Raw genomic sequence first — 144,179 nt, 5'->3', positions numbered from 1 at the left:
AAATTTGAGACACCTGGTGTGCACTTTGCCAGCTGAGGTCCAATGAGGCGATGCTCTGTCTTCTCGTTTCAACCCTCATATTGTAAACAAATGTCTTTTTCGCGGTCTATTTAGTAGCATGTTTTTTGAATGTTTGTGCTTTTGTTGGTTATCTGCTGTTTAAAATGGCCCCAAGCAGGTACTGAATTGCTGCCTAGTGTTCCTAAGCTCCAAGGTCTGTGATGTACCTTATGGAGAAAATGTGTGTGTTAGATAAGCTTCCTTCACCTGCTGTTGGCTAAGTTCCATGTTAAAGAATCAACAACATGTACTAAAAAGGTATCTTTAAACAAACGCACACATCAAACAGAGTTATGTCTTGATTGGTTGACCAAAATGTCATGACCAAATCCTCACAGGAAACTAACCCTGTATTTTCTCTAGAAGCCATGGTTCAGTATTCCCAGTTAAGCGTTAGCAGTGACTTTATAGAACAAAACTATGGCAAATAATTAGAATCAAACTGTATATTTCCCATTTCTTTTATTTCTCATACTGCATACTAAGAGGCACCTTAGTATTGTTAAAAATAAATAAATAAATAAATAAATAAATAAGTAAATACCATGGACTTCAGAGTTAAATAGATCTAGATGTGTTTTCACTGTTGTTGTTGTTGTTGTTGTTGTTGTTGTTGTTGTTGTTTGACAGAGTCTTGCTCTGTCACCCAGGCTGGAGTGCAGTGGCGCAATCTCAGCTCATTGCAATTTCTGCCTTCCAAGTTCAAATGATTATCCTGCCTCAGCCTCCCAAGTAGCTGGGACTACAGGCGCACCACCACACGCAGCTAATTTTTGTATTTTTAGTACGGATGGGGTTTCACCATTTTGGCCAGGATGGTCTTGATCTCCTGATGTTGTGATCCACCTGCCTTGGACTCCCAAAGTGCTGGGATTACAGGCATGAGCCACTGCGCTTGGTCTAGATCTAGATGTTAATCCCATGTCTGCTACTTATATCTGTGTCATTTGGGATAAGATAGTTAATCTCACTGAGTCTCAATTTTATGATCTGTAAGATAGATATATTAGCATTTACCTGGCAGAGTGGTTGTGAAGATTAAACGAAATAACAAATGAAGACCAATTATTTGGCACATCATAGATACTAATGAAATTGAAACCCCTTTAAAAATATTATCTAAATGTTCTATGTTGGTTATATGTTGTGAATGGAAGTATTATGGCGGAAGATAATCACTTGAACCTATTTTTTTTAACCAAACAAATTTTTCAATTGAGCTTGGCCGGGCGCGGTGGCTCAAGCCTGTAATCCCAGCACTTTGGGAGGCCGAGACGGGCGGATCACGAGGTCAGGAGATCGAGACCATCCTGGCTAATACGGTGAAACCCCGTCTCTACTAAAAAATACAAAACACTAGCCGGGCAACGAGGCGGGCGTCTGTAGTCCCAGCTACTCGGGAGGCTGAGACAGGAGAATGGCGTGAACCCGGGAGGCGGAGCTTGCAGTGAGCTGAGAGCCGGCCACTGCACTCCAGCCTGGGCGGCAGAGCAAGACTCCGTCTCAAAAAAAAATAAAAAAGAAAGAAAAAATATTGCTTACATATGCTAAAAACCCAAATGATACCAAATGCCATGCATGAACAGTGAGCTTCTATCTTAACCCCAGCATGCCAGCTTTTTTAGTACAACTTTATTTTAACTACACTCTAACTAAAATTTAGATTTTCCTTCAATTTATTAAGGTAGCTAATGAATGTAGTAGTTTTACAGTTGTTGCAGAGATCTTGAAATGGTCCTTACATTCATTTCATTAAGACTTCGAAATTACAGGCATATCTTGGAGATATTATGGGTTCAGTTGCAGACCATGACAATAAAGTGAATATCGCAACTGAGTCACACAAAGTTTCTGTTTTCCCATTGCAAATAAAAAGTTATTTTTATACTATACTATAGCCTATTAAGTGTGCATTGCATCTAAAAGATAATGTTGTACCTTAATTTAAAAATAGTTTATTGGCTGGGCAAGGTAGCTTATGCCTGTAATCCTAGCATTTTGGAAGGCCAAGGTAGGAGGATCACTTGGGGCCAGGAGTTTGAGACCGGCCTGGGTAACACAGCAAGGCCCCGTCTCTACAAAAAATAAAAAAAATTAGCCAGGCATGGTTGTGCATGCCTGTAGTCCTGGCTGATTGGGAAGCTGAGACAGGAGGCTCTTCTGAGCCTAGGAGTTTGAGGTGTCAATGAGCTATAAGCACACCACTGTACTCCAGTCTGGGTGACGAAGTGAGACCCCATCTCAAAGAAAAAAAATTACTTTATTTCCAAAAAAATGTTATTACCTGAACTTTTCAAAGAGTCATCTTTTTGCTGGTGGAGGGTCTTGCCTCAATGTCGATGGCTGCTGACTGTTCACGGTGGGGCGACTGTGGCAATTTCTTAAAACAACAACGAAGTTTACACCATCAATTGACTATTTCTTTTACAAAAGATGTCTCTGTAGCACGCAATGTTGTTTGACAGCATTTTACCCACAGTAGAACTTCTCTCAAAATTAGAGTTAATCCTCTCATACCCTGTTGCTGCTTCATCGACTAAATTTATGTAACATTCTAAATCCTTTGTTTTCATTTCAACAATATTCACAGCATTTTCACCAGGAGTAGACTCTATCTCAATAAACCACTTTCTTTGCACATTTGTAAGAAGCAACTCCTCATCTGTGAAAATTTTATCATGAGATTACAGCAGTCACATCTTCCCACTCCACTTCTAATTCTAGTTATCTAGCTGTTTCCACGACATCTGCAGTTACTTCCTCCTCTGAAGTCTTGAATCCCTCAAAGTCATCCATAGGGGCTGGAACCAACTTCTTCCAAACTCCTGCTAATGTCGGTATTTTGACTGCCTTCCATGAATTACAAATCTTGTTAATGGCATCTAGACTGGTGAATCCTTTGCAGAAGGTTTTCAATTTACTTTATCCAGATACATCAGAAGAATTATTATTTATGGCAGCCTTATAAAATGTATTTCTTTCTTTTTTTCTTTTCTTTTCTTTTTTTTTTTTTTTTTTTTTGAAACAGAGCTTCACTCTTGTTGCCCAGGCTGGAGTGCAATGGCACGATCTCGGCTCATGGCAACCTCCACCTCCCGGGTTCAAGCAATTCTCCTGCCTCAGCCTCCCAAGTAGCTGGGATTACAGGCATGCGCCACCACACCTGGCTAATTTTGTATTTTTAGTAGAGACAGGGTTTCTCCATGTTGGTCAGGCTGGTCTCGAACTCCTGACCTCAGGTGATCCGCCCACCTCAGCCTCCCAAAGTGCTGGGATTACAGGCGTGAGCCACCACAGCTGGTTGAAATGTATTTCTTAAATAATAAGACTTGAAAGTTAAATTACTTCTTTATCCATGTGCTATAGAATGAATGTTGTGTTAGCAGTCATGAAAACATTAATCTGCTTGCACATCTCTATCAGAGCTCTTGAGTGAGTAGGTACATTGTCAGTGAGCAGCAATATTTTGAAAGGAACCTTTTTTTTCCTGGACAATAGGTCTCAACTGTGGGCTTAAAATACTCAGTTAACTATGCTATAAGCAGATGTGCTGTCATCCAGGATTTGTTCTTCCACTTACAGAGCTCAGGGTAGATTTAGCATGATTTAAGGGCCCTAGGATTTTAAGAGTGGTAGATGAGCCTTGGTTTCAACCTAAAGTCGCCAGCTGCATTAGCACCTGACAGGAGAGTCAACCTGTCCTTTGAAGCTCTGAAGCCAGGCATTGACTTCTCCTCTCTAGCTATGAAAGTCCCAGAGGCATCTTCGGCATCTTCTTCTAATATAAGGTAATTTTGTCTATGTTGCAAATCAGTTGTTTAGTGTAGCCACCTTCATCAGTTGTCTTGGCTAGATCTTATGGGTAACTTACTGTAGCTTCTCCATCAGCACTTGCTGTGTCACCTTGTACTGCTTCACCTACTTTTATAACATAAAAGTAGATAGAAGTGGGTTCTCTTCTTAAACCTCATGAACCCACCTCTGCTAGCTTCAGACTTTTCTTCTGCAGCTTCCTCACTTCTCTCAGCTTTCATAGATCTAAAGAGAGTTAGGGTCTTGCTTTGGACTAGGGTTTAGCTTAAGGGAATGTTAATGGCTGGTTTGATCTTTCATGTGGGTCATTTAAACTTTCTCCATGTCAGCAATAAGGCTGTTTTGGGTTTTTTGTTTGCTTGCTTGCTTGTTTGTTTTTATCATTTGTGGGTTCACTGGAGTAGCACTTCCAATTTCCTTCAAAAACTTTTCCTCTGCATTAACAACTTGGCCTAACAGTTTGGCACAAGAGGTTTCGCTTTCAGCCTGCCTGGACTTTCAACATGACCTTTCTCACTAAGCTTAATTATTTCTAGTTTTTTATTTAAGTGTGAGATGCGTGACTCTTTCTTTCACTTGAATACTTAGAGGCCATCGTACAGTTATTAATTGCCCTAATTTATATATATAAATATATATATATATCTCAGGGAATAGGGACCCCTGAGGGGAGAGAGAAAAGGAGGGGGAGAGAGGTGGGGGAATAGTCAGTGAGTAGAACAGTCAGAACACACACAACATTTATCAATTAAGTTCAGCATCTTATATAGTGAGATTTGTGGTGCCCAAAAACAATTATAATAATGACATCAAAAATCACTGATCACAAATGAAAAATTGTGAAATATTGCAATAAGTATCAAAATGTGACACAAAGACATAAAATGAGCACATTATTTCATTGTTTTTTTTTGGTTTGTTTGTTTTATGGAGTCTCACTCTGCTGCCCAGGCTGGAGTACAGTGGTGCGATCTCAGCTCACTGCAACCTCTGCCTCCCAGGTTCAAGCAATTCTCCTGCCTCAGCCTCCTGAGTAGCTGGGTTTACAGGTACATGCCACCATGACCATCTAATTTTTGTATTTTAGTAGAGATGGGGTTTCACCATGTTGGATAGGCTGGTCTTGAACTCCTGACCTCAGACGATCCACCCACTTTGACCTCCCAAAGTGCTGGGATTATAGGTGTTAGCCACCACACCTGGCAAAATGAGCACATTCTATTGGAAAAATGGCACAATGGACTTGCTTGGCACAGGGTTACTACAAACCTTCAATTTGTGAAAAATGCAATAAAATAAAGCTTAGTAAAATAAAATAAAATATGCTTGTGTTAGTTATTAAACCTACCATGAGATCCTGATATTTAATGACTTCATCAAAAGGCCCATATATGAGACACTACAAATTTTTTAAATGTTTGAGAAGTTATTTTAATTGAATTGCAATCCTCCATCTTTTATGGATTTAAACATTATCCTACGAAGGGGAACCATGGGCTTTGTCAAATTACCAAAGGCATCTTCGGCACAAAAATGGTTAAGAATCCTTTTATCATGCCGGGCGCGGTGGCTCAAGCCTGTAATCCCAGCACTTTGGGAGGCCGAGACGGGCGGATCACGAGGTCAGGAGATCGAGACCATCCTGGCTAACACGGTGAAACCCCGTCTCTACTAAAAAATACAAAAAACTAGCCGGGCGAGGTGGCGGGCGTCTGTAGTCCCAGCTACTCGGGAGGCTGAGGCAGGAGAATGGCGTAAACCCGGGAGGCGGAGCTTGCAGTGAGCTGAGATCCGGCCACTGCACTCCAGCCTGGGCGACAGAGCGAGACTCCGTCTCAAAAAAAAAAAAAAAAAAAAAAAAAAAGAATCCTTTTATCTTTTCTTTTCTTTTTTTTTTTTTTTTTGAGACAGAGTCTCATTCTGTTGCCCAGGCTAGAGTGAAGGAGTGAAGTGACATGATCTCGGCTCACTGTAAGCTCCGCCTCCCGGGTACACGCCATTCTCCTGCCTCAGTCTCCCGAGTAGCTGGGACTACAGGCACCCACCACTACGCCTGGCTAATTGTTTTGTATTTTCAGTGGAGACGAGGTTTCACCGTGTTAGCCAGGATGGTCTCCATCTCCTGACCTCGTGATCCATCCGCCTCAGCCTCCCAAAGTGCTGGGATTACACGCGTGAGCCACCACGCCCGGCCCCTTTTTTAAGTGATGTAACTGGGTGAGTTACTAAGAAAAACTGGTGTCAGCATCTCCTTCCTCCTCTATAATATTATATCCAAGTCTTCCCTTTATTTCCAAATGAGTCACTCTGGAGGAGCTGGAGCCCAAAGGAAGGGCTTAGAGAAGTAGAAACAGAAACAGCTCACTGGAAGAGGGAAGCACAATATTAGGAAAAGATGGAGTTCAGGTGGTTGTTGGCAGTAAAAGACAGCTGCACTCCTTCTTTGCAGTACCATAGGGAGGTATCACAACCTAATATTCATGGGTAAACAGCAAGCCAGTGGGCCCAGGGGCTGGCAGAGACATGAAGGCTCCCACCTTCAGCACTGACCCCCTTGCAAAGCACAGCACAGAGGAGTGAACCTTCTGAGTTAGGACAGTTCACATTGCAGCAAGGACCTGGGTATTCTGAAGACCAGAGACCCTGGATACTCTCTAATCCCTGCTCACACACATATACAAATAAAAAACAATAGAAATGAAAATTTTTGCTTCCTGATGAACTGGGACTTAAAGTCCAATTTTCTAAAGTAAATATTGTGCCATTTCTTATCTCCAAGTGTTGTCGCTGAAGAAAATTCACATTTGTTTTCCTAAGAGCTGAAAGTTGAGTAAGAGTTAACTTAGGAAGGTTGATGGGATCAGGGGTGTACTTGACAGGAAGCAGCATGTGCAAAGGCCCAGGGGTGAGAGACAGGATGACACTGGTGGAAGGGAAGGTCGGTGAGCCTCAGGGTAAGACAGGAGAGGGAGGTGGGAGTCTGCAACCACAGAGCCTTTCTTGAGATGGGCCATCCTCAGGAATGTGGCCTTTCTCATCCTAACACTGGTATGGCTTCAAGTGTGTGTTTAGGTTTTAAGGATGTGGTTAGGGTGGAGTGAGCAGAAAAGAAGGGCGTGGAATGATGGAATTTGCATTTTACATAAATCTCTTTGGCTAAAGTGTGGAGAAAACATTGGACAAGGAAATAAACAGGTGAGCGGAGACACTTTCAAAATCTGCAACTGTACCATGAGAGGTGATGGTGGCTTGGACCAGTGAGGAGGCAGTGAAGGCAGAGAGGAGTGAAGGCATTCAAGAAGGAGGAAATCAACCCAAGCAGGTGTGGGGATGGAGTGGGCTCTAGGGTGAGAGATGCTAGGGTACCTGGCTCACATGCATGGGGGTATGGCACTCCTTAAGGTGGTATCATTCCCCGGCATAGAGCTCCCTGAGGAAGCAACAGGGAAGAAGGGAGAAATCATTTACAATTTTGTGAATGAGGTGTTGGTGAGATATAAATCGTTGGATATGTGGGTGTAGAGAGTAGTATCCATTAGCTGTGCAGGTTCAAGTAGAGATCTTCACATCTTCAAATTTTATGCTACTCTCCATTATCCTTGGCCTCTGCACATGGCAATGATAAAGATGATTACAATGATGATGATGATGACGACGATGATGATGATGAATAATGTTCATTGACAATTACCTTGTTCTAGGCACTTTAGTGCATTTTAAATTTAATTATTATGACAACACCATATGTTTGATTACTATCCCATTTCATGCTTGAGAAACTGAGGCTTAAGATCGCATAGCCAATCAGTAGCAGAGGCATGATCCAGACCCAGACAATTTGTTCCATAAAATGGAGATAATCATATTCACCTTATAAGATTGTTATGAAGATTAAATTTCAGATGATAATAACTGACATTTATGAAGCACCAGACATTCTTTTAAGGGCTTTTAAATTTAATCAGTAAAACAACATTATGAAGTAAATAGTACTTATTATTATCCCCATTTTAGAGATGAGAAAACACAAGTACAGGGAGCTTGAATAACTTGCTTGTCGTCAGTAAGTCAAAGCAAAGATTGAGACTCAACTTGTCTAGCTCCAGAGTCTAAGGTCTTGACCACTATGTTATACCATTTCAGATTCATAAAGTGTTGAAAACAGTTCCTGCTACAGGGCAAGCATTCAATGGCACAGTGCAGGAAATTAAAACAAATATGTCTCAGGACCTACCCAATGACATTGATCCTTTGCAAAAGATAAGGATCTAAGCCTACATTTGCATTAAGGGCTAAGAGCTGAAACGTAAGGACACCTGTCAAGAGAGGACAAAGTAGATGCTCAATAAGTATTTGTTAAATGATAAATAAAGTACTTGTTAATTGATAAGCCTTGGATAAGAGTAGTAAATGGATCAGAATATAGGACCTGCTCTGCCACTGTCCCTTGGCTATGGCTCTTGGAAATACCACTTCTCTTCTTAGGTCACAGTTCACTCATTTGTAAATATGTTGGTGGAACCATCTGACAGGGCAAATGATATACGTGCTACATGCTATCACTTCTTACTCCTGCCCCCTTTGACAGACATTGCTAATCCATCACAGGCCTATTTCCTAGTGAACCCAAGCCCACTTTCAACACCATGCTCTCAGAAATCGCTAGATATGCCAATGAAGGTGCAACGTGTTACCTGACCCTGAACTCCATGGCTTCTGACGTCACTTCCAGCCCTGACATCTCATCACTCCCTGAAATAAAGTCCTGCTTTATTAAGATCCTCTCCTGCATGAATCTGCTGCCTTTAACTGTCTTTGCTCAACCTGAAACCTAGATCCCTAGCTTGACTGCATTCAGTTCAGGCCATGGGGGAAGAATATGAACTACATGCTGAAAGAACTCCAATTGTTGACACATCTGACTGGCAATGCTGAAGCTGCCCTGGTGACTGGAGGCCACATGCTGCTGTCAGCAGCGTCCTTCATGAGAGGCCTTCCCATGTTTCCTGGGCATTCCCAGTGTTCTCAGGAGTAACTGGCTATTTTTTTTCCTTTTGCAAAAATTCTGCTCTTCCTACATTTGTTTTTTGTCTGCCTGTTCACAGCTGCAATCTACTAGGACCAAGCAAACCAAAATGAAAGCACTATTGCTGACACCCTCAACCTCTCCCCTCATGCCCAGAAAAATGGGCCTCTGTGATGCTCCCAGGATTGTCTAACCTCTTCTTGCTTCACTCTGTCTTCTCTCTGCGGCTGTGCACTGGGACTTTAGGAAGCACTTTGACCAGACACACATTTTAAACAGCTTTAGAGCTGTTTTTCACCATCTGCTTTTAAGTACTGAAACCAACAAAAAATGTCTTTGAGCATCATTCTGTATTTCCCCCAGCCCTCTCTCAACACTGAATCAAGACCCATCACCAACTCTAATTTAAACTAGGGAATAACAATATTTATAGTATGATTCTATATGTGCAAACATGGAACACTGCAAATGAGCATAGCTGGATGGCCGCCAGCCACCAGTCCCCACCATACTGTGTGGGTTGGCCATGGGTGGAGTCTTGGCAGGATGAGGCTGGACTGGACGTCTGAGTTTCCACTTGGCTGCCTACTCACCATGTATGACCACAGGCAAGTCACTTAGCTACTCCGAGCCTCAGTTTCTTTCTCTGTGAAATGAGGCCATGGAGCCATTTCCTCCACAGCTATGGGGTTGAGACCCACCTTGCTCTGGAGATGGGGAGTGACTGTCAAAGAGAAAGAGGGAGAGAATAGAGTTCTTGGGGTCCCCTATCTCAGGTGTAGACGAGAAAAGAAGGCTGGAGAAAGGAAGGCAGCAAGACACCAAGTTTTCAATCCTTGACTTTTCCTATAGCTATATTGGGTACTGAGTGGGGATAGGGTGCTTCCTGTACCTGAGCAGCACACAAATGCTAAGATAGGTCCTTCCATATGGGCCCAGAAAGATGGTTTGCAAATATGGAGTGGTGCAGCGGGCCCCCGCAGTTCCCTGCCTGATGCCCTCCCACAGGCCCTCTGACAACATGGCAGTTTGCCTCTCCAAAGCCAGGAGGAGAATCCCTTGCTGCAGTCTTATGTGATGCAATGCACAAGACTGAAATCTCATCAGTTTTGCCATTGGCTAGAAGCAAGTCACAGATTTCACTCCTACTCAAGGAGAGGGAATTATGTAAGGGGGTGACTCACTGGGTGTCAGCTCAGAATCCTGCCTACCATAAACACCCCATGCTGTCTTCTGCACATAAACACCCTGACTTCTCAGCAGCCAGCATCAACCCCAGTGCAGGGAGCCTAAAGGCACTGACCTCGGTAGTCCTGATCTAACCCTGCCTTCACATAGCACATTTGCCAGTGAAGACTCTCAATCAATAAATCTGCAAATATTTATTGCCAACATATTATATACAGAGGGTATGGAAACATCTTTATTATAATGATTATCATAATAGAAACATTTATGGTAAGTTTTGCAATTTGTAAAGGACTTTGACCTGCCCTCTTAATTGATCCTTACAGAAACAGACAGGGGAAATATCCTTGTTCTTTTAATTCATAAGGAAGCTGGACCTCAGGAAGGTTAGATGACATCGTCAAGATCACACAGCTAGTAAGTACAGGATCAAGATGAGAACCAAACATCCTAGGTTCTTGTTTCCAGGGATATAGATCCATTAGTGGAAGTATAATAAATGTGTACTTTTATGAAAAGATCAGCAACAATAAGTGGGATATCACTTAGAGCCATATGAGCAGTATGGTATTAAAGGATTTTGCAAAAAAGTCTGATCTGGGCTGGGGGGATCTTATAGAAAAGGTAGAACATGAATTGAATCCTGCAAAACAAGATTCATCTACCTGGTAGGGTGACTGAAAAGATGGGCATTCAAGTGGGAGGAACAGAATGAATACAATCAGAAAATTATGAGAGTTTCCAGAGCGCCACAGGAAGACTATCCAGCCAGAGAAAGGCATCTATGAGAGACAAGTGGAAAAGACTGGAAAGCCATCTTGAACCCCAAAAGTCTCTTCAAGGATCTAAAAACTGTGGTGCCAATGGGCCCCTAAGCCCTATCAGCTTTCCTTGAATCTCATGCATAAGCAGCAGCCTGCAGACCCGACCATGCCTGGCTACCTGGGGCAGGATGCTAGGGCAATGTTGATGCTAGTGCCTCCTCTGCCACTGAAACTTAAGACACTTGGTTCACCTGGAGAACCAGCAGTGTGGAAACAGCTGGGCAGATCTGGTTCACTTTCCACTTTCCAGGTAGATAGCTTTCAAGTCTCCGAGCCTCAGTTTCTACCTCTACAAAATCAGGATTAAAAATACCTATCTTGCAGGTTTTTTGAGCAGGAAAAATATGAGATCATACTTGCAAAGTGTCTAGCTCAGCACGTTCAATAAAGAGGAGCTATTATAATGAAGTTAATTAATCAATCTGTTGATATGCTATGAATTTGTCTCCCCGGCTTGCACCCATGAGAACTCCCAGGTATATATTCCCCCTACTCTACATGCCTCTTCCTTTGTCATAAGCCCCAAGAATCTCCTCCTTGTTTATCTTCAGTTAAAAGATCATTCATATTTTAAAAAGTTGCTTCTTTTACAATTGTGTCATTGGTGATAAAAGTGAAAATGCATTCACAAGTAGCTTAGCCTAGAAGTTCCAGAGCAGTGGTTCTCAACCAGGAGACAAGCCTTTGGTGATGCTTGGAAACACTTTTGGTTGCCACAACTGGAGAGAGCTACTGGCATCTAGTAAGTCGAGGCCAAGGACACGGCCAAACACTGTACAATGCACAAGATAACTGCCCTATCTTCTACAGCAAAGATTTATCCAGCCCCCAATGTCAATAGTACCACGGTTGAGAAACCTTAGGCTACAGACAAGAAGAACTGGGTTCTGGTCTTAGCTCTGCCCAGAATAAACTCTGTGATAGTTACCCACTTTATCTGGGCTTCAGTTTCCTTATGTATGAAATGAAGACTGCAGCTTAGATCTGCATGCCATAGAATGGGGTGGGGGGGGGGAAGCAAGTTGTAGCAAACTTTGCATAAAGCTAAATGTGTTCACTTTAAAATAATATCCTTTATACTGATGTTACAGTCTGCTTTGTTGAAGCAGGATGTTAAGTGCCTTTTCTTTTAAAAATGATTGCGATAGTTTACTTGAAAAACATGTAAAAATATTCTCAGCAAAATAACTATCAGCCTACATGATCTCAAAGATCTCCTCCAGCTTCAACAAACTGTCATTCTATCAGAAATAACTGAGGGAAATGGCTGGTGAGTTGCTGCTCCGTGAAGTGTTACACTTTCCTGAAAAATATCCTGCATTGGCCGGGCGCGGTGGCTCAAGTCTGTAATCCCAGCACTTTGGGAGGCTGAGACGGGCGGATCACGAGTTCAGGAGATCGAGGCCATCCTAGCTAACACAGTGAAACCCCATCTCTACTAAAAAATACAAAAAACTAGCCGGACGAGGTGGCGGGCACCTGTAGTCCCAGCTACTCAGGAGGCTGAGGCAGGAGAATGGCGTGAACCCGGGAGGTGGAGTTTGCAGTGAGCCGAGATCCGGCCACTGCACTCCAGCCTGGGCGACGGAGCGAGACTCCGCCTCAAAAAAAAAAAGAAATCCTGCATTAACCAGGTTCCTTCAGTGAACTGAAAGCCAGTCTACATATTTCACTATTGGAATTGGAGGGCTGTATAACTGAGGGAAGAGTTGCAAAGTGGACGCCAGAGAAGCTACTGCTGAAGTAGTCAGCCTGAAGCACTGAAGCAGGTCGTCCTCAAGCAGTTGTCAGGAGGCCTCTGTGAATTTCACCTCTGTGCACATCCCTGCCACAGCTGCCTCCAGAGAATCACAGCTTCTCCTGTTCTTCAACCTTCCAAATCTTGTGCAAGTATGCCTCCCTGGCAGGCAAATTTGGAGAAGGAGATTTAGGGATATGTAGTCCCCACTTCTCCTCTGTAACATGGTAGCGACCTTAGAAGGGACAGGGTGGAGGGGGTGAACAGGGTGCTAGATTGACCAAAATCCAACCCACTTAGTAAACAGGGCCAAGATGTCATCGCATGCCTCCACCCACACCCTTCTGCCCTATCGCTACACAGATGCCTGGAGTAAACCCAGCCAAGACATGGACAGCTTGCCCTTGAATGCATGATGCTCTGTTGCAGAGGAGAGGAGTCTGAAGAAAGGGACTACAATCAGTTAAATAAATCAACATTGCTTACAAAAATGTCTGATTGTTGAACTAATTCCCGAACTGATTTGTAAAGATCATTGGGATGCCTTTTGGAGTTTTCAATGCCCCACTAACATTCTGTAAGCCAACAAGTCTCTGAGATTCAGATCCTGTGACCATCACATTAAGCTATAAAACATTGTTCTGCTGATGCGGTAATTGCCTGACATGGCTACCTGCTTCGAACTCGTGCTTAGTATGCAAATCTGCTCCAAGAATGCATTTGACAATCACTTTTCTGTCCACAGAAACTGCCCCTTGACAGAAAATGTATTCCAAAGACGACTTTCTATTTTTTGCCTTTAAAACGAAAGCTTGCAAGTCCGGTGGTAGCTGAGAGCAACAACATATGCTTATAATTAGGATTACCATCAGGGAATTCAACCTTACTGAGGGAAGGGGAAGAGGCCCACCAAGGGGGAGTACAAAAGCTCTCTGAAAAATAGCAGATGAAATAAGCCCAGTCGGTTTGGCTATTCCTGAGTAATGGGAGAAACTTGATTGTGAAAAACAGTGCTGGTTTTACTCCAGATTCTAAAGAAATGTTGTGTGGGCAGAACAAGAAATGCTGACAAACAAAATCAAGCTTTGGGGAATCTGCCTTCCAGGGCAGCCCGAAGGAGCCTCACTAAGGGCAGGGAGTCCTATCTCCAGCAGCTGCCCCAGGGTTGGGCCTGGAAACCAGTCAGGCCACTTGCTTCAGCCCCATGTGAGCCATGCACTGCTCTGCTCCCCAGCGCGGGCGGGTGTGGAGCCTCTCACTTCTCTCCTGCTCTGATTCCCTATTGGATTTCTGGATTCCAAGCATGAGTTTGCAATCAAAGAAGTAAGTCTTTGAATCTCAGCCTCTGATAGTGCATGAGCTGGACAGTTCATATAACATCTCTGACCTTTCAAATGGGAAGGAGAACGCCCACCTTGCAGAACCATTAGGGATTTAAATAACACGATGGATAGGAATGCCTGGTGCCCACTGGCCGCTCGGTAAGCAGGCACTACTGTTGTTGTTCCTTCGTTTGGTGGGCTCCTAAGCTTCTTGGGATTGGTTACTGTTTGTGGCTCCATGGCTCTTTATTAATTAATTTATTCCACAATTACCTGTTCCATGACTACTATGTACTAGGCATGCTGAAGCAGCTGTGGCATAAAGGACAAACGCCGTCTTTGTTGGCTGCCTGGTAAAGGAAACAGGAACTAATAGGGTATTACAATAAATGAGATGGGGGAGGTGCAGGATGCTAGAGAAGCATCTAAGAGGGAAATTTTACCCAGATTTGGGGACGAGGGGACGTGGAGGAGGCAGATTCTGAGTTACACTGGAATGATGAGTCTGATAAAGCCAGATACAGGATGGTGTGAAGGAGTAGAGAGAGGGAAGGAGACCTTCAGACCGCAGTGAGTGCTAAGGCGCATAGTGAATGACTCCATTTTGTGCCTGTTACTGAAACAAGTTCCATATGGGTGAAAGGGGCAACAGGGGCCTAAAGAAGGACAGCGAGCAGCCTGTGAGTCACACAGCCAGCTAATGGGCAACTGGGCTTAGATATTCCTATTCTATTCCAAGTCTGTGTGCCTGTTAAGCCCTTTGCTCTTCTGGGAACCTCCTTCTACCTTCCCCTTCATTTCCTGGTATTCTTGCCATGAATCTGGCAGAATCTCACTGTGTGGCTTTGGGCAAGTTGTTTCATTTTCTGAGTCTACACTTCTTAGTCAATCAACTATCACTCTTGTATTAGTTTGTTTTCATTCTGCTATAAATAACTGTCCAAGACTGGGTAATTTAAAAAGAAAAGAGGTTTGATTGACTCACAGCTCTACATGGCTGGGGAGGCCTCAGGAAGCTTACAGCCATGGCAGAAGGTGAAGGAGAAGCAAAGTCCTTCTTCACATGGTGGCAGGAAAGAGACAGCTAGCAAGAGAAGGGAAAACAGCCTTATAAAACCATCAGATCTCATGAGAACTCATTCAAAATCACGAGAACAGCATAGGGGAAACTGCCCCCATTACCCAATCACCTCCCACTGGGTCCCTCCCATGACATGTGGGGATTATGGGGGTTACAATTCAAGATGAAATCTGGGGGGGGGGGACACAGTCAAACCATATCAGCTCTATTTGTGAAAGTATCCTGAAAATTTAAAGAAAGTAACTGCATGACAAGTGGGCACAGGGTCAGTAATGTATGGAAAGAGACAGAGAAGGCTGAAAGCAAAATGTTCTGGCAGTGAGCAGATGGACCATGGACTCTGCTATCCACTATATGTGTCCCAAGTTCCAAAAGGATATTTCAACCATTGCCACAGACCCCTGTCGGTGTCCAGAGTCACTCAATTAATTCCCATATGCAATAAGAAGCATCAGGATCTAATGTCTTTGCAATGATACCAACTGGAATTGAAATTCCTTTTATGGGCCGGGCGCGGTGGCTCAAGCCTGTAATCCCAGCGCTTTGGGAGGCCGAGACGGGCGGATCACGAGGTCAGAAGATCGAGACCATCCTGGCTAACATGGTGAAACCCCGTCTCTACTAAAAAATACAAAAAAACTAGCCGGGTGAGGTGGCGGGCGCCTGTAGTCCCAGCTACTCGGGAGGCTGAGGCAGGAGAATGGCGTAAACCCGGGAGGCGGAGCTTGCAGTGAGCTGAGATCCGGCCACTGCACTCCAGCCCGGGCGACAGAGCGAGACTCCGTCTCAAAAAAAAAAAAAAAAAAAAAAAAAAAAAAAAAAAAAAAAAAAAAAGAAATTCCTTTTATGGAGCGCCGAGGCCAAGTTGTTCAACCTCTATGAAGCTTTTTCATATGGATGAGACAATCAGTGTACCTCATAATCTTGTTAAGAAAACTAAATGAAATGCAATAAACTATGTGAAGTGCCCAACACATAGTAGGCACTAAATACATTCTTATACCCTTGTTCTTCTTATTGAGCCAGAAAAACTCAATACTCCACTTACCCTGATGTGATTATTATATATTGTATGTCTGTATCAAAAAATCTCTTGTCCCCCATACGTATATACACCTATGTCTTCCCCAAAATAAAAACCAAAGAAACTCACTCAAAGACAGAATGCCTTACATGGTGTCAACTTTAAATTTACTTTCTCTATTATTTTCTCTAATTACTCTTTTATCCCCCTATCCCAAATCATCATAATGTCCAATGTAGATGTTCTACTTAGCCTTTTGTTGTAGAACAGAGTTTGCTCAGTTTAACTTGAGAAATGAAAGCCTTATGAAAAGGGAGCATGGGGAGATAAAAAAGCAGGAATCGTAACTGTTTAGCCTGGCACCATGAAAAGACAATGAACTTCGTGGACACAGGAACAAACAGGCCTTTCAGAATCCAAAGATGTTTTGGCTCCACCATGTCTCACCATCAGAGGAGTTCATGGATCACCCCCTGGATCTCCATTATTGTGATTTGGTTTACCTCTTGGTGTCTTCTCTCTGTGTGTCTTTTGTCATCTTTCACCTTGCCAGCAGTTGGCCAACTCTCTCCAAATTAAGTTCTAATTCCCTCAGAGAGAAGATGTAATTGACCTCATTAGACGTGGTTTTCCAATTCGGATGCAGTTTTCAAACCAAACCATCTCAAAGGCAACTCTCAGTCCAGAAATTGGCTACTCTTAGGAGCACTGCCTACACTAAATCACTGGGGTCAGAGGGTGGGGGTCCCATGGTCCTAGGCTAACCAACTCATCACAGTTTGCCCGGAACTTTCCCAGTTTTAGCATGGAAAGTCCTGCATCCCAGGAAAGTCTTAAGTAACAGTTTTAAAACTAAAAGTCTCGGCCGGGCGCGGTGGCTCAAGCCTGTAATCCCGGCACTTTGGGAGGCCGAGACGGGCGGATCACGAGGTCAGGAGATCGAGGCCATCCTGGCTAACACGGTGAAACCCCGTCTCTACTAAAAAATACAAAAAACTAGCCGGGTGAGGTGGCGGGCGCCTGTAGTCCCAGCGCCTGTAGTCCCAGCTACTCGGGAGGCTGAGGCAGGAGAATGGCGGGAACCCGGGAGGCGGAGCTTGCAGTGAGCTGAGATCCAGCCACTGCACGCCAGCCCCGGGAGACAGAGCGAGACTCCGTCTCCAAACAAAACAAAACAAAACTAAAAGTCTCCCACCTTATAAAGAAATCAACTCAAGATGGATTAAAGACTTAAATCTAAGGCTTGAAAACATAAAGATTCTAGAAGATAACATCAGAAAAACTCTTCTATACATTGGCCTAAGCAAAAACTTCATGACCAAAATCACAAAAGCAAATGCAATGAAAACAAAGACAAAGAGATGGGACTTAAACAAAAAAGCTTCTGCACAGCAAGAGAAATAAGCAGCAGAGTTAACAGACAACCCACAGAGTGGGAAAAAATCCTCATAATCTATACATCCAACAAAGGACTAATACCCAGAATCTACAAAGAACTCAAACAAATCAGCGAGAAAAAATCAAACAATCCCATCAAAAAGTGAGCAAAGGACAAGAGTAGACAATTCTCAGAAGAAGATATACAAATGGCCAACAGGCTTATGGAAAAATGCTCAATATCACTAAGTATCACAGAAATACAAATCAAAACCACAATGCGATATAATCTTACTCCTGCAAGAATGGCCATAATTAAAAAATCAAAAAATAATAGATGTTGGTGTGGATGCAGTGAAAAGGGAACACTTTTACACTGTTAGTGGGAATGTAAAATAGTACAACCACCATAGAAAACAGTGTAGAGATTCCTTAAAGAACTAAAAGTAGAACTACCGTTTGATCCAGCAGTCCCACTACTGGGTATCTACTCAGAGGAAAATAAGGCATTATACAAAAAAAAAAAAAAGAACTTACTCATGCATGTTTATAGCCGCACAATTTGCAATTGCAAAAATATAGAACCAGCCCAAATTCCCACCAATCAACAAGTGGATAAAGAAAATGTGGTGTGTATGTGTATATATATATAACATGGAATATTATTCAGTCATAAAAAGGAATGCAATAATGGCATTCACAGCAACCTGGATAGACTTGGAGACTATTATGCTAAGTGAAGTAACTCAGGAATGGAAAATCAAATGTCCTGTGTTCTCACCGATATGTAGGAGCTAAGCTATGAGGACGCAAAGGCATAAGAATGACACATTGGACTTTGGGGATTTGTGGGAAAGGGTGGGGGCTGGGGAGGGATAAGAGACCACACATTAGGTACAGTGTATACTGCTTGGGTGATGGGTGCACCAAAATCTCAGAAATTAAGACTAAAGAAGTAATTCATGTAACCCAGCACCACCTGTTCCCCAAAAACCTATTGAAATAAAAAAATTAAAAAAGAAAAAAAAAGATAAAACTAAAAGTCCCATATCCTGGAAACTTCTTCAGTCCCAGGCAAACCAGGATACTTGGTCACCCTTTGTGGCCCCAGAATGAGAATTTCTGCAGTGGAGGTGTGACAGGCATGGCCTCTCACACAGTAAAAATTAAGAACTCCGTAGCCTGCCAAAATCATTCTGACATGGTGGAGTCAATCTGTCTCAGAGGATCATCTTGTTGGTATGTGGGATTCAACTGATTTCTATTAAAACAATGTTTAAAATAAACATTCTGGAATAAAAAAATCTCTCTTAATTTGGAAGTTTTAACCTTTTTTATTTTTACTGCATTTCAGCTTTCTAAGCTTGTAACCAAAACAGTGCCACTTGGACCCAAATCAAATATGATAGTCTGGCTCAAAAGGAAACATTGATAAAGTTAGTAAAACTTGAAAGCAGATTTATGGTATACGGGACCCACAGACACAATCAGGGATCCCCAGACTGTGAAAGTGGGTATGTGTGCTGACTGCCCACTATCACTCTTCTATTTTCTTCTTAAATCAATATTCAGTAGGAAAATTTATTGGGTGATCACCACATACCATGCTCCCCAGAGTCAGCCAATGTATAAGATTTGAGGACATAGTCCTCAGACTGCCAGGTCTGCTCAAGGTGTCTAACACCAACTGCAAGTTTGGGGATATCCCCAAATTACCCTCAGGTTGGAGAGTTTGCTGGAAGAACTCCCTGAACTCACTGAAAGCTATTGTGTTCTGTTATAGTTTATTATAAGGAAAGGATACATTAAAATCAGACATAGGGGCCGGGTGCGGTGGCTCAAGCCTGTAATCCCAGCACTTTGGGAGGCCGAGACGGGCGGATCACGAGGTCAGGAGATGGAGACCATCCTGGCTAACATGGTGAAACCCTGTCTCTACTAAAACTACAAAAAAAACTAGCTGGGCGTGGTGGCGGGCGCCTGTAGTCCCAGCTACTCGGGAGGCTGAGGCAGGAGAATGGTGGGAACCCAGGAGGCGGAGCTTGCAGTGAGCTGAGATCTGGCCACTGCACTCCAGCCTGGGCGACAGAGCAAGACTCCGTCTTAAAAAAAAAAAAAAAAAAAAAAAAAAAAAAAAAAAAAAATCAGACAAGGGGAGAGAGATGCATGGGACAGAATCTGGAAGTGTTCTGAATGTGAAATTCCTCCTGTGCTCAGGATGCATTATCCTCCCAGCATTGATGTGTGACAATACACACATCTTACTGTACCTGGAAAGTTCACCTGAGCCATGGGGTCTAGAGCTTTTATTGGCACTGTACTACTTGGGCATGGTTAGTTGATTACCCATCTGGTTGAACTCAGGCTCCAGTCACCCCCTCAATGGAGGCCAGGCTGATATTCTTTGGCATGAGGGGCCTACCACGAGTCATTTTCTAGCATAGTGAATTATCAAGTGTGATCCAAGGGCAACTATGAATTTCAAAGACATTCGTATCACACCAGAAATTTTAAGAGTTTAGAGGTTACCTCCCAGGAGTTTTGGAGAAGGTGCAGAGCTCTTTTTGGGCAAGGTCAAATTCTTTACTACATCTAGCCCAATGATAAACAATCTGTCTTCATGTTCCCATTTAATCCTTAGAAATCTGTGAATAAGCATTATTATTATTATTATTTCGATTGTATCTTGAGGAAACAGAAACTTAGAGTAACTGACCCATGATTGCATAATAGTGGAGCTGGGATAAGAACCAATTTTGTCTGACTCCAAAGCCTGAGCTCTTAACCACTGTGCAGTGCAATTGCCAGGTGTTCAGGATTTGTGATACCACTCAAGATATACCAAGATAAAAGTGGCATGGTCCATGTATTTATCGGGGCCTGGCAGGAAACAGATGGCCTATATATTCTTCCTAATTCAAAAGACTTTGATGAAACGACCATTTTCAAAAGTGTAAACAATAGCACAGGATGGTGCTTTATCCTGGTGCCAGCAATAATGGGGTGCTGTTGGCAACCCTAGCCCTGAACATGAGTGGAGTCAGTAATTCCTGGATCTCAGAGACAGAAGGCCCAACTACTGGGTGGAAGCTGTGGCCTCTGGTAGGGAAACACAAATACAGGCAATGCACAATTCAGTTAGGAGTGGGGGATTGAGAGCTCTGGTAAAAACACTCCAACCTAAACTTCTTTCCTCCTTCAGATTTCCTCCTAGTGTCTCCCATTGACTGAAATCTCCAGGAAGCCTGGAGCAAAAGAGCTTACGGATATAGTCTATACACAGTCCTGGACACAGATCAGGGTTGAAAAGTGTGGAGAGTTGATCTGGAGGGATAAATAAGAAAATATTCCACACCCCTCTGCTCACCATGAACTCAATTATAATAGGGTAAAGAAATAAATACATACATAATGGCAACTCAGGGAATAAACACATCTTTAACAGAGATAGTAAGAATGGGATTAGGTGCAGTAGAAGGGCTGAAAAAAAATCATCAACCAGCAGAAACACTTGCATCTTTTCTTGAAGGATGAATAGATTACTATTTGGGCAGGAGAAGGATGGACATGCTCGACAAATTTTTTTTAATAGGCAAGACACGGAGGCTTGAAACAGTGAAAAGAACTGTATAATGTTCATCAGGCTTGGTGTGGACTGTTGGGGGAAGCAGCTAGTGATGAGGTTGTGAAGTTAGACAGGGCCAGACAGGGAGGGACTTCAGGTACCTTATTAAGTAAAGAGTGTCTTGATCCCCCTAAGGCCATGAGAGACATTCCATAATTTTATGACAATATTTTAATTTAAGAAATTCCTTCTGGCAGTTTGGAAGATAAATTAGAGACATATGATTTGGTGGCAAAAGATCTGTTAGGAGGCTATTGTAATAGTTTGGGTAAGAACCACAGAAGATGTAGTATAGGGAAGGGGTCTGATGAGCTTGCTGGATGCAGAGGAAGACAGCATGGAGCACGTGCAAATCACTGCATGAAGTGGAACCAGGATCACTTAGGAGGCTGATGACACAGTGAAAAGGATGGTCATTGCTAACGGCATGTGACAACAGTACTCAGATATTTAGGTGTAAAGCATTTGAAAAGATGAGCATTTGTTCATCAACATCACACCATAAGACACTTTTTCCTTGTCTCCTTATCTCCTGATAAAGAAGTCTTAAAGACTTTTATTAGATGATGCTGCATATGGGCATCTGAAGTCTAAACGGTCATGGATTTATAAAATTGTAAGGTCAGTAGGAAAAGGAAAAGTGATTAGATGATGGACCAATAGATGATGAAAAAAACTTAACAGCAGTGGAAGAACTTTTGAGTTATATAGAAAACCTTTGTACTCTAAAGAGTGAACCCTCAGTAGTCATGAATATGAAAATGGAAAAGTATCTTTATGGTTCTATAAGCACTATTCAGAAGGAAGCTGCAAAACTTACCCACTTTGGGATTTATTTATCTAACAAAGTTTGGTCCAGCACTTGTTACGTACCAGGCGTTATTACACTATATTTTAGGTTAGATCAGATTAGATTCTCTCTTTGATCCTTATAAAGACTTAAACTTTACTACCATATTATTATTATTATTATTATTATTATTATTATTGAAATGGAGTCTCGATCTGTTGCCCAGGCTGGAATGCAGTGGCACGATCTCGGCTCACTACAACCTCCACCTCCCAGGTTCAAGCAATTCTTCTGCCTTAGCCTCCTGAGTAGCTGGGACTACAGGCAGGTGCTGCCACGCTCAGCTAATTTTTTGTATTTTTAGTAGAGATGGGGTCTCACCGTGTTGCCCAGGCTGGTCTCAAACTCCTGAACTCAGGCAATCTGCCTGCCTTGGTCTCCCAAAGTGCTGAGATTACAGACGTGAGCCACCGTGCCCAGCCTACTACATTATTATATTATTATCTGATAATATAAAAGGATTCTGATTCCATTCCCTATTCCTATCCAGGCACAGTTACCACGTACAGTGACGCAGTTTATTCACTGACAAAATATGCCCGTCTTAGGAGTGAGTCAGGGCCAAAATCCCCCACTGCATGTGAGACATGACTTAGGCTGACATTTACCTAGAGGAGAGGAAGGACCACATTTCACTATTATTCATCCAGAAAAGTTCCTTTTTCCTAATTTACACAAAGGCTGATGCCTGGCCCAAATTTAAGGTCCCACTGAGAACAGAGACTTGGCCAAGATGCCATCCAGTTAACTGTGCTCCCCAGACTGTCTAGCTCTCTCTTGCCAACCAGGATCCTCTTCCCCAAAGTTCCAAGGGTGGAGCTCTAGTTCCTTGGCTTCTACTTGATTTTCTGCTCTGAATAAACTGATTATACCAAACCTATCCGGGTACCCATAGTCTCTGCTACAATCTCAGAGCATTTATACCACCATAGGCAGTTCTAACATGCCTTCAGTATAGGATTTGCTAAGTCATGAGTGATGTATATTTGAAGTAGTCCCTGGCTCAGAGCGCCTAGATATGGGTAAAAGAATGGAACTTTCTATCAGGTATTGACAACCTGAGATGATCTGAGGGCAAGGGATGGGTGGGGAACTGGTTGCTACAGGTGTGAAATCGTTAACTCTGGTCTCACTTTGTCCACCACTTCCTGAGTTTGGAAACTGAAACCATGGCCATTTAGAACCTCTGTTCCCTGGAAGGTAACAGCTAGATCATAATTCTTCATAGAAGCATGATGAGGCTTCCCAGTACCCTCTTCATTAAGCTCCCCTTCCTCCCTACCTCCCTCACTCCCCACCCGTAGTCCCAACAACAAACCATATTTCCACAGCCCCACTCAGGCAACCTGAACCCTTTCTGGCTAATTCCAAAATTGCCAGGAAATTTGTTTCTGATAAAAGAGACTCACTCTCTGATGTTGGTTCTAGGTGTCTTTTCTTAATAAATAGGCAAGATCACGACATGCATGTTAGCCACATAAGAAATGAACAAAATCAAAACAGCATGGGCTTCAGGGTCAGACAGAACTGAGTTCAGTGCTAGAACAGCTAATTATTAGCTGTGTGTCCCTGAACAAGTTACTCCACATCTCTGAGTCTCAATTTCAAAATATGTAATATTGAGGGTACCAATAATTACCTCCAAGTGTTGCTGTGAAGATGGAAGTAGGGTCCCCTACAAAAAGTGCCTCATATAGTTGCTGGCAAATAAGAAGTACTGGATGAGGCACTTGGAGGAATTCGAAAGACTACCTCTGCCTGGCTTGTTTCCTCATCCAAAAGGAGCCCACAGAGCAGCTGATCTCAGAGAGAATTCAGTGGTGAATTTGTACCCGGACTTCCCCCATCTGACAGTATGCAATAAAGGAATAATACTTATGTAGATATGTGTTTGAAGTACCAGTTGCCATCAACATGGACATAAAGAACCTATTAGATTCTAAATACCTCATGTAAGCTAAATTACTCATCCGCATAGTGTGGCAAAGACTTGCCTTGGAATTAGGCACTCAACTTCTAAGTCTGGCTCTGCCTGTCATCAACCATGTGTCCTTGGATCGGTCACACCCTTGCAAAATCAGAACTTTGCAAACGAATATTTGCAAGAAACAGACAAAATAATTAACGTGGGATACAACATAGAGAAGAGGCTCAATATATTAGAATTCTCTAGTTTTTTTGTAGATCCATACTGCCAAACTTACAGACCGTGAGATGACAACAACTGTACCCTGAACTGTTATTTCAAATCCTTTATTCTTCAGTATGTTTTGGGAAAAGGACTTGTTGATATTTGGACAAGTTAGCAACATGGGTTTGTTTTATGGGCTGCCAGTACTAAATGTTGTCTGTATGCACTTTCATCTTGTTTTTATTTGAGCTTTTGCATAAACTTCTCTTCTATGTTGATTTGACCTTTTCAAAGCCCTGTTCTCCAAGTGTTTGAGACAAGATGAGGATATGTAGAATGATGAAGGTGAACTCACACCTTTTAGACTGAGACGGGAGTAAGCCCAGGCAATTGGGTCCCATGCCAGGGAAGCCTATTAAAATATCAAATGAGGAGTTCATGACAGGTTTAACTAGGCTCTTGTGGCATACCTCCAAATCTTAACTTAGTAAGGTTGGGTTTTGGCTGCAACAAACCAGCTGTCACAAGCTGTGTGAGACCATTAATTATGTATGTGAGCATTGATAAATTAATGCCTGATGGCTAAAAAAATTAGGGGTTCTTGTTTTGTTTAATGTACCCTCTTCCCACCTTTAATGGAGTGCCATGAGAAAATTACATTGTACAACAAGTGTATGGAGCTACAATGAATAAAATGAACATTAACAAACGCATGGCATAGATCTCACTACTAAAGACTGCATGTTGGACTCATGTTTCTCATGGGTTACTCTTACAGTGGTCCACCTATCCTGGCATTTTAGAAGATTGTCCCGGGAGATCATTCTTAATGGGTCAGGCAGGCTTATAATGAGGCCATTTTTTATAGTTTACTAACCAAGAAACTTTGGATCTGTTCCAAAATACAACACCTTATTCTGAATATCTGTACTATAATGATAATAGCCTATATTTATTGAGCAGTTACAGAGTACCAGGCAATTGCAAAGCGTGGAGATTATCCTAGTAATTATAATATGATATTAATAACATATAAGTAATGCGAGAATACACTGAGGCAGGACATCCTATGACCTCAAAGCAAAGAACACAAGAGGAGAGGAGAGGAGAGGAGAGGAGAGGAGAGGAGAAGGAAGGGGAGGGGAGGGGAAGGGAGGGGAGGCCTTTGTGTATTTCAGTCTTATGCTCAATATTGCAGGGGGTCAGCTGAGTTTGGGCCAACACTAGCTGTTACAGTACCCCTTGAAATGTCAGATTCTCAGGACAAAGAAAAATCATTCCTGATATTTCATTTCTGACATATTACTAGGGATGACAGCCAGCTGATATGAGTAGACAGTGAGATATGGTTACTAGAATTTGATTTCATGCTAATAACTTAGAATCCATGGTAGACTGATTGTAATAATGGCTCCCTTTCTCATCCCTCAATGTAAATCAATCCCTTTGCCACATAATTTTGCAGTCCTTCTCATTAAAGAAAGATAAAGTCTATTTTGCCCAAAATTGAATATGGCTGGCATTGTGACTTGCTAAGGCCAACAGAAAGCAGCAGAAGTGACCAGGCCCAGTTTTGAGCTTAAGCCTTAGGAAATCTTCTTGAACTTAGGCAACTGCCATGAGAACATGCTTGGGGCTAGCCCACTAGAGGAGGAGACACATGGAGCAGAACTGAGTTGCCTCACTTATCTCAGATGGGGCCAACCAAGACGAGGCAACAGCCATCCAACTCTGGAACTCAGAGTGAGCCCAGCCAAGATCAGCAGAGGCATCTAGTTGACCTGCAACTGTCTGTAGACATGAGAGCAAACCCAGCCAAAATCAGCTAAGCCCAGTTCAGATCAGCTGAACTCTGAAAACTCAAAAACCAGAAATTTGTTTACTGTTATTTGCCACAGAGAATTTCTGGTTATCATGCAGCATTATTGTGGTCATTGATAAACTATGTAGAGTCTTATAGAAGCTGCTATTTGACTCTAGATTTCTAAGAACAAATTCACTAATGAGAATACCGTTTGTAATTTACATCACAGGGCTTGTGTTACCGAGTCAACGAAAGGAATCTTAAAGCTTATCTTGCCTACCCGTCCAATCTTAAATAGAAGTTCTACCAGATTCAATTCTATTCAAAACACATACATGGAAATTGCAAAGCACAATTTTGTTATTGGGAAGGATGATTCTCAATAGACATATACACTGAAGAGACAGAGCAGAACTGTGCTGTGTAACCCCCTTTTTCCCTCCACACCAAGATTCAGTGGGTGATATTTCCTTCATTACCTCTGTAAAGGGTCTCTGTTGCTAATGGTAGGGGAAGTTATATCCTTCAACCGTGTTGGGTGGAAAAAATGGAGGCCATCAACCTAAAGTCAGAGCTTACTTTCTATTGTCAACTATAGCCATCATTTGTGTGTTATTCATCATAGCAATGCCTGACAGGCAGTAAGGAAAAGAAGATGATGCTCACAAGTCCCCGTGATTTGCAGGTTCTATTCCCCAGCAGCCTCCCTCTCAGTCAATGTTTTCACATCATGACAATTTACAGATGGGCACAAGGTCTTCCTGGAGTCGAGATGATTATTCATTCCAAAAGAACTCTAAACAGGGTTCTCATTAATAAATTTGTTCTTTACTCCATAACTTAAACACAACATCAGGTGGTTCATTTAAATGTCATGCTTGAAGCCAAGCTTTGTGATGAGATTCGTAACGCGTGTGTGGGTTAGCAGATAAGTAAGTTAGGATCCTGGGTCTACACAAGGATATGAGTAGTTGGGAACCAGAAAACTTGGCTGAAAGACATTCCCTGACTCTAGCATGTATTGCTCAAATCCACAAAATTTATTTTACTTTTAGAAAGACCCTCAGTGATATGCAGAATATTCTATTTGATGGTTAATATTCTGTGTCATCTTCACACTAATCTAGATGCTTGCCTTGAAGGTACATGGTAGATGTGGTTAACATCTACAATCATTGATCTTAAGTAAAGATAATGTAGCTGAGATTAATCCAATCAGTTGAAGGCTTTAAGAGCAAAAACTAAGGTTTTTTGCAGAAGAAATTCTGCCTCAAGACTGCAACATTAATTCCTTCCTGTGTTTTCAGCTGCCAGCTTCCTCTACAAATTTGGGATTTGCCAGCCCCCACAATCACATGAGCCAAGTCCTTAAAATAAATCTCTTTCTCTCTCTCCACATATACAATATATTAAAAGATATATATTACATGTCTAACATACATATGTATATATGTATGTACATATTACATAATATACACTCATATGTAATATGTGTATTGTGTATCTTATACATATATGTGTGTGTGTATATATAAATATGTATATACCTTACTGGTTCTGTTTTTCTGCAGAATCCTGGCTAATACACTACATCAATTTAAACTTCCATCACTCTCACAAAATTAACTTCTGCAACCCTGAAGGAACTACTTGCACCTATTTTGCACTCAGTATCTGAACTTGCTTTTGATACATTTGTTTCTAACCATTTTTATGGTCTTAGGACTTAGATGTGAAGTTGCTTTGTGTATTATTTGCTATGACTTTTGAGGGGGACACTGTTAGCATTCTGCTCAGGTAACCTTGGATCCTTTTTAACTTTACCACTTTACTGTGAGTCCCCCAGAATGTTGTGTGTTTTTGCTTCTGCAGCTCTCTTTGTTTGGTCTTCTCTTATGTTACTGAAGTCTTCCTCCCCATGAGCACAGAAAGCCTATGTGTTAGTATCTTAGTCAATGACTGACTGATGTGGGAATATGGAAGCCCAGTATCCTCGCCTTAAGTTGGGGTAAACTCTGAAATGTAGTTTACACTCCAGAGGTCCCTGTGGGATCAGATTGAGTCTGGGACTCTGGCTTGACTTCTGCCCATTTCCTGTCCTGCTTCCTGCCTCTCTTACCACTGTCTCCTAGGAATGCTTCCTTATCTCAGGCCTTGCTTCTCAGGCAAGCTCAGTCTAAGATGTTCTGTTATATTCTCCTTTGTCTGGAATCCAGATTCTTATTCTAGCTATACTAGCTTGGAAGAGCCTGGAGAGATAACCTGCCTGTAATTCAGCAGACCATCCCATCAAGAGTGAAATTTTTAGTTAGTTCTGTCTCCCTGAGTAAGATCCAGAGAGATCTGACAAAATACTAAATACAGAAATGCAAAAGCAAAGGTAGAATTTTAGAATGACACATTCACAGCAGCTCAGAGTTGGAAGAAACCTAAAAGTATTTCATCCAAAATCCCACCTACTCCTGAATTCCTTCTTTAACATCTCTGGAAAGTGGTCATTGCATTCTTTTTGAATAGTCTCTACTTTTTAAAGCATCATGTCCCATTGTTGAAGTGTTATATCAGAAAGTTTAATCTTACACTGAGTCAATTTATTCTCCTATAAACTTCACCCATTTGAAAAAAGAAGTCTTTGCTGTTTATAAGAATTGCACTGAAGAAGAAGAGTAATCCCAGGGGCTCATGCGCACCACGGTGCAATTCCTTAATGAAAAATTTTAGAAGTTTCCTTTTATACCTGAGTTTAATCCAATATCCCTCCAATAGTTGCCTTGTTTTCCACAGGAGTGAAAGAGCCTCGAGACACATATGTAGGGAATATAAGACATTTCATTGTTCAGCATAGAAGAGATCCATGGCTACAAGTTAGCAAACTTCAGAAAGACTTCTCATAAGACTGCTGATAACAAAGGTCCTAGTCCTTATCCAATAAACACTTAGGATCTATAAAAGGGTTTACAATATGTGTTCAGCTGAGTGAGAATCTCAAAATCAATAAAGATTCCCAGTGTTTATCTGGAGGAGGTGAGCATCAAGGATCTCTTGTTAGTTAAAAATTTTTACTTCTAGAAAAGATGACGTAAAAACCAATTGATTATGTAGGGGCTGATACCAGTGTGAATATACATAGTAGGTCTAATTCCATGTTCATTTAACTGCCATTTAAACATCTGAGTCCTGGTCTAAGGCTCTCTTTGACCATCTTCAAGTGCTCCGGTCACTTTTCAAAAGATACAGCGAAGCTCATTCCTTTCAACCCTTACCTCTCAGTGCTGTGCCCTCTTCTCTTCCCAGGGATCCCCCCTCTATATTCCTTTCTGGGCTCTGGGTCCTCCTGATCTTTGCATTTTGTTCTCCATCAAACTTTGTTCCTTGTTAAGAGCTGAAACTAGAGTGGAGATGACTATTAATTTAATATCCTTACTCTGGCCTAGAGGCCAACATGATTTCCCCCATCAACATTCTGCTCTGAGCTCCTATCGTCCCCATTACCCTCTCCAGCCCCACAGGTCTCTGCTGTTTCTCAAACACTTTGGACTCATGCTTCAGGGTTTTAGCATTTGCTTTCTCTCTGTCTGGAAGGATCTTCCTCGCATAGATTCTGATGGCACCTGGGTTAATCCATTCTCATGCTGCTATAAAGACATGCCTGAGACTGGGTCATTTACAAAGAAACGAGGTTTAATTGAATCACTGCTCTGCATGGCTGGGGAGGCCTCAGGAAACATAATCATGCCAGAAGGTGAAGGAGAAGCAAGTACCTTCTTCACAAGGTGGCAGAAGAGAGAGAGTGAAGGAAGACACACACTTTTAAACCATCAAATCTCATGAGAACTCACTCACTATCACAAGAACAGCATAGGGGAAACTGTCACCATGAATGAATCACCTCCCACCAGATCCTTCCCTCGACACATGTAGATCACAATTTGAGATGAGATTTGGATGGGGACACAAAGCCAAACTATATCAGAACCCTAACCTCCTTGAGGCTTTTGCTCTACCTTCTTACTAGAGAGACCTTGTCTGACCACCCTGGATATTTCCTCTCTATTTCCATTCATGGCACTTGTTACTTCTTGATGTTTATAAGCTTCTTCATGTACTGTCTTTCTACCCCCATTAGAATATCATCACTAGAGGGCAGGGAATGTGTCCATTTTATTTTCTGCTGCCACCTAAAACTCAGAACTATGCTTAGCATCCAGTGTAACTACTCTATGTCTATATAACCAAAAATCACATTTTCATATTACCAAGGTTCATGTCTTAGCATATTTCTCTATTTGCAATTTTCTTTTTTGCAAAAGTTAGAGGAGTATCTCTGCACCTCTGCCCTCAGCTACCTAGATTTCCTTCCTAAAGGCAACCAATATAATAATTTCTTTATGTATCATGCAAGGGAAAATTTTGCATATACAGGAAAATATACATGAAGGTATTTTTTATATTTTACTCAAATGAAACCATACTATGCATACTATTTTGCTAACTAAATAATATAACATGGAATCATTTCACACCAGTATAAATCAAAATATTTAAAAAGATGTATCTGCACGGTCTTCCACTGAAAGGATGTGCCATAACATATTTATCTAATCCCCTATTGATGGACACTTTATTTCTGTTGTATGATTTCTTGGCACACTCATTACTTTGATCATTTTCAAGTGTTACATTGGACCATATACAAATGCAGATATTTAACCATTTTGTATTAAGAGGATAAATTTCTAGAAGTAGAATTGCTGGATTACAGGAGACAGACACCTGTGAAGTCAATCAATATTGTCAAATTGCCCTCCAAGGAGGATGTGTGATGACTTTCCCATTACGGGAGAGTTTCTATTTCCACACACACCATGCTGGCACAGAATGTTATTACATGTTCTTAACTTTACCAATTTGATAGGCAAAAAGTGATACCTCATTGTAGTTCTAATTTGCATTTCTTTTATTATTAGGCTGAGCATCTTTTTATATGTGTAAAAACCATTTGTATTTCCTATTTTATAAACTGTTTTGCCTATTTTTCTTTTAGGTGTTTTTATCTCTTTTATGTTGATTTGTAGATTCTCTCTATTAAATAGATAATTTCTATACTTGCAGTCTGAGTTGCAAATATTTGCTCCTAATTTGTGGTTTGTCTTCGAATTTACACTTATTTTTTTCTTTGTGGAATTCTATTTTTACATTTATGTGGTTAAATTTATGTTTCATGTTGGTTTTGTGTTCTAGGAAATGACTTCCTTTCTCCAAGATTAATTTAAAAAAATTCTTCCATATTTTCTTCTAGTATTTTATGGTTTCAATTTGTATTGAATCTTTTAAAAATGTGGAGCTTATTTTCAAGTGTGGGCGAGGTCAGGAGGCAGCAAGATACATATTTTTTTCAGATGGCTACCCCGTTTTCCCAACTCCATTTTCTGAAGTTGCCTTTATCCCTTTTTCATATATTAAGTTCTCATACGCATTTGCGTTTATATTCTGCCCTTTCTGGTATATTTCACTGGCCTGTCTGTGCATGCATAGAGCAATACCACATTGCTTTAATTAGTGTAGATGTATAACATGTTTTAATAAATGGAAAACCTAGATTCCCTTAATCTTTCTTCTTTTCTAGCATTGTTTTAACTCTCTCTGCTTGCCTAATTTCCATATTAATTTTATACTCAATTTATCTAGATTCCCCCAAAAAATTCTTTTGAAATTGAATTTAATGAGTCTATTGTTTCTTCATTAGGCATGATGTTGATTTTCAGATTAAGGTACATTTAAAATATATATTCATATAGTTGTATGTCATATAAATAAGCATTTATCTTTTTATTAATTAAAGTTTTATTCAAGTAAACTATTGAATTTTATCCAATACCTTTTCAGTAGCTTTAGAAATAATTATGTAATTTTTTCTTTGGATCTGTTTCCCTGATGAATTACATGGATGGATTCCCTAACATTTCAATACACTGGGATTAAGACCGCCTTGATTATAGTATTACTTATTTAATGCATTCTGGATTCTGTTTGTTATCAATACAGGTAAATTAATTTGTTCTGCAATTTACTTTTTTTTTCTCTTTATTTATGGTTTAGGTTTCAATATTATGCTAAGTTCAAAAAGGAGAATTTCAAAAACTGCTTTATACTTCTGCATTCTGGAACAGTTTAGGTCACATTGGATTAACCTCGTCCTTAAAGGTTTGGTGGAATTATTCTGTGAAATCATCTGGGGTGGTTGCTTTGGGGGATGTAACACTTTGACTATACTCCCAGGTTTAGTGGATGCTAGTGAACTTAAGCTTCAGGGCCCCTTGCATGGGATCCTAATAAGTCCCTGAAAGGGCCCTAGCAATTTGTCCACATGATCATATGCTTTTGTGAAATCGGTAAAGTGAGATGTTTTAGTCACAATTGGCTTAGGCCACTATCTCCATGCTAATTTCTACGTTAGCCTTCTGTTTCTGTCAGGTGGCATTGGAGGGACTGCAGACATTTTTGGGGGTCTGGCTAAAGGGAACGTGGTAGACTTGAAACTAGGCCACTCAAATCCCCCTTTAAGAAAGGAGTTGCTACAACCATGTCTGGAAAAGCAGTTTAACATTTTCTAATTGGATTTTATCCCACATTTACTGTATAATGTAGCTGTTAATACTGCACAAGTATACTTAGCAATAATGTTTACTTTAAAACAAAGGGATCTTCTCCCCTGTAACAAATTTTCAACATCAAACCTATACTTATAAAAATTTAAAACTTTCAGCAGTCTATTTCAAATGAAAGCCATTACAAACTTCTCAAGTGTTCTCTATATTCCAGGTATGTCAACCTAGTTATCTAGTGTAGAATCCTTCAGAGATATTTCAGTCTCTCTCTCTTCACTGGATGGCTTTTTCTTTGTGCTGGCTTCATGGTTGTCTTTGCTCTCTTCATTGCTCTCCCCGTTATGTTGTGGTTGATTACCGTCTTGAGCACCAGATCCTCCATTTAGAGTCTTTGACCCTGTTTGTTCCTTTTCTAGCTTTTTTTTGGCCCTTTCTTCCCTTGATCTTTGGTTTTATTCGCTTCCTCATGCTGTCTTTGTTCAGCAAGAGATTTATTCAGCACTTGTGTGATCACGGAATCTCCTTCACCAACCAAAAACATGTTCTTAAACTTGTTATACAACATTGTAGACTTTTCCATGATAACCTGACTAACTTTGAATCGTCGTATTTTTTTGAGTGTAGTAATCATCTCTGTGTGTTTCTGAGCTTGTTGCATTGTGACCTGAAGTGAAGCAAGTTCATCCAAGGCCTCAATGCATCGGTTCACATCAAGATTATCAATTTTGAGGGAATTTTTAATCTCAGCATGTATCCTTTGAAGTCGAGAATCCATTGATGTTTCTCGCTTCTTCTCCACTTTCTTTCAATTAGTGTGTGTATGTTAATGTGTAATTGATAGTAGAACAAAGTTACATTTTAAAAACTGCTACTTGTATAAACCTTGCCTCTTTCCCCAAATACCGTGGGTTTTGTGCATAGTTTTTACAAACCTTGGATTTCCCAGACTGTCTTTTCACTGTTTGTGGGTTTTGTAGAAGTTGAGCATTTTTATGGTAGATAAAATGTTACTTCTATACAAGTACTCACTCCCTTTTTATCTAAAGTCTGTACGGTTTGTTTGATATGACAACTAGTTAAGTAACTGACATTGAACTGACTGAGAAATCTACAAACTATAAAACATGATGTTAAATACAAACTAAATTTTTGAAGGTAATTTAGTTTTGTGGCTGAACATTCAGTGAAGTCTTAGGACTTCTCTGCAGATAACTGACTGGCTATATATAGGAATGAATCTGGCTTTAGGGTTAAATCATTTAAGGTCCTTTTATAGGCAGGCACTAGTAATTAAAACTGAAAACTAAGTAAATTTATTTTTGAGAAATGTTAAAGATGTGTTCAGGAAATCACTAAATAGTACTTAATTGGAAGAAAAAATCATGATGCTCAGACAAATATAAATAAATGCTTTATAAGGAAACTCACCTATTTGAAATTATGGCTATATTATTTTTATTTTCTAGATTCCAAAAATACAAACACTAGTTCTTCCAACATAGTACTTTGATAGTCTGTACATTGACGTGTATGGACTAAATCCAGGGTGAAATCAATGTTACAAAATTTAAGGGTATGTTAACTAAATGATAGCATTTCTAAGATATTTTGAATATTAGGTCATTTGGCATTTTTAAATAAGTAGGATACTTCTCATGTTTTGAAACTATATGAATATGGAAAAAAATGGCTTAAGACCAGCGTCTGTGTATGACATTGTATGGTTGACTCTCTGGGATAACTGTTTTCATCTACAGAATTGAAGGTTTGCTTTTACGAGGTCTTATAGTGGAACTAGGAATCACTGTTTTGAGAGAACCTGCATATATACCAGTCATTATCTGTTTGATCCTTATACAGTTTTAACTTAGATTTATTCTAGTTAAGCCATAAGTTCAACGTGTAAACTTGTTTTGATTAAAGAATTTTTCTACCAAAAAAAAAAAAAAAAAAGAAAGGAGTTGCATCTCACCTGCAGGAAGTGTGGTCAGCAGTCTGCAGCTGCCGGCTCCTTTGGGGACAGCCTCCCTGCTGACTATGTTACCCTTGCCAGGGCAGCCCCCTCATGTGGTGATTGAGTGAGAAGAACAGGAATGCCCAGGCATTTCAGCCCAATGGAGAATACTCTGACAAATGCTACCGTCTGGAGGGCTCTCTACAGCACTGTTGATGTCTTCCTTTGTGCGATCCTGTGTCCTCTCCTTCCCATCACAGCTGTTGATTCCTAACAAACACCTTGCACCCGAAATGGCCTCCCAGCATCTGCTTCTAGAGAATCCAGCCTACAATAGGAAAGTTCAGTCTGACATACATTTAGTTTGATTTTAACAGGATACAACACACACGCACAAACACTATGGTTTTCAATCAACCATAGTCAACCAACTTATGTGTTTTGCTATTTACTGTTGCCAGATTTGGTGTGCAGTCTTGGCTTCCAAAGTACTCCTACTCCCCAGGGTATTTCCTCACCTGGCATTATCACATGAGTGGTGCCCGGCTCTGCAAGTATCCAGGGTGAAAGAGAAACCAAGTTTGAAGTATAAGGAATCAGAATGTAATCTGCAAAAAAGAAAAAAAAAATTCAGTTGTCACACACATAAATGTGTAAGCAAAGAATTTGTTTTCAACCAATACCAGTCAAAATGGAAGATTACCCCGAAAGAAAAATCCTCAATAATATAGCATATTCACTTCAAAAAGCATCACACTTTAAAAAATCAAACTGCACAAAATAGAACTTAAAATTCTCCTATGTAGGGCACAAATCTGCAGCAATACTCAAAACAGCAAATACATCCGTATGTGAAGTAGAATGGCATTTGTCTGCTTTTGTGTCCCTATATATTGAATAAAACCTTAGAAAAGTTGAGCAATTCCAGACAAATGGCACGCCAGATTACTACCCAAAACTGAAAGAGCCTGAATAAACAAATATTCCAGTGACAAAACCACACATATTTAACAATATGTCAATGCATGTTGCTTATGAGTAATTTGATTACACAGTTATGGAGTTCAATGCACCATAGAAGAAATTTTAAAATGCTTTAAATTGATCTAGGTAATGAGTGATATAAATTCAAACAGTACTTAAGATTATTCATTGTGTAAGAAAACTTAAAATACCTGAAAATACATATCTCATATAGGAAAAAATACAGTGGTTTTCCCAAACTTGCCAATAATCCTAAAATACTTTCATATTATCAGTAATGAGTTGTGAAGCTAAACAAAACTCTAAGAGACAATAATTTTAAAATTTGAATTAACATTGCTAGAGGAAAGACCAAATCGCCTTTCTCATCTTTCTATAGAAAATGATGCTCAAAAAGCATTACCATATGAAGAGATAACAAAGTATGCCGCCAAAAACTGTTGCAAAAGTACAGTATGGATGTATTGTTTAATAAAAATACTACATTATTTACCTGAGTTTTGCAATATTTGCATTTGGGTTTACTATTTTGCTTGTAATTTATCCTTTTTTATATCTTCTTTCCAAACAAACATTAACTTTGCTATTTTTTTTAATTTTTTATTTTTTTGAGACAGAGTCTTGCTCTGTTGCCCAGGCTGGAGTACAGTGGTGTGATCTTGGCTCACTGCAACCTCCGCCTCCCGGGTTCAAGCAATTCTCCTGTCTCAGTCTCCCAACTAGCTGGGATTACAGGCACATGCTACCACGCCTGGCTAATTTTTTGTATTTCTAGTATAGACGGGGTTTCTTCATGTTGACGAGGCTGGTCTTGAACTCCTGACCTCAGGTGATCCGCCTGCCTCAGCCTCCCAAAGTGCTGGTATTACAAGCGTGAGCCACCTCACCCAGCCTCACTTTGCTATTTTTATTTCAATATTTTTATATTTATTTATGAAGAGAACAACAAAATTTTTTAAGTATTGAGACCCTAAAAACTGGAATCCAGTTCTGCTCTTAATGTGTGTGTGTGTGTGTGTGCGCGCGTGTGTGTGAATGCAAACATGAGCAACTTAGGGAATTTGATCTTTTCAGATGTTTTATTTCTTATAGGTCAGTTTTAGTAATCTATGTATTCCTAGGTAATCCTTCATTATCATTACTCATTTTATTCTGCTTTCCAATTTATTTGCAAAAAGCAAAGTAGTCTCATATTTTCAATGTCTTTTGTCAGTAGTAGTTTGCCTCTTATGATCTAATTTGTATGTTCTGTTTTTCCCGAGTTGGTTATCTGATAGAGTTTACCTATTTGTTGTTCCTCCCTTAAAAACAGTTTATTCTGGCCAGGGATGGTGGCTCGCACCTGTAATCCCAGCACTTTGGGAGGCCAAGGTGGGTGGGTCACCAGGTCAGGAGTTTGAGACCAGCCTGGCCAACATGGTGAAACCCTGTCTCTACTAAAAATACAAAAATTAGCCGGGTGTGGTGGTGCATGCCTGTAATCCTAGCTACTCAGGAGCCTGAGGCAGGAGAGTTGTTTGAACCTGGGAGATGGAGGTTGCAGTGAGCTAAGATGGCGCCACTGCACTCCAGCCTGAAAGACAGAGTGAGACTCTGCCTCAGAAAAAAAAAAAAAAAGAAAAGAAAAAACACACACACACACAAAGTTTTTTTTTTAGTTCAACAATTGTTTACATGAATTACTTTCTGCTCTTATTTTTACTTATCCATTTTTTTTTCCTGGTGTGCCTTTCCTAATTCTTATATTTTCAATCACTCTTTGCTTTAAATTGCTTTTTTTTTCTCTCTCAGCATATAATTGAATTTTGCTTTGTAAAATCCAGATTTTTTTTTTTTTTTTTTTTTTTTTTTTTTTTTTTTTTTTTTTTTTTTAAGATGGGAGTCTGGCTCTGTCACCCAGGCTGGAGTGCAATGGCATGATCTTTGCTCACTGCAACCTCCGCCTCCTGGATTCAAGTGATTCTCCTGCCTCAGCCTCCCAAGTAGCTGGGATACAGGCACATGCCACCACACCCAGCTAATTTTTTTGTATCTTTAGTAGAGACGGGGTTTCACCATGTTGACCAGGCTGGTCTCGAACTCCTGACCTTGTGATCCACCTGCCTTGGCCTTCCAAAGTGCTGGGATTATAGGCGTGAGCCACCGTGCCTGGTCAAACCCAGATGTATTTTTAAAATATAGAAGTTAAGCCATTTATAGTTATTGACATGTCAAATACATTTAATATTGGCATCATGTTATGCTTGCTGTTTGTATATATTTTCTTTACTTTAAAAAAAATTTTTCACTATACAGTGTGTGTTGTGTTTCTTCGGATCATTTGGAAGGTTTAATGTATATCTTCTGGATAAGTTCTTCATAATTATAACAACATAATACACTTAATGCTGTCTTTCTTTAAACAGTGTCAATTGAATTTCTTTAACAGTGATAAAATTGATACATGTCCACATCTTCCCTTACCCTACTCACCAATTTTAGTTGAATGACTTTCCAAAAATTATCATGTTTAAATGATATATTTTTACTCCTGGTTATAAAGTATAAGAACATAAGAACACACTTACACTTAATTTTTTTCTCATCCTTCTTTCTCAACTATTGTAATTTATATAGTTTCTACACTGGTAATATATGTAGCATTTGTATTATGTTTTGTAGCTAAAATACTCTTATTCATTTAGTCTTTATTCTACTTCTCAGTATAATCCTAACGGGGTGGGGTTTTTTTCTTTCTTTCTTTTTTTTTTTTTTTTGCTATGGATTCTCCAGTCATCTCTTTGTTGACTAAACATTATATTCCAGTGGTTTCTTCAAGAAAAATTCACAAGGACTACACATTCAAAAATATTTTTCTGTTTTTTGTTTGTTTGTTTTGGTGTCTGAGCAAGGTGTAAAATTAATGGGTCTTACTTTATTTTCTTGAAGACATTGTCACTTTTGTGTTTTTATATTGGGGCTTCTGATGTTATTTAGAGGAAATATAGTTGGGAATTCCTAGAGTCCCAGAAATTAAAGCTTCTAAATTGGTCACTTGCTCCCTAAATTGGGTGAAACCTGAAGCTTTTTGATTGCTTTCCCTCTGATATTTTGTAATCTGGGTTCAAGCCAAATGTGCCCCTTTCCAATGATACCAACTGATTTGGAGTAATATAATTGGTTATTCAGTAGCAGTTTGTTGCCTTTTTAAAAAATTGTTCGTTTTTAACTCTATATTTCCTAATCAAAAGCCTGTGTGGATTTGGGATCCACGAGAAGCTAGTGCTCACCCTTTCTGAGGATCAGGATGATGCAACTTTGTCACACTCCTCTTTCTTCTGTGGCTGACAAGAAGCTTGGAGTAAATCTCATTCCTATTCACAGGCACTTTTCTAACTCCTGTGTTTGCCTCTTCATCCTCTCATGGTGCTGACTTTTTTCTTGGCCCCCTTGCTCATATGCGGGGTCTTTTAGTTGCTAGTCCTTTTCCAGGAGAGCATCCTTTCCACTCTCTTCCCATTGCTAACTCCTAGACACCCTTCAAGGCTCAGCTCACACATCAGCTCTTTCTACAAGCGTTTGTGGGTGCTTCCACAGCCTTCTATGATTGCACTCAACCCAATGCATTATAATGTTTTTGTTTATGTGGTTCCTCAACTACACATAAACTGGGAACTCCTTCAGGATGACATAAGTGTTTTTTGTTTTGTTTTGTTTTGTTTTTTTGTTTCTTTTTGTTTGTTTGTTTGAGACAGTCTCACCCTGTCACCCAGCCTGGAGTACAGTGGTGCATTCTCAGCTCACTGCAACCTCTGCTTCCCAGGTTCAAGCCATTCTCCTGCCTTGGCCTCCTGTGTAGCTGGGATTACCAGGCACCCGCCACCACACCCTGCTAACTTTTGTAGTTTTAGTAGAGACAGGGTTTCATCACGTTAGCCAGGCTGGTCTCAAACTCCTGCCTCAAGTGATCTGCCTGCCTCAGCCCCCCAGACTGCTGGGATTACAGGTGTGAGCCACCACGCCTGGCCGACATAAGTGTTTTTAATCTCTGATTTCCCAACATTGAACACTGGATTAAGTTTATTCAGTGAATAACTAAATGAAGGAATGATGCTTGTTCTTCTATTTTTTTAAGCTGTAAACCATATAAAATATATTTTATCAAGGCCCCCCCTGCTATCTTTCAAGGCCTTTGCTTTCTGTATTCAGTTGTATCACTCATCATTTCCTTACATCGACCATCTGACCCAAGCAACCAGAAGTCTTCACTCGTGTAGTTTGCATTTTCTCCCTCACCCCATCCCCAACTGGCTCTGAAAAACCAGACATCCCACATTTAATCTGGTGACATTGCCTTTCCCCTGACTCCACTTACCTTGCAGCCAAAAGATAATTGGATGCTTGGTTAAGACAGAGCCCTGGCAGGAGCTTTGCCTTCTTTTCTCCTGATGTGTCTGTATTTTGACACCTGTGTTACTCTTTGGGGCTTCTCCAACTGACTCTCTGGTTTTAATTTGCCTCAACATACCATTTGGTTTCTTCAAGTAGCTGAAATGCTCCCTTCTTTTTGTCCCTGGAAGAGGGGAGCTCATTTAATGATTTCATAGTGGAATGCATTTTCTCTTATAAAACTGATTAATGTCTCAGCTACATCAAGGAAATGAAAAAACAGATATCCCTGGCAGTTTAGTCAATTACTGATCGGCCATATTTCCTAGGTTCCATTATCAGATAGAAAAAATAAACACTGAATTTGGAGAAAAATGATCTGGAGTTGATCTTAGCTTTATCACTTGCCCATTATGTTTCTTCGGGAATGTACACTTCCTGAGATTTAATTGCCTCCTTGGAACTAATGATTCTTCTGTGCTTCATAAGATTATCATGGGTATGAAGTGAATTTATGAAGTCAAGAGTCCTTTTAAAACTCTGATGGATTACACAAGCAATAGTTGTCATTATATAAGAAATTTCAAGTCAAATCTGCAACTCCTACCTGATCTTTTCTTTTCAGCAATGGTTATTTTTTTTAAACATACAATATAGTTATTATCCTTTTAGCAACAAAATCAACGAGGGCCAGTATGTGAAGTTCTAATACATCCTGAACTCAATGTGTTCTAATTTGTGCTGAATTAGTTTTTGACACACCCTATCCCAATACCACAGTGTAATGTAAGGGTTGTGATCAGTCTTATAAATTTGCATATCATACTCCTAAGTGGTGACAGAAATTCTAAGCCTACCAATTCATTTGTTCAAAAATTCATTTGTTTCTCCAAGTATGAATTTAGAAATGTGCTTCCTAACTGTGGCCTTTAAAAAGCTGTGTATTGGCCAGGTGCAGTGGCTCACGTCAGTAATCCTAGCACTTTGGGAGGCCGAGGCGGGCAGATCACGAGGTTAGGAAATCGAGACCATCCTGGCCAACATGGTGAAACCCCCGTCTCTACTTAAAAAACACAAAAAATGAGCCAGGCGTGGTGGCGGGCGCCTGTAGTCCCAGCTACTAGGGAGGCTGCGCCAGGAGAATGGCGTGAACGTGGGAGGCGGAGCTTGCAGTGAGGCGAGATCACGCCACTGCACTCCAGCCTGGGTGACAGAGCAAAACTCCGTCTTAAATAAATAAATAAATAAATAAATAAATAAATAAATAAATAAGCTGTGTATCTGGCTCTGGAAAAAGTTCTACTCAGTCTCATCACAGTGGGGCTCAAGCAGTGGATGTGATTTATTTTGTGTTGGTTTTCATCATAAAGCCCTAGCGTTGAACTTTAGCTTCTTTGATTCAATAATGATAATACTAACGAATGACAATGATTATGTTATTTCTAAGGCTTCTCTGGAGCTATGTATTTTAAGAAATTAAGGCAATTTACATGTTTTATACTTGAAATGATGGTTCATGACCTCACTATATAAGGCATTAGATATAGCTAATAATTTGCCTGTGTTAGAATCACCTTATTTTGATATAGAAAGCAGTCTTCTTTTTTTTCACTTTCTTTGCTAGATTTCAATTTTTTTCTAAAATTTCAGTAATCTCATTATTAATTTCCAGATAGTAAATATTAATTGCATAACATTAAATACACAAAAGTATGACAATATTTAATAATATTTACAACCTTATTTTTGATACTACATATCAAAATGGTTGTATATGTTCTTGCAAATAAACACACACATGCACACACATTTTTAAAGTGAAATGTGTATTAAATATTTCACCTGGGACATTTTACAAATTTTTCCCTGTTTTAAAACAAATGCCTATTTATTATAAAAAATTTGAAAGGACGTTTAAGATGCTTTTACTCATTAAAGACATCTTAAAGAAAGTAAAACAACAAATTACCAACTGCAAGAATTAGTTTGTAACACAATTAATTGATAAGTGACTAGAATCAATAATATATTAAAAATACATAAAAAGTTCCTTTAGGCCGGGCATGGTGGCTCATGCCTGTAATCCCAGCACTTTGGGAGGCTGAGGCGGGCAGATCACAAGATCAGGAGATCGAGACCATCCTGGCCAACACGGTGAAACCCCGTCTTTAAAATAAATAAATAGCTCCTTTAGATGCAAAACAAAAAGACAAAATACCCTAATGAAAAATGTATTTTAAAAGTATGAACAGGAACAAAATAGGAGCAGAAATACAACAGGCTAAAAAAAAATACAAACAGATGTTCAATCCCCATAGTAATTAGGAAAATGTAAATCAAGATTAAAATGTAACTTTACAGCCAGTTGATTGAAAAATAATGTTTTGGACAAATTTGTGATGGACAGCAATTTTAAAAGTTTGAAGAATATCAAATTTTGAAAAAAATTTGGGAAGAAGTTTAAGATGCTTTTACTCATTAAAGACATCTTAAAGAAAGTAATAACCAAAAATTCCCAACTGGAAGAATTCATTTGTAACACAATTATTGATAAGTGACTAAAATCAAGAATATGTTGATATTCTTGATATCAATGGCACAAACTTTGGAGACAGAGAGACAGAGGAGAGAGATTTCTGTCCATTATTAATTACCTAGTCTCAGGTATCCTATTATAGCGGCACAAAATAAATTAATATACCTTCTATGGAAAACTGCCTCAATCACATACCTTACGAAGGGATGCAGCCAGTGTTTTTGCCTTTATAGCAGGGGCCATATTCCGTACCAAATAATCACTCCTCAGCCATGATAATTTAACTAGAAATGATCACCTGACTCACAGTAAAATAACATGTTGATAATTCAGACACTCTGATTTTAAAAATATGGCAGTAAATTCTTTGGCACTCTCCTATAAAGAAGATGGAGGTCGTCTATGCCTCCTTTCCTCCAAGCTGTGATTGCCTAGCCAAAATAACATAGTGGAATTGGTACAATATCAGTTTCCAAAGCCAGGCCTTCTGAGGTTGCAACCTCTACTTCCTCTCTTTTGAAATACTAGTCACCATGCTGCAGAGAAGCACAAGTAGCCATGTAAAGAGGCTCATGTGGGATGGAACCTAGGCCCCTGGCCAGTAGCCTCCACTGAGCTCCCAGCCAACAGCCAGTACCAACTTCCAGGTATGTGAGTGAGTCATCTGGGCTGCTGTGGGAGGTCAGGGACTCTGAACAGAGGGACGGGCTGAAGCCGCGGCAGAAGAACATAAATTGTAAAGATTTCATGGACACTTATCACTTCCCCAATCAATACGCTTGTGTTTTCCTATGCCTGTCTTTACTTTAATCTCTTAAACCCGTCATCTTCTTCGTAAACTGAGGAGGATGAATGTCCCTTCAGGACCCTGTGATTGTGTCAGCTGCACAAATTGTTTGCAGAGCATGTGTGTTTGACCAATATGAAATCTGGGCATCTTAAAAAAGAACAGGATAACAGCGATGTTCAGGGAACAAGAGAGGTAACTTTGAACGGTCACCGGAGAGCCAGACGGAAACAGAGCTATATTTCTCCTCTTTCAAAAGCAAATAGGAGAAATATGGCTGAATTCTTTTTCTCAGCAAGGAACATCCCTGAGAAAGAGAATGCGCCCTGAAGGTAGGCTTATAGACGGCCCCTTTTAAGGCGTCCTGTCTTTTATGGTTGAAGCCCAAGGGATGAAATAAGCCCCGGTCTCCTGTAGCGCTCCCAGGCTTATTAGGAGAAAGAAAATAACCGCCTTAAAAATTTTGGTCACACAGGTTGTCTGCTCTCAAACCCTGTTTCCTGATAAGATGCTATCAACAACAATGCATGCCCGAAACTTCATTAGCAATTTTAATTTCACCTCATCCGGTGGTCCTGTGATCTCCCCTGCCTCCATTTGCTTTGTGATATTTTATTACCTTGTGAAGTATGTGATCTCTGTGACCCACACCCTATTCGTGCACTCCCTCCCCTTTTGAAAATCGCTAATAAAAACTTGCTGGTTTTACAGCTTAGGGAACATCATGGATCCTGCCGACATGTGATGTCTCCCCCGGACACCCAGCTTTAAATTTCTCTCTCTTGTGCTCTTTCCCTTTATTTCTTGACCCAACCGAGACAGTTTGGAAATAGAAAAGAACCCACGTTAAACATCGGGAGCGGGTTCTCCCGATACTGGGATATGGATCCTCCAGCCCCATTTGAATCATTTTGGTTGATACCCCGTGAAGCAGAGATTAGCTGGACTCACTGAACCCTGCCCAATTGCAGAGTCACAAACGAGTGTTGGGATGGCTTGTTACACTGCAACAGATAACTGGAACTCCTAATTTCTCAGGTCCCACTTCTCAGATTTTTTAATGTGGCCTAGCACAAAAACGTTTCAGGAACAGGGAGCCATCAATCCCATTAGATGCCTGTGATTAGGAATTTAAATTAGAAAAGATGGAGAAATAAGTGTTGGCAAAAAAGAGAAGTTAGAAGTCTACCAGGATGGAAGAGAGGCCATGAAGGGAAGAGGAAGTAAGGCAGGAGATGCCAAGGGAGAACTGAGGGAGCCCAGGTTAACCCCCAGCCTATGCTGTCATGTGACTATTTACATTAAACTTTCTCTGCATAGACGAAAACATGGGTTTTGCTGGTAGTCAACACATCAGAACTCTCAAAATAAAACTAATCCTGAGCATCACCTAGTTAAGAGAGAAAATGACTTATCATTTCCCTCATCTGGGATTTATGATATCTCTGGAATAACCAAAAAGTGACTAAAAAATTTTTAAATGAAGACAAAATGGCTCACGCCTGTAATCCCAGCACTTTGGGAGGCCAAGGTGGGTGGATCACCTGAGGTCAGGAGTTCAAGACCAATCTGGCCAACACGGTGAAACCCTGTCTCTATTAAAAATACAAAAATTAGCCAGGTGTGGTGGCAGCATCTGTAATCCCAGCTACTTGGAGGGCTGAGGCAGGAGAATCACTTGAACCCAGGAGGTGGAGGTTGCAATGAGCCAAGATCATGCCACCACACTCCAGCCTGGGCAACAGAGCAAGACTCCATCTCAAAAAAGAAAAAGACAAACTTGTCTTGATTTACAAAAGGACAAAGAAAAAGACAGACTTTGATGTGCGTATTAGTTTTCCATTGCTGTTTAATAAGTTGCCACAAACTCAGAGGCTCAAAACACCACCGGTTTATTATTCACACTTTCCAGGGGCATGAGTCGACTGGGCTCTCTTCTGAGGGTCTTACAAGGCTGAAATCAACATGTTGGTCAGGCTGCGTAACTGGAACTACCATTTCTTCCTAGTTGTCCCTGGGGACTGCACTCAGGGGTAGTCACATGGGCTCCTCCACTGGCTCTCTCTCCATATGGCTGTCTACTTCTTCAGGACCAGCAGAGCAACCACTTGTACTCTATACCTTTTCCTTCAAGAAGAGAATGGTGTCTTTGAAAGGCTCACCCAATTAAGCCACACTCACCCAGAATAATCTTCCTTTTGATTCACTCAAAGTCAACCCATTAGGGACCTGAATTACATTTGCAAAATGTCTTCATTTTTGTCATATAACCTAATTATAGTCATAGTCTTGCCCCACTCAAGGGGAGGGGATCACATACAGCATATATATAAGGGGTGTGGACAGTTTAGGTGCCACCTTAGAATTCTGCTTACCACAGTAGGGTTATCAAGTATAATTAATTATAGGATGCCAAGCTAGATTTCAATTTCAGATAAACAACAAATAATTTTTTAGAATGCTTGCTTCCCAAACTTAGTCTTCAGAATGTTCAAGTGCCTATAATAGGGTCATGAGCTCAAATGTTCCCAGGGGGCAAGAAGGTGATGTGAGTAGAGAGGCCACATAGGAACTGCGGCCGACTTAGAGGCTCACGCCTCAGGTAAGGGAGGCCACAGCTCTGCAACTGCAGCTGGCTGTTGCCAGGAGGACTCACAGGCCAAGTGGCAGGAACTTCTGATGCTTTTTCAAGAGATAGTACTTCTACTTGAATTTCTACATGAACTCTCCCAGGGATGACTATTAATCCAAAATTTAAAAACAAAAACATTTTATGAGTTATATAAAACACATTTATGGACTATATTTTGGCCCATGGAAGCCAGTTTGCAACCCATAAACTAAGGTCTGCAATCCTTGAGACTTTGGTTCCTCCAGGATGCGGGGAGAGCTTCCCTTGGTCCTGCTCATGACACTCTCCCGACTGAAGCCCACAAAATGTATATCTCTTTGTACCCCCATCTCACTTAGCCACCGAGCTTCACCTCTAAAACAAAATTGATTTGCCACATCAGAAAACTGATTTACAAGTCCTCTACGGCAGCCGTAATGCCAACAAATCAAATGCCAGATTTACAAATCCTCCAAAATGCACAATAAATGCCAAATAAAAACTTTCAATTTACCAATCTTTATTTGTAGGAAGCATAAATCAGAAATGGGATGGAATGGCTCCTGGCATTATTATGATTAAGTTTTGAAGTCATGATTTTTTTTCACTTTATATTTCCTTTCAAATTTGATCTTCTCTTTATGAGTGGACTTCTAGTTTTAATGACTGTGTAAAAATAATAACCTTAGTTGCAGCTTAGAAAAGATGTTAGGCCGATGGAGGCTTGGGCTGGATCTTAAAACCCACAGTATTTTTGATGTGGGGAATCAGCAAGGCCTTTGGGGGTCATTTCTGGCCAGTGTCTTATTCACCAAGAGAGTTTGCTGGACACAGGCCTTGTGTAGCCAGGCAAGGCCCTAAACATCCCAACCCAAAGTCTTTTACCTTATTTGGTTTGTTTTCTAGTGGCATTTAATACTCTCTCCAATTTATCATGAAGTTTGACTTTAAGATGCTTTTTTTTTTTTTTTTTCAGAGAAGTCTCAATCTTTGGCTCAGAATGAAGACCTGACTTCTGCACAAGACAAACAGAAAACATTAGAAGTGATGGGTGCTCTTTGGCAATTGTCAGCTAGGTAGTGATGGGGAAGGACATGTGTCTGGAGATCATGGTGCTGGAGCTTTGAACATTTCCACCTTTGCTCTTTTCATCATTAACAATGGCTAACACCACCACATATTGGTTGATATGCTTTGGCTGTGTCCCCACCCAAATCTCATCTTGAATTGTAGCTCCCATAATTCCCACGTGTTGTGGGAGGGACGCCGTGGGAGATAATTGAATCATGGGGGCAGTTTCCCTCATATTGTTCTCATGGTAGTGAATAAGTCTCATGAGATCTGATGATTTTATAAGGGGAAACCCCTTTCATTTGGCTCCCATTATCTCTTGGCTGCTGCCATGTAATATGTGCCTTTCATCTTCTGCCGTGATTGTGAGGCCTCCCCAGCCACATGAAACCAAGTCAGTTAAACCTCTTTTTCTTTATCAATTACCCAGTCTTGGGTATATCTTTATCAGCAGCATGAAAACGGACTAATACATTGGTAATTACCATGGCACATGGCAGCCTATGGTATCAATAAATACCGTTAAAAGGAAAGAAAGTGCCAGACGAAAGAGAAATGAGGAGCTCAAAGCAGGCCTTCTCTACACTGTCATCTTAGGTAGCTCACAGTTAAAAGCACATAATCTCATGGCAGAGGGATCACAAAGAGCACCTAAGACGGTTTCTTTGCCTGTATGTCTATGTCCCCATCAACTATGCAGTGGAGGCGGAAAGGAGCAGCTTGGGGTGAGACTGAGAGACACGAAGGGGTAATTGAAGCATCGGGATTCTTGGGGTGAGGGAGGAGCCATGCAGGGGTGCAGAGAAGGGAAGGTGGCAACAGGCAAGGCAGGAGGTGTGTTTGGAGCAGTTGGCCCCATCCTCTCTAGGATGAAGATCCCTCCCTTTGGTAAGGGGTAAGGGGACACTTGTATCTTTAAAAAAAAAGAAACTTAGAGCAATTTCTCTTTATTACAGAAAGCTTAATAAAAATTTTAAAAGCCTATAAAATATACAGATAATCTGTTCCATCCAAAGTTAATCCTTGTATGAACCCCCTATTAAAGGATCCTTTGGTAAGGGGTTGAGAGCACACTTCTATCTAAAAAAAAAAAAAAAAAGAAAGAAACCTGGAGCAATTTCTCTTCAATGCAGAAGTCTAAATAAAAATTTTAAAAGCCTATAAAATATACAGATAACCTGTTCCATCCAAAGACAATCCTTGTATGAACCCCCTATTAACAGACTATACACAGTAATGGAATATAACACCATATATGATATTATCATATCATATGCCACCATGAAAGAAAAGTTGTTTTGTTAGTGTTTATTGATTGTGAAAATTCAAAGTGACATACAGTGAGGAGTTCGAGACCAGCCTGGCCAACATGGTGAAAACCCATCTCTACTAAAAATAAAAAAATTATTTGGGTGTGGTGGCATACGTCTGTGTGGGAGGCTGAGGCAGGAGGACTGCTTGAACCTGGGAGGTGGAGGTTACGGTGAGCTGAGATCATGTCACTGCATTCCAGCCTGGGTGACAGAGTGAGACTTCATCTCAAGGAAAAAAAAAAAAAAAAAAACTAAAGTGACAAGCAGCCACTATGAATTGAGTATCGGTGCACATTTAAAGTGTAGTTATGCGTGGCTCTAAAGAGTGTGGGCTATAGATCAAGTTTTGTGCACAGCTTCTTACCTTGTAATATCTCCCCTCCCTTAAACCATCCTACATGCACTCAGTTATTCCACTCACACAATCCAGTGCTGTGTCAGCAATACATGAGTGAAATCATTTAATAAAAATATTTCCCATGCATCTGCTATGTTTAAGGCATTGTGCCCAGATGCTGGAAATGTACTTGTGGGGGAAAAAAAATCCGAGCAAAATACCTGTGTTCCTGGAGCTTGTTATTATAGCAGGGAAAAAGTGACTCACTTGTGAGATGTTGCACTTGGATTTTTGCTAAAAATTATTATTAAAAGTAATGGCAAAACCACGATGACTTCTGCACCAATCTAACAATTTAAAATATTTGCAAATGATTTACTTTAATTAATTAATTAATTAATTAATTTATTTTTTGAGACAGAGTTAAGCTCTTCTCTCCCAGGCTGGAGTGTTGTGGCGCAATCTCGGCTCACAGCAACCTCTGCCTCCCACTTTATTTCTTTGGTAACAAAACTCTCACTGCCATTTGAATTTGCTACCTTGGGTGAGATCAAGAAGACCTAAGGCCATCTTGTGTTGAGATTTAATCCTGAGGGCTAGTGGTCCCCAAAAAGAGCATGTTACCCTTGTTGGCATACCAGATCATTTTAGAAACATTTAAAAATCATTGTTTACTTATTTTAATTTTCCTTCATGTTCAATGAAGAAAAAGTAACACATCAAAACTGAAATTTAATGAAAATTATTGCTTAGGACAAGAGCAAGTTTAAAATAAGAGTATATTTAAATAAAATATTAAAGAAAGCATTGTAAAGATGGTACATGATACAGCAAAAAAAAAAAATTGTAAAATGTGGAGGCAAATCGTGAATCTTTGAGAAATAACCCTGCTAGAGTCAGACAGGAGAGCAACCTGAGTCGTGACACGCCTAGGTCTGCAGGGCATTGTTGTGGGCTGTGATTTGCCTTCCAAAGATCACCCAAACACCAGAGCAGAGGTTGCACAAAGGTAAGTAGAGGACAGTCTGGAACTCTGATTTGGGAGACTAAAGAGTAATCCCAGAAAAAGACCTTGAAGACTGGAACTACAGTAGTGACAGTGACGGAAGGACACATTCAAATATGCTCCCCCTGCTTCCTATCAAAGTAGAACACAGCCTGGCACACAGGCAGGAAATGAGAAGCAAAGATGGCTTTTCCCCAGATTATTATCATTTATGCTTCCTTTCCCAATTACTGGTATTAGAATTGTAACGTCGCGTGATAGTGATGTTTTCTCCTGGTGTCCGGAAGCTGCAATCTAAGTGCTCATAAACATCTTTGGGAATGGATGAACAGAGAGTATGAAAATGGACTTTCTGATTTAGTCATTACAGCATCTGTGCTGGACTGTCAGCCACTTGCAACTGGCCACATGCAAGGAAATGCCTCTTTGAAGTTTACAGTCAACATCAAATATAAAAAAGAAGACAATTTATACCAGATGGGTTGACGGTTGTTTCAATTCCCAAAATTTCCTGCTTGGTATTCATCTTTATTCTCTCTCCTATCAGCACCCCAAACTTTCCTCCAAAAGACACCCTTTCTCCACTTTAATCCCTGAGTTTAGGTGGGCTTAACCCCCTCCCTTGCCTTTGAGGCAGACACAAATCTCAGGTTTGGCCTGGTTCACAAATAGGCACTTGGTACAATCTCAGTAAAGAAGACTCAACCAGCACGATGTGCTGGGCCTATTCGATAAGGAAGCACTTTGTCCACTCCTTATATTCCGACCTGAAGTTCAGGAGGGCTACTACAGGGAAGGAGAATGACCCTCATCCAGAGAGAAATGGACCTTTGGGAGATAAAGACTCTATATCCTCATGGCAATTTTTAGCCTTTTGGATATGGTTTTTCTCCCTAGACCTTTCAATTTTGTGAGAAAATATTCCCCTCTTTTTTCCCCTCAGAGCAATTTGAGTTGGGTGTCTGTCACCTACAAACTAAATGTCATTGCACAGTCAAGCCCAGCTTAGTAAATCACCATGTAACTGGGATGGGACGGGGGAACAACAGTGAAAAGGAGGCAAGCACTGTCAGGAAGACGCCAAGGGGCTCATTCTGATTCATCTCTGTAAAAATTTATTGAGGACTTGCTATGTGAAAGGAAGTGTGTTGGACAAGGTCAGGTAGAGAGTACGAATGCAAAGACTTAACAAAATGGTCTGTGTCCTTAAAATTATTATCCTCCATTCAGGTTGGAGTGTTACCAGTGTAAAGCTTACATGGCGTAGGTGAGTTTCTACCCTGCCCTAACTCTGCTGACCTTTAGGAAACAGCATGCCTGTGGTCAGAAGTTCCCCTTCATGGCCAAACCAGTCAAGACTTGTGAGATCTAAGACAGCAGCTCACTTGACCTAAGAAGAACCTCTAACTTTGTTGTAACCTAATTTCCATGCTAAGTGACACTCCCATAGTGCCATGACAGCTGACAATCACCATGACACTGACCAGAAGAAACTATAAAAGGACAAAAAGGAAGGCAGTATTCTGTTTCCCAGAAGTTTTCTGCCCATTCCCAGAAAAGACATGAATATTCCTCCCCTTGTTTTTAATACCCAGCCTTTTCACTAAAGATGCCCTACATTTGTGGCTTCCCAGGTCTCATGAGCTGAGAGGTTGATTTGGGAGCCGAGCTCCTGCCTCTCAATTCCATGGCCATGGAATAAAATCTGTACCATTCAATGCTCCCTTTCAGTTTTGTGTATTGTATCCACAGCACTGAAAAGGGAAATACCCCATTTTGGGGAGGACTGGCTTCGTTGGTAACAAGAGCAAGGTAGTGTTACCTCTGGATCTTGCCTCTACCAAAGCACGCTCCACTGCCACCTTCCCTCTTACTCTCTACATAAGATGCTATCTCCAGTCTCATTGAGGAAGTCCACACCATCAGCCACAAGCTCCCCTAACATCCTTCACAATGTATGAAGGATGCATTGTATCCTGCATTACATAGAAGGTTTTAGAGCAGGGAGTGCTGCAATCAGATCTCTGCGTTTTGAAAAGTCACTTTTGAGACTTAATCTTTGGCATAAAGCATTGTATGAATTTCCTGAGGGCTAATTTTGCCCAGAAATGGAGCAAAATTAGTCCTCAGGAAATTATTTTTGTATATATATGTATAAAATTATTTTTGTATGACATGTTAAAACCCCCAAAACTGAAAGGGCAACATACACATTGAATGAACTATGATGACCATTCCCACAACCTTTCCTCTCCTTGTATCCTCTTTCCTATTGTGTGTCCTTCTGACAACTGCACTGTGAAAGTGGCATGAAACATCTGGAAGGAAAGAAAAAAATGAAAAGAAGGTAAAAGGAAGGAAAAGGTAGGGAGACAGAAAAGGAACAAGGGAAGAAGGGAAGAAAGGAGGGAGGGAGGGAGGGAGGAAGAAAGGGAAGGAAGGAAGGGAAAGAAGGAAGGAAGGAAGGAAGGAAGGAAGGAAGGAAGGAAGGAAGGAAGGAAGGAAGGAAGGAAGGAAGGAAGGAAGGAAGGAAGGAAGGAAGGAAGAAAGAAAGAAAGAAAGAAAGAAAGAAAGAAAGAAAGAAAGAAAGAAAGAAAGAAAGAAAGAAAGATTGGCTGCCTCTTAGAGTTTGTTGGCATGGAAACACAATGTTTCTTTCTCCGAACAAAGCCTCCTGCACAATTGCAATGCTACTATGTATCAATCCCACAAAATAACCACTGGCCAGGAATCACAAAGTATTCCCAAAGAAATGCAAGCTGAAGGGGAGCCTGGATAGAAATGGCAGATATACCCTGAAAATTCACAGAGAAGTATCTAGGGCTAGAAGTTGATTGAAGTCAAGAAGCTGAGTGCTGGGGGAGGCTGCTCTTGTGTTTCTCTCCTCCTGCTTAGCCAGCAGAAATCAGATCATTTGCAGATCTTGCCTGCCCTTCTCTTTTGGAATAAGAAATGTATGGCCATTTGTTATTTCTGCATGTGCTGAGGACTCTTCCTCCCGCCTCCTAAATGGAACCACAGGGTCTGTAAGTGCAGCAAGAATCCAGCATGCAAAACATCAACACTGTGGATCGCTTCTTGCTTTTTCGTTGCGCACCCTCTTCTTCCTGCCTTAGGAAACCTTATCTTTAGCCTCCTTTGCCCAGCTGCCGGATTCTTAGTGTGGCTTTTCAAACTGAAGGACACATATTTATGGCTCTTCCTCTGAAATTAAAATCCAGGATAGGTTACGCATATGGGGAAAGGAGGGGTCCTTCAATCTGACATGCTGCCAAGTGAGTCAGCACACAGGCTGGCTTGAGGGAAATAGAAATATCTGTAACAAACAAAAGCCAGGAAATAAAATCATGATGCTTGCAATACTTATGAAAATGATGACCACCACAGGAATCTAACATGGGCAACCCCACACTTTGGGCAGGGCAAAGGAGATGTGTTTCCATAAATAACAATATACAGTTGCTACCTTGAATGCTTTCTTTTGGAAGTAGGAATGTATAAGTTGTAAATTAATATTAAATTCAAATTTACACCTGCCTTTATAAATACCCTGTAGCAAAATTGGTACGTGAGCCTAGACAAAAGAAGGTACTGGATCCCATAGACTCTGGCAACCCCTGGGAATGGAGTGCATTGTCCTCTAAGGATGTGTCAAAGGACCGTTGTGAAGTTCACAGGGACCTGAAGCATGATCATTTTGGGATAGAGATAAAAGCATGTGGCTGAAAAAACACAGAGTCTGTTTGGGAAATGGTGACTGACCCAGGAACCAGATCAGGAGTATGAGATATGAAGAATGAATCTGTCTATGATCATATATTCTAAACTTTTATGATAAATTGGTAATTCTGGGTATGGCAGAAGCAGAGGGGAAGGGTGTGGCAGAGAATAGAGGAGTCGTCTGTTTTAGACGCATCTTTGGAAGCAACCACAGCCTGGCCTGCAACCCATCCAGGCTCCCCCTGTGGGGTGAGTTGTTAGCTCATCACACCAGAAGCCATTTAGAGATACAGCCATTTAGGGAGAATTCCTTCCTTCCTTCCTTCCTTCCTTCCTTCCTTCCTTCCTTCCTTCCTTCCTTCCTTCCTTCCTTCCTTCCTTCCTTCCTTCCTTCCTCCCTCCCTCCCTCCCTCCCTCCCTCCCTCCCTCCCTCCCTTCCTCACACAGCCTACACAAGAGGTGGGTCAATCCATAATATCATGAAAATTTTTTAATTAAAGGAAAAATGAAAAATCGGCTGCTGTTGGGTGCTTGTCACATAACAACATGATACAGCATTACTTGGAACAGATTCTAGTTTTTTTAGCCTCCCTCACTCTCAGGCTCAGATGCCAATCAATCCCTGAGCCCTTAGTGCCTTAGTATCCTCAGCAACAATGAACTCTATCTTTAATTCACTAAGGGGGCCCATTAAAATGGCCTGGCTGCAGTACCCAAACACGGTTCTTCTGCTTCCTCCCTTCTCCAACAGATAATCCCTGCCCACAGTTCAGAAGCTCCCTTCACTAACTCTCTTTACCCTTGCCTAGTGTCAACTATCCTCTTCCACCCTTGACCACTCTTCTCAACCTCAAGTATCTTCAGTAACCCTCATCTACCCTCGGTCACCTGAATCCGTCCTCCATGCTCTTCATCTAATCTTACCTATCCCCAACTATCCCCATCCACCCTTGACTACCCTTGCCTCCTTTTATGAATCATTAGCTTGCATTACCACCATCACACCTACCCCCAGAATATAGTAACAAGGATTAAAATTATGCTCTGTCTGACATGCAGCACGTTTTCCACTCAAGAAATATCTTTGGAATGAAGGATTTGTGTAGCAATCACAATCATTTGTGATTACTGGCAACTTATATCTTTACATCATTGTTATTTAATCCTCATAAGAATCCTGTAAAGAATATGAGATTTTCCCCAGATGAAGAAATTTAACAGCTTTATGAAGGTGAGTTTATACCTAAGTATAGGACGAAGACTCAGGGACCTCCTGCTGTTCCTGCTCACAATCATGGATATTGTTTAGTGTCACACTGCAGGATGTTCAACCCAACCATGCATGAGGAACTTTATGGATACGGTGTATCATCCTCAGAGTCTCACAAGGAAGGCAGGCATCTTACAAGTGAAGAATCTAGAGCTCAGGAAACCTCAGTGACTGACCCAAAGCTACCAAGCTAGAAAAATGGCAGAATAGGGACTGAGAACCAAGGTCCTCTAACTCTGGGTGTTTCTCTTGTGTCAGAAATAAACTCATTCACACTCTGATGTTATCGAAGTCACGTGCATTTCTTTTTCATGAACACGTGCATTTTAAAAGGAAGAAAAAATTCACTTTCATGGTACAGAAAATATTTTTAGTTGGAGGAATTGTCTGAAAAATTGTACCAGAATGATTAAAGTTTCCATAGTCCCTCAAGTTATACTTTATACTTCTAAAGTCATTCCTGTGTCAAACACCAAAGAAGAAAGTAGGTCAGATATTGAAGTTATCTTCCTTCTACTGCATTCCCCTCTGTTTCATGCCTGTTTCTACTGCAGAGTACATTTGACTCCCTTGAGTTAAGGCTCAAGAAATGTGAGATACTCTGTTATGCAAATCACAGGAGGAAAGAGCAGACAGGAAAAAAGGGGACAATCTGCTATGGTGGAAGTTTTTGAATTATGAAGCTTTAAGGTAAATAGACAGATTAAGCAGTGACCTAGTTTGACCTCACAAGCAGATGGAAGACTCTTAAGAAATTGTGTTATGAAGAAAAACCAGGAAGAAAAAGGGAATTGGTATATCGACTGAGGGCTGAATGGCACATTGGCTTGGGTGCGTGTTCTGACCTCAGACTGCCTGCCTTTGATTCCAGCCCCACTTCCTAACTGTCTCAGTTTCGTGATCTCTAAAAAGGGAATAATATGAAAAATGGTACCCAACTCAAATAATCAGAGAGAAGTCAAGGAACTGGTGTGTGCAGCCTATTTCTTTTCTTTTCTTTTCTTTTTCCTGAGATGGAGTCTCGCTCTGTCACCCAGGCTGGAGTGCAGTTGCATGATCTCGGCTCACTGTAACGTCTACCTCCTGGGTTCAAGCCAATTATCTTTCCTTGGCCTCCCAAGTAGCTGGGACTACAGGCACACGCCACCCCACATGGCTAATTTTTGTATTTTTAGTAGAGATGGGGTTTCACCATGTTGGCCAGTCTGGTCTCGAACTCCTGACCTCAAATGATCCACCTCCCTTGGCCTCCCAAAGTGCTGGCATTACAGGCGTGAGCCACCGCACCCAGTCGTGTAGCCTATTTCAAACAGGCACTGGTGTGTTTATCAAATGCAGCATGAACAATAGCGAGACATCACTAGAAAGCACCCTTCCTGGATGCTCTTGGGCCACTTTCCGTGCCGGGTGAATTAGGCTGCTTGACTTGTACAGTGCAGAACCTCATTCAAGGTGCAGCAAGGAGGAGGAGTTTCCCATAAAACGTACAGGAAATGAAGAAGAGCAGGGAACAAGTGCTCAGACAGACCACATGGAGACTGCAATGTGCTCAGCACATGGGAAACTGAGCCATCAGGTGCCAGCTTGTGACTGAATGGATAGTGCACTGTTCCCCAATCTCTTGGACCACTGTTAGGGCAATGAGAATTCATTCTCTCTAAAATAGGCTGCCTTCAAAGGCCACTAGAAATAGGATCTCACTGGTTCAGTGGGGCAACATAGGTCTTGGCAGTTAAAGCCATTATTTAGCCAAGTAACCACATAGGTTCTCACCAACCTATAAATTAGCCTCCAATGGGCCAAGAGCCAACCATGATCAATAAACTGAAGTCTAGGGAGAGAGATCCCAGAGCCAGCCTTCCTGAGAGAGGAACAGGGTAGGACAGGTATAGAGAGTGCAGTAGTTTCCTACCTAATACAGTTATTTCATATGATCTTATACAGCCTGGCAAAATGGGCATTATTAAGTCCTGTGTTTCAAAATGCATTCCTCTAGGCATGATTTTTTTGTTTTTGTTTTTTGTTTTTTGTTTTTTTTTTTTAAAGAATGATGCTCAGTCATAGACTTCAGAAGTAAGTAGGGCTTAAAATCAAACCTTTTTAAAAAATTTAAACTTGAGAAAAGTTAGAGTTCCCTAAGGAATTCTAACTCGAATGTGTTTTTATTTCACCAATCCTCAAATTTGGATTTTTATCATGTGTTCTTGATTTTATTATCATCTTTCCTAATGAAGGATAAACACTTAGTCATTTAAGAAAGGAAGATGGGATTTAGAAAAGAGGGAAGGAATGAAAAAAGCATTTTACAGCCAGTGTTCCCCAAATTAGATACACATCAAAATCATCTGGGAAGTTTGTTTGAGAAAGAGCTTTATTAAGGTATTATTTACATCCCATAAAATTCACTCATTTAAGTATAAAATTTAACACTTTTAGTAAATGTATACAGTTGTGCAACTACACCACAATTCAATTGTGACATTTCTGTCATCCCCCAAATACTCACTCATACCTGAAAGCTTTTAATTTTGATTTTAAATCAATTCATTCTCGAATTACATAGAAAATCAATGTTAAGAGGTTGGTGTTTTTTCCATACTTTTATCAATACATGTATGCATTTATATACTGTCTTAGTAACTCAGGCTATCCTGACAAAAAATATCATAAACTAGGTGGCTTGTCAACAAGAAGCATTTGTTTCTCACAGTTCTGGAAGATGGGAAGTCCAAGATCAAGGCCCTGGTGGGTTTGGTGTCTGGTGACAGCCCATTCCTCATAGACAGTGCCTTCTCACTACATCCTCGTGTGGTCAAAAGGGACAAGGCAGCTCTCTAAAGCTTCTTTGATAAAGGCATTAATCCCCATCAGAGAGCTCTGTCCTCATTACCCAATCATCTCTCAAATACCCCATCTCCTATTACCTTGGGGGTTAGGATTTCAACATACACATTGGAGGGGACACAAACACAGCACCATAGCACATACATAAGGGGGGCCAAACATAGACCATAGCACATACATAAGGAAATAATAGCCACACGTGTGTTGAGGCGGTTTTGTTTCATTAATAAAATTAATGGGGCCAGGCTTGTGACACATGCCTGTAATCCCAGCACTTTGGGAGGCCAAGGCAGGTAAATCACTTGAGGTCAGGAGTTTGAGACCAGCCTGGACAACATGGCAAAACCCTGTTTCTACCAGGAAATACCAAAATTTGCCGGGTGTGATGGCACGTACCTGTAGTCCCATCTACTCAGGAGTCTGAGTAGTAAAAAAATTAAATATAAATAAATAAATAAAGGAAACCATAGCATATATTATGTTTCATGACCTGCCTTTTTCAGCGAAAAATATGCCTCAGAGATCTTTTCACATTGGCTGTCTTTTCTCATTCTCTTGTAATGTCTTCCTGGCATTCCAGAGAATAAACATAGCGTAATTCACTTGGCCACCATTTCCCCTTTTGATGAAAATGTAAGCTGTCTTTTTTACTTTTTATCTTAAATAATGTTGCAGTAACATTTGTGTACTACATCCACAGGTATCTGTGTGTTATTCCTGGAGGACAGACTCCTAGAAACGCAACCACAGTGTGAATTTTTTTAAAACCAGGTATCGTACCACCCTTCCTCTCCATTCTCAGACCTCCGAGAGTTTATTAGATCAGGGTGGAGCTGCATTCTTACCAAGCACCTGCTCTAGAGATTCAGATATAGCCAGCCTGGCACCAGCTGCAACTGTCATTGCGGAGTCTTTGTTCTAAAGCAAACATCAGTAACGTTGTAGTCAGAAAAGGGTAGGTTCAAATCCCAGGTCTGTCATTGCAAGTGGTATAACCCTGGATGCCATTCATTCTTGCCTATGCCCATGCACCCATTCATTCACTCACCATCTAGTAAACAAGCATTGAGCACTTCTTATGTGTTCAATTCTCAGTCAGCAGGTGACACAGATACAAAAACAAATGAACAAATACAGTAAAGTATCACAGATTTTATGAAGAGGAGGATAGTCCATTTTATGTAGAGAAGGATGACTGGGGAAACCTGAAAAGATGGTAGAGGGAACTCTAATGGTGAGCCTTAAATTAAGGTTTCTGCCAAGCGACCAAAGATAACCCACTCAGAGGAAACAATGAGTACAATGGCCTGGAGGTAGCATGCACTGTGATTTCGCAAAATACAGGGTACAAGGGGCAGCAAGGAGGCTGGGAAGGCAAATAGGATTATGGCAGGCTTTGTAGGGTGTACTAGGGCCCTTTTAAAGGGCTGTGCCATGGGACATCCCATGGTAGAGTTGCATTTAGCACAACTTTAATGCTACGGTATGAAGGAAGGAATAAAGGGGCTTTGGCAGGGAGACCCAGGTCATGGAGTGAGTTGGTGAGGAGCCGTGTCCCAGGCCAGCACTCTTTGCACAGCCCACACTAAACACTAGTGTTAGAACCCATTAGAAAGCCAAGTAGTGATCCCTAATTATTGTTGACTTGCCCAGTTGATAAGCTTATTGTTCTTGGCCTTGCTGCAGCCCAGCACTAAGCCTGGTATTGAATGATCAGCCAGGTACAATGGTTAATTTTATACGTCAGCTTGGCTAAGCCACAGTGTCCAGATGTTTGGTCAAACATTATTTCGGATGTTCCTGTGGGGGTGTTTTTGAATAAGATTAACATTCAAATCTGTGAACTTCAAGGAAAGCAGATTGCCCTTCTTAACATGGGTGGGCCTCATCCAATCAGTTGAAGCCTGACTAGAACAAATGAATGACTTCCCGAGTAAGAGGGAATTCTGCCAGCAGATGGCCTTTGGACGTGGACTGTAACATCAGCTTTTTTCTGGGTCTCCAGCCTTCTGGCTCACGGTGCAGATTTTGAACTTACCAGCTTCCGTAACTGCATGAGCCAATTCCTTGAAATAAATCTCTCCAGATACATGCACACTCCGTTGGTTCTGTTTCTCCAAAGAACCCTGACTAGCACACCAGAGAAGACAGTATAAGTCTTTAGCAGTTCTCTCTAGGGGCTGGAAGCAGCCCCAAGACTGTGGTGGGAATGCTTCTCATCACAGGAAGAACATCCAGAAAGGTTGCAGGGGATGGATAAACAATCTGGTGACATAATCTCTCTCTCTTCAAATGTCTCCATTACAGCAGTTGTTTCTAGACAACTTTTCTGAACTTCTTCTTTTCATTCTCTATCTTAGTCGAGGACGTGATACTTGCCTCAACCTGCACAGAATGCTGCTTTGCCTGTTTTTGTTGTGGTTTGTTTTTTGTTTTGTTTTGTTTTCTTACATTTTCTTCGGTTATTGGCACAAGTCGCTCAACTCTCAGAAGGTGGGATCCATATATTGAAAATTTTTCATATTTTCCTTGTAAAGTGAAGGTGGTAGTCATACTGGCACTTTCTATTTAATATTTTTTATAATTTATAGAATGGTGCTTGGTTTAAGTAAGCTCTTAGCCTCAGTTACGAAATCTGTAAATTGAGGATAATATAGTAATTGGGACTAGTACTACAGTACCTTATAGATTGTTCTAAGGATTAAATGAGAACATGCATGTCAAGTGCTTAGCAATGTCCTTGGCATTTAAAAAATGCTAGGTCTTTCCCTTATGAGATCATAAGTCTTATATGATTCTTTCAATAAGCCTCTAAAGTAGACAAGAAATGATCAGTTAACCTTGCTTCATAAATGAAGATGAAGCTTAGAGGTAAAGTATCTTCCTTGAGGCCACACAGTCAAAACTTAGAAAAGCTAGAACCTGAATTCAGAACTTCTGACTTCAATGCTCTTACTACTGTGCACACTCAGTTTCTGGGACACTCAGACCCTGAAAAGATACATACACACAGAAGAGTTTAGGCAAATCTATATGAGTATGTACAGCCAACAATAAAACAAATATACTATGCACTTACATGTATATTAGAAACGTGCACATTTTCCAAAATCATGTAAATTTTATTATTCTTACTCAAATATCAATGTTTTAATTTCTTCTTAAAATCTTTATGAATGGACTGCTAAAAATGTGTACTAAGGCTATACATTTTTGGCGGGGTCCGGTTACTTGCAGCTCTTTTAATGTACCGAAGTGGTGGTAAAATGCGAAACTTCTAATACTTGAATTGTCTACATATTCTTTTTAAGGGATATGAACCTTAGTTACACATTTTTTTTTTCTGTATGTTTACATAGACTCCATCAGAAAGGTTTCAGCCAAGTAGCCTCTTTCTAGCTTCCAAAGCCACATATTTGCAGAATGAAGAAAATTCAACTGGAGAAGAAATAGAATGTATATGGCCGATGGGAAGAGTGCTTTACTACAGCATCACCATAACATTGCACATCAGTAGAAAACCACATCCAGGCCGGGCGCGGTGGCTCAAGCCTGTAATCCCAGCACTTTGGGAGGCCGAGACGGGCGGATCATGAGGTCAGGAGATCGAGACCATCCTGGCTAATACGGTGAAACCCCGTCTCTACTAAAAAATACAAAAAACTAGCCGGGCGACGAGGCGGGCGCCTGTAGTCCCAGCTACTCGGGAGGCTGAGACAGGAGAATGGCGTGAACCCGGGAGGCGGAGCTTGCAGTGAGCTGAGAGCCGGCCACTGCACTCCAGCCTGGGCAGCAGAGCAAGACTCCGTCTCAAAAAAAAAAAAAAAAAAAAAAAAAAAAGAAAACCACATCCAGCATCAACTTCAGAGAAGGCAAATATGTCATGGTGGAGACACAGGCTGTGGAGCCAAGCAGGGGTGGGTTTACATCCCTATTTGTCAATGGAGCAAACTTATGCAAGTGCCCATCTCGAGTTCAAGGCCACACATTTGAATAAAACACATTTGTCTATATGAGTAGATGTGGAAATATTGTATTGGTCAGCATCTGCACAATAATAGTTGGTAACTAATTATTCAAAACTCAGTGGCTTAAGCATGGATTTTCATTTTCATGGATTTTCACATTAATAATTTTGGCTGATCCAGGCAGGACTCAGCTGGGTATTTCTACTGCAGGGCGCTGAACCTACCTCCAGTATATGAACTGTGTTTCACTTGGGCTCAAGCCTGCAGGGCAGTGACAACTCAGCACACAACATAACCATGTTGAGTTACTGGACTGAGCAAAACCCTAAACCGATATATATAGTCAAATATTTGATAATGACATTGATAAATAATTATGCTTTTTATCCTTTATAATCTTTCAAATGCTTTCAATTTTAACTTTTCATTAATTAGGAAGTAAAGATAGATATATATTTTCATGTGGCTTTAAATAGAAATTTCCTTAAATGGCCTCATTTGGGGAGAAAATATCTGAAGTAAATATTCCTTAAACTATAGCTTCTTAAGCCTTGCATGATCACTTGTTAGCTTCCTAAAATGTAGATCATCATTCAGTTCATCTAAGGTGATTCTGCAATTTTGCATTTCTGACATGTTCTCAGGGATGCTGATGATGCTTTTGGATTCTGGACAAATTTTAAGTAGGAAGGAAAATAATGCTACATCCACTTTTTTATTATTTTAGTTTTGTAGAGAAAGATTTTGTTTCTCAAATGATAGTTATATGGTTTATGCAATAAAATGAAAAAAGTTTATGCAGATCAATGAATAAAAATGTGTATTTCAACAGTTTCTAGATCATGCCAGATGAATAATAAGTGTTGAATAATATTCAACAAAAGAAAAACCTCAGTCAACAGTTCTTAGCCTTGATACATTTCTCTGTAAAATATTGAGTAGATCATTAATCCTCAAATGCCTCAGCAAGCAACTTAAAGTTCTAGCATGCACTCCGTTCAGCTCCCAGGGTCACTTCTGTTCTAGAAAGTGCAGGCCTATAGCCTCTTCTGTTCTGAAACTGTTAGGTACTTTTGAGTAGCTGCTGCTTCCAATTTCCATTGCCAGGATTCCATTCTCTATCCTTCATCATTTCTTCTAGCATCAGAGTTATCTTTCTGAAACTCAAATCTTATCATAATCTTCAACCGCTTATCTGCAAATTAAGTTCCCTCCCAGCATGCCTGGATTAAAGTTCAACTCCCCTCACAAGGCCTATAGGCCATTCTTCATGCATTCAATCAACAAATATTTACTGTGCCATACTATGTGCCAGACAGAGTTCTACGTGCTGGAGAAATCAAAGTCTCCACATGGATTCACAAGCAAATAAATGTAAATAAATCAGATATTGTCCTAGCACAGTCTTACCCCCTTCTCCCCCTGCCACTGTGCCCTATACAGTGCATAGTTGGTCCTCATTTCTCTACACCCCCAGGTACATCATGTTCTTTCCTACCTTTGAGCCTATGTCATTGTTGTTTCCTCTATCTAGAATGCCCTTGACTCTTCTCTACTTGGAACAGCATAATTGTCTTTGAAGATATAGTTCACATGACTTGCAATGTGAAGCTTTTACCTTTTTTTTTTTTTTTTTTTTTTTGAGATGTTGTCTCACTTTGTCACCAGGCTGAAGTCCAGTGGCACAATCTCAGCTCACTGAAACCTTTGCCTCCTGAGTTCAAGCAATTCTCCTGCCTCAGCCTCCCAAGTAGCTGGAACTACAGGTGCACGCCAACCACGCCCAGCTAATTTTTGTATTTTTAGTAGAGACAGGGTTTCACCATGTTGGCCAGGATGGTCTCGATCTCTTGACTTCGTGATCTACCTGCCTTGGCCTCCCAGAGCTTTTCCATCTTACTCCATGTAGTTATGTCTTGGTTTGTGCCTAATTAAATCTGAAATGTCTGTTATGGCCCTGTTTTTATTCATCCTTTTTTTAGTAGATGATCCACCCTCACCCAATATGGGCTTGCACCATCCAATCGTCCAATCAGCTGATAGAACCAAAAGGCAGGGAAAAGGTAAATTTTCTCTCTCCGTTATGGGGCTGGGACTTTTTGGTTTTTTTGTTTTTGTTTTTGTTTTTTTGAGACAGAGTCTGTCGCCTAGGCTGGAATTCAGTGGCACAATCATGGCTCACTGCAACCTCTGTCTCCCAGGTTCAAGTGATTCTCTTGCCTCAGCCTCCATGTAGCTGGGATTATAGGCACATGCCACCACACCCTGCTAATTTTTGTATTTTTAGTAGAGATGGGGTTTTACCATGTTGACCAGGCTGATCTTGAATTTCTGACCTCAGGAGATTTCTGCCTACCTCAGCCTCCCTAAGTGCTGGGATTATAAGTGTGAGCCTTCACGCCCAAACTGGGACATTCTTCTTATCCTGCCCTTGGACACCAGAATTCCAGGTCCTTTGGCCTTTGGCCTTCGACTGAAAGTGACACCATTGGCTTCCCCAGTTCTTCAGCTTGTAGACAGCCTATCGGACTTCTAAGCTTCCATAATCACATGAGCCAATTCCCCTAATAAATACCCTTTATATGTCAAATTATCTACATGTGCTATTGGTTCTGGAGAACCCAAATACAACCCCTCCTCTCATTCAAGCTTCACAAATATGACTTAACAGCCCATTTTCATCAAGAAGTACAGTCTATTTCTTTACACCTTGACTCTGGGCTAGACTTACACTTGCTTTGGTCAGTCGAACGTGTCAGAGAGTTGGGGTTCTTGCTGACTTCTGCTCTCTTGGATTCCTGTGTCTGCCATGAGAACAAGCGTGGGCTAGCTGGCTGACGGAGGAGAGACTTAATGGAACAGAGTCAAGATAAACCAGTAGTCCCCGCAAGACCCCAAGGCAGAATCAATAAATCCCTCCAGATAACCCACAGATTCATGAAACGAATTCAATATTTATTGCTCTGTGTCCCTAAGGTTTGTGACTGTCTGTTACGCAGCATCAATGTGGCCCTTGAACACTGATGCCAATGCTTTAGGGCATCATCAAATCTTATGACTTTTTATACCTGACATATTTGCATTGTTTTAGTCATTTATTCACTTATTCATGTATCTGTATTTCAAGGAGGTTTGTCTACTATATGCCAGACAATATTATAGGGCTTAAAGATTAATATAGTATATTTTGTGCCCTAATCAACAAATGTCAATGAGACATTTGACGTGCGTCTTTTCCCCTTGAGCAACTCTAGAAACAGAACTTCCCCTCCATAAAGCCAATTCCTCTGTTTAATCTCTCCAGGGGTTAAGAAGTTCTTCCTTATGTCCAGCCCCAAACTCCTCAGCTTTAGTCTGAGCTTCTGTCTTTTCGTTCAGTTGCCCATGAACCTGGGGAATAAAGCTCAGCATCTGCCTCATAAAAACCCTTTATGAATTTAAATTCAGTCATTAAGTCAGGGAAATAGTTAAGCCACTTTACATGTGCTGAAGATTTTATTTTGGGATATCTCTGTGGGAAGGGATGTTTGGGATTAATTGAGCTTTCTGGATATCTGCACATGAGCACCGGAGTTTTATATATAGAACCAGAACACCTGATCACAGCACCTGCAAAAGGAAATTACTCATTTAACCTCTTGAACTCCAATCAGAGAGAGGAAGGTGTTGAGGATCTGAAGGAAAACCCAGTGGCAAGGGGCCAGGTCCCATGGATGGGGTGCAGGAGGGACATTCCAAAGATACCATCTTGGTACTCATCTTTCCCTGCATCCCTTCACCCATTCCTCATGGTCACTCCAGTTTATATTCTGCTTAAAACTCTTTCTCAGGTCAGGTTCTTAATCATTCACTAATGTATATGTCTCTGTCTGATTGCTCCAGATACCATCTTCTATAATATTTTAAGAGGTTGGTTTCACAGAATTTTATAAATACTGGAAAGGAAAATCTATTTATCTTTTTCATTCTTTCTTCCATCATGGAGTTTAGAAAATCATCATTCCTGCAGAAGGTTTGATGAATATTTACTTTTCTCTTTCCACCATCTTTAAAATGCAATTAACTCTATTCAACCTCATGTTCTAAACTCATATGATCAGAGAGAACTTTCCTGACCATTCTATATAAACTTACATGCCCTCTCCTTATTTTTTCTGGTTTATTTATCTATCTATTTTATTGCTGTACTTTATTCCATTGTGTGACTGTATTACATTTATTTACTTATAATGTCTGGGTTTCTGGTTTGTTTGTTTTTAAATAAAACAGGTTCGGGGTACACATACAGGTTTGCTATGTAGATAAACTCCTGTCATGGGGGTTTGTTGTACAGATTATTTCATCACCCAGGTACTAAACCTAGTGCCCAACAGTTATTTTATGCCCCTCTTCCTCCTCCCACCTTCCACCCTGAGGTGGGCCCCAGTGCCTGTTGTTTCCCCTCTTTGTGTCCATGTGTTCTCATCCTTTAGCTGTCACTTATCAGTGAGAACATGGAGTATGTGGTTTTCTGTTCCTGCATTATTTTGTTAAGAATGATAGCTTCCAGCTCCATCCATGTTCCTGCAAAGGACATGGTATCATTCTTTTTTATGGCTGTGTAGTATTCCACAGTATATATATATACCATATTTTCTTTATCCAGTCTACCATTGATGATGTGCACTCTCATTCTTGATCTCCTTTTGTTCCTCTAGTCTTTCTAGTTCCTAGCATCAGCTGACCTCCATGTATTTATGTGCATATCTTTTTTAATGTGTTTCTCCCCACAAGAAGTGGGAATTTGTTTTGGTGTTTTGTTTCATTTGTCTATTTTTTTCATTTTTTATTGAAATGCAATTTATGTAGTGTAAAATTTACCTTTTTCTGTGTAGGGTTCTATGAGTTTTGACAAGATATCTGTTTAAATTCTTTGCCAATATACAATCATATAACCACCACTACAATCAAGATGTAGGACAATTCCATCACCCCCAGAAATTTCCAAATGCCCCTTTGTAACCAGCCCTTCCCCTCACCATCCACTAATAACTATTCATCTGTTTTCTGTATCTCTAGTTTTATCTTCTCCAGAATGCTATAAAAATTGAATCATGTATTATGTAGCCATTATGGCTTCTTTTACTCATCATAATACATTTGAGATTCATCCTTGTTGTTGCACGTATTGGTAATTTTTCTTCCTTTTTTAAAAAAGATTAATATATTTTATCCATTTTTCAACAATACATTTTGAAAGCAAAATAAACAAATTATAACATAAAACGGGGTCTGCTAGATTCCAAATATTTTATTGTCAGAGTTTCCAGAAAAGGTCGTGTAGTCACACCTAAGGAGAAGCAGCTGACCCTCTAATGGAGACTTCTGGACCAACAGGGTGGATCTTTTGGCATTCCTGGGGAGGCTCTTTCACCATCTTTATATCACACACTTCAGCATCTGATTGCAAATAGATGCCTGTGATTCTAGGCATCTACTTTGTGACAAAACATCTTGCATATATATTGAGATCCACTGTTGTTTTTTCTCTACACATGGCATATCAATTCAATGACACATCTCTAATCTGCAGTCTCACGGGGCTCTTCTTTTCTGTACCTCACTCATGGTCACTTAAGACTGATGTTGGTCTATCCCTTTGAGATGTTCCTAAGTCCCAGAGTTACTGCAAAGACTCGTTAGTGCTGCAGAAAATCCTTCTCAAGTGGCCACAAGAAAGCTCCCTCCCTGTTTTGTCTCAGATAAATTTCCTGGTATTCCAGCAGCCTATCATTTCAAACCAGGCCATCCTAAACACATTCAGATTGGTAAAAATTCATTTAGCCATTTTTTTTAATACTTTAAGTTCTGGGATACATGTGCAGAACGTGCAGGTCTCTTTCCTTTTTTAATGCTAAGAAGTGTGCCATTGCATGAATTGTACCACAGTCATTTATAAATTTAAGGACATTTGAGTTATTGCCAGGTTTTGGCTGTTACACACAAAGCCATTATAAATATTTACATTCACATTGTTTTGTAAACATAAGCTTTCGTATCTCTTGGGTAAATACCTAGGAGTGGGATTGGCAATTCATAGATTAAGCGTATGTCTAATTTCACAAGAAAGTGTCAAACTGTTTTCCGAAATTACTGTACTATTTTGCATTCTCACCAGCAGTGCGCACAAGTTCTAGTTGCTCCACATTCTTTCCAGAACTTGGTATTATTAGTTGTCAGTTGTCCACTTTTGCTGTGTTTTGTTTTGTCTGGGGTTCCAGCAGGCAAGTGGAGGTATTGTGTTTGTGGTTTTGATTTTTCATTTCCTTAGTGATAAACGATGCTCATCTTTTTTTGTTGTTGAGACGGAGTATCACTCTGTCACCCAGGCTGGAGTGCACTGGCACGATCTCAGCTCACTGCAACCTCTGCCTCCCGGGTTCAAGCAATTCTTCTGCCTCAGCCTCCTGAGTACTGGGATTACAGGCACCCACCACCAGACCTGGTTAATTTTTGCATTTTTAGTAGAGACAAAGTTTCACCATGTTTTGCAGGCTTGTCTCAAACTTCTGACCTCAGGTGATCCACCTGCCTCGGCCTCCCAAAGTGCTGGGATTACAGGCATGAGCCACCACGCCTGGCCACTGAGCATCTTTCTATGTGCTTATTTGTCATCCATTCATGTTCGCTGGTGAGGTGTCTATTTAAAGTCTTTGCCAATTTTTTTTTTTTTTTTTTTTTTTTGAGACGGAGTCTCGCTCTGTCGCCTAGGCTGGAGTGCAGTGGCCGGATCTCAGCTCACTGCAAGCTCCGCCTCCCGAGTTTACGCCATTCTCCTGCCTCAGCCTCCCAAGTAGCTGGGACTACAGGTGCCCGCCACCACGCCCGGCTAGTTTTTTGTATTTTTTAGTAGAGACGGGGTTTCACTGTGTTAGCCAGGATGGTCTCGATCTCCTGACCTCATGATCCGCCCGTCTCGGCCTCCCAAAGTGCTGGGATTACAGGCTTGAGCCACCGCGCCCGGCCAAATCAAGGCATTTATTTACTTGTGAGTTTTTAGAGTTCTTTATGTATTCTGGATACAAGTCTTTTATCAGATTTATGATTACAAATATTTTATTTCAGTTTGTGTTTTGTCTTCTATCCTCTTAAAACGGTCTGTTGAGGAGCAGAAGTTCTTAATTTCAATGAAGTCCAATTTCTTAATTTTTTATGGTTTATATTTTGGAGTTGATTCTAATAAATCTTTCCCTAAACCAAAGTTACAAAGATTCTCTACCATGACTTCTTCTAAAAGTCTTACAGATTGAGGATTTAATTTCATGAGTATGATCCATTTTGGATTAATTTTTGCATATGGTACAAGACAGGAATTTGTTAGTTTGGTGAAGCCTATAGACTCCTTTCTCAGAATAATGTATTTAAATGCACAAAACAAAAGCATAGGATTACAAAGGAAACCAATTATATTGAAATACGGTTTTCAAAATAGTTTCATAAAATTGTGACATGGTAATATACGTGTTTCTTTACTTAAACATCATAACACAATCTAGCAGCAAGTCTAATGACTACCATCATGTCAGAGCAGTGATAAGCTTGAGATACTTTAAGAGGTCTGCAACAAACTGTAATGTGATATAGAAGCATCTGGGATTTCTATTGTTGCAAAGTTACAGGCACTGTGGATTCTACTGTGGCTTGTTGCCTATATCATGATTGAAAGACATGCTAAATGTCTGTTAGAGGTTAGTGAAAATAAAGATGTATTCTTGTCCTATTCAAATTCCCAGCCCCAAGAACCGTAACTCCATTGAAGAATTCCTGAGCTGGAGGGATGCAGAGATGAATAATAAAATGTGGCCCCTATTCCTAAAGAAATTACATTCCAGTGAAAGGCAAAAGACATATGAGCAAGAGAGTCCTCAAGATGCCAGATTGTGTTGAATGTGCTAAGACAGTATGGCAAAGGATTTACAAGGATGGAAATAATTTAAGTCATCCCTAGAGGAACATACTAAGTCCTGTGGTCACATGAGAGGAAAAGATGACCTCAGTGATCAGTATAATCTCTTTCTCCATCCCACCACTGAATAATCAGACATAGCCGTGTTTTTAAGAGCTTGGTCATTATTAAAATTTTTTTGATAATGGAAAAAGAAGGTACTGCTGTGTGGGGCAGATGGTGGACATGACAAATAAGTTCTCTTCCAGTGGAAGGGGAGAGCTACGGTTGTCTGCTCTCCCTGGTATGTGTGCATGTTGTGTGTGTGTGTGTGTGTGTGTGTGAGAGAGAGAGAGAGAGAGACAGAGAGAGAGTGTGTGTCAGTGCATTCAGGAGACAGAAATCACACCAGTTACTTGAAGAGAGTATTTAATATAAAGAATTGTTAACTAGATATAAAGTTGTTACCAAGGTAACTGAAAGAATAAAAGAGAGCTCAAAGGTATGGCAGAGGTAGTAACTGCAAGCAGCAGCTACCACCCATAGGGCTGGGGGAACACAGGGAGGAAGCTGGCGTCATTACAACCTAGAACTTGGAGAACAGCCCATGGAGCTGGGACTGAGACCTCCGAGGAAGGGGCACTGCCAGCCTAGGAGTGCCGCTGTGGCGCGGGCAGGGGGAGTGTAATGAGGTATATTTTACAAGTGTTTTTTAAAAGCTGCAAACTGGATTCAGCCGCTTCTATAGGAAGGAAACACCACTGCCAGGGTGAAGGGAAGAGGCTGGGCGATGCTCAGAGGAACCTGAAGTAGCCAGGAAGCCAAGAGACAGTTTCCTCCTTTCCCCTCTGGCCTCCCATACTTTCTCTCTAGTGCCCTCTATTGGAAGATCCTAGCAGGGAGTAACCAACAAAGTCCAAATGCAGTCCCAGCTCTGGCATTGCAGAGATGAGTATTAAAGGGTGGATTTGGAGCCAAGAAACAATAGTGTAACAATTGGCATAAGGGGTGTGTGTGTGTGGGGGGGGGGGGGGTATATGTGTATGTATCAGTATGGTAGGGCGTATGTGTGTGAAATAGGAGTGGGAGAAAGGAAGTTCACCTCTACTTCTAGTCCAGTGTTATGATTATTAAGGCATTTGATTCTTATGTGACTATTATGTTTATCTTTTAATTGGTTAAAAATGCAAAAGGAAGAATAGTGTGATTCATTACCGCCTCTCACAAACCCTGAGAAATTTCTTACATAGGAACTCTTTGCTGTGAGCATATAATTTTAAAACATAAGTGAAATGGCTAAAACAGTTCCTTGCACAAAGTAGAAAATCAACAAATGCAAATGTTCTCTTTTTTTTCTCACTCTTCCATATACAACTGAAACACTGGATATAGAAATAAATTTCTCCCACCATACTTACTTATATTAATAAAAAGTAAAGCGTTGATAGAGAATTTATGTTTATAAAAGGTTTCACATGTATTTTATTCCATTCTCACAATAATCTTACAGGCAAAATATTTATTCCCATTTTGCTGAGAAGAAATCTACAGCTCAGAAAAGTTGGTAAACTGGCCCAAGGTCAAACAGCTGGACTATATACTTAACTGCTCCAGTGTTTCTGAAGTGTGGCATTTTTACCATTTGACTCAGAAATACTCTGGCATTTGTTCATATGCATGTTTATAAACCTCACCCCAAATCTATGGATTCAGAATCTCTGGACTTCTCAGATTGTGAACTTCACCAGGACTTTGTATTTTTCACAAGCTCCCCAGATAATTGTGATGGACAATGGAGCTTGAGACTCATTGTCCTACAGTATATGTCTCCCTAATTGGTAATAAAAATCTATTCTGGCAAAAGCCCTTCAATTGATTCCCTGATGGTTAAGATACTACTCCTGACATGATTCTTAATGATTTCACTATCTTTGTAGCTATTAATTGAAGTAATTCTCAAAGTATGGTCTTGAAACAGCAGCATCAGGATCCCATGGGAACATGTTGGGGTGCAAATTCTTGGACTGCAACAGACATGGGGGAGAGAGGCCTCCAGATGATACTGGGGCAAATGAAGTTTAAGAGTTACCTTTGCAGATGACACGTCTAGTAACTATCTATTCAACTGCTTGGCCTACTTTCTTTGGAGGATCAACTGTCCCATCTGCATATACTGTCATCTGTATATAGCATTGGTTATACCTTTATAAACTCTGTTCTTACCAATAGCTGCACCCTCTCCATAATCAGTATTTCTCTCTCCTATTCTCTAACTGGCACTTTCTACCTTTCCAGATCATTCTCTCTAGTACTGTAAGTCCAACAACTCTTCAATCCTATGGGAACTCCCAATCCATTAATTCCATGTCCTTTTCATTCTCCTTATCCACATACATAGTTCTCCCTAACTAGATAGTGTGGTCCACGATTACATTCATCTCCTTGCATATACCCTCAATTTCTTTACTTCTGTCCCTTTATTGTGTTACACCTGTCAAATTCCCAATGCTGGCTACATCCAATGCTCTGCCTATTTTGAGCTTTCACATACATAGTGGAACACATCAAGAGAAAAATATAATCATGCTGACAGGTCTCGCATTGAATTCAGTTCTTGGACCACATCTCATCTGTATCTACATATATTCCTTAGGTAATCTCCTTCAATCCTCTAGCTTTCAATACTTTCTACATGCAACTATTCTAAAAATTATATCCCTACGCAGACTCATCCCTCAAACTCCCAAATCATACAAAATCCAAACTCTTCACTAATATACCTACTTGGAATCTCCAACTTCATATCTCCGAAACCCCTGATTCCACCTCCTTCCCTGACCTGCTTCTACTACCAGTCTTCTCCTTCAAGGAAAGTGGCAGGTCGGGCCTTACAACTTTGAGATTATCCTCCATTCTTTTGTTTCTCAAATTCCACATCAAAAAGTCTTATCAGCATCACCTTCAAAGTATATTTTGAACCTGACAACTTTGTCCCGTTTCCATCACTATGATATTAGGCCAAGACAACATCATCTCCCACCTGGATTATTTTACAAGAGCTTTCTGAACACCTAACCTTGTTTCTACCTTTGCCCTGCCCCCATCCCCAGTAGCAGCCTAAGGGATCATTTGTATTTTTATTTATTTATTTATTTTTTGAGACGGAGTCTCGCTCTGTCGCCCAGGCTGGAGTGCAGTGGCCGGATCTCAGCTCACTGCAAGCTCCGCCTCCCAGGTTCACGCCATTCTCCTGCCTCAGCCTCCTGAGTAGCTGGGACTACAGGCACCTGCAACCACACCTGGTCAATTTTTTTTTTTTTTTTTGTATTTTTAGTAGAGACGGGGTTTCGCCGTGTTAGCCAGGATGGTCTCAATCTCCTGACCTTGTGATCAGATCGGCCCGCCTCGGCCTCCCAAAGTGCTGGGATTACAGGCCTGAGCCATCGCGCCCGGCCCAGGATCATTTTTAAAACAGGAAGTCCAATCATGTCAATTCTCTGCTCAGAACTTTTCACTGGCTTCTCACCTCAGTACAGAAGACAGATCTCCTACAGTTGCCTGCAAGGCTCTGTATAATCTGCCTCCTCTTCCTCTCGGACTCTATCTCACACTACTCTCCTCCTCCCTCCCTCCCTTCCAGCCACTCTGGGCCTTGCATCTCCATATACCAGGCAGGATCTCATTTTAATGTATTTGACGTCATGCTTCCTCTCCTCTTTCACGTCTCTGTTCATGTGTCCATATCAGTAAGACCTTCCCTGACCATCTGCATACCCAGCAGCCACCTTGGATCAAGTCTTTATTGTTGTCCCTATTTCCCTGCTTTATAGTACATATCACCATTGAGATATTATATTTATGGCATACTGTTTATTTGTGTGTTGACTATCTTTTGAGACTAAAAGATAAATTCCTTGAGAACAGGTACTTTTTCCCTCCATTGTTATACTCAGCACACATCGAACGGTGCCCAGTGCACACCACACATTGTATTTACCTCATTAACCTTATTGAATAAACAAACTAGTTTTTGAAACTGGGAAATTTTTGCACAAAAACTGATATATCTCTTTTTCGGGAAAAAAAAAAAAAAAAAGTGATGTCTATGAACCCATAGCTCCTCTGCATCTCCTCTGCATTGGGCCCAGCAGCTGAGGGTGAAAGGGAGCAGATCCACTTTGGAGGGTGTGAGCCCTCCAGTTTACAAGGTCCCCCCTCACTCACTTGCCAGCCTAGACTCCATAGGCACTTGAGTGTTTTTTAAAATCTTGTTTAGTTTTTGTGGGGTTGTTTGTTTGTTTTTTGGCTTAAAAAACAGAAATGTATTATCTCACAGGCACTTGAGTTTTTGAGAATCAACTGTAAACTTTTAGCCTTTCAAGTCATTAGAACAAGAAGTGAAGCTCCATTGCTTCCCCTCCTCCCCTGCCTGTGTTGCACTGGGAGGAAAGAGCCGAGATGGATTAACCACCCTTCAGCCAGATGACAGGAACATACACAGCAATCCACCCAGTGGCAATATAAAGACTCTGCTCCGTGAAGCCACGGCTGCCTGCAGTATCTTAGTAAGAAAATAAATAAATAAACAGCCCCTAAACATTGACCAGCATGCCCACCCCGAAGCACCCCAGTGTTGTGAAATAAAGGGAGGGGCTCTGAAGCCGTGCAGCTGTCATTCAAATCCTGCCTCTGCCATTTATCGCTGGTTGACTTCAGGCAAATATTTTTGTCTCTCCATTTCTCAATTTTCTCATCTGTAATATGAAGATGATAATAATATCGACCTCACACAACTCTCTTGAAAGGCCTCACTAATGATTACTCAGTAAGAGTAGCTATTGTTTCTATTCAGATTTGTATTCCTTTCTCTACCATTAGACTGCAAGCTCCTTTCAAAGTCAAGGATGATGTTATCTATTCTTGAATCCTCATGCCCCACAGCTGTGATTCTCAGAGTAATGGGTTGGGAGTAATCCTAAGTTACAGAGAATGGAAAGGGCTATTTCAAGTTATAAAGGGGGCTTTCTTCCTTGGTTTTCTGAAACCCGGCTAGGCCCAGCAGAGTCTGTTGCATATTTTCCAACAACCACATTTTCAATGATTTAGGCCTCTGGAGTCAGACTGTTGAGGCCTGAATCCTGACTCTTTCAGCTGTGTGACTTTAGACAATTGTTCTGCTTCCCTATGCCTCAATCTCCAAAGTGGTCATATCAGAAGGTGGAGGCTTTGATATGTGATTACGTAATGTTAGCTCATGAAGGTTTAGTACCCTTATAAGGGGATAAAGAGACGTTTCCACCAGGTGACAGCACAGAAAGAAAGTGCTCCTTTTTCACCATGGCCTCCCTTTCCATCATGTGATGACACAACAAGAAGGTGCTCTCTATTAACCAGAAAGTGAGCCCTCCTCGGACACTGAATCTGCTGCTACTTTAATCTTGAACTTGCCCATTTCCAGAACTGTAAGAAATTTCTTTTGTTTGTTTCTTTTTTTTTTTTTTTTTTTTTTTTTTTTGAGACAGAGTCTGGCTCTGTCGCCCAGGCTGGAGTGCGGTGGCCGGATCTCAGCTCACTGCAAGCTCCGCCTCCCAGGTTCACGCCATTCTCCTGCCTCCGCCTCCCAAGTAGCTGGGACTACAGGTGCCCGCCTCGTCGCCCGGCTAGTTTTTTGTATTCTTTAGTAGAGACGGGGTTTCACCGTATTAGCCAGGATGGTCTCGATCTCCTGACCTTGTGATCCGCCCATCTCAGCCTCCCAAAGTGCTGGGATTACAGGCTTGAGCCACCGCGCCCGGCCATTTGTTTCTATGAAATTTATACGGCATTTTGTTATAGCAGCCAAAAATGAACTTATATATTACATGTACATATGTTTAAGATTATATATATGTGAAGATATGTATATATCTTACATATTATATATACATTTAAGATTGTATACATTTTAAGCTATACATATCTTAACATAAGATATACATATCTTTACATATGTTTATGTTTAAGATATATATACACATCTATGTTATGCTTAAATAAAATGAATGACAGCAATGATACGAGGGATAAACTAGGATTATTTTGTTATTATAAGATATTCACACTACCTGTGAGGTGGTAGAGTGTTATTTAAGAAGCTACTTGGATTACTTCTAAGTGTATGTTGCAAACTCTAGAGCAATCACTTAAAAAGATTTTAAAAAGTATAACTGATATGCTAAGAAAGAAGAGAAAATGAAATCATATAAAATGCTCAATCAAAACAACAGAAGGCAGAAAAATGTAGAAGACAAAAATAGAACAAGGGCAAGAAATAGAAAATAGAAACAAATATGGTATATAATAATCTAACTATATCACTAATCATTTCAATGAAATAAATGCTTCCATTAAAATACGTATATTGTCAGAGGGGATCAGAAAACAAAACGTAATGTATGTTTTCTACAAGAAATCTACTTTATTTTTTGAGACACTGTCTAGTTCTGTTACCCAGTCTGAAGTGCAGTGGCACAAGCACAGCTCACTGCAACCTCAATCTCTTAGGCTCAAGTAATCCTCCCACCTCAGTCTCCCAAAGTGCTGAGATAACAGGTATGAGCCACTGCACCAGGCCAAGAAACCCACTTTAAATATAAAGACACATGTAGGTGAGAAGTAAATTTATGGATAAAGTTATACCATGTAACAGTAATCAAAAGGAAGTGGGCGGAGCTGGGTGCGGTGGCTCACGCCTGTAATCCCTGTAATCCTAGCACTCTGGGAGGTCGAGGTGGGCATACTGCCGGTGCTCAAGAGTTTGAGACCAGCCTGGGCAACACGGTGAAACCCTGTCTCTATTAAAATACAAAAAATTAGCTGGGAGTGGTGGCGTACTCCTGTAATCCCAGCTACTGGGGAGGCTGGTGCATGAGAATTGCTTGAAACCAGGAGGTGGAGGTTGCAGTGAACTGAGATGGCGCCACTGCACTCCAGCCCGGGTGACAGAACAAGACTTTGTCAAAAAAGAAAAGAAAAGAAAAGAAACGAAAGAGGGAGTAGCTATATTTATTTCAGAAAAAGCAAACTTTAGAGCAAGAAAAATTTTTGAGGATATAGAGGGTCATTACCTGCTGAGAAAAGGTTCAATTCTCCAAGAAGACATAATAATCATTAATGTGATTCACCTAACCACAAAGCAGCAAACTGTGTGATGCAAAAACTTAAGAGAACTTCAAGGGGAAATAGATTAATCCACTATTATGGTTAAAGACTTCAACATTCCTTTATCAGAAATAGACAGACCTTGCAGGGAGAAAATCAGAAAATAACATAGTTGAATTCAGCAACACCATCAATCCACTGAATATAATGGACATCTATAGACTATATCATCCAGCAACAGTAGAATACATATTCTTTCCAAGCTCACATGGAAAATTCACCAAAATAGACCACATTCTGGGCCATAAAACACATATTAACAAACTTAAAGGAACATAAATTATACATCTGCTCTCAAACTACAAAAAATTAAACTAGAAATTAATCACAAGAAGGTAGTTGAAAAATTCTAAAACACTTGAAGAATAAACAACACATTCCAAATAACACACAGGCCAAGGGTGAAATCTCAAGAGAAATTTAAAAATATTTTGAACTGAATGAAAATGAAAATAGAACTTATCAAAATTTGAGAAATGCATCAAAAGCAGTGCCTACAAATAAATGTATAGCACTGAATGCATATATTAAAAAAGAAAAAAATTTAAAAATAATTATCTAAGCTTCCACCTTAGGAAACTAGGAAGAGCAAATTAAATTTAAAGTAAGCAGAGGAACAAACAAATAATAAAAATGGAGCAAAAAAAATCAATGAAATTGAAAACAGTAAATCAATAGGAAAATCAACAAAACTAAAAGCTGGTTATTTGAAAAGATGAATAAAATTTTTAAAAATCTGTAGCCAGGATAGCTAGAATAAAGGAGAGAGAACAGAAATTATTACTATCAGAATGAAAGAGGGGATATCATTACAGACCTTATGGACGTTAAAAGAATAATAAAGAAATGATTTCATGCCCACAAATTTGAGAATATAGGCAAAGTGGAACAATCCCTTAAAGCACAATCTGCCAAAACTCTCATAAGAAGAAACAAACAACCTGAATTAGTCCTTACCAATTAAAGAAATTGAATCAATAATTAATAACCTTTCAAAATAGAAATCACCAGGCCCAGATAGGTTCCCAAGTGATTTCTACCAAAATAAAAAAAAATTATACCAATTATCTACAACCTTTTCAGAGGGTAAACGTAGAGGGAATACTTTCTAACTCATTCTGTGAGGTCAGAATTATTTTAATACCAAAATCAGACAAAGTCATTACAAGAAAGGAAAACTACAAACCAATATCTTTCATAAATGTACATGCAAAAATCCTCAACAAAATATTAGCAAATTAAATTTAAAAAGAAAACATAGTAAAAATTACACACTATGACCAAGTGGGATTTATCCCAAGTATGTGAGTTGGGTTCAACATCTGAGAATTGATTAAAGTAATCCATCACATTAACAGGCTAAATAAGAAAAATCACGTGGTCACATAAATACATTCAGAAAAAATATTTGACAAAATCTAGCACCCATTCATAACGAAAACCCTCAGAAAACAAGGAATAGAAAAGAAATTCCATAAGTTGTTAAAGTATGGGCTACAACAAACCTGCAGCTAACATCACATGTAGTGATGAGAAATCTGAAGCTTTTCCACTAAGATCAGGAATAAGGCAAAGATGTTCCCTCTCACCATTCCTTTTTGATATTGTACCAGGAGTTTTAGCCAATGTTAGAAGAAAAAAAAAAAGACATATGGATTGAAAAGGAAGAAATAACATTTCTTTTTTTTTTTTTTGAGACGGAGTCTTGCTCTGTCGCCCGGGCTGGAGTGCAGTGGCCGGATCTCAGCTCACTGCAAGCTCCGCCTCCCGGGTTTATGCCATTCTCCTGCCTCAGCCTCCGGAGTAGCTGGGACTACAGGCGCCCGCCTCGTCGCCCGGCTATTTTTTTGTATTTTTAGTAGAGACGGGGTTTCACCATGTTAGCCAGGATGGTCTCGATCTCCTGACCTCGTGATCCGCCCGTCTCGGCCTCCCAAAGTGCTGGGATTACAGGCTTGAGCCACCGCGCCCGGCCAGAAATAACATTTCTTTGCAGATAACATAATTGTCTATGTAGAAAACTGAAAAAACTGACCAAAAAAAAAAAAAAAAAAAAAAAAAAAAAAAAAAAAAAAAACCCTCTGGGACTAAAAAGCAATTATAGCAAGGTTGTAAAATACAAGATTAATATACAAAAGTTCATTGCTTTCCTGTATACCAGCAATTTAAAAAGTGGAATTTCAACTTAAAAACACATTACCATTTACATTAGCACCCCTAAACATCTATACTTAGGTATAAATCTAACAAAATATATACAAGATCTATAGGAGTAAAACTACAAAACTCTGATGAACAAAATCAAATAATAACTAAATAATAGAGATATATTCCATGTTCATGGATAGGAAGACTCAATATTGTCAAGATGTTGAGTCTTCCCACTTGATCTATAGATTCAATGCCATGCCAGTCAATATCTTAGCAGTTATTTTGTGGATATCCAGAAACTTAATTTTACAGTTTATGTGGAGAAGCAAAAGATCCAGAATAACCAACACAATATTAAAGGACAAGATCAAAGTTGAAGTACTGACATTAGCTAACCTCAAGATTTACTAAAATGTGACAATAATCAAGACAGTATGGTATTGGTGAAAAAAATAGACACATAAACCAGTGGAAAAGAACAGAAAGCCCAGAAATTGACCCCAATAAATTAAATCAATTGATATTTGACAAAGAAGTAAAGGCAATACAATGGCACAAAGATAGTCTTTTTAACAAATGGTGCTGAAATAACTAGACATCCACATGCAAAAATAAATACACAAATCTAGACACAGATCTTACACTATTCACAAAAATGAACTTGAAATGAATCACAGACCTAAATTTAAAATGCAAAACCATAAAATTCCTAGAAGATAACATAGAAGAAAATCTAGATGACTTTGAGTTTGGAGGTGACTTTTTTAATACAACACCAAAGATATGACCTATAAAATAAAGAATTGATAAACTCAGTTTCATTAAAATTAAATATTTCTCTTCTGTGAAAGGCACTATCAGGAGAATGAAAAGACAAGCCACAGGCTTGGAGAAAATATTTACAAAGAAACGTATCTGGGCTGGGTGCAGTGGCTCACACCTGTAATCCCAGCACTTCGGAAGGCTGAGGCGGGTGGATCACGAGGTCAGGAGATGGAGACCATCCTGGCTAACACAGTGAAACCCCATCTCTACTAAAAATCAAAAAAAAAAAAAAAAAAAAAAAAAAAAATTAGCTGGGTATAGTGGCGGGCGCCTGTAGTCCCAGCTACTCAGAAGGCTGAGGCAGTAGAATGGCATGAACCCAGGAGGTGGAGCTTGCAGTGTGCTGAGATTGTGCCACTGCACTCCAGCCTGGGTGACAGAGCGAAACTCCGTCTCAAAAAAAAAAAAAAAAAAAAAATCTGATAAACACTTAGAACTTAAGAGAGAAAAAAAAAAAAAAAACTAAAACATGGGCAAAAGACTGTAAAGACACCTCAGCAAAGATGATGTACAGATGGCAAACAAACATAAGAGAAGATGCTCTACGATGCATGTCATCAGGGAAATATAAATTAAAAGAAAAAGGAGCTAACACTACTTACCTACTACAACGGCCAAAATCCAGAAAACTGACAACACCAGATGCTGGTGAGGATGTGGAGCAATAGCAACCCTGATTGATTGCTGGTAGAAATGGAAAATTGTAGAATCACTTTGGAAGACAATTTGGCAGTTTTACAAAAAACTAAACATACTCTTACCATACAATCCAGCAATCACACTCTCTGGTATTTACTCAAAGGAACTGTAAACTTATATTCACACAAAAACATGCACACAGGTGTTTATGGCAGCTTTAGTCATAATTATTAAAACTTGAAAGCAACCAGTATGTCCTTCAGTAGATGAATCCGTCAGTAAACTGTAGTACATCTAGACATGGAATATTTTTCAGGACTAAAAAGAAATAAACCATAAGCCATGAAAGACATGGGGAAACTTCAATGCATATTGCTAAGTGAGAGAAGTCAATCTAACTGTGCTACATACTATGTGATTCCAACTATATGACATTCTGGAAAAGGCAAAACTATGGAGACAGTAAAAGGATCAGTGGTTGCCAAGAGTTACAGGGGAAGAAAGGAATGAATAAGCAGAGCACAGCAGATTTTCAGGACAGTGATTCTGTATGCTACTATAATTGTGGATACATATGATTGCATGTTTGTCCAAACTCATAGCAGGTACAACACCAAGAGTGAACCCCGGTGTAAATGCTGGACTTTGGGTGATAATAATGTGTCATTGTAAATTTGTCACCTGTAACAAATGCACACTCTGGTGGGGGATGTTGATAGTGGGAGAAGCTGTGCGTGTGTGGAGGAACAGGGTTATTGGAAATCTCTGTAGCTTCCCCTCAATTTTACTGTGAACCTAAAACTGCTATTTTTAAAAGTCTATTGAAAGGAAAACCAAACAAAAATATGCCTATAAGAACCACCCTAGATCAACTGAAATGAAATATGTGGGAGACAGGGCCCTGGCACTGCTATTTTTTGAAGTTCCCCTGATGATTCTAATTTGCTGCCAGGACAAGAGCTGCTGTGGTAGACCAGCAGTTCTCCAAGTGTGGTTTCCTGGCAAGCAACATCAGCATTGCCAGGGAAGAGATGCAAAATATCAAGCCCCAACCCCAGTCTTCTGAAGGAGAAACTCTGGGATTGGGGTCCAGCAATGTGTGTTTCAACAAGCCTTCAAAGAGATACTGATGCACACTCAAGTCTGAGAACTGCTTGGTACGGTCATGATGTAAAGAGAGGATGTAGGAGTCTGTGCGGAAAGAGTTACATAGAGGCTCCAAACTTTCAGGTCCCCTCAAATCACTACATCCTATCATGTTGGGGCCTTTATGTACTCCTGCTGCTTATTTCAGTCACCAAGAACGCTTTATGCACATGTAGAGACACAGGTACTCACTCTCTAGAGAGGGAAGACAAGGAATGTACTCTCTACCCTCCAGTGCCCCTCAGACGGAGCCTGTCACTCCCTTTGTGCACCTGAACACAGCATCGGGTCTACATTAGTATAACAGCCTGCTCATGAGTCTTTCTCAGACCACCAGACCCTGAACCTCTCGAGGGTAGAGACAGCATCTTACATATCTTTGTTTTCTCAGCACTTGGCAAGGATCTGGCACAAAACGAAAAGGGGATCAGTAAGTGAATAATGATGAGTAAAGCTAGCTAATATAAACTATTAGAATCATTATTTTCTTTTACTGCTACCTTTTCAGAGAGGAAAACTTTCATCACAATTACCTTACATATACAGTCGTTCCTTGGTATCTGTGCATGTCAGGAACCCCCTCAGATACCAAACTCTGCAGATGCTGAGGTTGCTTATATAAAATGCCATAGTATTTGCATATAACCTATGCACATCCTCTTGTATACCTTAAAGCATCTCTTCTCTAGATTACTGATAATACCTAATACAATGCTAACACATCACTTCATTCACCGGGATTCAATGTAGTACTCAGTGCACAGCAAATTCAAGTTTTCTTTTTGAAACTGTGTGAAATTTTTTTCTGAATATTTTTGAGCTGCAGTTGGTTGAATCCACAGATGCAGAACCCACAAATAGAAGGCTGACTATTACCTACTTAAACTTCCCAGGTACACTGAGGTACTACTGTCCCCTTTTCACAAAGAGGGAAAGACAGAGATTTAGACAAGTTACTAAAGGCCACGTGACAAGTAAGTGGCTGAGCTGGGAGTCTGGAGTCAAGTATCTACACTGCCTGTTTTAACCACTGCACTGTACTGTTGTAGGTATTAGAAAACTTAGAATCTAGTCCTGGCTAAGTAATCACTCTCTTGGTGATCTTGGACAAGTCAATTCTCTCTGGGTCTCAATTTTGCAATTTGCTAAGTAAGTTTGTCTAACCACACCAATGCCTTTAATCCATGGGCCCCAAATTCCTGGAAGTCATGGAATTACTACAGGAAATCAACAAGTCCATCTGTATACCAAACACTGTCTAGGACTTATACCTATATGCAGTACTTTTTTAATGTATGTAGCAGATGTTGTAAATCATTCAGTTCTCAACAAATGTTTACTGAGTACCTACTCTAAGACAAACCTTCTACTAAGTGTTTGATATACAGTGAGAGCACACTTGTAACTGTCACTTCCTTGAAGGATTGACCATGGTGAGCAGGAGACAAACATAAACACATAGGTAAATGTGGAAGTAAAAATTGCTGAAAGTGCTATGAAGCAAGCCATGTCTCTATGACCAGACTAAGGCATGGGGAGGCTGCTTTATTAGACTGGTGGTCAAGGAAGGCCTCTCTGAGTTGGTGATAATTAAACTGAGGCTGGAAAGATGAAAAGGAGCCAGCCAGCTTTGTAGGAGAAATATTCCCAGCAGGCAAAACAGTGAAAATGCCCTGAGGCTATTGAATTTAAACACGTTTATTCCTAAACACTAAAACTATGATTTGATGGTGGGGAAAATTTTTTGAAGATAAAAATAAGCCTATTCGTGTATGTATGTATGTATGTGTGTGTGTGTGTGTGTGTGTGTGTGTGTATATATATATATATATTTTTTTTTTTTGAGACAGAGTCTTGCTGTGTCACCCAGGTTGAAGTACAGTGGTGCCATCTAGGCTCACTGCAACCTCCGCCTCCCGGGTTCAAGCATTCTCCTGCCTCAGCCTCCAAGTAGCTGGAACTACAAGCGCCTGACACCGTGCATGGCAAATTTTTTTTTTTTTTTTTTTTGTATTTTTAGTAGAGATGGGGTTTCACTATGTTGGCCAGGCTGGTCTTGAACTCTTGACCTTGTGATTCACCCACCTTGGCCTCCCAAAGTGCTGGGATTACAGACATAAGCCACTACACCCGGCCATTTATCCATATATTTTTCAGGGTAAGTAATATTAGTTCCTGTAATAAACAAGCCCAAATCTCAGTGGCTTAACACTGAGTTTATTTCCTGCTTCTATCATAGATCATTGTAAGTGGATACAGGGGCCTTGGCTCCATGCAGTAATTCAGGAACCCAGGGTCCTTCCAGCATGCAACTCCTCCATATTTCAGGACACATTCTTAACCATCTCAGCCTGGAAGTGACATACATTTCCTCTGCTCTCATTCAATTGATAAGCAACAGCCACTTGGCCTCACTTAGAAGCAAAAGACCTAGAAAATGCAGTCAAGCACACTCTTAGAAATGTCTAATCGAGGTATTAGGGAGCACGAGCAGAATCTGCTTCAACATGTAGCTGGGCAATTTGCAAATGAAATACAAATGGTCAATGAGTATATGAGAAATGTTTAGCCAAATTAGAAATCATGGAAATGTGTATTAAGATAGAAATAACATCATTTTCTCATTTATCAAATGGACCAATTTTTAAAAAATATTAGAAATTGTGAATATATAGGAGCTAAATGTCCATTAATAAGGAATAATTTTAAAAGATTGTGACACAGTTTTCTTTAAATATTATGTGATTGTTCAAAAGAATCAAGATGAATCATGTCTACACTGACATGTGTAGACTCATCTTGATTCTTTTGAACAAGAGTGGTACTTATTGTCATGGAAAGATGTTTGTGATATATTGTGAGGTGAAAAAAGAAAAGCGAGCAATACAGAGTGTGTGTGTGTGTGTGTGCGCGCGTGTGTCTGCATACGTAGTCTGATTCCATTTATGACCAAGTACGTGCAATCTAAATGCATAGAGTTGTTCTAGAAGGATGCTCACCAAATTTTAACAGAGGTCCCTCTTGGTAGAGAAACTGGATGGGAGGATCAGGGAAAGAGATACAGAGAAAGAAGGAGATTTTATCCTTTTTTTATCCTCTGCATAATTTTTCATTATTGTTTTTTTTTTATTTTTCTTTTTTAGTATGAGCATTATTGTTTTGGGAATTAAAGGAAAAAGAAAGAAAGAAAGGATAGCCCCGAGTTGAGATCAGTGAAAGGAAATATGCACTATCATATCCCACTGGTGGACAAATAAATTGGCACAATATTTCTGGGGAAAAATTTAGAGATGTATATATCAAAAGCTTTAAAAGTTTGCATACAACCTCTAGGAATTTAATCTGAGGAAATACTACATATGCACGCACAAGTTGAGCCCCAAAGACTATGGAGCAGTTTCTAAAGAATATGGCATATCCATTTTGTAAAAAACTATGCAACTGTCCAGAAGAATCATCTATACATACTGTCATGAAAGATGTTTGAGATATATTGCTAGGAGCAAAAAGGAAAGCAAGCTATGGAGCATGCTGTTTGTAATAGAGGAGCACTGGGAATAACTTCAATATCCAACAATAACCTATCAATGGAATCAAATACTATTTAGGTATTTAATGTTATAGAATTTCTAGTGATATACTGTTTCCATTAATTGAGTAGGTTTTAAATTAAAATCTCATTTTTGTTTAAATATCACTGTATAGAATATACATGTAAGGCATATTTAATATACTGTATCTAATGAAACATACATATATGTGTATTTCATATGTATGTACATACATACATTTTATATGTATATATACATGCATGTAAATATACATACATGTGTATATATGCATGCATATATGTGTGTGATGTATGTGTGTGTGTATATATACACATGTATATGTGTGCATGTGTAGATAATCTCCTTTTTCTATACTGACATGAGTAGACTCATGTCAAAAGGACTAGACAGAGACCAAATATGGAGATCGGTCAGAGATAGGTAATGGGTATAGTAACAGCCACTTCACCTAAAACCGGTTTTCCTAAAGATCACTTCTCCAAATATCTACTGATAATTTGCTAAGATCATCCCCCTTTCAAATGTGTCTTATTATTTATAAAACATCGCAATTTTGACAAATCCTAATTTGATAGACAAAAATAAGTTTGAATTGCTTTTAAGTGAGAAGTGCCTTTTTGTTAGGAATACTTACATGCCAAAAAGATGCAAGGACAAAGAGTAAGCTCCAAAAAGATGCACAGAGGATTTAATTTTAGAAAAATGTAAATTGGCAAATGATTCATAGAGAAACTGTTTTAGCCAAACCAGATTTAGGTAAATTGATCTAGATACAGTAAGCCTATAAATGGCTTTTTCCCCCTTTTTAAAATTCTTCTTTCTACTCTTCTCTTCATTACCTCTTTCTTTCCTTTCATTCTTTCTTTCTTTTGTTCTTTTTGCTAATCTATGAGTTTTAGTTTTCCTGCAGATCTATAATTCTCATAATAAAAGTTAAAAAAGGAAAGTTATTTTTTAAATCATACAGGGAGATTCTGACACTAATTAAAAGTGGGCAAACGTGTACTGTAAGATCTATTCCAACTATGACATCCTTTGATGAATTCGACACGCAAGCTCCATCTAGTACCCACTATGTGCTAATGTCCAAGGTGGATGTCATCTAAGCATGCCCTCATTGCCAAGAGCCAACAGTGAATACCAATAAGTATGGAAAATCCCTGTCCCAATTCTGCCTAAGTCCAGGCTTGGTGACCAGCCCTGGGGAGTGCTAACTCTGCCCAGAGAATCCATTTGGTTGACAGCATCTGACCTAAGAAAAGGAAAAATATATGAAGCTGTAGAACCACATAGGGAAAGCCTGGGCAAAGATACTTATTATTCGAGGAGTAAAGAAAGCCTCCTTATATTCATCACCCATTATGTGCCACAATACAAGTATCTGTCTCTTGCAACGTAAAGGCTATTATCCCCATATATAGTAAAGGGTTAATTCAGCAGACTTGGTGTGTTCAAACCCTGCACATTCCGAAGAAAGGACTGGCCCTTGACTAGCTCCTGAGAGGTATCCTCTGCACCGCTGGAATATCCTGCCTAGTAAAAGTGTCTTCGTATGACTGAAGCTTTAGCCCCATACCAGATAGTTTAGGTTGCTTATGCTGACAATGTGATTTAAAGTGAGCACCTGTTTTTGTTCACCTGAGGTCTAGCTTGCATCAGTTTGACCTCTGGAGGTGCTGAAGACTGAGTAGTTAAGATCAGTCACATGGACTCTCCATGCTGACATGACTGACCTCAAATAAAAACCCCGGACACCAAGGCTTGGCTGAGAGTCTCCGGTTTTGGCAAAGTTTTGTGCGTGTCGTCACACATCATTTCTTGGAGAATTAAGTGCTGTCAGTATGATTCCACTGGGAGAGGACAGTAGGAACCTTGTACTTGTTTCTCTGGGACTCTTTTCTATGTACCTTTTCCTTTGGTGATTTTGATCTTTATCCTTTCACTGTAACAAACCATAACTATGAGTATAAAAGTTTTTTTTCTGAAATTTTTTAGTCCTTCTAGTGAGTCATTGAATCTGAAGGTGGTCTTAAAGACCTCCCACGGAACTCCACTTTACATATGTCATACGAAGACACTTTTACAAACCACCATCATTTCTTGCTTCATTTACTGCAACAATCTCCAAACTGCTCTCTCTGCACACCCTCTCACTTCACAACAGTCTCAATTCAACAATTCATCCACAGCGACCCTGTCCTTTTCCATTCAAAGCATTCTATGGAATTCATACCCAACCCCTGCCATGGCCTACAAGACAATGCTCATCTGGCTCCTTCCACTTCTCTGGCCTCATCTCCTAGCACCTTCCCCATTCTCTGTTCCCTTCACAATGGCCCCCATGAAGCTCCCAAATGTATCAGGCATGTTCTCACCCAGGCCTTTGCATTTGTGTTCCTTTTTCTCGGAACTCACTTTCCCTAAATGCCCTCAGGCTGGTGCCCTCACTTCATTCAGGTCTCACCTCCAGAGTTGCCCCATGAGGCCTTCTCTGAACATCTTTATAAAATAGCTACAGCCCCACCACTGTCCTCTCCAACTTTCCTTTGCTTTCTGTTTCTCCTTGGCACTTATCACCATGTGACATGTTGGCCTGTCTATGTTTATTGTCTGTAAATGCATTGATCTCACAGATGTAGTCTATAATATTTGCTAAATGAATTGAATAATTGTTAGATTTATCTTTTTCTGCCCTATCAGCATTTATCCAGTTACTTTTCTTGCTCTTTTTAATCCACCTTCATTGGTGCTGTTTTCAAGCCTTTTCGTATTTTCAATAATTAAATTTTCAGTGATGTCTCTTCCCTTCTTTAGTTTTTTAATTTTATTTTTTAGTTCTGTACTGAAAGCATGTTATTCTACCATTTTTCTTCCTTAGGGCTGCAAAGTCCCTCTGCATCATGTTCCATTGCTTTAGTAGCTCATCTTTGAGCATTTGTTTTTATTGAATTCACACTCTTACCCAGTTGCTCAATAACTAGAAACACATGGGGAATTGCTTTTGGTTCCTTGGGTTATGTTTTCTTCTAGACTGAATTCTCTATGTTTTGGATGAAACTTTCTTTTTCTTTACTTTTTCTTGTAGCTTATTTCTATAGTTGTCATACTCTTTTTTTATTCTTTTCTTTTTTTTTTTTTTTTTAATCTTGCTCTTACTGACTGGTTCTTAACAGTGCTTCTCTTTATTCCAATGTGACTTTTAAGACTAATAGTTTCTCCTCAACATGCATCTTTGAGGATAACTACTGTGTGTTCCTTTTGGTGTATCTTTTCAGGATGGTGACATTTGGAGGAGAGGGTCAGGGAAGCTCAGCTGACCAAAGTACAAGGTTCTATTAGATGTGACACCCTTGGGATCCCTGGCGGCTCCTCTCTTTTCTGACACTGTGTTCAATGCCCTCTTCCAGTGTTTACTTACTCGGGGGGCTGGGGGTATTAAGCTATTGCCAGCAGGGAGAGGAATGCATCTGGCTTCATTGCTTTGATTCAGCATGGAGCCTCAGAGTCCTCATGGCATCAGAGCACATCACTCTTTGGGACCTCTTTGCCTTCCATTTGTCATTAGACTTGCCCTTGCAGCTTTTCTCACTGTTTCAATTATAAGAAGAAAAAGATATTAAGTTCGCTTCTCTCCAGGTTTGGATAGTCTGTGTGAATATTCTTATATAAGTTGCTAGGGCTGCCATAACAAAATACCACAGACTGGCTGGCTGAAAGAACAGAAATGTATTGGTTAACATTTCTGGAGCCTGGAAGTTTAAGATCTCAAGGCCAGCAGGTTGGTTTCTCCTGAAGCCTCTCTTCTGGGCTTGTAGATGGCTGACTTCTTGCCATATCCTCAGATGACCTTTCTTCTGTGCTCACATCCCTGGAGTCTCTTCGTCCTCCTCTAAGGACACGAGTCTTATTATAATAGGGATCCCCCCCAATAGCCTCATCTTAACCTAATTATCTCTTTAAATACTTCCTCTCCAAAAATAGTCACATTCTGAGGCACTGAGAGTTGGGGGACTTCAACATATGAATGTGAGGGAGGAGGTTACAATTCACCCTCTAACAATTCTCAACAGGTAGTTGACTTCTTGGTTACCATGTCTGGGGTGAGAGCTCCATTAGGGGCCTCCTCAAGGTCCTCCCTGTACCCAGCTATGCTCCTGTGCTTCTCTCTTTATTCTCCTGGATTCACACGTCATTGGGCCATGATTGAATTCCTTTGACTATTTGTTCATTTTGTTAGGAACCTATGGTGGGTGCAGAGGAAGACTGGGCATTGAGAGTTCTGATTCAACAGATTTGTTTTCTGTTATGAATCCATTCTGAGCATGCTCTAAGGACCAGGCATAAGGCTGTTGTACCAGGCTCTGGGCCACCACTTTAACAGGGTAGCACATCCTGAGCCCTATTGCTCATACTTCCTTCCTGTCTCCTTCTCTCCCCAGCCTGATTATGACCTGCTGGGGGAAAATTTCCTCATCTTTACTCCTCTGATCTGCCACTGTCTAGCCCAGCTCTTTGCCTGAAGTTGGGGATATTCAATAAAAATAAATTAGAAAAAAGAAATGGACATAAGAACTCTAAAAGGTACTGTCACTGTGTTACTTGTTCTTAGCCCCAAAGAAAGAAAGAAAAAAACCTGTCCAGTTTTCTTCTGATTTCAAAGGAGGGGTGAAGAAAAGAAAGACTCACATCTGGCCAAGTTTTAACTATGAACATTTTGCATAACCAACTAGAAACCCTTGGTTAGCAGGCCAGATGGTTGCTGCACCCCAAAAGGAAATTAAGTACATAGGCAGTGGCAGTTGATGGGAGGAATTAGAAATTCCTTTCTAAAGAGAAAGGACTTCATCTGGAGCGGGCTGGTAGGTGTGATTAATAGTGGCCACTGGTTTCCCAGCAACCAAGCCCTTTCCCTTTCAGAAATATTTCAGCACCCAATCTTTAAAGGATTACCATAGATACTGGAGGATGCACCCACCACCCATAATGCCTTTCAGAAGAACTGGAAAAGCCAGACCAATAAGGATAGGCCAACCCAGCTTACCTGGTGCCACCGATATCAATGGGACTAGCCGTTGCACATTTGGCCATGAGTCCTTTGCCTAGACAGGCTACAGTGTCCAAATTCAGAACTCTGAAATTATTCTTGACATATAAAGGGTTTCTAAGGCAAATCCAGCATACTTTTCTGCCCATAATTCAGAGTGTACACTCATCACACTTGTTCAACCTTCAACATCTTGGATTATTGCAGCCACTCCCTGACTGATCTTCTGCCCCTAAGCCATTCTTCCTCCAGTCTATCCTGCTCATGCAGTTGGAGTCATCTTTGCAAAAGGGAATTCTACTCATGGCTGTCTCACAAGATCTTTTGTGATATGGCTTTTGCTTAAATCCCCAGCCCTTTCATTCTTCCATATGCAACCCTTGCTTAGGACAGATTATACTATTCATAGTTCCTTGGATACCAGGTGGTTTCCCATCTCTATGACATAGGACATGCTTTTCCTTCTGCAAGTTACACCTAACTTAAACTTCTAAAATTGCTCAGTTCCTCTGGGAAGTATCTCCTCGCTCAGTTTCTATGCCTACTCTACTTCATGTTTCCCCTTTTTGCTCCTACAGAACTCTGGGTTTACATCTGTCTTAACACTAAGAAAGATGTGCTCTTACTTATCTGTGTTCCCAACTTGATGTCACTTTTCCCCAAATTCTCCTTACCCCACACAGAGTCTAGTACAAAGTAGATGCTGAGTAACTCCATTGAATGAATGAGTAAATAGTGAAGTAGTCAGTATGACTTGGCTCCTTTCTAAAGCTTCTTGTGTATGTTTCTGGGTCTTCTCTAGACTAGAATTCTGCTTTTATGAGAAGTCAGCTGAATGCTATGGAAAGGAGTATAGAAAGTGGCTTAAAGTTTCAGGCAACTTCACACCAAAACTTGCGTTCTAACCTCCCTGAACCTGTGGTCTAGAAGGGATGTATCAGCAAGATGATAACCAAAAATGTCCAGAATCTGAGATGGTTCTAAAAAACCTAAGATATTACCTGAAATAATCACTCATCTAGTAGAAGAGTGGACTCTTTATAAATGATTCCAGAGATGTGTTTTAACCACCTTCCATATCCTTGAGCACAGGACCCACTCAGGGAACAAATTCTGTTCTTCAGTATGTCTAACTAAAGTCTTAACAAAACAATTTCTATCTTGTTATAAAATCCAGTCAGTTTCTGTGCATTAGTTGCAGCTCTTTGCAGGTGAAGTGTATATTCATGTTCTCTCTTGGGCTGTTGTTCTTTAGGATGAATTCTTTGGGTTCCTTCAACTGCTCCTCATAAGATGTGGCTTTCAGGTGTTTCCTCATCTTATCACCAGGCTTTATATTTTTATCATAGGTATCCGGCCCAATCAATAAGAAATTACCAAATTCCAATTGTCACGACTGTAAAGGTCTGAGATTTTACACTCATTGCAAGTTAACAACTTAACCCGCCAAAGTTTTATGGATGTTGGCAGAAGATACAAGACTCCTGGGTCACAAACAAGGACAAAACAGCCACAGCAATAGCTGAATTATCACCAATGTTGGTGCCAGCTCCCCAAGCCTCAATTCCCACAGAGAGATGTGAAGAGGACCAGATAACACCTGCACAGTGGGTCACATTATAGAGGAGGGGCCATGAGTTTAAGAAATCCCATCTGTTATAAAGATTGGGCAACCCTGCCCAACCTTTCTCCTGAAGGGAGACATTATCTTTATCTTCCAAGGCTCTTTGCTGTACAAACTTACTCAAAAAGGTAATTCAGAAAAGGTTTCCAATACCCCTACTCATAGGATGTGCAGAAGTGTGAGAGCTCCATGGAGAATACCAGCATTCAGGAGATGAAACAGTTCTTTGGCTGTAAGTGCACCATACAAAGGAGACAAATTGGAAACAGCTCTGGTCTCTGGAAACAATAGCATGAGCATCATCTTCAGGTTCATGGAGCAAAAAGACCACCTCAGAAAAGCTGTGGTCTTGAATTATGGAGGACAGCAGACACTGGACTTATATCCACTCATTTATTATTTATGTGCACTTTTCCTTCCTCTATTTAAATGTCTATTTAGTAAAACAGGGGTCAGAAACCATGGGATGCCCTTGGGAGTGAATTCTGGGTCTCATGTGGCTAGTGGCACTTTTATTTATTGCTTTAATTATGCTTATTGTCCAGCTCACAAGACCAGGCAAAGGGCATGTGTCCATGAAAAATGGGTTTATTATGGAAATTTTTAGTGACTTTTTATGAACACAACAGTATAGAGCTAGCTTAATCCTAGGTAGAACAGTCATGAAATATGACAACAGTTTTTTCAGAATTTTCAGGTCCATTCAGTCTGTTGTACGTCTTTGGATTTGAGAATAACTTGGGTTTTATTCATTGATTCATTCAACAAATGGATATTGAACTATATCAGGCACTATGTGAAATGCTAAAGATAGAGCAATGAAAAAGACAAAGCCCTTAACCACCCACATGGAAATTACATCCTAATGTGGGAGACATAAAACTAACAGGTAGTTACATAGAGAAATAATCTCAGGTAGAATGGGTCTGGAGAGTGACGCTAGCAAGATGGCAGGATAGGAGTTTCTAGTGCTTATCCAATTGCAGAAACATTAATTTGAACCACTATGCATGCATAAAAGCAACTTCATAAGAGCTGAGAAATCCAGGTGAGAGATTACATCATCCAAGTGTAGCACAGAAATAAGAAAAACATTGAAGATGATAGGAAGGACAATTTCACATTACCCACTTTACCTCTTCCCTTCCCCAAGCTCACACAGCACAGTGTGGAGAGAGATGCCCTCCAAGTGGGGGAAGGAGAACAAAGTGAGCACCCAACTTCACTGTGGACCCCAGCACCAGGCCTGCCACAGTGACTCATGGCACCAAACTGACCACTGTGAACCAGGCTTCAGGCCCACCCCAGGGCCAAGCTGGCCCCTGAGGTCCCAAGCTCCAAGGCAATCTCTGAGACCCAGGCACCAGTCTGGCCCCCATCAACCCAGACTGTAGGCCCACTCTAGCACGAGGCTGGCCACCACAGTGTGAGGCTCCAGGCCCACCCTATTGCCAGGCCATCCCCTACTGACCCAGACCCCCAAGCCAACCCCACAGACCCAGACAATAGACTGACCCTCAGATACCTAGCTTCCAGACCAGCCTCTGTAGACCCAAACTCCAGAACTATTCCAGCACCAGATCATCCTTGGAATCCCCACATGCCAGAATGGCACCCATGGACCAATGCTCAAGACCCACTCCGGTGGACCTCATCACTAGATTGACCCCTGAGTACCCAGCTCTATGCCCACCCTCATGGACTTGGGCATTAAGCCAGCTCACCTTAAGAAACATAGCTGCGAGTTCACCCACAGATCCTGCCATCCAGCCCACTGCGAGTCTCTGGATAGGCTGGCTGGTCAAGGACTTTCCTTGCCAAAACTAGTCTGTAAAGATTGGAAGAGGTACCCACTCCTACTCCTTCAAATGCAGAGATACTAATACAAGGCCATAAGAATCACAAATTATCAAGGAAACATGCCACCACCAAAATAAACAAACAAATAAATAAATAAATAATAAAGCACTAGTAACCAACCATAAAGAAATGGAGAATACCTAACAAAGAATTAAATTTGATCAACTTGAAGCTCAGTGAGCTATAGAGAATGCAGATATGCACCTATATGAAGTCAGAGAAACAACATATAAATAAAACGAGAGTTTAACAAAGAGATAGAAACGATAAAAGAGAACCAAACGGAAATTCTAGAGTTGAAGAACACAATCCCTGACCTGAAAATTTCCATAGAGAACTTCAACAGCCTAATAATATATTTGGCAGAATGAATTAATGAATGAATGCATGAATATCCTATGTTTACATATATTCTTTATTAGCAATAAGCATTTGAATACATTCCTCTGGACCACCATAGCAGCTGCTCTAATCATACTGAAAACATTTACTTTTAGACTTCTCAGAATATAATACAATAAATTGTTTTAAAGCTACAATGCATTAATCAACCAGATTTCAAAATTTCACACTGCTACTATCCTCTAATAATTTCAGAATCATTGGAAACAATCTTATTGGCTCCCTTTTTCTTCCTGGGCTCACAAATAGTGATACCAAGGATGATTTTGCATTTTATGGTCTGAAAACCCCACTTAACAGGAGTTAGCAGACCTTGAAATCCCCAAAGAAATATAGCCCTTCCTTAGGTATAATTGGTCTTGGGTTACTTTACAGAGAACTCAAATTTTTGGTGTCTTTATAAGTGTTTAAAATGAAACTCAAAGTCCTTAGCCAACATAGCTCACAGTAAAGTATGTTAAATAGTTGAATGGAATACTCCTGAGTTACTGCTGCTAGAACAATGTGTAATGTTTATTTTAATTTGGGTCTTCTCAGAAACAGAACTATAGACAAGAATTTCAGAAAGACATTTATTTGGAGTCTACTGGGAACCCCAATAGGGGACCAGGGGAAATCATACAAGGAAGAGAAGGCAGTTGATAAAGGGTGTGCTATTAAGTTAATTGCCCTGGTGGGTGACTAGAACTTCATCCCAGGGAAAACTCTGGGAAATGATGCGAAACACACTCTTCACAAATATCCCCCTCAAAAAGTGAGGGACCTGGGGTATGTATACAGCCATACAAGTGTCATTGATTCAAGGTTCATGCTTGCCTCTTGCTCCTATAGGTGCACTCAGAAGGAGAATGGTAAAGGTCCTAGGCACAGAGATGCATATAGTGGCAGGCAGGATGTATAGATAAGACACTGACAGTGTCTGCCATAGGCACTTACTCAGCAAGTATCTTTCTTGCCTCTGAACAACATGGAGGTCCATGTTAAGCTCACATTTCAGTGAGCTCTCCTGCCTACCAAATAAGGACAAATGTGCACCCTCCTCAGCCTTACTTGACAGTGGACTCAGATAGGATTCAGCACTCAGGTTACTGTTGTGGGAAGTTAGGGACCCCGAACAGAGGGACCAGCTGGAGCCATGGCAGAGGAACATAAATTGTGAAGATTTCATGGACATGTTTCAGTTCCCAAATAATACTTTTATAATTTCTTATGCCTGTCTTTACTTTAATTTCTTAATCCTGTTATCTTCATAAGCTGAGGATGTACATCATCTTAGAACCACTGTGATAACTGTGTTAACTGTACAAATTGATTGTAAAACGTGTGTTTGAACAATATGAAATCAGTACACCTTGAAAAAGAACAGAATAACAGCGATTTTTAGGGAACAAGGGAAGACAACCATAAGGTCTGACTGCCTGCAAGGTTGGGCAAAAAGAGCCATATTTTTCTGCTTGCAGAGAGCCTATAAACGGAAGTGCAAGTAGGGAAGATATCACTAAATCATTTTCCTAGCAAGGAATATTAATATTAATACCCTGGGGAAGGAATGCATTCCTGGGGGGAGGTCTACAAATGGCCACTCTGGGAATGTCTGTCTGGTACAGTTGAGATAAGGACTGACATACGCCCTGGTCTCCTGCCGTACCCTCAGGCTTACTAGGGTGGGGCAAAACTCCGCCCTGGTAAATGAGTGGTCAGATAGGTTCTCTGCTTTCAAACCCTGTTTTCTGTTAAGATGTTTAACAAGACAATATATGCACCACTGAACATAGACCCTTATCAGTGGTTCTGCTTTTGCCCTTTGCCCTGTGATCTTTGTTAAACCCTTACTAGTAGTTATGCTTTTTGCCCTTTGAAGCATGTGATCTACTCCCTGTTCTTACACCCCCTCCCCTTTTGAAACCCTTAATAAAAACTTGCTGGTCTGAGACTCAGGCAGGCATCATGGTCCTATCGATATGTCACGTCACCCCTGGCAGCCCAGCTGCAAAATTCCTCTCTTTGTACTGTCTCTCTTTATTTCTCAGCTGGCCGACACTTAGGGAAAATAGAAAGAACCTATGTTGAAATATTGGGGGTAGTCTCCCCCAATAGGTTGCAAAGAGGGCAACAGTATGAAGCAAAAAAACAAAAACCCTCTTCAGAGTTGGAAAAACAAGCAGACAAAGAGTAGGCACTCATAATTTTACAGAGCATATCAAAGATAAGCAAAACTCAAATAAATAAATAAACTGATGAAGACTGCTTAGCTAAGTGCAGTGGCTCATGCCTGTAATCCTAGCACTTTGAGAGGCCAAGGTGGGAGGATTGCTTGAGGTCAGGAGTTAGAAACCAGCCTGAGTAACATAGTGAGACCCTATTTCTATCAAAAAAATAAATAAATAAATTAGCCAGGCATGGTGGCCCTTGCCTGTAGTCTCAGCTACCCAGGAGACTGAGGCAGGAGGGTTACTTGAGCCCAGGAATTCACATTTACAGTGAGTGATGATCATGCCACTGTACTTCAGCCTGAGTGACAGAGCAAGACCCTGTCTCAAAAAAAAAAAAAAAAAAGACACTGCTTACAGTGAACAGTGATTAATCACCAGAAGTAATGACTGAGAAAAAAAAAAGGTAGTGGGACGAGGCAATGTAGGGCATATACCTGGAAATCAAATGGAAGGAAAAAAAAGGCTGAGAATCCAGGCCTGGATAAGAGAGGCTTTCTTGATCCAACTGGATCCAGGTTATCTTTAGTTCCTTGCAGAAAAGGACCTGGATATTGATATTAGAACATCATTGTATTCGTGGCTGTTGTAAGCATTTCTGTCTAATCACCTGTATAGGATCTCTTTACATAGTAAAGGATTAGTCTTGCTCAACTAATCCTTTTATCATCTTTAAAAAATCCTGGAGTAAAGAACCTATCAAGATATTGCTGTATTCAGATATCAAGCCTGGGAGGGCACTACTTGATTTTTGGTAGGTCAAGAGTCTAGCACCCAGAAGGTACAAACCATGAAAGCACCTTTTAAATACACACACACACACATATACGGATTTCTGCTGGGCATGCTGGCTGCATATCACAAAATATCTCCTGAACAGCAGGAATTTTAATTAAATCAGGGGAGATCTAATTTGGCCTAAATTGGCTTGCTACAAAAGGTGTTAAGAAGAAACTGTTCTGCAATATGGATGTTTGTGAAAGGGATGGGCTGGATTCATTGACAATGGTAATGCAAAGTGATGTGGAAAATATGAAGCCCACTGAAGATGCTAGAAAGCCTGAGAATGCTAATCTGTGATAAGCTGATTACAGAAGGAAATATATTACATGCATGAACTCCTGGAACTAAATTCACCTGAAGGTACAACCAGTATTAAAGGCTGATCTCTGGTAGCCCTCAAAGAAAATAAGGGAGAAATATGAGGGAAAGAGAAGTATAAACCACTATTATTGTGTAGACTGGAACAGGAAGTGGAAGAGTATCACCGCTTGGACACAGATAATGATAGAGATCATATTCCTTCATGCTTTCAAGAGAAGAAGACCTTTGATAGCAGGAATGAAAGAATAGCCAAGCAGAACTGGACAGGTCTAACAAAAGAATAAGTAGGTCAGAAATTTGAGGACACCAGCAATAAAGCTGTCAAAGTTGCATGCCGTGGGATTTAGACTGAATGAAGAAAGGAAAGTATTGGAAAGGGCATGGTGGGCCATGTCGCAGAGGGAAGTTTGAAAGTATAGCAGTCCTGATGTGGTTAAAAATCAGAAGCATTGTAAGGAAGTGAGTAAGCTGAAAGGAGGGAAATTTAGGTCATTGTTGGGTATGGAAATTTACATTCTTTAGGTGTAGGATTCCTGGCAATAACCATGGGTGTAGGTGGTTGAAGGGGAGTAAGTGTAAGGATCACGGGAGTCACAGAGAAAAAGGAGCTTGGAGGTCTGGCTGTTGGGTGACTCATCTACATAGATGCTGCCCATGATAATTGAAGGAACTGGGGTGGAGACAAAAATAGCTATGCAATTGCCAAAGGCTTCAGTGTGGAAGAGGAAGAAGGCAAGAGTTAAGCAATTAAAGGCAATGAGAAGTAGTAAAGAGTGGTATAGATGAGTGTCATTAGCCTCAAAGGAAGAGGGCTTTTATGCCCACAAAGATGAAAGGGTAATGATCCGGAAGCAGCTAGGAGAACTTCTCCATGCTTTGGTCTCCATGAGATGTGAAGTCTGGGAGAAAACTCAGATCCAGCTGCTATTTAGGTAAAGTGATGTTCCCCAGTTGTATCCTGTACAACAGTAGCTTGCCCAGGTGTTACAGATGAACAACCAAATAATGTAAAATAAAGGTTTCATGATTATATACATTTAAGAAATATTGCACAGTAAACCTTCTTCTGGAAGCATCATAATACAAACTAAAAAAATAAAGCAATATTGTGCAGTAGAAGCATATTTTACCATAATTTTTTCATCTATACTTGACTACTGAATCATTGCTCTGGGGGGATTCCTAGTAACACCACAACATAGGTATCCTGCAGAGAATGGGGAAAGCTAAGTTAACATAAAGAAAAAGAAAGAAGCTTCCATAAAAGGGTAAAGTGGTTGAAGATAGAGAGGTATAGTGTGGGATCTAGAGGAGCCTGACTGGTTTTAAATCCCTGATCAGGTACTTCCCAGCTCTATAACCTTGGGAAAACTGCCTCAGTTTGCTTATCTGTAGAAGAAGGAGGAGGAGTATGAGAAGACATGTCATAAGGTGGTGATGAGGATTAAGTTAATTAACACAGGAATGCCTAGAAAAACACTTGGTACATGATATGTGCTCCACAAATGAAAGCTGTTATTATTGCAGGGTTTATTTGCAATGGAAAGAGAGGTCTAAGTGACAAACTGTTTTCCAAGCACTGAGAGTTGCTAGAAAGAGCAATCCTGGCTCCAAAGGAAGACAGTAGGTGAGGTAACTGTCAGATGGACCTGAATTGGGAAGAAATGTGGATACCAGGGGCAATTTTTTGGGAAACATAATTAAATATCCCAATTGTGTTTGTAAAGTCTAAGAGCTCGCAGCTTAACCATTTAATACCCACCATTGTGTGGGCTACCCAAGACAAGATGAACACTTTCTAGTGTGTTTATTATTTAACTTTCCTGTGGTGTAAATTTTCATTCATTTCCTTTGCTCATGTACATATCAAGGTCTTAAATGACTTTTCATCCAAATGTAAATGTAGGTAGTTCTTTCCACCCTCTCTTTCTGCCCCTTTCTCTTTACATGACTGTAAGAGCTGCTTCCATTCATAACCAGTTGTGTCAATGATCTTCTCATTTCAAATATTAAGAGGCATAATCAATTCATTTTTCTAAGGATAATGTGTGAGAAATACAGAGGTCTTTCTGATCACAGAATCTGTCTTTAGGTCTTGCAACTATTTTCTTCCTTTCACTTAATATCTTTTCAAATTACTAACCCAAGACTTCAGTCCCTTCTTTTTAGCTGACAGTTTTGAATCAGGAATATTGTACCATGTCCGCATCTCCGAAATCTAATAAGACAGAACATGCTTTTCCTGCTCTGTGGAAACAAAGGAAAGCAACCGGAGAATGCTCTAGGCCACCGTCAATGAGCCGTAACCCTTTTCAGACATCTACCATACCCCACCCCTCTCCAGGAGATGCCAGAGATATTAGCTGATTATTCAGGGCCCAGCCTGAAAAAGCGTGGTGAACTAGATGGGATAGAAAAAGCAAATCCAAATCCTCAAAAAAAACTCCTTGCTGGTACCTTACACCCATGCAAAACTTTACTATTCACAAAACCCTGTCATGTACATCATCTTCCCCTTGGATACTCAAATAATTCTGCCCCAGTGGGCAGTTCTAGGCTGGCCAGGCAACACTTATTTTTGGTATTTCTGTAAATGTCAAAATATCTGAAATAGAATTATTTATACCTCAAAAAATACACAGGGAATTATATACTGTGTGAAGATAGCTCATCAAAAAGGTGCTCTTGTTTATTTGGCACTCTGACCTTTAACAACTTCCAAGGCAACTTATTATATCATTAATTGCCTTTTATTTAACTACATTGAAGTAAAGCATCATTCCTTATGTTTATTAGCCATCTGTACTTCCTCTAAGGTACTCAATATGGGCTTTTTTAGAATGTGAGTAGAGGAAAACAATAATGAGAAGAGAAGGAGGGTGAGATAGAGGATCAAGGAAGGAGAGAGGAAGAGAAGGAAGGTTTACAGGCTGTAGGACAGAAAAGATAAATTTCCTCAACCATCACAAGATTCATGGTTGACACCCCTCTAACAAAAGGCAGAGCAACAAGAGAAAAGCACAACACATGTATTTAAGTTTTACATGACACAGGAAACTTCACAAATGAAGACCCAAAGACTCAGAAAAAACTGGATTATTTGTATAAATAGTCATGCAGAAGTATGATGGGAGGACAAAGGTATAATGTTAATACCCTGGGGGGAACTTAGCAAGGCCTATTTGTTCAGATTCTGCTTGGCCTCTCTATGTGACATTCACTCCCTGCTGTTGTAGGGCAGGACACCTGACAGATGAGAGTCTCCAGAAAAGAAAGGAGAATAAATGTCAGAGAGCAACTGTGATAGTTAATATTGAGTGTCAGCTTGATTGGGTTGTTCCTGGGTGTGTTTCTGTGAGGGTGTTGTCAAAGGAGATTAACATTTGAGTCCATGGACTGGGAGAGGCAGACCCATCCTCAATCTGGTTGGGCACCATCTAAGCAGCTGCCAGCATGGCTAGGATAAAAGCAGGCAGAGAAACATGGAAGGACTCGACTGGCTGAGTCTTCTGGCCTATATCTTTCTCCCATACTAGATGCTTCCTGTCGTTGAGCATCTGACTCCAGCTTCTTCAGCTTTTGGACTCTTGGACATTTGACCACAGACTGAAGACTGCACTGTTGACTTCCCTACTTTTGAAGTTTTGGGTCTCGGACTGGCTTCCGTGCTCCTCAGCCTGCAGATGGCCTATTGTAGGACTTCACCTTGTGATCATGTAAGTCAACACTCCTTAATAAACTCCCCTTCATATATACATCTAGCCTATTAGTTCTGTCCCTCTAGAGAACCCTAATACAGCAACCTTCCGGTTTCTGTGGTTTCCTCAGTTTCCTTCAGATTAAAATCCTTAGCAGACCAAGGTGCCAAATTTGGGGTTATCATGTTTTGAGTTCCAACGAGGTCAGATTCCACACTTCTAGTGAAGACTTCCCCAATCTGCTTCTCTCCCCTTTATTACATACAAGGCCAAATTAGCTCTTTGGGGCCTATACCTCCTCTTAAGGATAATGTGCTTAAAAATCTAAATCCCCTTTGTCAGTTTTTCTTAGAGGACTTTTGGTCCTAGATCCTGGATCTCTCTGATATCTCATGATATTTGAGGACAAAAAGTACAAAAGAATGGAGATGTCATTTCCCTTTAAAACATAAAACAGCAGTATTAATGCCAGTTTTTCAGTATTGTCTCTTTACCACCATTTTGTAAACAAGTGTATTTTGAGAATGAGCTGGTTGAGGGTCACCAGGTTGAAGGTGACACGACCAAGATCCTTGCTAAGCTTTTGAGAAGAACTCAAAGCCAGTTCTTTTGACTCCTAGACTCCTGTAGCCATGTGGGCATGGGACACAGAGATGAAAAGTGAGGCATTCTGGGCTCCCTTCCCAATTTTAGCCAGAGCAGCACAGTTCTGATGTTTAATATCTATTGAGGTTCTATAATATTTTATTGCCAAAAGGGTACCATTGCTGAAATAGAACTTTGGAAACCATAGCACTACATTGGGCTAGGAAGATGAGAGTAACAAATTCTACCTCTCCAGAAAGTTACGATCAACAGAAAGCAATTGTCATTATCATCATCAAAATCGGAATATATTTGAGCTCTTCCTCTTTTAGGACATTATATTTTTCCAGCTGCTAAAGACAAAAGGGCTTTAAGACATGGCCTCGTTACTTAGGAGCTAATAACTTAGTTGATAATGAGGACATTTCTAAAATGTTAAGATGTGCACTAAAAACTGGTATTTCCCAAAACAGTAATGTCCACTCAGAGTTCATTGGAAGAAGAGACCCTCCTAAAAGTTACAATTCAAAGATGGGCTCTTTAGGATTTCAAAAATGGAAACAGTCTACAAGTTTTATCCAGGGCAAAGTAGAGACCGTCATTCATATGCAAAAGCATACTGGGGATCTCTGACTAATGACCCAGGAAGAGGAAGGATGTTTTAATAATATCCACCTTTATTATGCTAAGTGTTGTAAATGAACTGCCTTATTTGATCCTTACCTAAACTCAGTGGTACAGGTATTATTTTTCTCATTTGGAATAAAGGAAACTGATGTTTAGAGGGTAAAGTGCAGAAATCAAACATCAGCACTTCTCAAATCTAAATGTGCTTCAGAATTAAATACCCGTGTATCTCGTTAAATGATAGATTCATTCAATAGGTCTGGAGTGAGGCCGATATTCCCTATTTCTAATAAGCTCCTAAGGGGATGCCAAAGCTTCTGTGGCCCAGATTATTCTTTGAGTAGCCAGGTTCTACACTATCATGCTTCTTACTGTGCCATTCCAGAAGGAACTGGAGCTAGCTGGCATATGGGCATTGAGGAGGGGAAGGGTAGGCAGGGGATACTGGGGCAAGGGTGATAAAGAATAATGCAGAACTGAAGAGATCTTTGGAAGATGATTTTTTAGATACAGAGATAGAGTCTATATGAAAATTTAAGATGAATATGAAAATTCTGAGCAGAAAACATTCATTCATTCTGTCAAGAAGTATTTATTGACCATCTGTGATGTGCCAGGTCCTATGTGAGGCACTGGGGCTACAACTCTTCAGGTGGCTTAAACCCTAATGAGAAATGAGTAGACAGTCAATTAGGATAAACATGGGAGTGGTAGGAAGAAGTGAGATGCTATAGAGTTCACAGCAGAAGCAACTTCCTAGGACTGCAGAGTCAGGAAAGACTTCCCAGAAAAATGATGTCCATGTGAAAACCTAACTTTGAATAAGAGGTAGCCAAGTGAAGGTGGCAGGGTGGGAGGAAGGATTTTTCTGACCAAGGGAAGAAAATGCACGAATGCCAGGAGGTAGGCAAAGCATGGCCCTGGAGGAACGGAGGAATGTTTAGGATGGCTGGAGTCCAGAGGTCAATGGAGAATCCCCAAGAAGGAAGCAGAGCAGAAAATAGAGAGGATTCATTCTTAGAAGCATGGCCCACACACAGCAGCCAAACCAATAAGCAAAGATGGGGCAAGAAGAAGGGATATTGCTTATTCTTTCCTTCTCAGCTGTTTGGCCAACAGAAGATTGCTTGGGGACATACATGCTGAGACCTGGAACTATGTCCCCAGCACTTTGTCCTTCTGGTAAGCCTTCATTTTAGCAGATAAAATTCCTACCCTCTAAACCCCAGGAAAAGATTATTAGATGAAGATTTTCGGGCATATTGTCAGGTCATCCCACATCTGCCAGAATAGGTTGATAATGGCTAAACTGTGACTTATTAAAAAAGGACTTGGGAAATAGGAAACTGACCCTGATCTGGGGAAGAAATGGGAAGAATACTAACAACCAGCTTTTATTGAGCATGTACTATGTAACAGCACTTCCTCCCAGGCATATTACTCACTTTTCTCATCCTACCTTCTCAGCAGTCCTGTACATAAGTGCTATTACCATTTCCATTCTGTAAGTAAGGAAATCAAGGTTTTAGATTAAGCAACTTTCTCATCTTTTTTCCATTTTTTTGGCTAGAAATGACTGAGACTAGATTTGCACCTAAGCTCATCTGAACATGAAGCCCATTTTCTTAACTACTTTAGATAATAAAGGTTGGAGGGAAGAAAGGACCCATCTGAAAATTTTGGCATGGCAACTGCTTCCTCAGAGCAGTTGATTGGGTCAAGGATCTTAAAGACAGGATCTTGTCCTGTGGTTGGTAAGATGGCTTGGAAAACCCAGTGCTCAATAAACGCCCATTGTGTGGTCAGTACTCAGCAATGGCCCAAGTTGAGACCAGATCAGAGAGGACATAAAACCAGACTTGGGTCCAGCCTGAAAATGGATTAGAACCAGTGTACAAAGTAAATTAGTCAGGATAGACTGATTTTTGCCATGGTAACAAATAGCCCCCAAATATGTGTAGGTTACCACCACAAAGATGCATTTCTCAGTCATGTAATATCAGCTACTGGTCCAGGTATCTCTTCAGGGCAACCATCCTGATATGGTTTGGTTTTGTCCCCACCCAAGTCTCATATTGAATCCCCAGTGGGGGGTAATTGAATCATGGGGGCAGGTCTTTCCCGTGCTGTTCTCATGATAGGGAATAAGTCTCAAGAGAGCTGATTTTTTTTTTTTTTTTTTTTTTTTGAGAGGGAGTTTCGCTCTGTTGCCCAGGCTAGAATGCAGTCGCGTGATCTCGGCTCACTGCAAGCTCCACCTCCCGGGTTCACACCATTCTCCTGCCTCAGCCTCCCGGGTAGCTGGGACTACAGGCACCCACCACCATACCTGGTTATTTTTTTGTATTTTTAGTAGAGACGGGGTTTCACTGTGTTAGCCAGGATGGTCTCGATCTCCTGACCTTCTGATCCACCCACCTTGGACTCCCGAAGTGCTGGGATTACAGGTGTGAGCCACTGCGCCCGGCCGATCTGATGGTGTTAAAAAGGGGAGTTTCCCTGTACAAGCTCTCTCTTTGCCTGAGGCCATCCATGTAAGATGTGACTTGGTCCTCCTTGCCTTCTGCCATGATTGTGAGGCCTCCCCAGTCATATGGAACTGTAAGTCTATTAAACATCTTTTTCTTCCCAGTCTCGAGTATGTCTTTATCAGCAGAGTGAAAATGGACTAATACACCTTCCCTATGGGGTCACCTCAAATTCCAGACTGTTGGAGACACCACCAACTTGGATGATTCAGCAGGAATGAGCAAGACTGGAAAAACATATGCTCCTTTTACTATCTCAGCCCAGAGGTGATATCTTTCACTTCCATTCATCCTTCATTGGCCAGAATAAGTCATATGGTGCCCACTTAACTGCAAGGGAGCTAAAGAAAGTAAGTATATTCCTTGCACCATGAATGGGGAAGAAATTGGACATTGATGGACACTGGTATGCCCAACCACGAGAGACTCTTGAGAGTTCTCAACATACCTCTCTTTATAGTGAATTACTAGAAATCCACAATCACCCTTCACTGACCACCGCCTCACACCATCCACTGGGAAGTCATCAGTTAATACAATTTAATTCCTTACATTGTCGCAAGGCTGTAACTTATTTGACTTGGGAGTCTTAAATCCCCTAATCCAAGATACACCATTCTGATTATCTTTCCCAGAACTGGAACACAGGTTTTGGGTGTTTCTGCATGTGTCCTTAAATTTAAGGATACTACTTTTCTTTTTTTTTTTTTTTTTTTTTTTTTTTTTTGAGACGGAGTCTCGCTCTGTCGCCCAGGCTGGAGTGCTGTGGCCGGATCTCAGCTCACTGCAAGCTCCGCCTCCCGGGTTCACGCCATTCTCCTGTCTCAGCCTCCCGGGTAGCTGGGACTACAGGCGCCGCCACGTCGCCCGGCTAGTTTTTTTTTGTAGTTTTTAGTAGAGACGGGGTTTCGCCGTGTTAGCCAGGATGGTCTCGATCTCCTGACCTCGTGATCCGCCCGTCTCGGCCTCCCAAAGTGCTGGGATTACAGGCTTGAGCCACCGCGCCCGGCTGGATACTACTTTTCTGCTTAAGTGAGCTCAAGAGTATTTCTATTCCTTCATGGCCTTCATATTTACATTTACAAATGTAAATAGCCAGCTCAGAATGAAGGACTGACAGGCATAGACTTTTCTCAGGTAAATTAAATAGGGTTTGTTTATTTTAAAGATTTGGAAGAAAGTTAATAAAGTCAGAATTCATAGCAAACAGATTAGCAACATTCTCCAGGAGACAATGGGATGCAAACTTCTAGATCCCAAAGTCCTCCTTTTGGAGCCTCACATCTGAAGGAGAGTGAGGATCTCATCAGAACTTGTGGACGTCCAAATACGTCTCTCTAAAGACTCTGCTTTTTCACACAAGCTGTCCTGTGTGCAGGCTGGTTTGGATGCTTTCTGAAGATCCCCTCATCTAAGGCAGATTCATCTCATTAATCTCGATACCATATAATAGACACCATGCTTACCCAGAGTGCAGTGCAATTCTGTAAGCTCAGGGAAATGTTTAAGCAGCTTCTGAAGGGACACTGCTCAGATGGAGTCACAGGCTACGGAGGCCTCAATCAAGCAGGACTTTTGCCTTCACCAATACAGACACTTGAATTCTAAGGGGCAAGAATGAAATAGAAAACAGGGTTAAAATTCAACCTTCAAAGATTTTTGCTAAGCCAAATGGGGTCGAGTGCTGATATTCAAAATGCACAAGGTTTTTTTTTCTTTCCTTTTTTTTTTTTTTTTTTTTTAGAACACTTGTGGTCGAGAATAAAAGGTCATATCTTAAATCTCTTTAGTGACAATTGCTCGCATGCCATTAGAATATACTTAACTCCAACTGTCCTTTCACTGTATCTTCCTTAAGAGGAGTAATGCTATTTTAATCATAATTCAGTCACAGGAGTTGAGTACCATCTTATTGAACTGGGATGGAAATTAACGACAATCATCTCAAACAGAAGTTTAACAACAATTTATTCTGCTTAGGGACCTGAGCAAAGTAGTAGAAAGAAGAGATAGGAATGATAAAAAATGGCAAAGGGTAAAATTTAAAGGATTTTACTTTCTTAAAAGACACATAAAATTTGAACTTCAAACAGTTATATTATGTACCTTTTTTCTTAACGTTATAACTTCATTTCTTATTATAACAACATTTGCTTATTGTAAAAATACTTAAAAAATACAGATAAGAGGCCAGGCATGGTGGCTCACACCTGTAATCCCAGCACTTTGGGAGACTGAGATGGGAGGATCACCTGAGGTCAGGAGTTCGAGACCAGCCTGGCCAATATGGCAAAACCCTGTCTCTACTAAAATAAAAATAAAAATAAAAAAATTAGCCAGGCATGGCGGCGGGCACCTGTAACCCCAGCTACTCAGGAGGCTAAGGCAGGAGAATCGCTTGAACCCGGGAGGGGGAGGTTGCAGTGAGCCAAGATCACACTACTGCACTCCAGCCTGGGTGATAAGAGTGAAATTCCGTCTCAAAAAAAAAACAGATAAGAAGAAGGAGAAAACAAAAATCATCTATTGCCCTGCTACCCAGAGAGATTCTGTTGACTCTATATGCACATATGTATCTGTCTACATCTACCTTATCCATATCTCTATCCAAACAGATACACACAGAGACGCACACACAAACAATATATACACGCAATTTTTACAAGCTGTATTGTCATTTTAAACTCTTTTTTTTTTTTTTTTTTTTTTTTTTTTGAGACGGAGTCTTGCTCTGTCGCCCAGGCTGGAGTGCAGTGGCCGGATCTCAGCTCACTGCAACCTCCGCCTCCCGGGTTCACGCCATTCTCCCGCCTCAGCCTCCTGAGTAGCTGGGACCACAGGCGCCCGCCACCTCGCCCGGCTAATTTTTTGTATTTTTAGTAGAGACAGGGTTTCGCCGTGTTAGCCAGGATGGTCTCGATCTCCTGACCTCGTGATCCGCCCGTCTCGGCCTCCCAAAGTGCTGGGATTACAGGCTTGAGCCACCGCGCCCGGCGTCATTTTAAACTCTTAACAGAACATGTTAATTGTAAAAATACTACTATTAATTAATATCTTGTTCTCTTCTCCTTGCAAGTCCACAAAATGACTAACTTCCCTGTCCTTTGAGGTGCAATGTAACTATTGACTTTGCCAAATAAAATTCAAGTTGAAGTAACATATGAGACTTTGAAGTAGAAGCATTTTAGTAGTAGTGACTATCTGATCTGCCCTTTTCCTGCTGTGACATGGAGATGGAAATATAGGGGATTTTCCCATAAGAAGGAGATATCTTGAAATGCTAAACCAACATGTGGAGGGAGGAGAGCTGCCTTTAAGAGTCACCCAGTTCTATATGAGCCATTGTGTAAGGCACTGAGAACTTTGGAATTCTTCTCGCACTAGATTATACCTATCTCCATTTATCTATTCTGACCAGTAAAAGTTTTAGCATCGTTATGACATTAAATATTCTACAAAATCACTCAAATGGCTAAATTATACATCATCATGTGCATGTGGTACAATTTATTCAGCCAATTTTTTAGTGTCTCATATTTATTTCCATTTTTAAAGTTTTTATAAACAATACGGTAAGAAATATATTTTAGTTAAATTTTTGCTTATACTTATGTTATTTTCTTAAGCTGCAATCACAAATTGGAAAGTTGTTCAAAAGATACACAAAACCATCAGTTTTCTTACGTATAGTGTCAAATCATCCTACAGTTTTTTGACGGTTGACAGCATCATCAATGGCATAAAGAACACATGATTTCTCTGTTCAATATAAATATTCTATTTACCTACCTACCCTATCTTTCCAAATTTAAAGGTGAAAATGGTGCCTTATTTTTTTATTGTAATTCCTTGAGTCAAATATTTTTTTCATAGTTGTATAAGTTATTTGTATTTCTTCTCTTGTGAATTGTCTTTTCATTATTTTCTCGTTGATTTCCTAATATCATTTATTGAATAATACTTTCCCTAAATGCTTATTCATGCCTCGAGTTCGCAAAAATGCATGACAGTGGGCTTTAATTCTCCCCTACTGATCAGTCCATCCATGCCCAAATCATCACCAGCCTGCTTTAATTATTGCATCTTTAGATTTTCAATATCTCATATAATATCTTGCTATTCTTTTTGATATTTTCTTGTCTATTTTTAAATATTTATTTTTCAATTTAAACTTTTAAAAATTCTACTGGGATTTTCATCTTTTCCAGGAACATTATTCAAGTCTTATTTAACAATATTTCCTTCATTAATTCATTCAACAAATGTTGATTGAGCACTTGATATGAGCCAGGAATTATTTTAGGTACTGAACATAAAGAACAAATAGAATTCCTTGCCCTCAGGAAGGTTATATTGTAGTGAGATAGATATAAAGACAATGAACAAGATAAGTAAGTACACCAGAGAATGTTAAATAGTAGACAGAGCTAAATAGAAAAAAAAAAAAAAAAAAAAAAAAAGGCTGGAAAGGGGCTTATGAAATAGCATTGTTGGTGGGTTTCAATTCACGTTCTTCAGGAAGCCAAAGTTAGAACAGAATCAGGAGACATGCAAGAGATGCGTTGTGGGGTGTGAAAGTTGCAGATAACAAAATGAAATCACTTTCATCAGACCCAGACGAAATAAGGCTGGGAAGGCATGAAGTAGAGGAAGCACATGCTTACATGCCTGAGATAAAAACCTTTCACAAGGACTTTCTAAAAACCCCTTAAGAAACCCTTTCACTTTCATGCATCTCCTGCTTTGATAAGATTTATTACCAGACATCCTTTAGGACTACAGTAATTCAGGTAAGATTCTCTCAGAACACGTGCCCAGTAAATGGGAAGACCACCAATGAACTGACAACAATCCTGGCTTTGAATCTCTGGAACCAGTAAACTTTGTTTCTAAGGTCTTATTTAAATTCCTTTTTTCTAATGCAAGCTTCCTTTTACCCTTCCCTGGTGGTTTGCCATTCCATGCATTCCAGATTATAATCCTGATTTCTTATTCCTGAGTAAACCCAACATATTTAAAGATAATTTTCTCTAGTGTCTTTTTTAGGTTATGGGGTAGGTGGCGGGGGAGCCTGAGAAAAATATAGGAGAGAACGCAGGAAAAGGCAGGAACACCGTCAGCCACTGATGAAATCTGACATTCATAAAGAAGGAAAGGAATAAACCTCAAATGTCTTATTGAGAAAAAGAGGGGAGAGGGAAAGAACAAGAAATAGGTAGGGGGAGGAAATGGGTAAAACTAGCCTTACACTGCTGTGCAGCCGAGAAAATCTCACCCAGCTGATTGGGAGCCTAGGCCAAAGATTTCGCAATGGAGGATTTCCACCTCTGCTAGAATTAGCCATGTGCTGGTACCCAATCGCTTTTGCTCATTGACTGGGAGCATCCCGGGGAGGGTGTGGCCTTTACTTGGTGGGCGGTATTGGAGCCAAGCAGGTTCTCTTTCCATGGCCACCACAATGGGATAAAGTTTTAAAATTTTAAATAGGTTGATTCTGAAATGTAGTACACATACTTGCCTATTTATTATGTATTTATAATTATACCACAATATTGGCTGATGTTACAAAGGGGGTGGGACTTTTCCACGTCATTTGAAAATTAATTATTGCTAGTAGGCAGGAAACCTGTATTTTGGATATTTATTTTCTTTTCTAACCTGCCACCTTCCCAAACTCTTATTAATTTATTTGCTTCTTTGGTTGAGATTTTCGTATTGTTAAGAACACCATCACACATAGTTTTGTCTCCATGTTTTTGAATTATTCTGCTTAATTTCTTATCTTTTTGCCAAATCAGGGTTGATGACTGTGGATATTTTCATATTCATGGGACTCCCCTTCAGTTTTGCCATTAAAGGAGTATGCCGATGATATATATATAAAATATATATTATATATATTAAAAATATATAATATATATAATATATATATATTCCAGATGAAATTCATTCCTTGGTCAATTTCCTAAGAAATTCTAAATTACCAAAATTAACCTAGGAAATTGATCTGGGAACATTTTTTCACATCTTGCTATAGAATTGTAGATAATGTATTCATACATTTTCCACCTCCTCTCTAATACATGATATATCTTATCATTTCTAGTGTTTGTGGTTGTGCTTTTACTTGTTCTTTTTTTTTTTTCATTAGACTTCAAGAAGTTTCTTTTACGGTTTTTTTTCTTCAGAGAATCAGCTCTTGAAAGTGTCTGTCATTCTGCATCTTTCTCTTTTATAATTTATTAATTTCTGCTTTTATCCTCAACATTCCTTGATTCATTCTCTGCATAATTTTATTTTTCACAGGCTTTTAAAAGAGAAAAAGTGAGAGTTGTTTGTGCCTTTTCTAGTCACATCTCTAATCATAATTATAGTCATCACGTATTGCAGGCAGCGTGGGGTTATGGTCGAGGATGTAGATTCTGTCTGCTACGTATTTCCTGGGTTCATATCCCAGCTCTACTTTTGCCAACTGTGGGACACGGACAAGCAGTTTCCATATGTGTAAAATAAGGATTATCATTGTAATAAAATTGAGCTCAGCCGGGCGCGGTGGCTCAAGCCTGTAATCCCAGCACTTTGGGAGGCCGAGGCGGGTGGATCACGAGGTCAGGAGATCGAGACCCTCCTGGCTAACACGGTGAAACCCCGTCTCTACTAAAAATACAAAAAACTAGGCGCGGTGGCGGGCGCCTGTAGTCCCAGCTACTCAGAGGCTGAGGCGGGAAAATGGCGGGAACCCGGGAGGCGGAGCTTGCAGTGAGCCGAGATTGCGCCACTGCACTCCAGCCTGGGCGACACAGCGAGACTCCGTCTCAAAAAAAAAAAAAAAAAAAAAAAAAAAAAAAAAAAAAATTGAGCTCATAGGGTTACTGTGAAGATTACCTGAGCTAGTATTTGTAAAGCTTTCAAACAGGGCTTGGCACACAGTAACTGCTATGTAATACATGAATAAATTACATTTACGCAGTACTTTATTCTTTACAAAACATCTTCATATTAATTTTCTCCCTTAGTTATAACAACTCCATGAGGCAAACAATTCTCATCATTACTTTTTCTATGATAAAACTGGAATGCCAACGAGTCAACTTAAATTAGTGGATGGAAGAGACAGGTCTTATGATTCTGGGATCAGCATGTAGCTTGAAGCCCAAATGACCTTTAGTTTAGGATTTGTGGGGACACAGACAGAGAAGTCCATCTTTGGCTCAGCTTTAGTCACTGGCAACAGTCACAGATTTTGCGACCCTCAGCTGGATGATCAACCACCGGGACCAGCACCTGGAACAACTGTCAAGAAGAGCTTTAAGGTACCAGGCTCCTAGACAAGTGAAGCCAGCCTCGGCAGGAAGGTGGGACAGGCCCTGGTTGAAGTGCAGGCGATGTGGGTTCTCATCCTGGTCTTGCCTCTGTCTTACTCAGTAAGTGTAAACAAGACAGTTTGCCCTGCCACATCTCCATTTTCTCAAATATGAAACAGGGAAAATATTTCTGCCCAGCCTCCTCCACACAGCCCCTTCAGGATTCAGAAGATGCTGCTGGCAGTGCATGCAGCACTTTGAAAGTTTATAAAGTTTTCCACATAGGCAAGATTCTGTGCATGTCTAAGATCTCTCCCCTCCCACTTTCTTTGCTTACACAACCAGGAAGTGAAAAGCAGATGTGGAAACCACTCCCAAACTTTGTGCCAGCCCCCCAAATCTTGTGCCCAGGAAATGTCCTCCAACTTTTCCTCACACCAACAGCATCATTATCTTTGCATAGGAGAAAAAAATTCTATACATCTCTCCAAACAGAAATCTAATTTCCAACTGGCTTCACCTGGACTGTGAACCATAGGAAACAGACCACAACCAAATTTTCCACAAGCACTGTTTTCCATGCACACCCAAAACCAAGCAGGAAAGAGAGGAAATGGAAAACTCCCCCTGGGCACTTAGCTCTTCATTATGTTGTAAGAGTGTGAACTACCTGGGGAAAATAATCAAATTTAGGGGAGAAGGAGATTAGTCCAATTCTGGTTCACATTACCAGAACTGTTTCTCTAACTATATATTTCTCCAGATTCTAGGAACTGTCCACTGAAATCATTTTACATTTTAAATCCATTGTATTTAGGTTTCTTCTTTCCCCAACAAGAACTGAATCCATCTATTAACTACCTAGTCTTTTCTTGGTGAGTAGCCACTTTTATTTTCCTAAAGTGTACAGGATGGAAATTTGAAGGAGATGTGCAAATCACAACTATGAGGCATGCAGGTGAGTAGGGGAGGCTTCTACGTTTCCTCTGTTCCTAATAGAACCCCCTTAAAGCTCAAGAAACAGATGTGAGCAGCTAGACATTAGAGTCCTTCCTTCTTTTGCAAGGAAAAAAGGGGTAGGAAAGAGAGAGAGAGAGACTGATTTTCTGAGCACTGACAGGCTTTATCCTTCATGAATTTCATTCTTCCTTTGTTCTATGTGTGTAGAAAGGAGGGAGGGAATTAGAAGAAAGAGTGACAAAGAAGCTGACGTCCAATGGGTATGCAAAAGAGGACCCTAGCTGAACTTACCATTTGAGGGCAGGGTGCCAATGGTCTGTAGCCACCCATAGATGCCAGTTATACCCTACTCAGGCTAGGAAAGGACCCACAGAGCAAAAGAACTATCTCCCAAGAGTTCTTGTGAATTAAGATTGCTCTTAACCAAATTTAGTACATGTCCCTAACAAAGGAAGGTTATTGTCAGGCCCAGCTGCTCTGCCCTCATCAGACATAGAGAAGTATGTAGAGTTCAGGGCCAGCAAGGGATGAAAGGGAACCAGTGATTAGTGGGTATCCACTATGTGTCAGATACTTGTTAATAGACACACACAGACACACATAAAATCTCATTAACCCAGAAGAAAGTTAGTTTCAGGATGGTAAAGGATTTTGCCTATTTTGTTCACTGTTCTAGCTCTAGTGCATTGACACACAGCAAGTGCACAAGAAATACGTGTGAAATGAATAAATGGACTGTCACAACCCTATGGATATAAAATAATTACCAATCTTGTTTTAAGATGAGGCAGTAAAGTTTCAGAGATGTTGGGGAGTAGATGAGCTAGGATTCAAACCTAGCTATATCCGGAATCCACAACCAATGCCTTTCAGGACCCCTTGCTGTTCTCACACAACAAACTGAAATGTATACAAAACAAAGTGTGGCCAGGGTCTTAAAATCACATTCCATAAAGAATCATTGGAGAACTGAGGTGTTTATCTGTGAAAAGGAACATCATAAACTAACAAGTTATGGAGAGGCCCCTCCCCTTTCTGGAATTCTGTTCCTCATTCGTGAGATGAAGGTTTTGGACTAGATCAGAGAACAAATAATTGACATATGTATCATGACTCTGCCCTTCTAGGACAGACATTACTCATTGATTATAGTACTCTTTCCCACTGATTTTGGATGCAATTTCATAAATATTCTCAACAACACCCCATGCAACCCTACCCATGATTAAAATTGACATGCATAATAAAGGCTGTTTGATTTCTCTAAACTAGATCATCTCTAAAGTCCCTCAAATTTATTTATTTTTTAGGAGTTTTTCATTACTTTATTTTTCAAATGGTTTCTAATATTAGCCTCATGAGTTATTCCATATACAGTCACTCTCTACATAACAACATTAATGTCAATGACAGACCACACATACAGCAGGGGTCCCATATGATTATAATACCATATTTTTTTTTCTATTATTATTCCTTTTTTTTTTTTTTTTTATACTTTAAGTTCTAGGGTACATGTGCATAACGTGCAGGTTTCTTACATATGTATACTTATGCCATGTTGGTGTGCTGCACCCACCAACTCGTCAGCACCCATCAATTCATCATTTATATCATGTATAACTCCCCAATGCAATCCCTCCCTCCTCCCCCCTCCCCATGATAGGCCCCAGTGTGTGATGTTCCCCTTCCCGAGTCCAAGTGATCTCATTGTTCAGTTCCCACCTATGAGTGAGAACATGCGGTGTTTGGTTTTCTCTTCTTGTGATAGTTTGCTAAGAATGATGGTTTCCAGCTGCATCCATGTCCCTACAAAGGACGCAAACTCATCCTTTTTTATGGCTGCATATATAATACCATATTTTTACTGTACCTTTTCTATGTTTACTTTTTATCTCCATTTATAATTTTTTTATTTCCATAGGTTATTGGGGAACAGGTAGTGTTTGGTTACATAAGTTCTTTAGTGGTGATTTGTGAGATTTTGGTGCGCCCAGCACCCAAGCAGTACATACTGCACCCTATTTGTAGGCTTTTATCCCACACCTCCCTCCCACCCTTTTCCCCAAGTCTCCAAAGTCCATTGTATCATTCTTATGCCTTTGCGTCCTCATAGCTTAGATCCCACACATCAGTGAGAACATACAATGTTTGGCTTTCCATTCCTGAGTTACTTCACTTAGAATAATAATCTTCATTTTCATTAATTCATTCCTTTTTATGGCTGAGCACTATTCCATTATATATATATATAGACCAATGGAGCAGAGTAGAGAACCCATAAATAGGGCCGGGCGCGGTGGCTCAAGCCTGTAATCCCAGCACTTTGGGAGGCTGAGACGGGCGGATCACGAGGTCAGGAGATCAAGACCATCCTGGCTAACATGGTGAAACCCCGTCTCTACTAAAAATACAAAAAACTAGCCGGGCGACCCGGCGGGCGCCTGTAGTCCCAGCTACTCGGGAGGCTGAGGCAGGAGAATGGCGTGAACCCGGGAGGCGGAGCTTGCAGTGAGCTGAGATCCGGCCACTGCACTCCAGCCTGGGCGACAGAGCAAGACTCCGTCTCAAAAAAAAAAAAAAAAAAAAAGACAACCCATAAATAAACCCAAGTTTATTTATTTTGGTGACTATGGCCTTATAGCATAGTTTGAAATCAGGTAATGTGATGCCTCCAGATTTGGTCTTTTAGCTTAGTCTTGCTTTGGCTATGCAGACTCTTTTCAGATTTCATATGAATTTTAGAATTGTTTTTTCTAATTCTGTGAAGAATGATAGTGGTATTTTGATGGAAATTGTATTGAATTTGTAGATTACTTTTGGCAATATGGTCATTTTAACAATATTGATTCTACCCTTCCATGAGCATGGGATGTGTTTCCATTTGTTTGTTCATCTATGATTTCTTTCAGCAGTGTTTTGTAGTTTTCCTTGTAGAGGTCTTCCACCGCCTTGGTTCGGTATATTTTAAGTATTGTATTTTATTTTATTTTTTGCAGCTATTGTAAAAGGGGTTGAATTCTTGATTTGATTCTCTGCTTGGTCACTCTTGGTGCATAGAAGAGGTACTGATTCGTGTACATTAATTTTGTATCCAGAAACTTTGCTGAATTCTTTTATCAGTTCTAGGGGTTTTCTGGAGGAGTCTTTAGGGTTTTTGAGGTAGAGGATCATATCATCAGCAAACAATGACAGTTTGACTTACTCTTTACCACTTTGGATGCCCTTTATTTCTTTTGTCTGATTGCTCTGGATAGGACTTCTAGTACTATGTTGAAGAGGAGTGGTGAGAGTGGGCATCCTTGTCTTTTTCCAGTTCTCAGAGGGAATGCTTTCAACTTTTGCCCATTCAGTATTATGTTGGCTGTGGGTTTGTCATAGATGGTTTTTATTACATTGAAGTGTGTCCCTTGCATGCCAATGTTGCTGAGAGTTTTAATCATAAAGCGATGCTGAATTTTGTTGAATGCTTTTTCTGCATCTATTGAGGTGATCATGTGATTTTTGTTTTTAATTCTGTTTATGTGGTGTATCACATTTATTGACTTGCATATGTTTAACCATCCCTGGTATGAAACCCACCTGAAGATAGTGGATTATCTTTTTGATATGTTGTTGGATTCGGTCAGCTAGTATTTTGTTAAGGAGTTTAGCATCTATGTTCATCAGGAATTTTGGTCTGTAGTTTTCTATGAACACCTTTACGTGCATAAACTAGAAAATGAATAGAATGTATATTCTGCAGTTGTTTGATGGAATGTTCTGTATGTATCTGTTAAGTCCATTTGTTCCAAGGTATAGTTTAAATCCATTGTTTCTTTGTTGACTTTCCGTCTTGATGAGCTGTCTAGTGCTGTCAGTGGAGTATTTAAGTCCCCACTATTATTATGTTGCTATGTCCTTTCTTGGTTTTGGTATAGGGGTGATACTGGCTTCACAGAATGATTTAGGGAGGGTTCCCTCTTTCTCTATCTCATGAAATAGTGTCAGTAGGATTGGCACCAATTCTTCTTTGAATGTTTGGTAGAATTCTGCTGTGAATTCATCTGGTCCTGGATTTTTTGGTTGGTTGGTAGTTTTTAAATTACGATTTCAATCTCGCTGCTTGTTATTGGTCTGTTCGGGGTATCTAATTCTCCCTGATTTAAGCTAGGAGGATTGTATTTTTTGACGAATTTATCCATCTCTTCTAGGTTTTTCTAGTTTATGCATGTAAAGGTGTTCATAGTAATCTTGCATGATCTTTCGTATTTTTGTTGTGTCAGTTGTAATATCTCCCATTTTGTTTCTTATTGAGCTTATTTGGATTTTCTCTCTTCTTTTCTTGGTTAATCCTGCTAATGGTCTATCAGTTTTATCTTTTCAAAGAACCAGCTTTTTGTTTCATTTATCTTTTGTATTTTTTTGTTTCAATTTCATTTAGTTCTGCTTTGATCTTGGTAATTTCCTTTCTTCTGCTGAATTTGGGTTTGGTTTGTTCTTGTTTCTCTAGTTCCTTGAGGTATGACCTTAGATTGTCTGTTTGTGCTGTTTTAGACTTTTTGATACAGTCGTTTAGGGCTATGAACTTTCCTTTAGCATTGTCTTTGCTGTATCCCAGAGGTTTTGATAGGTTTTATCATTATTGTTGTTTTCAGTTCAAATAATTTTTAATTTCCACCTTGATTTCATTTTTGACCCAGTGCTCATTCAGGAGCAGGTTATTTAATTTTCATGTATTTGCATGGTTTTGAAGGTTCTTTTTGGACTTGATTTTGTTTTATTCCACTGTGGTCTGAGAGAGTGCTTGATATAATTCCAATTTTCTTACATTTATTGAGGCTCATTTTGTGGCCTATTAGACGGTCTATCTTGGAGAAAGTTCCATGCGCCATGGAATAGAATGTATATTCTGCAGTTGTTTGATGGAATGTTCTTATATATCTGTTAAGTCCATTTGTTCCAAGGTATAGTTTAAATCCATTGTTTCTTTGTTGACTTTCTGCCTTGATGAGCTGTTTAGTGCTGTCAGTGGAGTATTTAAGTCCCCACTATTATTATGTTGCTGTCTATCTCATTTCTCAAGTCTATTAGCAATTGTTTTATAAATTTGAGAGCTTCAGTGCAGGTGCAAATATGTTTAGGATTGTGGTATTTTCCTGTTAGACAAAGCCTTTTACCAATAATGTCCCTCTTTATCTTTTTAAACTGGTGTTGCTTTACAGTTTGTTTTGTCTGATATAAGAAAAGCTATTCCTGTTCACTTTTGGTGTTCATTTGCATGAAATGTCTTTTTCCACCACTTTACCTTAAGTTTATGTGAGTCCTTATGTGTTAGGTGAGTCTCTTGAAGGCAGAAGATAGTTGATTGGTTAATTCTTATCCATTCAGCAGTTCTGTATCTTTTAAGTAGAGTATTTAGGCCATTTATATTCAATGTTAGTATTGAGGTATGAGATACCATTCCATTCATTGTGCTATCTGTTGCCTGTCATTTTTTGTTTTTTAAATTGTGTTTTTGTTGTGAAATTCCTTTTTTTTTTTTTTTTTTTTTGAGATGGAGTCTCGCTCTGTCACCCAGGCTGGAGTGCTGTGGCCAGATCTCAGCTCACTGCAAGCTCCGCCTCCCGGGTTCACGCCATTCTCCTGCCTCAGCCTCCCGAGTAGCTGGGACTACAGGCGCCGCCACCTCACCCGGCCAGTTTTTTGTATTTTTGGTAGAGACGGGGTTTCACCATGTTAGCCAGGATGGTCTCGATCTCCTGACCTTGTGATCCGCCCGTCTCGGCCTCCCAAAGTGCTGGGATTACAGGCTTGAGCCACCGCGCCCGGCCTGTTGTGAAATTCCTATGAGATTTATGCTTTAAAGAGGTTCTGTTGTGATGTGCTTCCAGGATTTGTTTCAAGATATAGAGCCCCTTTTAGCAGTCCTTGCAGTAGTGGCTTTGTAGTGGTGAAGTCTCTCAGCATTTGTTTGTCTGAAAAAGACTGTATGTTTCCTTCATATATGAAGCTTAGTTTTGCTGGATTCAAAATTCTTGGCTGATCATTGTTTTGTTTGAGGAAGCTGAAGGTAGGGTCGCAATCTCTTCCAGTTTGTAGGGCTTCTGCTGAGAAATCTGTGATAATCTGATAGGTTTTCCTTTATAGGTTACCTGGTGCTTTTGCCTCATAGCTCTTAAGCTTCTTTCCTTCATCTTACCTTTAGATAACCTGATGACAATGTGCCTAGGTGATGATCTTTTTGCAATGAATTTCCCAAGTGTTCTTTGTGCTTCTTGTATTTGGATGCCTAGGTCTCTAGCAAGGCCAAGGAAGTTTTCCTCAATTATTCCCCTAATATGTTTTCCAAACTTTTATATTTCTCTTCCTCCTCAGGAATACCAATTACTCTCAGGTTTGGTCACTTGACATAATCCCAGGCTTCTTGGAGGCCTTGCTCCCATTTTTTTTTTTTTCTTTTTTCTTTGTTTTTGTTAGATTGGGTTAATTCAAAGACCTTGTCTTCAAGCTATGAATTGCATTCTTCTACTTGTTTAATTCTATTGCTGAGACTTTCCAGAGCATTTTGCATTTCTATAAGTGTGTCTATTATTTCCTGAAGTTTTGATTGTTTTTTATTTATGTTAGCTATGTCATTGAATATTTCTCCCTTCACCTTGCATCATTTTCTTGATTTCTTTATGTTGGGTTTCACCTTTCTCTGGTGCCTCCCTGATTATCTAATAACTAATCTCCTGAATTCTTTTTCAGGTAAATCAGCGATTTCTTCTTGGTTTGGATCCATTGCTGGTGAGCTAGTGTGATTTTTTTGGGGGGTGTGTTTAAAAGCCCTGTTTTGTCATATTACCAGAGTTGGTTTTCTGGTTCCTTCTCCTTTGGGTAGCCTCTGTCAGAGGGAAGGTCTAGGGCTGAAGGCTTTCATTCAGATTCTTTTGTCCCATGGGATGTTCCTTGATGTAGTACTCTCCCCCTTTTCCTATGAATGTGGCTTCCTGAGAACTGAGCCGTAATGATTGTTATCTTTCTTCTGGATCTAGCCACCCAGGGAGTCTACCAGGCTCTGGGCTAGTACTGGGGGCTGTCTGCACAGAGTTCTGTGATGCGAACCGTCTGTGGGTCTCTCAGTCGTGGATGCCAGCACCTGTTCCAGTGGAGGTTGCAGGGGGGTAAAATGGACTCTGTGTGGGTTCTTAGCTTTGGTGGTTTAATGCACTATTTTTGTGCTGGTTGGCCTCCTGCCAGGAGGTGGTGCTTTCCAGAGAGCATCAGCTGTGGTAGTGTGGAGAGAAACAGATGGTGGGTGGGGCCCTAGAACTCCCAAGTGTATATGCCCTTTGTTTTAGTTACCAGGATGAGTATGGAAGGACCACGGGGTGGGGGCAGGCCTAGGCTTGTCTGAGCTCAGACTCTCCTTGGGTGGACCTTGCTGCAGCTATGTGGCAGATGGGAGTGAGGTTCCCAGATCAATGGAGTTATGTTCCTAGGAGGATTGTGGCTATCTCTACTGTGTCATGCAGGTTGTCAGGGAAGTGGGGGCTAGCCAGCAGTCACAGACCTCACCCAGCTCCCATGCAACCCAGAGTGCCAGTCTCACTCCCACTATACACCCCCAACCGCACCAAGTCTATCTCCAGGCAGTGGGTGAGCAGGGCTATGAACTTGCCCCAAGTTACCTGCCTCCCAGCTGCGAAAGCAAGTACGGATTTCCTTCTTCCCCAGTCAGTGGAATCTGCATTCCAGATTCACACCCTTCCCCAAGTTCTGGCCAGGAGGCTTCTTAATCACTTCAAATTGTTACTATGTTCAGCTAGAGATTTCCTTCTCCTTGTGGCCTTTCTGCAGTGCCTCTGGCAGCCCTCCCAAAGGATTCCTGTGAAGCCAGGCAGGAATGACCAGCTTGGGGACCCAGAGAGCTCACAGGGACTTTTCCAATGCTTCTTCTACTTCCGTACCTCCCTTGGCTCTCTAAATTGACTGAGCTCCAGATAAGGTCAAAATCTTCTCCCGTAATCTAGACCTTCAGTTTCCCCAGTGGGAGTGTGTGTTTAGAGGTAGACAACCTCCTTTTCCCACTTCCGCAGTTTGGGCACTCAGCATGTTTGTGGTGTCTCCTGGGTCCTGTGGGAGCAGCCCGCTTCCTTCAGAGGGTCTGTGGGCCCTCTCGGGTTTCCTAGTTTATTCCTGCAGTCGTTCTGGAGCTAAAATTCATGATGCGAGCCTCCATACACTGCTCTGTCCATCCAAGTCAGAGCTGCAATCTAGTCCTGCTTCCTGTCTGCCATGATTCCCCTTTTTCTCCTCTCAAATTTGTTTAATTTGTTTTTGTCCATGAATTCAACACTGTTTCTATCTTGCTCCATATATTGTTTAACACAGAAGAGACCATGAGCAATAAAAGCCTCCAGTCTTCCCTGAGAACAGTACCATAAAAATCATGTAGCCTCTGAACTCTGGGTTTATTCAAAGAGAATCTTCTATTAAAATCACCTTCCAGATAAGAAAAAAAAAAAGTTTTAACTACAACTGATCTAAATATTGTTGACAGAAGATCCCCTCCTCTAAAACTGAGACAATGCCTATTACAAAGACTGCATTTCAAAAGTAAAAAGTGAGCTAAAGTAAAAAGTTGGGACAGAGTTTAGATTTAAGATTTTGGCCCATGGATTGGCTTGTAGTCAATATTTTCTTGAGTTACACAGTGAAGATTGCCACGAAATAAGATGACACATTGAAAATAACATTATTTGAGCAGCATCATGTCTGGATTTCAGCCAAGCTCAAGAAATATAAAATAATGTTATTTTTATATGGTAGCCTCACAGCTGGGTATCTGGCTTTTAATGGTTTAGACAGAGTAAGTGAGAAGATTTCATATTGATTTTTTTTCAAGTTTACTTTTTAATAACACAAATAACCTTCAGTAACTCATAAGGTATTCCATTAATGCCATAAAAGTACAAAATTTGAATTTCTGGTTTAGAAGTTCTCACATTTCATAGAATGCAAATGTTAGATGCATTTATGCAATCACAAATGCAACTAAGGTCATTGGTGGCAAACAACAGAAAGCAACTCTGGTTGATTTACACAGGAAGGGAATGAATAAATGGTGTTGGGACCTTCAAGGAATGGATCTGAAGGCAGAGGAACTAGGCTCAAGAGTCTATGAGTACAGCCAGGACCCTGCCCCATCACTACTGGCCATGTGCTCCCTCCCAACCCATTCCATGCTGCTAGATTCAATTGCCCTGGACATTCACTCTACACCAGTGATCTCCTGAGTCCAGCATAAATGCCATGGATAATGTCTAACAGTCTCTATGTCTTCACATCATTCTCTCATTATTCAAAGTCCTAGACAGAAACTTCTTATTATTCACACTCAAGTTTTGGCCCCGGATCTAGCTGTTAGCCAGTAGAGATAGGAAATAATTGCCCTCTCCTTGGACTTCTGCTCAAATAGAAAAGTATCCAGAAGCTGGGGAACCAAAATGACTAAAGTTTGTTAAAATAAAATACCCAAATGAATACAAAGTGAATATTTCATGTCAGTGAAATACCCCAACTTCACCTTTGTTAAAAAATAACAAGGAACTGTAATTTATTGAGGTGACTTTCTTCCAGGCAATGCACTATGTACAATATATAATATATTGTGTACTTCTAGGCAATGCACTATGTATAACATTTAATATATATAATTTCCATCTCATTTAATCCCTCATAACACCCCTAATGAGACAGGTATTATCATATTAAGGACAAGGAAAGAGTAACATACTCAGGGTTACACAGCTATTGAGTGTCAGAGCCAGAATTTAAAGGAAAATCTTTCTGAAACCAATACCAGTTCCTCTAACCACTAAACCACACAGACTCTCCATGAGTATTGCTACTGTGGCTTGGCTCAGGGTTTGCACTACAAGGCATATGATACATGTTTATTTTGGCATTTCCTTTCAGCAGACATTCAGTGAGTTCCCACCACCTATAAGCCACCATCTTAAGCACCACGGGTGGGCATAAACATGAGTAAAGTACATGTCAGTCGCTAACTACAATATGGAAAATAATAAAATCCATGCAAGTGACAAATAAAAGATAAGTCATAGCCTGCAAATTCCTTGAGGGCAAGGATTGTGTCTTTCTTGCTTACTCTCTATCCTTAGTACTTAGCATGGTGCCTGGATATAGCAGACTCTCAGTAAGTATTTAATGAATGAATAAAAATAATTAACATTTATTACGCACTTACCATGAGCCAAGCACCCTGCCAAGCCTCCTATGAGGTATTTACAATGACTATCTCCATTGTGTACCCTACCTAGGATCACGTGAGTAAGGGGCATACAAAACCATGCAGACTATACTGTACTGGGGGTGAGAGCTTCAGCTTGAGGTTGGCAACCAGAGAGCATGCTGGTTATAGCAATCTGGGCTCCACATTTGTACCCCCTTGGCTTTCATAAGAAAAGGCATCTTGTTCAATGGCTCTGTTAAGACAAAAGAAATTGCTTTCCCAGAATTTTCCCACAGATCCCCTCTTTGCATCTAACTGGCAGGAATTGGTCATATACTTATTCCTAAATTGGGTCCTGTAGCCAAAGCGAAGTCATGAGCTGATTGGCCTCAGCCAAAATGGCCAGTTCAGTCAGGTCCAGAGAAGTATTAAGAGGGCCATTAAGTAATATTAAGAGGGTTCTGATGATCCTTAACAGGGTCAAGCCCTGCAGCTGGAGGTTGGTTCAACTTCCCCTGGAGCATATGGGCTATTGGGAGATGGGTAGCTAGCTGTAAATAAGTGGAACTACTCTCAGGAAGGCGAAATGGACAGATGGATGCTCTATTGGTCACTGAATATGTCCACTATGACCTCCCTCTTTAAATTCCTACGAGGACTCCCCCTACAGCTCTCAGAATAAAGTCCGAATGTCTCAGCAAAGCACACAACGTTTTTCACCACTTGCCTTCAACGTGATTTTCCAGGCTCACTTCCAAACCTTGCAGGTCCCCTCCCCTGGTTTCCTAGAACTATTCACTCTCCTCTGAAAGCATGCCCTGCCCTTCCCCTTGCCTTTGCCCATGTGGTCTTGTGCCCAGAAAACTTTTCGGCTCTCAGATAACATGGCAGCTCCTCCTCTCAGCACAATGTCCTGCCTGCTTCTTTGGGTAAACTGCTCCTCAGTGTCTCAGGGGACCCTATGAGACAGTCTGCAAGGGCAAGCCTCCCTCACCAGGCTGCAGCGGTGCCTTCCTTGTCTTTGAATAAAGCAAGAAAATGAAAAGTCATTTGAATGAGTGAATGAATCCTAATGCAACATACTGTCTCAATTTCCTGAGCTTTTCCTTCCCAATCCTTATCACAGTTGAAATTACATATTCATTGACATAATCATTTGTTTGGTATCTGTTTCCCCCCATAAAAATATAAGCTGTCTGGGGGCAGGAACCACGTCTCTTGTTCACTCCTGCACCTACCACAGTGTCTGACACATCTCAAGGGTTTAATAAATATCTGTTGAATGAATCTAACATCCAGGATATAAAGTTGCCTAAAAACTGCACACGCTTTTTTTCATTGTATCTATTTTCTTCATCAAGGAAATAATATTGCTCATAGAAATGAAGAAACCTAAGCTTTATTCCAGACAGCTTTTCACAGCTTTGGTTGCTGGAAAGAGGCAAAACCCCAAGTCACATGACTTTGTATTTAGAATATTAATTGTCCCTAGGTCATGCAGAACAGTGATACTTTCCTTAATGAAATGCTCTTGTACTAATTTCTATTTGTATGCAAAAGACATCATTGGTTTAACATATTGAGACAATCTCCCCAACCCGTGCACACCCATATCTGCCTAGCCGAAGAAGGGGAAAGGCTTCTGATTTATTACACATAAACAAAATGAATAAGATAACATTTTATTAGTTAGAAACCATTATAAAAACAGCAATAAAATGGGGCAGTACAAGTGGAAGACGGTCTTATCAATAAATCCTCGGAAGTTTAGGACCCTGGTGCATGTTGTAATAATAAAAAAGATAATTAAAAGGATCGAATTGCAAAGCTGTATCATTTTTATCAAGAAGCAGCCCTCTAACAACAGAAAACATCAGGGCAGTAATAGTCGGGGAGTCGCTAACCTTTTTAAAAAGGAAAGGTATTTGAGATTCAAGTTATTTTAGCTAATGTGAGAAGAATCCATGTTTACGTTGTGTCGCATTGAAACATGCAAATCCAGGCAAGAAATGACTTTCCTTTAAAATCAGTATCTTTATGAGTCTTGTTTCTGGTGCTAAGCAGTAACTGGCTTTATTAAATTAGCCATGTCCATCCTATCAATTATGGCTGATATTATAACTAACAACTGCAGGTGAGAAAGACAGTTTCCTTACTTTTTGTCTCAGAAAGTCTTGGGTTTTCTTCCCTTGACTGAGAATCTTCATTTTGTCTTAGAAAATTCTTATGACATGTTGCAAATACTTTTTATACAAAGACATCACAAGGAAACACAGAAACCTCAGAGCTTTCTCATTTCCCAGAGAGCTGTAGTCAGTTTTTAGAAAGTAAGTTGTGTCCTCTACCCTCCCCTCAACTCCCTCCAGGTCAATGTTTCCCCTCCCCCATCCTGATCAGTTTAATATGAGTCACTGCCTGGGCTTTGTTGTATGGAATAACATATTCTCCTGGGAGTCAGTTCATGCAAAACACTCCCCGCTGAGAGAGTGGAAATTTACCCATAAGACATTCTTCTAGCAGCAAGCCCCTGGAGGAAACCTGACCAGAATGTTTAAAAGACTTGAGGAGCTTAGTCTCCTTAACTCCCTCAAAATTTCTCAGAGAAAAAAAAACAAAAACAAAACAAAACAAAAAACACACATATTTAAGGTTTATAACACCCGGTGACAACAGACACAGTGAGATATGATGTTATTTAGAAAGAAAACTGACAATGAGTAGACTATTTCCAATATTTCGTCTGCCACTCTGTCTTCTACCACGATTTCTATTCTCTCTATTCTCCCTTCCCATTTTGGTTTATAGTCACTCTGCAGTCGTTCCATTGATCAATGCATGAACTCTTTTTTTCTAACAACTGCCACATACTCGATAAGTTACTTTAAGCCAAGTAGCTATTATTTTGCAACATATTTATAAGCTCTGATATATTTTCTGTAGTGCAAATGACATCGATTTACCACTAAAATAATACATGTGTTCATAAATGTGTAAATCACAAGAAAGCTTAGTTGGGACTTCTTTATAAAAAGCCTCGAAACAAGCCCATCTTTCTAAAACATACACATATACGTAATTAATAATGTAATATACACACATCCATATAGATTCAGATACATTTTTTGTTAATAGTAAAGCTAAGGATCATGAAAGAACATGGAAATGGAAACCCATCCCAAGAACTTTGCTTCTTCTTCATCAACATTTACCAAATGGTGATGCAAACAAATCAGAAGAAATATAAATTTCACCGAAGGCAGTTCCCATCTTAGAGAGGGCCTAGATGAAGCTGGTAAGAACCAGCTGTCCTGAAAAGGCATCAAAAGAGATTTACTTGATGGCCCCTGGGCTAGACATTGTGTCATCTTTTCTTTTTATTAAGAACTTGTTATCTAGGTTTTCAAAAGTGCACTTATAATACACTTTACTAAATAGTATGTAGGGTTGCACAGTGTATGCCTGTATAAAAACCCTGTTAAAAATTTCAAAGTTTGCAAACTGGAAGAATAAGTGAGTGGCTCATTTAATTTATTTTAATCAGTTATATCAGGAAAATGCAATTATATTGAAGGAAACCCTTTGCAGAAGCAGAGAGCAATTATGTTTTGCGTGCAGAGTACTTTTTTTTTAAGCCCATGTCTGCAGCATTAAAGAAAAGCATAATGTCAATCATCTTGATTTCAAATTCCTTTAGTGCAGTCTTTAAACAGTGCAAAAATTACAGAAAGCTAAAGCTATTTTTCTCAAGATTGTGTGCAGCTGTTTTCTGCAATTCTTGAACATTCTTGATATAAATGTGTTTCCAAAGGTACCTGTTTTTAAAAGTAAAAGTTACTGCAGTAATGCTTTTAACCTTATTTTAAATAGATATTTTCACATCATCTCTTAAAGAGAATAACTCACCAAAGAGGCCGCTTGAGTGAGTTAAAGTTTCACTAAATTTAAGCAATGGGATTTCCCTGCTCATTAACATCACCTTATGCAAAAGAGTAGCTTAAAAGTTGACAAGTAGATGGCAACAGTGCAAAATGGTAGCCTACTTAAAGGGAATGTGTTAAATTGTTGAAGATGTGAGTGGGAGACAGACAAGAAAATTTTATAACAAGTACTGCACTTCCAAAGACAAGTCCAAAATTCTAACCTCGGAAAGGGCAGGGATCTCTCTTCCTCTCTCTCTGCTTTCAGGGCTTTGGGCAGCTTTAAAATGAAGCCAATGCATTTCACAAGTAAAAACAATCATGTTTCCTTTCTGCCTAATGTAGGTAAATCAACTTTGAGCTCAATATTGAGTTGAAATCTCTTAAGATATAGTGACTTATAACCTGTCCAGATATGATTAACAAAGATCTTTGATTAAAAATGGGAATATAGGTGGCAAGTGGCAGGTAGATCCCTGGAGCTCATTGTGCAGCTTCTCATTGTTTCATGTATTCTTAGATTTGGGTCATTTTCTGGTCTGTAACATGGGAACTTGTGTAAATTTCATTATTATTAGAAATTCAACCAGTGACTTGAAACTTTGAACAAATACTTCAAGTCTCCTGGAAGAAATGAATCACCTAAAAGTACAGTGTCGGCTTCATAACACGTGCAACCCCTAGCTTAGAAATGTACTGCATTTTCCAGAAGTTCATTGGTAAGCTGACAGTTTAGTATTCAGAACGCATTTTTTGATAGAAACAATTTCATTCATTATGACTGGTTTTCTAAATTAGCAAACAAGCCTATTTAACTAATAATGAATCAGAAGTAGGTGTTAATACTAACATGGCAGTATTATAAATACACCATTTGACCACTTATGATATTGTAACTGGGGAGAAATATATTTTAATTTTTAAGTCAGGCTACTGAGAGCAGACATCCTACTCTGCTTCAGAAAAGCACTGCAAATACACCTGGACATGAAGAATTTGTTAACTCTTGACAGCTCTATGATTGTAGAAAGGCGTTATTTCCCATTCTTTGATTCATATAATAAAACCATTGTATATCTGACCATGCATTGGCTGTATGACCTTAGGCAATTTACTTATTCTCTCTGTGCCTCACTTACGGTGAAATTAAATGAGGTCACTTTTCTGCAAGTAGACATTTGCTGTTTGCCTCACCCAGCTTCCACACCTCTCGCAGCTGTTCCCTTGGTTTACACTGGGTGATAGTCTCTTTCTACCCATCTCTCATCTACATGGTATGACTGGTGCTCCATTCCCATCTCTAGGGTGAAGCACACGGCTTGGGCCTACCAATCTCAGCTGGCTTCAGGGGTGACTTTAGGGCAACTGCTTCGAGGGTGGGCCACCTTCCTGAGTAGGTCCAACAAGAGTGAATCTCAGAATGTTTTTCCCTGAGAATTCTGGGACAGAAGTCTTTCTCTGCTGGTTCTGAATCAGAAAAGATACAGCTTCAAGAGCACTTGGCACCATGTTAATTTATTCCAGTGGTTCTGGTGGCTCTCAATGACCAGCAAGGGACATTTGGCAATATGTGGGAACATGTTTGGTTGTCATAACTCTGAGAAAGCTGCTATTCTCACCTAATGGATAGAGACTGGGGTGCTGCTAAACATTCTACAATGCACAGGATGGCCCCCAACAACAAAGAATTTTCTGTCCCAAAATGGCAATAGAGCTGAGGTTAAGAAACGTTGCCCTGACTGCATGGTTGCATCTAACAACATAAAGAAACAGCTGAGAAGTGGAGGAACGTCAACTCCAGGTGGTATTGTTTGAATCCTGGATAGAGTCAATTCTTACTTGATTTTTCCATCAGTTACACCCCAAAAAATCTTAATTGACCAAATTGGTAAATATGCAACATATAGTAGACACCCCATAAGTGCTGGCCTTTTTCATTAAAGGTTATCATCCACATGAGACCCAGGATCAGGGGACTTCGGAATCACAAATGTTAAAGGATCAGATGCTGTCTACATAAGAATTGCATGTTTTAGCTCCCTGCAGTACACATCTGTGCCCTCTCCTGTGTCCTCAACACATTCTACATTTTTCATTTGTACTCACAAAAAACAAACATTCAAAAGATAATGCCATTTTTGTATAGAATTTGCAATTTTTCTCTAGTTTAGAGCTATCGTCAAGAATTTAACGCATCTGATAGGAGACTAAAATGTTAAAGAAAAGGTTGCAAGATTTCCACAGAATTATTAAATATTTTTCTTAAGTAACTGCCAGGCACTGTCTCTGGAGAGCTTGATTTACCATAAATGTTTAAAATGAAAATAAAGGAGTTCCGAAAAAATAAAATAAAAAATGGCTATTTAAAAATTGCTTCATAAATTAACACACAGGAGTGAAAGAATCTCATTTATATTTATATTCCATATTTTCTTTTCAGCTCTTATGTGTTTGAGTATATCATGGAAGGGGACTGGATGGTATTGTGTTCTAAATTTATTGACAAGAAATGTTAAGATCTTTTTATTTGTTTTTAAGGTTGCCCATTCCCCTAAAGGTGGTTAAAACACATACACAGTATATGCCAATTCACCAACACAAACTAATTATCACATTTTTTGATTTCATAATTCTATAGCCTTAAGGTCATCATTTTCACAGTATTCTCACTCTTTTAACAGTTCGTACATTTTCATTCCTTGGTAAGATATGAATATTTTCTACTAAGAGATATGATATAAATGAGACCATTATTCAGAATGAGAATTTTCTCTACTAACATCATTACTATTTGTAGCATAGAAGACTAAATAAATGTCTCCCATGAGTGACTAAATGCAAAATAAAAAGTAACCACTCAACTTTAATAGTTTAAAAAATGCTATTAAACATAATGGCTTCTTGACATTTAAGTAGCACTGTGTTTTAAGTGATCTTCATTTTTGAAGAACTACTTTATTTTCATCTTAAATATTGATGGCAAATCAAGTTCTCCAGAGTGAGAAACCACAGGAGAAAGCTCTTCGGAGAAAATAAATTACCGTGGACTCTGGAGTTCCAAGGTGCTATTTTTTAATTTTGTTTTTGTTTGGTCTTATTTTTGTTTTCTCCTGAGGCTGTGTAATAGAATCATATAAATGAACAACTTGAAAAACTGACAAAACAATCTCATTTCTCAAGATCTTCAATCCTTGCTGGATGCAGTTTTGACCATATTGCCCTGTTCCTCGCTTTAACCCTCAGGGGGAGCTCTGCTGTCTGTCAGGGACACCCGAAGAACAAAGTGGCCCAGTGGGACCATCACAGAATGAAACTCCCTGGAAAGGAGGAGACAAGCAGAGGAGGGAGGAAAACGGGGAAGTGAAGCCTTCAAAGGAAGCAGTGATCCCGTCGCTTTCCTATCCCTCCGCAGGAGATTAGCACTAGAGTCGAGCTCTAAGGGGAAAGGAAGCATTAGGGAGGCACCCAGTTGCCCAGGCCTAATTCCAGCCCAGAAGTATATGAAGGGCATCTTCAAGGTCTGTGTCTTACCCCACTCCAATTCATCAGGTTAAAAGGGAAACTCCCTGGCTACCGCCTGTGTGTAGCTGACATCCTAGGTGCTGCATCACAAGAACATGTTGATACATACCTGACCAGCAAGGATTCAGGGTAAGCGAAGACATGAACATACCTTTAAAATGAGTAACATGGGCAGGGCGCCTTGGCTGTAAACCCAGCACTCTGGGAGGCTGAGGTGGGTGCATCACAAGGTCAGGAGATGGAGACCATCCTGGCTAACACGATGAAACCTGTCTCTACTAAAAATACAAAAACTGAACCGGGCGTGTTGGCGGGTGCCTGTAGTCCCAGCTACTCAGGAGGCTGAGGCAGGATAATCACTTGAACCCGGGAGGCAGAGGTTGCAGTGAGCCAAGATGGCACCACTGCACTCCAGCCTGGGCAACAGAGCGAGATTTCGTCTCAAAAAAAAAGAGTAGCATGTTTAGTTGATTATTGAATTATGCTAAAAGAAAGAGTCTAATCTCTGACTTTACATGCTAAGCTCTCCAAGGGCAGGGCCTAGGTCTATCTCATTCTCTACAGTACAAATATAATTCCCAGAGCAGCTACAAAACTCATCAATCACTTATCTCCAGGAAACAAAATGAAACCAATACTTGCTTAAAGACTTTGAGCAAGTAATCTAGCCTTCCTAGGTCTTAGTTTCCTTACTCCAAAGAATGTAAGGGATGAAGTAAAAGATTCATCTAGTTCCTAGTAGTCCAGTGGGTCTTTAAACTATGTCCCCCTAAGGTTTAAGCCTGGCAAACACAAAACCTGCAAATGTCTGTCCCATGATACAACAACCAACCACTTGGTATATATATCACTGGATATATAGATGTGTGTGTGTATATATATGTGTGTGTGTATATGTGTGTGTATGTGTGTGTGTGTGTGTGTGTGTATATATATATACACACACCACTTGATGTCACAATTAGGAAAAATTTTTTTAAATGAATATATTTGTCAGATTAACTATTCCTGTCATAATCAAGAGGAATGCCAAAGCCCACCCCATACCACCTCTAAAGAGAGCTCCATTCTGGCTACCATTCGGGTGGGATATTTTCATCTTGTTGTGGTCAACAGTAGTATTGGTCCTGAGCTCTCAAAGTTTTCATTCTTGACTCACTGAACAGCCATATTTCATATTAAACAACAGAAATAAAATTACCAAACTATCAAATTCCCACAGAGGATAGTCTTTATTGAATAGCATGACAGCACAGCCAAAAGATTATGAATTTTAGAGACTCATCTACAGAGCCTGAGTCCACTAGAATATTTGACCTTGTTGAACCAGTCTTCTCCCCTGTAATATGGTAATAGTTCCTGCCTCACTGAACTGTGAAGATAAAATGAAATAATACATGTGAAATGTGTGTCCATAGTTAACAATAAACAGTAGCAACTGTTATTGTTTAAGGCCCATCACCTGCTCTCACATAGAAAAAAAGAAATTATTAAAGGGATTAAAAAAAAGTGTATGATGAGCTCTCTTTGAAAGATAGGAAATAGGAAGAACTGAGAAAAGACTGAATTTAGAATCAGAAAATGTGGAATACCTCCTCTACTTATAGAATATATGATCTTGGGCAAGTCTCTATCTCTCAGAACAGTTTCCTCTTCTGGAAAACAAGATTGATCATGTGCCCCTAAAAAGCATTCTGTAAGTTCTAAAGCACTATTCAAATGTTTGGTGCTAATATCATTATTACCGTAGACAAAACTCAAGGCCATACTTACAACACAGGCTTACAAAACTGTGACACTGCTGTTGACAAATGGGAAGGAGTAGCTAAATATATGCCACGTTGACATTCTGGAACTGGAGAGAGAGTGATCATGTTTTAAATTAATTCTCTCTTTTGGCAATTAACAAGCAAAGAATCACAATTAAAATTGTAACCAGTTGTAGATTTTCCAGCACTCCTAGTCTTGCCAAGATGGGGTGAAGGAAACTTGACTTGCTTGTATTGTCCTATACATATTCAGAACCATTTCCTTAGATGCAGCCATCAACATCTTTGACTTCAAAAGAGGCTTTTTTCTATTATTTCAAAGCATTTTATGTCCATACATGGGTTTAAGAAAATCACATAGCAGAAGACAAAAGAACAAAGCTTCGACAGCAGAAAAATTCATTGTAAGCCCCTTTAAATCATCACACTGAAATGTTCAGTGGAGGAAAGCAAGCTCTTGTGTATACACTGAGTGTATCAAAGGCCACCTCTGAGGTTAGTCAGCAACCTGTCTTCTTCAGAGATGTCAATATTGCCACAGAGTTTCCAAGAATCCACAAATCACTATTCACAAACCAACCCCACCCCGAGCTTTGACAAATACTGACATTCCTTAGCAAACCAGAGGGAGCTGTGTGGTGCTTTTCAGGGGATGAACGAGAAGTGGGGAGGGGTTGATTGTCCACTGGAGAAGCAGTCCAGGCCATAAAGCCTAGCCAGTCATTAATCTCCAGGAAATGCCCACAGCCAACGTTGTTATTGCTATTATAAACCAAAAATTAAAAGAAAAAGAGAAAGCATGTCGCTCTTTTTTATGGGTGATACAGTTTCAGTTGGCACATATTGAGCATTTCTAGACATTTAATTAAGCAATCAGATTGCTTGAGTGGTCTCAACATTCAGTGCCTTTTATAGAGTTCTTTAATGGCTATGCACAGAATTATTCTGGATACTTTATGGAGCATAGCAAGTGAAGCTTTATGTCTTCCCAAGAATAGAGTGAACCTTTCCTCTGCTATTCTAGCTTAAACAAAGACTGTTGTTGTTGTTGTTGTTGTTGTTGTTGTTGTTGTTGTTGTTGTAGGGTAGAGTGATTTCAGATTCATGTCTAGAAAAGTATATCCAGAGACTTAGAATAAAGATAATGTACTTAAACCAAAAAGCATTTCACTTTACCTCTTTATAACTTCTTCCACTGAAATGCAGTATTAACATCTCGTAAAATAAGGAGAGGCAGCGTATTCAATACTGTTTTCATGTATTCACTCATTCATTTCCTGGATCATAAGGATAAAAACAATATCCTTTTAGAACCAAAATATGGCAGTGAACACAATCCGGAAGATCCACATCCACACATTGAGCAGCACAGCACAGTGATTAAGAGGACTGAGACCTTGGACAAATTACTCAACCCCTCTCTGCCTGGGATCTTTCCTCATGGGCTCTTATAAAGACTAAGTGGGCAATACACATGAAAGCACTTAGAACAATGGCCAACATGTAATGTGAGCTATGTAAGTGTCATTATTACATTCTTGTCCACAGAAACAAGACAATATGCAAGGCAATAAATCAATAAACATCTTGTTTATAAACAGTGATAAGTGGTACCAAAAATAATTGAAGTAGGGGTGAATTTATCAGGAATTTCTCCTCTGAGAAGTGGCATTTTTGCTTAGCCCTGAATTATTAGAATGTCGCATGATGCAAACTGAGCAGAGGGAGGCAGGGAGCATCCCAGAGAAAGGGAACACCCAGTGCAAAAGGCCTGACAGAGGGATTGAGTTTGGTGTGTTTGAGATAAAAGAAGAACAGGGTGCTGGAATGTGGTGAGGAACTGGGGAGTGGCCCAGATAAAGTAACAGAAGTCAGGAACCAAATCATATAGGACTTTGTAGATTAAACTAAGGAGGTAAATTTGGTCATGTACAAATTATCACCTGTATTTTCTATAATGCCTTGATAAATATGTCTGGCCATGTACATAAAGCTACGAGACTGGCAAAAGTTTAGATATGAACATTCCTAACTAATAAGGAGTTAGATTTTATTTGAAATACAATAAAGCCATTGTTAATAGAGGAAGAGAAAGATGCCTGAAAATCAGGTTTTTGTTCTAAAACTGGCTTCAGGGGCTAGGAAGGGAATAAACTGAGCGTGAGGAGAAGCAGAGAAGGAGGAAGAATGAGAACTGGTCTCACCTGTCAAAACTTGTGGATTGTGTGACAATGGCCAGTCCAATTCATGGGCCTTAACTAATTGAACATGCATTTACTGTGTGCCTACCATGTGTGAGGGCCTTGTGCTAGGAAGGTATCTTAGTCCATTTGAGCTGCTATAACAAAATACCATCGACTTAGTGGCTTGTAAACAACAGACATTCATTTCTCATTTCTGGAGGCTGGGAAGTCCAAGATCAAGGTGTCAGCCAATTTGATGTCTGGTGAGAGCTCATTCTCCATAGACAGTGTCTTCTCACTGTGTCCTCACATGCAGGAAGGGGCAAGGCAGCTGTCTGGAGTCTCCTTTATAAGGGGACTAATCCCAATCGTGGGGACTCCACCCTCATGACTAAATCACATCTCAAAAGGCTCCACCTCCTAAAATCATCACCTTGGGGGTTAGGATTTCATCTTATACACTTTGGGGGAGACATATTTACACCATACGAATGGGAAAAATACAGAGATAAATAAAATAGACACCTGAACTAATAGGGCCTAGATCCAGTGTGGACATTGACAAGGAAGAGTAATAAATGGTTTTGCAAGCCCTGTCAATAGAGTTCCCCCATAGAAGTCTCTACAAAAAATGGTCAAATCTGCTTGAGAGAGAAGAGGACAAGAGGCTTTAGAAAGGAAGTGACACTACAGGTGAACCTTGAAATGCAAACAGGTGGCAATGGAAATTCTGTGCAGGAGTTACAGAGTCAACAGGGGAATGGAGGTGTGAACCCACCTGTTGAGTTGGGAACTGCAGGTTGATGAGTGTAGTCGACACATAGGCAACTTGATCAGGGTGGTAAGAGGTCCCAAAGGAGAGGACAGCATGGGTTAAATCTGGAAGGGTCTTGAATAACCCATGAAAGCATGTGTTCTCCATCCTGTCTGGTTTACCAGGTGCACTGGGAGTTAGTGAAAGCAATCATGTTTAGAAAGATTGTCCTTGGCCATCTCCATGACAGATTAGAATAAGGAAGACTGGCAGAGGAATAAAGAAGAGAAGAGTTAATGAAAGCCAGATGAAGGCAGTAGCAGTGGAGACAGAGAGATGGAAATAGAGCACAGAGATGTTAAGGGAAGAGAACCAGTGGACTTAATCTGTAACTGGATTTGCAAGCAACCTCGTTGGCTCTTATGTAAACTTATTTCTGAATGAATGAATATCTCCAATTGAATGACTGAGTAGGTGATACTGCCAGTTATCAAGCATTATGAAAATCATAGAAGAGTGGGCGATAATACATAGAGGAGATAGCTACAGATAGATGTGTGTGTGAGAGAGAAAGGATATATAATCCTTCCCTCAACTGCCACCTATCATCTTTTGAGGTTCTGGAGGGATCCATATGTATAACAGAGGCATTGATGTCAGTTTTAGTTAGATCGGCAAACTTTGGAAAGTGAGACAGATGGTGCAGACAGGAAGATTTCTTCAGCCTAGACAAGGCAGAACAACAGCTTCTCTCTGATTTTGTTGCATAGAAAGAAAGGGTTCCTCTCCCCATGAAGGAAGAGGCATCTAGCCACCACCATATGACCTCCCCAGATATTTGGAAAGGACCAATCAGAAAGCAGAAAAGGGCGTGAAGGTCACAGCCAAAGAGAGGTGGCCAGGTCTTCCCCTAAGCAGGAACAGTCCCAGTCCCCCAGCATTGTCTTGGCCACTGGTAGGAAGAGGATCTAAAATAAAGGGAGTCCAAATGTGGACACCAAAACAATAAACTCACCCTTTGGAACTACAAAGCATTGAAAAGGCTTTGAGCCAGATATATCTATAATAATATTACTAATATTGCCTAATGATACTATTCTAGGGCATTCCCTGGAATTAGAAGGGGTGGGACAAAGGACTGGGTAAAATGGCTGAGAGAGATATGTGAGTTCCTTTAGGTAACAACAAATAACTTGGGCACATTTTGAAGGAAAAATAGCCTTTCATCTTCACCTTTTATCAATAAACATGTTTGTAAATAGTGATAAATAGTATCAAAAAATACAACCGTGTAATGTGACTGGAGTAGTAATCACATTTTAATGTAATCATCTGTGAAATGAATGGGTTTTCCTGCATGACTTCTAAGTTTCTGAGTCTCTACATTTCCATGATTCCAAGGAGCTTTATATTTTTTATTATTTATTATTATTATTATTATTATTATACTTTAAGTTCTAGGGTACACGTGTGCAACGTGCAGGTTTGTTACATATGTATAAATGTGCCATATTGGTGTGCTGCACCCATTAACTCGTCATTTACATTAGCTATATCTCCTAATACTATCCCTCCCCGCTCCCCCAACCCCATGACAGGCCCTGGTGTGTGATATTCCCCATCCTGTGTCCAAGTGTTCTCATTGTTCAGTTCCCACCTATGAGTGAGAACATGCAGTGTTTGGTTTTCCGTCCTTGCGATAGTTTGTTCATGATGGTTTCCAGCTTCATCCATGTCCCTACAAAGGACATGAACTCATCCTTTTTTATGGCTGCATAGTATTCCATAGTGTATATGTGCCAAGGGGCTTTATATTTTATTGGACACAAAATTCACAACGGAGAACTCACAACCAGAGAAATCTGGTCACATGCAAAGTTGCATCCATGATTTCTCCTTTGCCTCAGACTTTATGAATATGTCTGGCCATATATGTACAACTATGTAACTATGAAGCTTAGATTTGAACATTCTCAATCTCTAATGATGGCTACTCGTATTTTAAAAAGAAGATAACTATATTTCCAGGCTCAACAAAACTTATTAAGTGCTCTAGTTTTCTAGGCAATCAAGCCAAGAAATTGGGAGCGAACAGTTCTTTGCTACTTCCTGTGTTAAAACACTTAGTTTAGGGCCCTGAGTAGATGCTCCACACACGTATTAGTAGTGAAAGAATGAACCACTCTTTCTTCTTTGTCCCTGCAGAGGTTTGCTTGAATCCACCTTAAATTCTTATTCCATTCTTCCTGGTAATAAAATGGATTGTCTCCATGTATCTAATAGACCGTAAGATTCTTGAGGAGCAAAGGGTATGCATAAGTAATCTCTGCTCTTTCACAGCACCTTGCAGCAAAACTGACTTTTGAAAAAATCCTCCTTCTTTAATAAAATAGAAGTGGGTCCTCCTGTGTTGTCCCTGAAATGAGGTGGGGCAGCTGCACACTGAGACTATGGTCTGTATTGATCACTGAGTCCCTCCAGGAGCCATTTCCCTGTGGCTAAGAGCACCTGGTATAAGCTCTGAGGTCTCAGAAAGAACTAGAGCTTGGGGTTGCTGTTGGTCAAAACTTCATATTTACTAATCTCAGGGAGAAGAGGGTAGAGGAGGAGGAGGACTGTTGCCATTATCACTGTGGACCTTTGGTCAGATCAGAGGCAACTATCGTTTTACTCCCGTGTTCCACATAACAACGTTTTGGTCAATGATGGACCACATATAAGACGGTGGTCCCATAAGATTATAATGGAGATCAAAAATGCTTATTGTCTAGTGACATTGCAGCCACTGTATATCATTACTCATGTGTTTGTGGTGATGTTGGTGTAAACAAACCAGTCATATGGAAGTCTAACACATACAGTTATGTACAGTACTTTTTTTTTTTTTTGAGACAGAGTCTCGCTCTGTCGCCCAGGCTGGAGTGCAGTGGCGCAATCTCGGCTCACTGCAAGCTCCGCCTCCCGGGTTCACGCCATTCTCCTGCCTCAGCCTCCTGAGTAGCTGGGACTACAGGCGCCCACCACCGCGCCCGGCTAATTTTTTGTATTTTTAGTAGAGACGGGGTTTCACCGTGGTCTCGATCTCCTGACCTTGTGATCCACCCGCCTTGGCCTCCCAAAGTGCTGGGATTACAGGCGTGAGCCACCGCGCCCGGCCCATATGACTTGATAAAAAAATGACTATGTTACTGGTTTATGTATTTACTATGCTATACTTTTTTTATTATTTTAGAATGTACTCCTTCTACTTATGAAAAAAAAAGTGAACTGTAAAATAGCCTCAGGCGGTCCTTCAGGAGGTCTTCCAGAAGAAGGCATTGTTATCATAGGAGATGACAGCTCCATGTGTGTTACTGCTCTGGAGAACTTTCCAGTGGGACAAGATGTGGAGGTGGGAGACCTTGCTATTGATGATCCTGACCCTGTGGAGGTCTAGGCTAATGTGTGTGTTTGTGTCTTCATTTTTTAAAATTTTAGTAATAAAAAATTTAAAAATAGAAAAAAAGTATAGAATAACAATATAAAGAAAGAAAATGTTTGTACATCTATACAATATGTGTTTTAAGTTATTTTTTGTGTTACAAATGAGTCAAAAATGAGTCAAAATGTTTTTAACAATTGAAAGTTTCTAAGGTAAAAAAAAGGTAAAGGGTCATTTATCATTAAAGAAAATACTTTTATAAAGTTAGTGTAGCTTAGACGTACAGTATTTATGAAGTCTACAGTACTGTCTAGAAACGTCCTAGACTTTATCCTTCACTCACCACTCACTCACTGACTCACCCAGAACAACCTCCAGTCCTTCAAGCTCCATTCACGGTAAGTACTGGGTATACCATTTTTTATTAGTATCTTTTATACCACATTTGACTGTATTTATATGTTTAGATATGTTTAGATACACACATACTTATCATTGCATTGCAGTTCCCTACAGTATTCAGTGCAGTGACATACTGCACAGGTTTGTAGCCTACAATCAACAGGCTATGCCTAGATGTGTTGTATAGTAGGCTATACCACTTAGGTTTGTGAAAGTACTCTCTGATGTTTGCACAATGATGTAATTGCCTAACTATACATTTCTCAGAACATATCCCCATCATTAAGAAGTGCATAACTATACATGAGAGGTTCTAGAGTTCTGTTTTAACATGAGGACATCAATAAAGTCCAGAGACAAGAAGACAGTATTAGAGATCCAAAGACTCATTTAAATCCAGCTATGCCAGTAAGTGACCTCGGGAAAGTCACCCCCACTCATCCTGGCCCTGGGCTTTGCTTTGTACTTCTCTAAAATGAGGGGATTGAATCAATCAGAGGTTTTCAAATTTCTCCCTGAGCAGCAGAATCCTTGATATATACCATTGACTCAAGTGGAGTCTCTCAGGTTGAATTGTTAGGCCCTTAATTCTTCCCCCCATTAGGCTGCTTTCTCACCTCCAAGGCAATCTGGGGCTCCAAGGAAGGGAGTTTGGGTGCCCCCAGAACCATGGCATTTCCAACATGCCTTCCGGGAAACAGATACAATAAGCCCCTTGCTTGCACAGCTGCACACCATTTACAAAGAGCTTTCTCCCAGCCCCCTTTCGCTTAATCTGACATCCAATCATTTAAAGTAGATCAAAAGTGAGAAGCGGTTACATTTCCAGCTTTTAATGCCACAGAGTGTGGACAGCACAGAAGGTTCAGCAGCCAGAATGTTCTAAAACATTAAGATGAATTTTGGAATCCTCAAGCCATCCAGGCTGCTGGCACTTTACAAATGTTTAAACAAATTCACTTGTCTGCTCTTGTTTCCTACTAACGTAAGAATATATGCCATTTTTTAAAAAATTACTATGCAAATTAGATCAGAGATAATTATGGCTAGATAACTATAATAGTAGCAGCTAATACACAGTCTAGAAAAAGTTTATTCAATGAGACCACATTTTTCATATTCTAAAATAACTTGCATTTTCATATAAGTAATACATGTTAAAGACAAAAATTAGCAAAAAAAAAAATTACTTATAATTGCACAAACCAGAGATAATTGCTGTTCACATGTGAGTGCACACACCCTTATCTTCAGGTCAAATGTAAATGTTTTCACTAAAATAGGACAATATTGTGTATATACTTTTTAATCTGCTTTTTTCACTCAGCAGAATATTTATGATCATCACATCAGGTCAAAGAGTACATTGCAGCAACACCCATTGTTTGCTTGTTTTTTTTTTTTTTGAGACGGAGTCTGGCTCTGTCGCCCAGGCTGGAGTGCGGTGGCTGGATCTCAGCTCACTGCAAGCTCCGCCTCCCAGGTTTACGCCATTCTCCTGCCTCTGCCTCCCAAGTAGCTGGGACTACGGGCGCCCGCCTCGTCCCCCGGCTAGTTTTTTGTATTCTTTAGTAGAGACGGGGTTTCACCGTATTAGCCAGGATGGTCTCGATCTCCTGACCTTGTGATCCGCCCGTCTCGGCCTCCCAAAGTGCTGGGATTACAGGCTTCAGCCACCGTGCCCGGCTGCTTGTTTTTTAATAGGAATATAGTTTTCCACCTATTGAATTCATGATAACTGTCATGTAGTCAAATAATCACCTATTGTTGAAAATATCGGTTATTTCCAGTTTTTTCCTGTTGCTATATGCTTGCAGCTAAATCTTTGCCTTACTTGAGGAATTGCTAGATCACAGTGTATGCAAATTTCTTTTAAAAATTTCAATACATTGAGTATTAAAGTTGTACCAATTTGATCCTCACCATCAATATGAAAGTAACCATTTCCCTTCACTCTCTTAAAAATTGGATAGTATCACTCTCTGTATTTTTTTAAACCAGGTTTTAATGTCAAAGGAAAAAAAAAAAAACTTCTGCTTTTGCATCCTTCCAAACTCGAAACCAAGGCTGCTTAGTCTTCCTGTCTTTTCTTTGGGTTCTATGCTCCTCTCCTAGTCTGTAGCAACGTAAGGAACACCAGGCCAATGGCTCAAGGATTTAACACCAAATCCAGTTGTGCTGTTGACCTTATTTGCCTCCTACCACTCTCCACAATTGAGCTATGAGCTTAAGCATTCATCTTAGTCCCAACTTTGACCAATGGCTCCCTTAGTTTATTTCCTGGTGGCAAATCCTCTGAGGATCTATGTGGGTTGAATAGTGGTCCCTCAAACATATGTTTATGCAAAACCACGAAGGTGACATTATTTGGAAAAGAGTCTTTGCAGATATAATAAAGTTAAGAATCTTGAGATGAGATCATCCTAGATTAGGATGAACCCTAAGTCCAATGCCAAGTATAGAGAAAAGAAGGAGAGAAGACGCAGAAAGAAGAGAACACGCAGAGCTGAAATCCAGGGAAGACAGGCAGAGATTAGATTTTTGCAGCCAGAAGCCAAGGAACACCTGGAACGACAGAATCCAGAAGAGGTAAGGAAGGATTTACAAGAAAAAAAATTACTGTTGTTTTTAGCCACCAAGTTTCTGGTGATTACTGCAGCCCTATGAAAGTAAGGTAAGACCCTACAAAAAAGTTCTAAGTGTTTCTCAGTCACTTAAAAATCCTGGTGACCAGCTCTATGACACTTGCCTATAAAGAGGATTTTTAAGTGACTGAGAAGCACTCAGAATATAACTTACTTAGACTTATCCCATTCATTTATTGAACACCTACAATATAGCAAGCCTTCTTCTGGGTACTGGGTAAAAACAAAAGTGAAGAAGACATAATCCTGTAACAGACAAACAAATACCTACTGTGCAACCTACAGGGCTATTGTAGGCAGAGAGAGTGGGTTGTGGCCATGTCATAGAGTACCATATTGACAGAGTTCAAATCTTCGCCTTTATCCTGTAGATAATGGAGTACTTTAGAGGGTTTTAGGCAAGTATTACCCACATTGCCAGGCTCCTCTGATACTAAACTTCTCTGACATCTACTCCAGGGCCAGCCTGGACATCTGCCTGTGACCTGCAGTGGGACTCTCCTGGTTTTACATCTGCCTGCCCTGACTTGCTCTATGAACACACTAAGTTCCTGCTACTGTTCATTCTCTAGGCCTCCATAGTCACAGTCACTGCACCAGAGTAAACAGCTAGTCAGGTTCTGGCCTCACCTGATTTACCAACTGAGCCCAGGTATGTTACATTATTATTTATTATTATTATTATTTTTTGAGGTGGAGTCTCGCCCTGTTGCCCAGGCTGGGGTGCAATGCCACAATCTCGGCTCACTGCAACTTCTGCCTCCTGGGTTCAAGAGATTCTCCTACCTCAGCCTCCTGAGTAGCTGGGATTTCAGGTGCACGCTACCATGCCTGATTAATTTTTGTATTTTTAGTAGAGACGGAGTTTCACCATATTGGCCAGGCTGCTCTCAAACTCCTGACCTCGTGATCCACCTGCCTCAACTTCCCAAAGTGCTAGGATTACAGGCGTGAGCCACCGCTCCCGGCCGGTGTGCCACATTATTAATTTATTCATTCATTCAAGAATTATATGCTTGCCGGGCACAGTGTCTCAAGCCTGTAATCCCAGCACTTTGGGAGGCCAAGACGAGCGGATCACGAGGTCAGGAGATCGAGACCATCCTGGCTAACACGGTGAAACCCCGTCTCTACTAAAAAAAATATAAAAAACTAGCCGGGTGAGGTGGCGGGCGCCTGTAGTCCCAGCTACTCGGGAGGCTGAGGCAGGAGAATGGTGTGAACCCGGGAGGTGGAGCTTGCAGTGAGCTGAGATCTGGCCACTGCACTCCAGCCTGGACGACAGAGCCAGACTCCGTCTCAAAAAAAAAAAAAAAAAAAAAAAAGAGAGAATTATATGCTTACTATCTACTATTCTCCAGTCCCTGGTTGTACGAAAATGAGTAACATGGCATGCAGTCTTTGCCCTTAAGATCTTACCATCAAAATATCTACATAATAATCTCCTCAGGCTGCCGTCACAAAATGCCACAAACTCAGTAACCTAAACATCAGAAATTTATCTTTTCACACTTCTGAAAGTCACAAGTCTAATATCACGGTGCCAGAAGAGTTAGTGTCCGATGAGGTCTTGAGTTGCAGATGGCTGCCTTCTCCCTGGGCCCCTACATGGCCTTTTTTCTGCACTCAAACTCCAGTTCTCTTCTCCTCCTTATAAGGACATTAATTCTATTGGATTAGGGTTCTACCCTTATGACCTCATTTAACCTTCATCACCACCTTAAAGGCTGTGTCTCCAAACATAATCCCATTGACGATTAGGTCTTCAGGGTATGAATTTGGGGGTTTGGAAGCATGGGGGGACACAATTCATTCCATAGCACCATCTAAGTGGAAAAGGCAAATACGTACACATAATTGCCATGTGATGAAACAAATACCATAAAGGTATCGGGTACTTCTGTGGTGAAGTATCTAACCTATCTAGATGGATCTTTAAAGAAGACAGAGTTACTTAGGTGGACCAGATGGAGCAGGGAAACCCACGCAGAGAGAACAGTTTTTGTAAAATGTAAACATGAAACAACATGATCTGTTGCATAGATGGCAAGTAATTCAGGATGGCTGAGATAGAGAGAGAGTGGCTTAGGGTATCATGGAGACAAGACTCAAAAAGCATGCCATGTCCTCACGGAAGCCCACCCCCGTCTTCTCACCTTCTGCTACAACCTTGTTTCCCATGCTGTAGTCACTGTGTGTTCCTTCCTCACCCCAATCAAAATATTACTATCCTCCGCCTCAGTCCTAGACACATGTAAAATAATAGCCTCTTATATTTTGCATAGTACTTTATAGTTTACAAAACACCTTTACTACATCATTTGACCCTCACAGTTGCCCAGTGGAGAACAAATATTATATCAATATATACAGTGAAACCAATATTCAAATAGTAATCCTAATAATAGACTTGCCCAAGATCAGAGGGCTGTGCTACGGTTACTTTATGGGTAGAACCCAGACCTCTGCCTGGCGATCTAGTGTTCTCTCTTTGACACTACCTGCATTTTTCTCTGCTGTTTGCTTCTTGTGCTGTAATTCTCCAGTAACGCTTCTACATTTTGACAGAGCTTTCTGGAAATAATGTGTTAACCAACAGAAAAAGCTCAGAGTGGGAATGTTGGTCCTGGCAAGATATTTTTTTGGCCTGGCAGGCCTGTCAAAGCCCATCGAATCACACATTTGCCTCACAAAGGGCCAA

General features: G+C 40.4%; 1 pseudogene; it reads right to left on the bottom strand.

The window, feature by feature from the left end:
* Positions 1-32,442: 32,442 nt before the first annotated feature.
* On the bottom strand, positions 32,443-99,150 carry LOC104666490 (annotated as a pseudogene).
* Between the last annotated feature and the right edge of the window lie 45,029 nt (positions 99,151-144,179).

Source organism: Rhinopithecus roxellana, chromosome 2 (genome assembly GCF_007565055.1).
Source record: "Rhinopithecus roxellana isolate Shanxi Qingling chromosome 2, ASM756505v1, whole genome shotgun sequence".
In the NCBI taxonomy this organism is placed as follows: Eukaryota; Metazoa; Chordata; class Mammalia; order Primates; family Cercopithecidae; genus Rhinopithecus; species Rhinopithecus roxellana.
The sequence above is the reverse complement of the archived record's forward strand: the minus strand, read 5'-3'. Positions and strand labels throughout refer to the sequence as shown.